This window comes from Lepisosteus platostomus, chromosome 7 (genome assembly GCF_059453375.1).
Source record: "Lepisosteus platostomus isolate fLepPlt1 chromosome 7, fLepPlt1.hap1, whole genome shotgun sequence".
Taxonomy (NCBI): domain Eukaryota; kingdom Metazoa; phylum Chordata; class Actinopteri; order Semionotiformes; family Lepisosteidae; genus Lepisosteus; species Lepisosteus platostomus.
In genome coordinates this window covers 33,654,511-33,758,169 of record NC_142617.1, presented here as the reverse complement: position 1 = coordinate 33,758,169, position 103,659 = coordinate 33,654,511, and the positions used below count along the sequence as shown (strand labels likewise).

Sequence of the window (103,659 nt, the reverse complement as noted above, 5' to 3'; positions counted from 1 at the left end):
TTCAGACAGGTATTGAGGTGCCAAGCCATGTAAAGCCTTGTAGGTGAGCATGAGGATTTTAAAGTCTACGCGGAATTTGACCGGAAGCCAGTGCAAGGACTCCAGGATAGGAGTAATGTGAACACTTGCACTAGATCTGGTCAGGATTCTGGCTGCTGAATTTTGGACATACTGCAGCTTGTTCAGAGTAGATTTAGATACCCCAGGGAGCAGAGCATTGCAGTAGTCAATTCGAGAGAATACAAATATGTTGATCAGCTTTTCAGCCACAGTTAATGATAGCATAGGGCGTAGTCTTGCGATATTTCTAAGGTGAAAAAAAGATGTTTTGACAGTATGCTGTACATGTGGGTCGAATGTTAAGCCAGAATCGAATATAACCCCAAGGTTTTTCAATTTTGATTGGAGCTCAAGTACAGAGCCATCTACAGACAGGGTTACAGGACTGGCTTTACGAAGTTGATGGGGGGTACCAATAAGCATGACTTCAGTCTTGTCACAGTTAAGATGAAGGAAGTTTTGAGTCATCCAAATTTTTATGTCAGAGATGCAATTAGATAGAATAGAGACAGCCACATCAGTGTCGGGTTTGGTATGGATGTATATTTGAGTATCGTCAGCGTAAAAATGAAAGCTGAGGCCATGTGATCTTAAAAGCTGACCAAGTGGGAACATGTAAATGCTGAAGAGCAAGGGGCCCAGTATTGAGCCCTGAGGGACACCAGACTTGACAAGACCAATTTCAATCCTGTACCCATTGAGAGAGACAAAGTGACAGCGATCAGTGAGGTAAGACTTAAACCATTTGAGGGCAGTGTCAGAGACTCCAAACACAGTCTCGAGACGAGAAAGCAAGATGTTATGGTCAACAGTGTCAAAGGCAGCACTGAGATCAAGAAGGATGAGTATGGAAAGAGAACCAGAATCAGAAGCTATTAGGAGATCGTTGGTGACTTTGACTAGGGCGGTTTCTGTGCTGTGAAGTTGACGGAAGCCAGATTGGAGGGGTTCGAAAAGGTTGTTTGTCATGAGGTGGTTATGTAACTGAAGTGTGACAACACGTTCTAGAATTTTAGAGAGAAAGGGTAAGTTGGAGATGGGGCGAAAGTTGTTAAGATTGTCGAGAGCCATGTTAGGCTTCTTTGGCACTGGGGTAATAGCAGCAGTTTTGAGGACCGTTGGTACAATGCCGGTGCTCAAGGATTCATGTATTATATTGAGGACAATGGGACAGAGAGAAGAGAAACAGGACTGGAATAAAGTGGTGGGAATGGGATCTAAAATAGATGTGGTGGGTTTCATGCGCGTAACTAGTTTGTTTAGGGATGCTGAGTCAAGAAGAGAGAAGCTGGAGAGACGGGAACCAGAGAAGTTGGATGAGGAGGGAGGAGGTGTGGAAATTATATCCGTAGTGGAGAGAATGTGATGCCGGATGTTGTCAATCTTAGAACTAAAGAAATCTAAGAATGTGTTGCAAAGTTGTGATGAGGCAGGTAATGTGGTAGGGCAGTTTGGCTTGAGCAGTCTGTTGATGGTGGAGAAAAGATGTCTGGGATTGTTTTGGTGATTTTCAATGATGTGAGAGAAGTAGGTGGATCTAGCAGACTCTATAGTAACCTTATAATCAGATAAGTAATCTCTCCAGGCCTGATAATGTACATTTAGGCCGGAAAGACGCCACCTACGCTCAAGTTTGCGAGAGGCTGCCTTCATGAATCTTCAAACCTTTGTAGAAGCGCGGTGAAAATACTGTGTGCATCGGTGCAGTAGACATCTCTAGCAGAGAAAACTACAAGCGAGCCGGAGTCCAAATTGTTTTATTGTAAACGCACGTTTATGCGTTAAATAAAGATTAAATATGCGTTTATACTGACTTGATGACTTCAGTTCCATCTTGGACTCTCAGAGAAAAATAATCATTGAAGTGAGTTCTATGAGGAAAACATCCGAAAAAAAACTACAGTCGTGCGATACATTCCCAAATGTATTTCCCTTCGCTTCCAGTGCATAGTTTGGAATTCTTTTTGTTTAGAAAAGACTTTCAATGCGTCCTGGCGTAACAGTACTGGTGGAGCATACGTATTGTTTGGTTTAAAGGCCTCCAGTTCTCTGTTTACTAATATTTTCGGCATGTACCAGGTACGGGTAAGTACTCAAGATACATGTGTACAAGTATCAGACTCAAAAGACGTAGACAGAAAGTGTAGCTCTCATTATCTTACTTAATAGAAGCAACAATGTCGGCGACAATTAGCATAAATCCCTTTTTGTGCAGCAGGAGGACGGCCCCGGAGGTTTAGCCTGGTTGTTGTAATGGGATTTCAGAGCTCTCTGACGGCACGACTTAAAACTGGTTTGAAAAATCCGTCTAGAAACAGCTGAAAAGAATTCACGGAAAACCACCTGCGCTTCACGTAACAGGGCTGTCTCCCTTTCTCAAGATCTCTGTATATCTGGAAAGAAGGATTTATCGAACTGATGGACTGAAAATCCAAACTGGAATTGCATCGCTCTACGTCGGAAGTCGGACGTCTCCCCGTCATGGGAGGGTCGCACGCAAAAAAAGTGAGTTTTTGTGACACTCGCAGATATTCTAAGAGGTTTTTTTTCTGCAATCTTTTATGTGTTGCAAACTGATATTTAAAACTCTTTCTCAGCGCTTTAGGTGCTGCACTTGCGCATTATTTCTGTGGGACAGTAACGTGTAAATTCGCAAAAACGTTTTTAAAAATGAGGTCCTATGGTCCTCAATCGTTTTCATTAAGTGATTGAGTAGAATGTGGCTTCGGGCCGTGCAGTATTTCCGACATGTCCAATGATGTTGCGGTAGTTTGACATACTGGTGGATATTCGAATTATTCAGTACACCTGCATAAAATGACGATTTCTGTTATCGCACTGAGATTCAATACTGCAGTATTGCAACACTTGTGTGGCGTATAGAACATGTAGGGGTTATGAGTGTTATGGGCGCAGCTACACCAGACTAAGAACATCGGTCTTGCTGACAGACTACTTTGACATAAAAGATGTAGATTCAGTGGTTCATCGCTGTTTTTCCGATAGTCGAGTTCTTAATCACAAGCTAATTAATGTAAATTTTCTATTCCGTTCATAGTTTTTAATTTGCTTCAATATCTTATGTCGTTGAATGCAATTTGAAATGGATATCAGTCCTCTGATAATTTCGGAATTTTAACTTTTATCTGTGTTGCCCGAAAGGTAACCAGCTGGAACTCTGCAGATGTTCTCTGTGAGGGTGTCTGATACATTGTCTTTCCACCTGTCTGTTACACTATCTTACAAATTTGGGTGCCGAATTTGTCGGACACAATATGCTTGAAGTGGGTTACCTCTGAAACTCAAGACAGAGCACGGAAACAAGCAAGCACATCAAGTAAAGGCAACAGTTACTGTAGCTCTGGTGATTCATAGCTCAACTGGTCCCCCAAGAAAATGTTTTAGAACCACTTGAGTTCGGGGTCCCCAGCTCTGTTCCTGGGGGGCTGGCGTAAGTGTTTAAAATAGCAGCACCTGAAGAGCTGGGAGAAGATGAGAAATTGGTCTAATGAATCCATTTGGAACTGATTCAAATCATTAAGAGCCCAGCTGGACTGAAACCTTTGTAGACCTGAGACACCCCTGGTCTTGTCTGCTCACATAATTAACTGGGAAAAAAAGACTTGTAGTCCAGACATGGGTTTTATATTTACAGTACTTAAGACCATGTGCATCTTGGTCCAAATGAGGCAATATTTACTTTGTGGGTTAGAGAGTTCAAACCAGTGGACTTTGCACCTTAGAGGTGATGACAATCTGTAATAACAGGTGACCTATTAGACTGACTGGACTGGGGCTCTCCAGGACCAGGGCTGGAGACTCTGTGATTCAGACTGATTGGAGCTCTCTGGGGCCAGGGCTAGAGTCCCCTGCTTTATGTCCTCCGCAACATACTTGTTCCAGCGTGTGCAGGAAAAATTAAGTCAAAGCTGAAGAAAGAAGGACTCTCTTCACACAGGGATAAGTTGGTGATGCTGTTCTTCTCGTTTTTCTTCCTAAGAGTGGCCTTTAGTAAAGGAAAGGAAATATTGCTATGCAGAAAAGTAAGAGTAGAAAGATAAACTCTTAAATCATATGTACAACTAAAGTTTGATAGCTGTCTGCAGAAAGTCCTGCAGAAAGTATTTTACATGGAGACTTGACACGATCGTTCAAATTATATAAATAAATATAATAAATATGTTGGTCTCAAAACTTGAGACACAATAAAAATTGCAGATTTGTTTGTTTAAAAAGCCAATGTATTCTGACCTGGAGAAGCACATCTTTGCACAGAGAGTGGTGGGTGTCTGTTGCAAACTGCCCAGCCACATTGCTGATGCCAGTTCCTAGGCATCTTTTGAGAAAGTATGAGATGCTTTGATTAATAATTAATAAGTCATAGCTTTTCAATGTAACAGTGGGGACAACAATAGTGATATAATTCGATCAAACTGTTAGACCTAAACATATCTCAAAATTATTTGTTAAATTTGTGGATCATTCCATCCCCCTCAGTAATATTGTTCTTATATTGAAAAATATTGTGAAACAGTGCATGACATTACCATTGTATTACCCAACTCTGATGAACGATGTACCATCTGGTTCCCTGAAAACTAGTGCACGTCCTTTCACCTGAGGGGGGAGGCAGGTGATTAGCTGTTTAATCTGATTTAATTTTGGAGTTAATCATTTCAGAGGCATCTGCTGGGATTTTGTCATGCTGGCTGTCGGAAAATCCCTTTGTACAGGCCGGACACTGAGAGCCACCCTGTTCGTGCTGGAAAACAGCAGCATATTGTTGCATCCAAAAGGTTCCTTTATCTAATCAGTCTCATGATCATATACTGTATATATTCTCCAGTTTTGGGGCAGCATGATGGAATGGTGGTTGGCTTTGCTGGGTCCTTGGGTTCAGTTCTTGGGGTGCCATCTGCCTGGAGTGTGTATGTTCTCCCCTTGTTCCAATTTCTTCCCACTGTCCCACTACTGGTAGGTTTTTGTCTGTGTGTGCCCTGCGATAGACTGGTTCCCACTACTTGCCAGGACGGGCTCTTATTGCACTGCAACCCTGAATTGGATGAAGTGGCTAAAAATGAATGGATGGATGGATTATCCAGCTTTGTTATAAGTGTTAGCTGTGCCACAAGTGCATCTTATTGGATTTCATTTTATTTCAAATAAAATAATAGACATGACAATCAATGAGTCCTCGAGTACTCGCGTGGTACCAATGTCCCTCAGAACTGCTGCAGTTACCCCCATGCCAAAAAAAACCAAAATATGTCTCTGGGCAAGCTAAACAATTTTCACCCTGTATCTAACCTAACCCTTTCTTGTAAAAATTTTGGAACATGCTGAACAATTCAGGTAAACATCTGTCTCATTCCAAATAACCTCTTTGAACCCTTCCAATCTGGTTTTAGACAACTACACAGCACAGGAACTGCCCTGGTTTAAGATCATATGGTCTAAATGAACATTTCTATGCTGATAATACTCAAATCTATGTGCGTACTAACCTTGACACCGATGTGGCTGTCTCTAATGCTTCTCGGCACCTTCCAACAACTATTTAAAGCCAAAGCAGTAACCCTATCCGTGGCTGGTACTGAGCTTGAGTTTCAATCTAAATTAAATTACTTTGGGGTGATATTGGATCCAGGCTTGATGATCTAAATTCACATTGAACAAACTACATTATGTCCAGAATATAGCAGCTGACTCCTGACCAGGTCATATGCAAGTGATCACTTTACTCCTGTGCTGGAGTCCTTGCACTGGCTTTCTATTAGGTTTTGTCAACTTTGTCGACTCCTCATGCTCACTTAAAAGACTCTACATGGCTTGGCACCTCAGAACCTGTCTGACTTCTCTTCCTGCTCCCCACCTCATAATCTTTGTTCATATAATTCTGGTTCCCTGTCACTTCCCCAAGCTGTCTTACACTCTATGGGTGACAGGGCCTTCTCTTGCTCTGCCCCGGAACTCTGGAATTCTCTCCCTATGGATATCAGAGAGCCTTCCCTGAATTCTTTCAAATCTAGACACAAAAATCTTCTATTCAAACCAGGTTTGCTTTCTTTCTGTATTCCAAACCCTCATTGTAACTGTTTAATTCTGCTTTCTCCTTGTGTATTTTTTTTCTCGTTCTGTAAAGTGACACTCTGAGAAGCCACTTTTAAAGGTGTTATATAAAATAGCTTATTATTATTTCATATCTCTCAGTTTACTTTCTCCAAGTCGAGATCTTATGGCCAACTATTGTTAATGTTCCCTTATTGCATTATTTATACCCAGTGTGTGAAATAGTATGCAGCTTGCAGGTCATTGCCCTTTCATTGGGTAGATGAGTGAGAGAAACTTGTGACTTTGATACGTGAATCAACCGTGGGTAACAAGCACATCTGCGAGTTGTACCTTCTCAGAGAAAACTTGTCCCCACCCATTCACTCTAATGATGCTCAGTGGGCACTCACTCACCATCAGTGGATCTCAAGGTGGAAATGATGACTGACATTCTGCTGGTATCGCCAAGTAGTGACTGCGTTGTAATTCACATAATGGTGCATCCTTCAATATTGCTACTTAACACTAAAACTAACATTTTTCTTTAACATTTTGCATTTGGCCTTCCACATCTTAAAGGTCAAGGCTGTTATTCCAGCACTGTTGTGATTTGCACCTTACAGATCTCCAATAAACTATCCAGCAGAGAGCAGACTTGACTAATTTGCTTATTGTTCAGTTTGCAAAGAGGACCTGTTCTCACAGTCTTCTGTTTTTATTGATGGTTTATATTAGTTTCTTGGGTGATGCATTCAGAAGTGAGTTTCCTCCAGAGCACATAAATATATTTAGTAAGGGACATTGACTTTAATCAGGGTGTGCAACTCTGTCTTCCGTTTCCATTTTTGCCCTTAGTCAGTTGATATGATTAATTGTAACAAAAAAAGAATATTGAAATTCTGAAGCAATTTCTCATTGTGTTTTAAGACTCTACTGTTTCTTAGTCATCTGGGCTCAAACTGACATATATTGAATCCCCAACATAATTGTCTTCACAATCTCTTCATCTTTTTTTAGGCCACCAGCTAATGATGTACACATACAGTGGGGAATTACTCTACAATAAACACTCACATCACAAACATTCCAAGTTCTCATAGTGTCCTGTTCCTTAAAGTCCAGACAGCTGGTCATAAAAATATTACAGGTAAATACTCCAATTTATGGGTGATACTGTGCTAGGGACAGCAATATAGAATAATAGTCAGGGCTCTGCACTCCTTGGAGGATTCCCGGTTCAGATCCTGTGTGCAGCACAGCTGTTGTACCCTCACGCAAGGTACTTCACTTGAGTTTGTCCGTTAAAAACCAAGCTGTATAAGTGGGTACAAATGTAAGTCACTTATCAAGGTTAATAATTAATATCAAATGAGAGGAGTTCAAATAATGTAATCCAATTATTTATACAGCCCTATTTACTGTTATTGATGTTGCGACACTGAGAGACTCCTGTGCATTACTGTGTCCAAATGTGGCTTTGACTACTCTGTATAGCACATTGGTGGTTCAAAACTGTATATCTCTGTACGTCACCATGTGCTTGTTTTTATGTTAGATGTAACCACATGTCCCAGTAAATTTATTTTTTCTCTTTTTTTGACCGTGCAGTTTAAAATAAAAGATTAAGGGATTGCAAATATAGTCTGCTTAAACATAAAACTTGTCTATCCTGAAACCATTACCTCATCCTCAGAAGACCAAGAGAAGCTTTAACTGAAGTAGAGGTTTACTGATGCCAAAGCTAAACTTTTTTAAAGCTGAGAGGAGATTGATGTGAACATTTAACCTTTAAATGGGCCACGCGTTTTCTGGGATTCTTTGGTCTTCAAATTGCACACATTGCTTTGAGTAGAGTTTCTTTGGGAATAAATCCTGCTGGGTGCTTAAGGATGAATAAGAATCCCACTGTTCAGTAGCTTGATCCAGGGTGATAACCCCAGTGTCCTGGCTAAACTCCACTCTCGTTGAGCACAATCTGGCCTCCATGAAGTTATCTCTTAATGCAACTGGTGAAGGACTTGTTTACCTCTGCACCTGTTCTTCCTATTGTGGGACTGAAGAATGTGCAGAATGGCCATCATGCTTTACCCAGGTAGTTTGCTTCTCTCAAGGAGCAGATGAAGTATAATGATGTCTTGGTTTTTTCCATCATGGACAACACTCTCTTCATCTGGGTTAATGCCTTCTAACTCTAGAGGCTGACCCGAAAAGTCATTCACAGCTCTTCTATGTTATCACAAATATTGCAACATAGAAAACCTGAGCAGTTATTTGGGCAGTAGCCATTCATTTGTCTCAATACTCATACTGACCTTCAACTGGGAGAGGGATTGAACACAAAAACATTTTTAACCATAACGTGGTTAAACACGAATGCACAAAAATATCCAGTAAAAGCTGACACTCTCTTCTTTTGTCTCATTTGTATGTTTTGATCTGAAATGTGTGTTATTTTAGTGCACAGCAAAAATCGCGTTTCACTTCATTGTACCAATACTTAATTTTCACTGTGCAAAGGGCTTGGCAATGCTTCTGGATAAAAAGCACTACATCAATGCAAATAATTATTTAATCTACTTTTTACAAGCTGTTGCATAAGCCACCATTTGGTGCATAATACTATAAGGTCTATTTGCATATTTAGACTGTATTTCCTGTTCTCTTGTGGATTGCACAGGGGCCTGCTAGTCAAGTGCTCTGCAAGGGGAACCTGATTTTTATCCTTTAATAACAGTGAATACCATCAGTCATCAGTAGAAACCATTTCCTCACATTAATCCTTTTCTTTCTGTTGTTTTTTTCCTAATGGGGTGAATTCTGCAGAAGCCGGGGTTCAGAAACCCAAGGAAAGGTACAGTAAGATTTTGAGAATTCAGTTTTTGCAGTCTGGTGTTGGTGTTCTATATACTGTCTCGTGTCTGTGCATGAAAGCTGACTTGTGCTATATGTTTTGGCTCATATTTGGCATTTATTTTTATGATGCCAAGACGATTTATTCTTCATAGTCTTGGTGTGGCTAGGTGCAAGATATCTTATGTGTTTTTAATTGATTACTTTCAAGTTATCTGTATTTATCGTTATTTAAATGATTTTAACCCTGAACATCCAATAGCCTTGGATTTCTTTATGAATTCTAGGCATTAAAAAGATGCATAACAGTTGCAGTTTGGAAGCATCCTGATACATTCGTACAGATGAATGCTGATTATTAAATTTAACAGTTGCATTTTCTGAATATACTCTAGTCTAAATAGCAATGAGCAGAGCGGACACATATTTCAACTAAAAAGCTCAGATGTTCTTGATGAAAAGCAGGTTGAAATGAACAATTTAAGAGATCCTCTTTACAGAGCAAATCTAAAGCATAAATGTCAAAAAGCTTATGTAAATCAGAATATTGAAACAATTTTTGAGTTTATGCCATGTTTTTAAGATGAATCTTCATGCTAAGCCCTCTTGTAAAAACGTACTGGCTGGTGACTATAATTTCTTACTAATAAAACTGAAATCCAGCTCTGCTTTTGGTAAGAGTTTTAAAGTGGAGACAAGATACCCTTTATTTCTTTAAACAGAGGATGAGAGGTCTGTTATATTTCCTTGAAGTGGAGGAAGTAAACATTGGAGAGAAACTTGATGAAGCAACTTATGTAACCCTCTTACATAAAATCTTACACCCATTTACCCATAATCCTTTCTCACATTAGCATCTATTTCCAGGCTTTTGCTGTTAATCCTGTTCAGTCTTACTTTCCTTCCTGTATATGTTTGTGACAGCTACAGGAATATCCATCTCTGTGTGAAAGATTTTCTGAGCAACACTCTGTTCAAGAATATTTTTACTAATTTGTTTGGTTTTAAAAGAAAAGTGACAGATTTGTATGGGCAGGCAATCTAAGCAAAAAATACCCCAAATTAAACCAAGGTTGTCAGAAACCCTCATCATCAAGGGTCACACAGATGTCTCTTTGCCATTCCAGCTTAGACCTCTTAATTACTCTTGCCACAGGTTGGCATTCTACCAAAAATAGGAATGTAAAAAGACAAATTCCTAATACAAGAAATTGTATATGGCCAATAAAGTGATCTTAACTTATCTAAATACAAATTGTCATTCCAACAGGTTTTAGTCATCTCTTTAAATTAACTACAGCTGAAGACCTTTGAAGCACCTTTTGGGCCCTACTGCCCCAGTCTTCTGTTGCATTCACCTGTAAGGAAGCCCCACTGATCGGCATGCGTGCTTCTTCATTCCAGAGAACTTCGTCTGTCGGATGTCTCCCACGCACCAGGCTGTGAACAGGCCCCCTGATGTCATCCGGCCGAGAAAGCTGACCAACCCCATCCTGGATTCGCCCAGCCATCAGGATCTGCACCGCGAGCTGCTGCTTGCTCACAAAACGTAAGCGGAGAGCTCTGCGTGGCTTTGCATTGAGTAATCGCCCCATCCCCATCATCAGCCAGTCCCTACTCCCAGTGAGGGTTGCCGCAGGCTGAAGTCTGTTAACGGAGCATGGGCCACAGCGCTGGACTGATGCCAGTGTATTACAGGAACTAGAGCACCATCACCAGCAATGACTTATAGGAGTCATTGCTAGTGGATGCACAGGTTTAGATCTAGTAAGCAATACTTTTGGTATAAAAACACAATAGAGGCTACCAAAAAGAGAAGAGCATTTAAGAGTATATCTATGAATTGGCTTCATTACTCTGCTCTTCTCCCCACTGATAGCTGGAGTGTGGTGAGCGTTCTGGCGCACTATGGCTGCCGTCGCATCATCCAGGTAGATGCTGCACATTGGTGGTGATGGAGGGGAGTCCCCATTTCCTGTAAAGCGCTTTGAGTGGAGTGTCCAGAAAAGCGCTATATAAGTGTAAGGAATTATTATTATATTATTAATTTAACCTATCTTGCTTGATCTGGGTTCATCTTGTCTGATCTTCAAGGGCGACAGTCCTAGTACTGTAAGTTTAAACCATAGCGAAGATTGTGAATTCATGTTTTTTTTTCCTCAGTTGGACAGATGTAAGCCTCCTGCACAGGTCTGAGGCAGCTGATGTTTTAAGACGAGTCAGAATCTGCCCGACTGTTACCAGATTTGGAGATCCTTGACATAAAAACCCTGTTTCTGGTTTTAATTTCAATGAAGGCCAAAGAGGGGAAAAACTGCATGATTTTGAACTGTCATCAAAATTGTCAACAGTATTACCAAAACTACATGGACAAGTGTCGCTTATATCTGTGCAGATGTTGCCTATTGCAGGTGTAGAAGCTGCAGTGGGATCTTGTTTTAAACAACAATAGTGTCCATTTTTCCATTATTTAACCAATACCATTGCCAAATTGTACCAAAGTATGAATGCTTTTTTGTGCCAAGCAATTCTCTGAACAACTTAACACTTTGGCAATAAAAATAGAAAACTTAGTGTAACTGAAAAGCACAGTAAAGATCTCCACACATTACCTAAAAACTGAACTTTTTCAACCATTTCAAGTCTAACGGAGTATTTACCTGTTACACCGAACCACATCTAGCAAGAAGAAAAATAGAATGGACTAGATGAAGCTAATAGCCACAGCCTCTTAACAGCCTGGGGTGACTCAGGCTTGTCTGCAGACCAGGACAGTAGGATAAACAGACTCTTTATATTGAGGACACAACTTTCCATTGCCTATTTCAAGAAAGCACATCTCAGTCTTTCTCATCCACTTAACTCCAGGATTAATGGTCTGGTAGCATGATGGCTTTGTTTGAAAACAAACAAATGGGCTTTGAAGACCTTTGATGTCTTCTGAGGTCTACAAACGTGCATATTTGTCTCCTCATTACTGCTGCAACACTGATTGTGAATTGTGAATACAGTCAATATATTTAATTCCTGATCGCACCCTTTTCTATTTTTACTGTAATGACCACGTTTAATCAGCTTTAATCGGTGGATTTAAGACCAGGACCCACTGCTTAAAAATACACAGGATATGAAGGGTGAACAACTGTGATTCTGAAAATCAGTGTTTGCTGATGCTGTTGAAGCAACGTTCTTGTAGTTTATTTTTCTTTTCTTAGTTGTTAGTTGCCAGGGTCTAGTCAGTCCAGATCCATGACGCTCATGCCCATCATGTGATTGGCATCGCACGTGACCTGTGTGGTGAGCCCACACAGTGGTTCAATGTAGCCCTTTAAAACTGAGCCATCAGTGCCCAGGCTACCAGGCACTGGCCAGCGAACACCACTGCCAGGCCTGGCTCCCAGTCTCCCTGATCGGGCAGGGTTCTCCGAGCTCTCCGAGTGCGGAATGGAACCATCATGGGAATCTAGTTTGGCTTGTTCTTTAATAATAATAATAATTGCTTACACTTATATAGCACTTTTCTGGACAGTGTGCTCAAAGCGCTTTACAGGTAATGGGGTCTCCCCTCCTCCACCACCAGTGTGCAGCTCCACCTGGAAGATGTGACAGCAGCCATAGTGACCAGTACCCTCAACACACACCATCTATCAGTGGGGAGGAGAGCAGAGTAATGAAGCCAGGTCAGAGATGGGGATTATTAGGAGGCCATACTTGGTAAAGGCCAATGGGAAATTCAGCCAGTAAGTCCCAGCACTTGCCTTCACAGGCTGAGCTTGAATTCCACAGGAATGCCCCCTCAAGGCAAAGTTTCACCACTCGCTGCCAGAGAACTGAGAAGCCATGTGAATAATGACTTTTTAAGATTCTGATGTGCACAGCAATGACAGAAGCAAAAGAGCAGGTGTGTGCAATGATTTTGTTATGCAACACATGCAGGCTTACAGCTTCCCCTGGCAGGAGACTGACTAGATTAGTTGGTGTGTCTGAATTGTCCGTGTGTGCATGAATGTGTGCACGCATGCCCAGCGACAGGCTGGCATCCCGGCCAGAGTTCAGTCCTGTCTTGCACCCTGTGCTTCCTGGGTACAAGGTGCAGTTTGGAAAGCTTTCCTGATGGACAAGCACCCTTTGAGCAGAGGACCTGACCACCCTGAAAACTATTTGTTTAGCAGAGGATGTCTGTTGAAAAGGAGTGGCAGATGTTTCTTTTTTCCAGGTTAAAGGCCTGCTTTCCATGTCCTCTTTGAAGTCATTAGCTTTTCCCACGATGTGGTTAGAATTTTAAATTTGAATTTTGAATTTTGTACCATTCTGTTTTGAAGAGAATGTGCAGCAAAGAAACACAGAACTGACATAAAGCACAGTGCTCTGGCTCAAACAGCTGTGGGCTATGAACAGTGCATTGTCTATAACTATGCTCTTGCTTCACAATGGAGCTGCATGTAAGTGTCCTGCCCTGCTCTGTAGGAGGGATGGTGCTGCAGTTTCCTGTTCTACCCCTGTGTGAGTCGATGCTGCCCTCTCCTGCCCTGCGCTATGGGGGGGGGGGGCAGTCTGTCCTTTCCTGCCACCCGCTATGGGGTGTGGGGGTGGGGGCAGTCGGCCCTCTCCTGCCCAACGCTATGGGGGGTGGGGGTGGGGGCAGTCTGCCCTCTCCTGCCCTACGCTATGGGGGGTGAGGCAGTCTGCCCTTTCCTGCCCTGCGCTATGGGGGGGGGGGGCAGTCTGCCCTTTCCTGCTCTGAGCTTTGGAGGGGCAGTCTGTCTCACCTCGACCTGCAGATGACTGAGCTTTCTGGTGCTGCAGGGGCCTGTTGCCAGGGGAGAAGCCGGAGCTGCAGCGAGTCCTGGAGCAGAGGAGACTGGAGCAGCACCGTGAGCAGGAACAGGCCCTCCAGCCGCCCTCCGACCTCGAGCAGGAGCTCCGCAAAAGACAGCAGAAACTGCAGGAGGTATGACATCATCAAACAGCACACCGGCCTTGTTCAGCAATGCAGGCCTTTTAACCTGGGGCCCTGCCTGTCAACTCATAATGAACTGTGACAACAAGCTTGAAACGATAATAAGGAGGATCATTGCATCAGTCAAGTTGCTGATTATTTAAAACAAGTCACACAGGGAAGTGGAAGGCCCACAGCCTTGGACTAATGCAATGCTAAAATGAAAAACCCGTACAGCACATGACCATGAGCTACAGGGCAGAATTACAAACAAAAGTATGTGTAAACTGGTTTATGTTAACATTAAAAGAACCAATGGTTCCCTGATTGGTTTAACCAGTCAAGTGCTGGTTCCAGTGTGGGCTGTGTGCTAACTTCCTGTTAGTGAGGCCCAGTTCACCTTGATTCTTCAGAGTGTGGGGGATTGAAGTAACTGGCCATGAAATCACTAACTTCCCCCCATGGCTCTTGGGACAGCAGTGAGGGCTGCCCCTTCCACCCCCACCTCAGCTGGGTGAAAGGAGTGGACAGACTGGCAGCAGATACTTCGACACTGGTTAGAAATTCAAAGAGGTAAAAGGAAAATAAATGCCTGGCAACATACAATTTTTTCAAAAATGCCAGCAGCCATGTAACCCTGCAACTCACACCTGGAAGCCCACTGAAGCTCAGCAGGTGTGAGCCTGCTCAGTACCTGGATGGGAGACCTCCTGGGAAAAACTAAGGTTGCTGCTGGAAGTGATGTTAGTGAGGCCAGCAGGGGGCGCTCACCCTGCGGTCTATGTGGGTCCTAATGCCCCAGTACAGTTATGGGGACACTATACTGTAAAAAGGCGCTGTCCTTTGGATGAGACATAAAACCGAGGTCCTGACTCTCTGTGGTTATTAAAAATCCCAGGGTGTTTCTCGAAAAGAGTAGGGGTGTAACCCCGGTGTCCTGGCCAAATTTCCCATTGGCCCTTACCAATCATGGCCTCCTAATAACCCCCTTCTTTGAACTGTCTTCATCACTCTGTTCTCATCCCCACATACCCTGATAGCTGATGTGTGGTGAGTGTACTGGTCACTATGGCTGCTGTCGCATCATCCAGGTGGGCACATTGTTGGTGGTGGAGGAGAGTCCCCATTACCTGTAAAGCATTTTAAGTGTCCAGAAAAGTGTTATATAAGTCTAAGCAATTCTTAATTATTTTCATCATCATCATCCAAGAAGTTATTATTATAAAAAAACTAAATCTATTTGCTGCTGTCCATTTACTGTTTTCAGACATGCCTGTGCAGGGCTTCCTATCCCTAATGACCCCCAGCCTTCATGCGTCTCCGAGCTGTGTCCGGTAACCACGCTGATATCTTTTTTCGCAGTACGAGCGGGAGGAGAGGAAGCGCAGAGAGGACCAGGAGAACATTCCCGAGTTTGTTCGAGTGAAGGAGAGCCTTCGGCACATCCAGGCGACAGGGCAGTGAGAAGCCCAGAGTGCTCGTCTCCCTCAATCCTCCCTATAGCCCGAACCAGTCTCCTTCGGAGTTCAGGGAAACTAATCGCACTAAAGCATATTGAGCCTTTTCCAGTTTTACATTCTTCACACTGTTACAGCCCGTAAGAAATTTGAGTTTGAACACAAATGTGGATTTGGTACATTAAATATATTGCTGTTTTGTCTTGCTATGCTGTACAACCTACTTTGTGTGGACAAGGGGTGTTTTCAAACACCTCTCTCTAAAACGAATTACTCAACTACAATTCCAAGATCTTTCAAAACTTTCAGTATTTAATTTGAACCCAAACATTTACACCAAAAGACTGATGAAATAAAATCTCTTCTAAATGTTTTGCAAAGCTTTTGTCCCATCTAAAACTGCATTTCTTTCTCAAATCTTAGATTAGGCAGTTTTTATTCTTTACTCTTGTGTTCACAGTAGTGTATACATCCTGGTGTGAGTGTAAAAGGAACGGGTTTGCCACCACAATCTTCAATCATGGCTGTTAGGTGGGGCTGACCATGTTATTTGTAACTTTAAAGTGAGTGTGCAAAGGCAGGAAAGGGGCAAGCAGATACAGGAGAAAACTGCACACTTTTTCCCAAATCCAGGGTCCATAACCACCGTTTACGTGTGATTTATCAACCAGTTAACCAATTCCACAATATTCAGTTTTAACTGGAATGAAAAGGCATGATGGCGCAGTGATTAGCATTGCTGCCTCGCAATGGGGAGGCCCTGGGTTCAATTTCTGGGGTGCTACTGTATCTGCGTGGAGTTTTAAATGTTCTCCCTGTGTTTTCATGGGTTTGCTTCCATAGTCCAAAATCAAACTAGTAAGTTAATTGGCTTCTGGGAAATTGGCCGTAGTGTGTGTATCTGTGTGCTCCCCTGTGTAGGACTGGCTTCCCCTCTGGGGTGTACCCTGACTTGTGCCTGTTGCTTGCCGGGTAAGGCTCTGGCTCCCCTTTGACCCTGAAAAAAAACACGGCAAGACATTAACACGTTGCCATGGGACATGATACCCTTGATACCACAGAAAGAGAAGACCAAAAGAAGTCGCACAAAACAAATGCTGGTGATATCCCTGTGCTGCTCTCCCGTCTGTCCCAAGATATTTGTTCTCAATCTGTTAGCCTACTAACAACAAGCTCGTTGTAGAGGATCCAGAGAGCCAGACAGATAACAGCACATGCAGTCTTAATGGTCAAGTGAAATTAACACTTGGGAAACCTCCTGGAAAGACCTCCTGGGAAAAACGAAGGCTGCTGTTGGAAGAGATGTTAGTGGGGCCAGCAGGGGGCGCTCACCCTGCGCTCCATGTGGGTCCTAATGCCCCAGTATAGTGATGGGGACACTATACTGTAAACAGGCGGCGTCCTTTGGATGAGACGTAAAACCGAGGTCCTGATTCTCTGTGGTCATTAAAAATCCCAGGGCGTTTCTCATAAAGAGTAGGAGTGTAACCCCAGCGTCCTGGCCAAATTTCCCATTGGCCCTTATCAATCATGGCCTCCTAATAATCCCCATCTATGAATTGAGTTCATTACTCTGCTCTCCTCCCCACTGATAGCTGATGTGTGGTGAGTGTACTGGTCACTATGGCTGCTGTCACATCATCCAGGTGGGGCTGCACATTGGAGGTGGTGGAGGGGAGTCCCCATTACCTGTAAAGCGCTTTAAGTGGGGTGTCCAGAAAAGCACTATATAAGTGTAAGCAATTATTATTATTAATTATAAATAAGAGGCATAATGCAAGGTTAGGCACTGCAGTGACTGGGTGACACCCACCTCTTAGTTATCTCAAGGGCACAATGGCAATGTCCATAAAATGTCACCAACACAATAATTTCAAAATACAATTTCTTGCAGAGCATAAGGTTAAAGCTTGTTTTTAAAAAAAACTCAATGTGTTTGTTATCTCAAGATCCAGTATAACTGGTGTTGCAGTCATTTTTCCTAGTGTTCTGTGAATTCAGGAAGGGGCTGGAGCTGTTTGTAGCTCCAAATCCTCACCTTCAGGCTGTTGGAAGTGTACTTTCCATGGACAGAAAACAGAGAAAGTCTCTATGAAGGCCACAGTCATCAGTAGATGCGATGATTGAATTCTGCTGTTCAGTGGATGGTGGTATAATGTTCATGCAATAAAGTTATTTTTTAAAGTGCTACATGGCTGGTTGCAACATAATTAAAATAATGTTGTTTTAATCATTTCTAGACTATTTTATTTTACATATGGTTAAAATAGGGGAAAATATGGTTATGAATGGTGAAAACAGGCTAGTACTAGTGGTTGCTTATTTTCTAATTATTATTAATCAGAAAATTTTCTAGTATTATAAATCAGGAGGTTGCAGCTGTGGATGTTCTGTTGTATGTTCATCACTCTGGGGTTCTGTTCATCAGAAAAGACAATGTGGGCATACAATAGGATACTGTACCTCTCCCATCAACTAATCTGCTGTTACATAAAGAAATGGCATAAGAGGAAAAATATTAAAAGGTAGGATATTTCCTGCCTTGTCTTTTGACCTCCTGTGTAAGTGAACATTTATCTTGAATGTCTCTGGGGCTCTCAATTTCAACCACATACAGACCTTTGCCTAACCTTTCTAACAAATTTGTCACAGCATGTGTAAATAACCTTTCCGGAAAAACTGGCCCTGGAGTGATCAGGTTAAAAAAGTTGGCAGCTTATGTCATCAATCCCAAAATAAGATATGAAAATATTTTCACAGTGTTTCTGGTCACCTCTGGGATACCGAATTACAAAAAAGAGTACAGAGATCTGATAGTAAAGATTAGACAAAACTAAGCACACATTTACCAGTTCCAAATCACCAATATAACTTTTTTTTTTAAGTATTTTATTTTTTTGCACAGACACCTGTAGGGACACAACAGTTAAGACCATTTTGGTACTGATTTGCACTTAGAATCTTTCTGTTAAAAATACTGTGAAATGTGAAAGAGGCAGTTGACACAGCCACAGAATTTCTATTCCTTTCCCCTTGTGGGGTTGGATTCCAGAAGGTTGTTTAAATAGTGTGGGATGTTAGTATACAAGAAAAAAACCTGCCCTAGTAGGCATCTGACAGTGGTGCAGTCCTACTGTATATGTCAGACATATTCAAACAAAAAGATAAATGTGACTGGCAATCATTTCTTTGGTCTCTAGAAAGCAGAGAACTCCAGCTCACTAAAACACCAGCTCCTCTGTGGCAGGAGAACTCTAGACCATCCAGGAGTCTTTAACTCACTCAGTGCACTGAGCCCAGTTACACATAATATTGTCTAACCATCAAATCCAGCCTAAAGTCTGGAATGTGTGTTGCTCCACAACCACTACCCATGAAAATGGGTGTTTCAAAGCCTCCACTCGCAGGATCTCTCACACATTGACACAAAGCATTTCTGTTCCTAAAGAGCTTGCTCACACTAAAATCACTAGCAAGCTTACAGAAATCCTCATCTGAGATTCCAACAGCGTACTGCTGCTACACACACAGCGTGCACAGAGATGGTCAAGTTGCAGTCCACCAGTTAAGGTGGCACAGGCTGCATGCTGACAGTTTGGCAATTGATTAACAACACAGCTGAATTGTCAACCTTACAGCTGAGGTTTAGCCTAAAGTGCACTGGTACAGTTATCAGTCATTGATCAGTTGTAAAATTGTTGTTGGAAGAGTTCTGTTATCAGGAAATTGCTACTTTGAAGGGACACTAGACAATGTGCAGTGAGGACACAGGAAGACAGGAAACCAGTCCTTCAGACAGACACACACTCACACCAGGGCCTTTTTTTTCCCAGAAGCCAATTGACCTACCAGCATGTCTCTGGGGTGTGGGAGGAAACCAGTGCACCCAGAGAAAAATCCTGGACATACAAACTCCACATAGATAACACCCCAGGAATCAAACTCAAGATCCCAGTGCTGCAGAGTAGCAATGCTAGCCACTGTGCCACTGTGTCAGTCAAGACAAATCCCTAAGATCACAGATGGAATCAAACCCAGTGGATGACTGATGCTACGTACTGGTCACCTGCATCTCCCCCAGACAAGGCCACACAGGTCACCCATGCCTCCCTGTCCATCCTGGGCATGGCAGTGCTGGTCTCCAGGACCTCTCCACCTGGACAATCATTTGACATGTATTACATTCATTCTAGGCTTAGGCAGAGAGAGGTCAGAGTGACAGACAGCTGCTATACTGCAGGAAATAAATAGAGAATAGAGATCTTCCTCAGAATAACAAGTCAAATCCCAGAATTCCCACACTTGCCAGAATCAAAACAGCTTCCAGTCCTACTGTGGGAGGAAACAGAACTGAGAGTTGCAGCCCAGTATGTGAACTCCTGTCACAGCCTGAGGAACAGAGAGTCCATCAAACAATATTATGTTATTGATTTAAGTATTTGTAAATGTTTGCTAATTGTTATTGCTTTGGTCACAGTGTAATTCATCAGCCATGTCAATAAACCTCTTTGAATTTAACAGACATGGGTTCATAACTTGTGTTCTGAGGGGTTAGTACATGGACAGAGGGGTGGGAAAAAGATTTGACAGTTTTCTAGTAAAGCAAGAGGTAAAACATAGGCTGGTTCCAGATCCAATAATTCTCCCTCCTTGCTGTGCACTTTCAAACTACAGCCACCTGTGAGCCTGTGTGTAAACTATCCAAACAGTTTCGTCTCACAATCATGCTATTAAAGGTTTTTGCGCGGAAACCTGTAAGAATCTGCAATAAGGTTGCTTTAGAAAAAAAGGATTTAAAGCGGGAATCACTATAGAAGGATTCCATCGGTTTCTTAAAATGTATGCATTAAAGCTGACCATAAAAGATTCCTTATTTTGAACTTTCATGGATTAGCAAATGAACAAATGAAATGCAAGTGTGCGTGAACACCTTTTAAACACCACCATCTGGCATAGCTGTCTTCAGTATGGCGGTGGTGTGCAGCTCCAGGACTGGAGTGGGTTAGTACCTGCGAGTTCGTGCTCCATCTCTAAAGTGAATGACCTGACTGGGATGATCATTACCTTAAACGTACCATTTGAACACTTTCAAAGCATTTTATCTTTCAATGATTGAAAGAGAACTCCTTGTAACCTCTGGCTACACTGGTGCGGTCCCTCGGGAAGGGGATTGTATGTAGTGTGGTATAGCTTTTACCGTGCACAATCGATCAGGTAGTTATGACTGTAAAAGAATAATGGTGCTCATGAGTGGCTCAGGCCTTAGGGGCAGGCTCAAGCCTGAGAAACAATCACTGACCAAAGGGTAGTTTTTGTGTCAAGACTCCATTACTAGAAGGCCAAGTGTCTTCTGTTTTTTTCCCACTCATGTTCTAAGTAATTGCATGCTCTCTAATTATCTGCAGAATTGCAGTATTTGGCATTGTACAATTGTAATGTTTTCTCATGAACTGTACATTTAATGAAGTGAATGTTGTGCGTAATCAGTTAAAGAAGACCTTAATAATCATCCTGTGAGTGTCGAAGAAAATAACCTGGTTAATTGCTTAATTGACAAACCTGAACGCACTAGACCATCCAGGAACTGAGTAAGAACTCTGATATCAATGGAAGGTATTCTCTTAAGAGTGAAGAAATGCCTGCAGAAAATCGAAAATGGAACGTCTCCTCTGCTTTCATCATTAAGACCTAATTAGATTTTACAGCTGTGACACTTCAAGCTAAAACTTGATCTTGATTTCAGATCTGGCTTTGATCTTGTTTCTCTGTTCCTCTGTGTCTTATCTGATCTCCTGGGTGTCTGGCAGGTAGCTGCAGGTGTGTCTGCCTGCGAGCCTCCAGCACCGGAGTGACTTCATATTAGCTAACCGCCCTGTGAAGCAGTATGTCAACAGCCCCCCGGAGGGGGAGCTGTGGCAGCTCCTGAAAAGCACGCCAGGAAACCACAGCACAAATCTGAGGTGCCTGACGGCATTTCTGCAAATCTATATTTTTTTAATATAAAAGAAATTACACTCCTTGACACAAAAAAAGATTGAAAAACAAGACCAAAAAAAAACCAATCTGAATGTTTTCAACAGGAAACTGTCTCATTGATGTGCAAATTAACCTCCTACCTAAACATGTGCATTTGAAATCACTGCCTTTAAATCTCAGCAGGACATGAGCGGGATGCACCTGGTAAGAGTTACTACTGCCCACCTTGTCCCTCACCTGGAACTATGGCTGCACAGAGCCGTCAGCTGCCCAGTCTCTGACTGATGCCTTTCCATGCCGACTGAGAAGACGTCAACTGAAGACAGAATTGCTACTAATTTATTATGTTCAGTACCTGGATGGGAGACCTCCTAGGAAAGCTAAGGTCGCTGCTGGAAGGGGTGTTAGGGGGGCCAGTAGGGGGCGCTCACCCTTTGAGTCTTTGAGTGCAGTTGAACACTTAGGTTCCCTCTCTCTCCATGACTACACTGTTTTTGGTCTTACTTGTTTCACCAACTCATATTATCACTGGAGTGACACCTCTATGGTCCTTGATGTTTTGGAGAGAGGATTCCTGGGAGCTGTCGGGAACACTGGAACACTGGAGCTGTATGGTCGGGTTCTCTGGATCTGCTTTAGGTGTTGGGGAGCCGGCTCACAGCACTGGTCCAGATGGTCCCAGACAGGATGTAAGAGGTGATGTCAGTAGAAGATAGTTGGTCATTCTCTCAGCCCTCTCAGAACTGAAACATGCCTGGGGGTCTACCATTCAGGAGAGAAGCAGGTTGAAATTTGAAGTACATCTCTGCAAGCAAAACAGAAAAACGGGAATCATTTCTCCCATGCACAACCTTTTTGCAAACTGAGCTACTTGGATGCAGACTTGGATACACATGATTCTGCTGCTCAGCTTAGCCATTTTGCATAATAGATGTTCATAGCAAGTATCCATTATATTATTTTCAATGAGATATGTGATAGTCACGGTTCCGCGCGGGGTCGTACCCCCACCACCCGTTCCATCCCGTCCCCCACACCCAGGGTGCAAACCCAGGTCACCGGTGTAATGCAACAGGGCACCAACCGCGTGAGCTAAAGGAGACCTCCCTCAGCCCAGGCAGCTGAGGACCCTGCTACGTGCAGTGAGGGCGCTGACGTCACCACACTAGCTCCGCTACAGATACAACAATTAAAATTAACTTAAAATGTTATTGATGATGTTATGGTTACCAATAATCCTCCTGGCCCCACAATTGTGTCTTTTGATTGCATTGGAAATACTTGAAAACAGTCCAACATTTCATTTGTCTATTTGGGCTCTCCTTTTCCTTCTCACGTCTTGTGTCATTTTCTGCCGTCTTTTCATTGAGTAGTTGTAGACGATCAAGGCGCCTGTTGTGGTCTTTATCTTCCTTATCTGCAACAGCATAGAAAGTAGGCCAGAGGAACTGACTGAAAACAGCGCGTGATGTCTTGAAATGAAAAAAACTTGATTTCAGCCTTTTACAGAAAAAAAAGTGCCATGCTACTCATACAAGGATCATGAATACTGTATTTTAAGTAAACAAATCTAGCAAGAAGTGAGGAATTATAATTTTTCCACTGATCTACAAATCGGGCATCTTTATTAATACTGATGTTTAAGCCCCAAACTGCAATATTCCATAGTAAGAGGACATTTCTCACTTTAGGACTGGAGACATTATTTTGGCTCACTTGTATTAATGATTGAATCTGTAACAGGCCTTTGTTACACAGTACTACTAACAGCCATAGTCATTATTTACAATGGCTTTCTTTTCTCCAGGTTCTCCGGTGTCCTCTGACTTTTTAAAGATATGTTTTTATACTTTACTTTTTATACTTTTAAAGATATTGCTTTAACTGCTGTTACCAAATTGTCTCTGTATTTTTGTGTGTGTCTTGGTGTGATGGACTGGTGTACTGTTCAAGATAAAGTCCTGTCTTGTGCCTTCTGCTTCTAAGATAGAAGAAAAAGTAGTTTTCTGATCATGAATGATTTTTCATAAGCATCCAGTACTGTATCTCAAAGGGCAGTCCAACTGAAATTCTAAATGAACAAAGCAAAGCCAGACACATTAAACAAAACAAAGTTAGAAAAGACACTTGCTAGTAGAAACCCCTTTGGGTAGAGAGTTCCCTCATCTCAATGTGATTCTGGCTGTGTGGAGTCTGCGTGTTCTGTCTGAGTGTGTGTGGTTTTTCATCAGGTGCTCTGGTTTCCTCCAGTCTCTGAAAAACATGCAGGTTATGGTGACTTGCATCTCTAAATTGTCCCTTCTTGGAGGGCAGGGGGCTCAGGTTATAGTATATTCATATAGTGTTTTCATACTTGGGTATGGGAGGGTGTTCCCAGTATACCCAATTCTGGTTGTGAGATTACTGACAAACAGGCTGGTTTTCTGATGATCTGTGCATCAAACAAGTACACACATAAAGTGAAAATGGTCTGGCTCACCACTGCACTGCCTACATGATGCACATGATGATGCCTACTGATGATGCACCTAAAACGAAACATCCCATCATCCAGATTAGCCCCTAATGCGCACAAAAGATTGCATTTGTTATCGATTTCTCTCTCCCTTACAGGTATTTCTAGTACGTCTCAAAGCAAGACGTATTTACCAGTTTCCTGGCCTTGCTGTTCTCCTTACCAGGAAAATATAAGATGGGCATCGAAACCAACTGCTGAGTTAAAAAAAAACAACCACCACCCACTCCTGTAGCAAATAACAGGATGTTTTATTGTGGTTCTCATCAGAAAGGCGAAAAATTTGCTGACTGTCGTTTTGCAAGAGGGGTTCAATGATGCCTCAACATCTTGTCCTTTTCTAATTACAATTATTCACACCTCTCAAAGGTGTCTGTGTGCTGCCTTATAAACATCTGCTGTGGTAAAGTTAAGGGCTTGGTAAGGTACAGAAAAGAATAGTGAAATCATGGTAATAGTTAAAAATGCACAGCCTTAGGTGGTGAGGCACCAGGCCGAATGTGCCAGGCTGTGGCGAAGCGATACAAAGCAAGGTATAGGCATGGGAGAACTGTGACGATTGTGCAGACTTAGGATGTCAAGGTTTCAGAAGGTTTCAGAAGGACAGGTGCAATATTTTTCATAGGGCCGCACAAATTTCTCAAAATGAAAAATGTGGGTATAGAAAAACAAATTAATTAGCTTCCCTTCCGTGAGCTTCCCTTAACCTTGCAGCACCCAGGTTAAATGAAATCGTCAGAGCGGCGGCACTGTGGCTAAGGATCTGTGTCTGTGGCTGAAAGGTTGCCGTTCAAATCCTGTGGCCGTCAGAGGAATCCTACTCCGTTGGGCTCCTAAATAAGGCCCTTAACCCCAACTGCTCTAGGAGTGCTGTACAATTGCTGACCCTGTGCTCTGACCCCAAGCTTCTCTCTGTCTGTTTGTCTCATGGAGAGCAAGTTGGGGTATGCGAAAAGACAATTTCCTAATGCAAGAAATTGTATATGGACAATAAAGTGATCTTATCTTTATCTTAATAGCACAAGTGACATGTCACAGAGACGTTACAAGTTACGTTTCTGCAGGACCAATTCCAAACCCAAAGCCCTGGCTGTAGACTGTGCCTTTTCTGCTCTGCCTTCTTGTTTGCCTATACGGTTGCAGCTTTGAACTTGCTCACTGTCAGAAAATGGGGAGAAATAATCGAATTACAACTAACACTTGGAGAACGAGCTTGCTATCGGCATTGAATCAATTAAATCAATTTTATTTGACTGCTTAAAAAATACTGCCAAGACCAGTACGTAATAACTTCTTAATATAACTATGCTACATACTCAAATATCATTTTTGTTCACTCTGTCAAAATCTTTTCTGATGGTTATAGGAGCGTGCCATAACTAAATTCTGTAGTTACCAATAATAAGCAAATATCAGAAGTGTGATTGCTAGCAGGCTGATAGTTATGTTAGATGGTTTTGAAGCCATTCCACTGATTCACAGTACAGTATCCTGACCTGTTTATGCTCTGTATGCCTGACTATTAACAGAAAGGCTCTTACAGTATTCCTGGTCAGGCACATTGCCTGTATTAGAGATTTTAAAACACCTGATAGTAAATTCACAGCTCACTTCCAAGTCTCTATTAAGTCACTTTGGACAAAATGGCAATGGACCTATTATTTAAATTATTAATTAAAGGTCATTGCTACTCTCTATAATTAAAAGTAATATATATATAAAGAAATCTAATTTCTGTAAGACTCACAAGACTTTGAGATCAGGTCGTGAAATATTTCATTTTTATGGTTCTTTTCGGGAAATCGTAAATGTGGTTTATTTATGTTAGTTCAACTACACTCACAGCCTCTGTAAAGAATAACTGGTTAAATTGCCCTCCATCATTTATGAAAGCGCTGTCGTTCAATGTCAGTGAACGACATTGAAATTATCTTGTGTTTATGAAGAACAATTTTGCTTTAAAAATAATCACATCATTAAACCCGGCATTTTTCAATTTAAAGTAAAATAGCACTAAAACGTTAAACATTAGTCCTGTCAACAATAACCACCTTCTGTGGGGGAAAGGGTTATTTCAATCATTATTGTTCTACTGCTTCATTTTTGAGGCAGAGTTATGCAATGAACACAATCTCAAAAATCGGAGCAAGACCTTTTCAGATAGCTGTTTTCTTGTCAGTGGTTTTCGGGATTTAAAATGTTAAAACCACGTAGTCGACCACGAAAGGAGACGAACACTGAAACCATTAAGAAGATCAGCTGAGACTGACTACACTTTGATTCGAACTCTGAAAGCCCGTGGTATTAAACACTAACATTAATTTTAATTTCCCGACTACCAGCAACACGAGAGCGTCAATTGTGTTTCCCCTTGTTCAGACACTTGAAATAAAGTATTTTGATTTTCTTCGTGTATTTTTACTCTGTGGACATTCATGACTGGTAGGCAGTGGAAACTCTAAATACACATATTTAAAAGTTTAAAAAAGTATTTTAAACATGCTCTCTGCAAAACACTTCATCACCAGATTAAAACGATCTTTTGTTAGAAGCGTCCCGAAATATTTTTTTAATAATTTAAAATTGGTACAACATAAAAACTAGTTTTTCTGTCATTTTTTTCAACTCCGCAAATGTTCAAAGCATTCTAAAAACTTTAAGATATTTTTAAACTATACACAGTAAAACTACATATTTCAATGATGCTTCAGTTTTTCCTCCCCTTTTGACCGCGATGTCCTAAAACGCTTAAAATAATCTCTATTATTCAATTGTGTTGAAAATGCACTTCCACCATAAAATTCAAATTAAGTTAACAAAAATGAACATCCGACCACAAATTTTGCTCAATAAGCGAAATAGACATACTACCGAAAAATTAAAACAATAGATTTCTGAAAAAGTTCAGGTGGGCAGCTGCGTCAGCATGAGTAGGCTACAAAGGAACAAGTAAAGGTTTATTCCATGCTGAAAAGAGAAGAAAACACAACGTTTAGGCTGTGGAGCCCTTTTCGGGTGTCACACCCGAAACGTTGTGATTTCTTTCTTCTCTTTTCAGCGTGGAATAAACCTATTACTGATTTCTGAAAAATACTGTTTAACCATATAAACTAATCCCAAAACGAGAGAAGCCGTTCGAAATTAAAGAAGATTTAATATTATTTAAAAAAACATTCGAAAATCCTTCTTAATTGTGGTGATTATGAGCTATTTAACTCAGTTGAAGTTAACCTTACCTTTGTGAGAAATGTTCTCGCGTGGAAAAAGTCTTCTTGGAATTCAATCATTTTTGATAAAACAACTCAAGGCGTGAAACCGCAAAAGTATAATTAGTTTAATTAGGCGCTCTCGTTTGGTTCGGTGGCGGTTTGCCCCACTGGCTCTTTCGGGTTTAATTTAACTGGTTTTAATGCTTAAATTCGCTTTCTGGTCTATAAATGTTGACTGGAATGTATCGGACATCTTTTTTAGCCCCCTGCCAGTCCCAGACGTCCAGAACTCTCGTCATTTAAGTGCGTTACCTAAAATGCAAGCCCATGGACAGCTGCACAGTGTATGAAACACCCCTACAATGGACAGTGAATCACCTATTATGTAATGCCTATTTAGCCAGATTGCTTACCGTTTTGTACACTGAAGTTGTTCGAAAGTACGTTTGAAGTCGGATATTTAAAACCTAAAAACGCAGAAACAATCCTTGTTAATCATTATTATTAATTATTATTATTATTATTATTATTATTATTATTATTATTATTATTATTGTTATTATGTGCTCTTAATTTTCACCACTAAACCACTGTCCCATAACATTTGTTTGTTTTGTTTTCTAGTCCAGTATAATTCCTGGGACATTCATTTCTATTCAGTTAAAACTTTTGTAGTTTTGTCTACCACGGTGTGACAAAAACAACAAAAATGAAACTGGCTGGCAAAGATAAGAAAACGTGGTGTGTCCGCGCACGTGACCCAACCACTTGGCATATTAAACGCCCTGCAGCGCTATCAGTACCGCACAGTGCGCTCACCAGGGTCCCCACTATGCGCGACATGGCGGCGAATACCACGGACACGACGGACTACGAGTACTCTGAAAATTACTTCAACGGAAGCGAGAACTACACATACCTGTATCCTGACTGGCATGAGTTCTTGGATTGTCCCCAGAAATCCTTGCCCTGGCAGTCCGTCATTATACCTACCCTCTACTTTCTCATCTTCTTCACTGGCTTTATTGGGAATCTGTGCGTCATCGTCATCATGGCCTCCAAGCACAAGAACAGGAGGCTGGTGGACACCTTTGTCATTAACCTGGCCGTGGCAGACTTGGTCTTCGTGTGCACTTTACCGTTCTGGGGGATTTCCGCGGCGAAGGAAAACCAATGGGACTTCGGCGATTTCCTCTGCAAGTTTAGCAGCTACGTCATCGCCGTGAACCGGTTCTCCAACATTTTTTTCCTCACCTGCATGAGCGTGGACAGGTACTTGGCCGTCGTGCGGATGCTGGACTCCAGATACCTTCGCAGTAACCAATGCGTACGCTTGACCTGCTGCGTCATCTGGTTGGCGTCCATCGCGCTAGGAGTGCCCTCTCTTATCTACCGGAGGGTGGAGGAAAATGGCGCGGCCCGTTTGTGCACCGAAATCGCCGACTCAGCTGTTTTCAACGGGATCAGACTTGTCGCCCTCTTCCTTGCCTTCGTGCTCCCAGTGGTGATAATAGTTGCCTGCTACTGTTCCATTCTGGTGAAGCTGCGTAACCCACCCGGCCTTCAAAACCCCAAAACCGCACAGCGCCGCAGACACTCGCTCAAGATTGTGCTGGTCATCATCGTGGCCTTCGTCGTCTCCTGGCTGCCGTTCAACGTCTTCAAAACCATCCTCATCGCCTGCCAGCTCCAGTTCGCGTCGCTGTCCTGCGCCTCTCAAACGACCCTGGCGAGGGGCCTGACCCTGTCCTCTTGCTTTGCCTTCCTAAACAGCTGCGCTAACCCCGCCATTTACATCTTCCTGGACCACCACTTCAGGCATCGCGCTCTGCGCTTCTGTCTCGGCTGGTTCGGCCCACAGATCAAGCGGCGGAGTGGAGCTCCAGCCGCGTCCTCTTCCGGGCTCACCATTGACAGTAACTCGGTGTCCAGTTACCCTCGCAGCCGCATGTCTTCAGTTCACATGCAGTGAAGGACCTACTCTCGGAGACGGCGTTGCAGTAAGAGGTGGCAGCGGTTCGCGAGGTTTGCAGAGTTCGGATTTGGGGTGTCCTGGTATTTGGTGTTCAGTTTCCCAGCTTTTTTCCCCCCGGTGTCAGAACATTGACAAGATAAAAACCGATCTTGTCAGGCAATTAAAAAACAAATTCTGCACGCTTAAAACTGCGTCTGTGGACTTGTGAGGAACTTTTTAGTATTTTTATATCATTCGGCATCATGTTGAGAGATTACTCGTGATTACTTCGTAGGTCATAAACCTGATTAATTGGGAATGTTTACATTTGTCTAAAACGCCACCTCGTTTTCTTATGTTGTATGAAAACAGGAAAGCCCTGGGTATGACAATGAAAAAACGAAAGGTTCTGATTTTCAGCGCTCGCCACTCTGCACCACACCAGTTATCGTAACAGCAGAGAACTTGTTAAAGTCGCTTTCCAGTGAGCCGTACAACTTTCTCCGAATTCAGTTTTGTTTCAATGCCATTTTGCATTAAAAAATGCAATTTTGTATCAATATCATTACTTATTTGTTTTGCACAATCAATTATGGGAACATATACGCACAGTGCAAGAGGGAAATAGGCTAATAGACGAACGTTTCAGCGATATCATCTTACTGTCGCAGCCTACATGAAATTATTTTCTGCCATGAAAGGAGACCTCAGTTCGGGCTGCTCTTCACATGCAGATGCAATAAGAAGTGTTAACCGCTGTCAGGTTCGCTTCAGAGGCTGAGAACTTCAAAAGCCCTCAGCTTTTTTGACTGAAGAAGTGAGATCATACTCGCTCGTGTTTTGAAAATGCTTTCGCTTTAGAATTTATTAGTTCACTTGGTACGTTTTCACTGTTCTTTCCGTTTAAAAAAAATAATAAGTAGTAGCTTATACAGTATGTATAAAATGTGTATACGAAATAAAGATCAGTAGACGCTTTTCTAAATATGAAATGGACCGAAAATATTGGAGAAACCTTTTTAATTGTGGAAAAAACGGAAAAATATTTAAAAACAAATTACAATTTGAAACGTGCTGCATGAGTGGTTTTACTGTAGGTGCGAGATTGAGAAGAATTGTGCTGGAGTCTCGGACTTCATTTTTTTTAGTTAGTGCGGATGACTTAAAGGAGCTACAAATGACGTACATTTTATTGCAACATATTGAAACATTTTTATATGCACCTTCTAGGTTATAACTACGCATTAAGAAAAATATTTTAGTAATTTCTTTTCAGTTCAACTGGTACTTCGTTATATTATCGTTATGTTTATTCGTGGCATTAGTTGATCTTCCCAATAAAACTGATTGCTCTTTGTATTATATTGTTTAACACATTTACAGAATGTGAAACTTGAAATCTCGTTACAAAAAAAGATCTAAAACTTTTGTAAACATTGGACATTTACTTCTAGACTGTCGTTGTATTATAAGCTCTTTCAAAAAATGTTTTACGCAATTTTTTTACATTTTAAAATAAACGATCACGTGTGTTTTATTATGGTCTACCTATCAATAAGCCACTTTGAACATTTTTTTAACAACAAACCTCAGTATTTGTACAATACATATTTAAACTATCCATTCCCTTGTCCCGTCATCTGTATGTTTACTGTAGTACGTTTAATATAGCCCTAGCATCAGAAAAACACCGTACGGTTTTACTGTAAGTACAGTACTTCCATAGGCACCTTTGCTTATGCTATCATGAACAAAATAATGGTAATCTTCCTCCATAGGTAAGGACAGAATCTCCTTCGAAGTTTTAAGTCTAATATATCTGTCATATATACGCCGCACACGTTGTGTTTTTAAAAGATATGTCTGAATGACTATTGTAAATATCACTGTGAAACTCCGTTTAGGCGATTTGTTCAGTCCTGAAACTAGAGGGTTTCTACAGCCGTATTTCACGTTTACACCACACGGTGTGGTGGAATTATTTTCATCCCAGCCAGTACTGCACAGAACATTACCACATATTTGGAAACAATTTCTTAGTCGCCAATCGCGACTGATCTTTTTACAGTCATTGAACTCGCTCCATGCTGGACTCGTGTGAACTGGAGATGACCATTCGTGCAGAAAATCAAACATTCTGATTTCACCTCCTATTTAGAGAAAAAAAAAATGTTCAAACTCTTTTAAACCACAAACGCAATTATTGTATAAATCTAACACGAACTAATAAGTGTTAATAAAAGGGAACCTTGAGGAATATGCCTTAAACCTGAAAATATTCCACATATTAATTATGCATTAAGATGAAATGGCTGATAGTCGTACTGTGCCTGGGAATCTCTATATTTCGTGCTTCTTCCGTTGTTTATGCAGCCGATAGAAAGGAAACATGATCTTACAGATCTTAAATGAACTAGGTTAACATTTTTCTATTGTAGGCAATAGCGATTTTACATATTTTTTAATATGACACCAAAATGACTCGAAGAGCCAAAGATCGCTTTTGAACTCCAGGATTTTGTATTTTAAACAAAATTCTAAAAAATGTCTCTATATATAACGCATACAGTGGAGAAAAAAAACGTCATTATTCATTTGATTATTTTCAGAAATAAGCATTCCAGCAGCAATGTGCCGCAATGGTCTCGTCTGATTGGGTGTAGGCTGCAGCCAGGGATGTGGGTTCAAATCCCAGATGCTGTACCCCCGAGCAAGGCACCACAGGACTCATCTTTCAGACTGCCGGAGTAAATGCCCTGTTGTGTAAACAGGTCTCCAAATTGGCGCGGTAAAAGAGAACGTGTTCTCAATTGACTTACCTGGTTACGTAAAGTAATAAAAAGTTTAGTCACACATGAAGAGTTGTCACATCGCTGTAAAACATGCATTAAAGGAATCTTCAAAAACCAAAATGACTTTTTAATCTACTCATCATTGGGCCATTACCTTCTTCCATTTGACATTTTCAGTACTTGAGCAAACTTGGTCACGCTGGTCAAGGCTGTGTGGATATTGGGATGTATATTAGATATTAGAGGCCTTGGTGAAGCTCGCAAGGTTCTTGCTGAGAACAGAAACGATACTCACCGCTTCATGTAGGACCTCACAGGACAGAACCGCTCAAAGAACGCTGGCAGACAGCAGTCTTCTAGTCCCCTTCAGGATGAGATATTTATTGAAGAGAACAGGTCTTTTTCACGTGAGAAAATGCGTTGGAAGCTTACAAATTTTAGAGTTCAAGGGTTCATCTGTCGTCTCAAAATCCCCCACTTCAGGAGTGAAATGAATCATCTACTTTCAAACAACCCTGAGAAACTTGGATGGCAGCTTGGTCTGTGAGAAACTAGCAAGTGTGACATTCATGCTCATATTGTTTCCACTTTCTGTGGATGGAAGGAAGGGGAGGGTTGTGTAACAGGACTACTTTAACAGTCTTGACATCTGTAGTTAAACATTTAGTGGGTATCCTTAGTTTCATATCTATAGAAACACATGCGAGGGCAGCAGGATAAGTTGGTGAAGTGTTTAATACACAGACTTCTTCAGAAAGAGCTGTGTGACTACAGCAGATGTGTCTGCTATGCTTTTTCCGATGGTGCAATAATTTACTTTTGGCAGCGTGATCCGGAGGTTAATCTAGTACCACTGCATTTCCCCCAGATTTAGGCAGTAAGTGCCCCAGCCCTGATAGGAGCAGCTTCCTGTTGTATTCCAACTCCTCTTGGGTACTACAGAAAATAAAATTGTGTAAAAACAGTTGATAAGATTTCATAAGAATTTGCCATGTAACAAATGCATTTTGTACTTGCATGCATTGTGTTCTCAGCCCTTATTCTGGTTTGTGCGCTTGTGTGTGGTTTGTGTCTTATGGTTTATTTCAGTTCAAAATGTTGTCCATCCATTTTCTTCTTCCAATTCTGGGCTGCTGGGGAACAGGGGCCTATACTGGCAAGCAACAAGGACAATGCAGGATACAGCCTGGAGGGGGGTTGCCATTCCATCACAGGGCAGACACAAATGCATACACTCCCTCCAGGGCAATTTTCCCAGAAGCCAATTAGTATATCTGTGGACTGTGGGAGGAAGCTGGAACACCCAGAGGAAACCCACAAACACAGGAGAACATACAAACTCCAGTTCAAAAATACACTTTACAAAACTGTTGTATTGGAACTATGTTTAACATGTATCTGTCATATGTGAAAGCCACAGTACACAGTATAGCTTTGAGTCCACAGTAACCCCCACTCTCTTTGTCAAAGGTTGTGAAGGGAAAGTCAGAGAAATACTGTGCGGTAAAGAATGTTTTGGAAGATCCTAAAGATAGTGTGAACAAATACTGTATCAGCGCCCTCACATTGTGAGTGAAAGGCAACTGCAGAGAATCCCGTCTATAGAGGTACGTAAGTGTCTGTAAGGTATCCCTCATGTGGATCCTGTGCAGACGCAGGAGTAGGTAGATGACAAGGAAGTGAACAATCCAATGCGAAAGGCAAGTTCGTGGTCCAAAGGAAAAAGGGGATTCCGAATCCAGGAGGTACGATTGAAGCAAACAATCCGAAATAAGGCGAGGTCGTGGTCAAAAGGAGTAAGATAGGTCGAAATCCGGGAAGTACACTGGTGGCAAACAATCCGAGACGAGAGGCGAGGTCCGAAGTCGAAAGGCTAAAGGGAAGTCCAGAATCCAGAATAGTACGAGGTACAGTAATCGCCAGGTAGTGCTCTCAACGAGTAGACTCAATAACAGCGGGAAGCGCGTTGGAGAGGCTTAAATACTGCAGCCCGCCGCACGGTAGGGCGTCTGGTGCCGAGTTAACACGTGCAGTGGCGCTTGTAATTATCGCCCCACTGCTGGCCCTGATTAGCTCTCTTGGGGGCTGGTCTGGGCAGGGTGGCGGTCGTGACAGTGTCACTGTATCTTGTACATCTTATCTCATTCTGTGTGAAACTGAACCCTGCAACTTCACTTCCTTGAGTTTTAATGCACTTGAAAAAACAGTTCAAGATTCATTTGCCTCTTCTTACTCACTTCTGACATTTTATGTCTGGTCTGAAGATGTTACAGGGTAATATTTACTCATGTTTGATCAACTACTCTCTCACTCCCTGTCACCCAGAGTACAAGCTATAAGAATGTGGTGTCCTAATCTGAACTCTCTTGCTTCAGTTAGTTCAGCTCCTGAAAGCTGGGTTAACTCACGTGTGTGGGGTATAGTGAATACAATTTATACACATTTCAAAATTTAGCATTTAAATCAAGGAATGTCATGTTGAAGTAGTATGACGTACTAGTAAGATCTTTTTTAGATCACCATGTGAAATTTTGGTCACCACATTTTAGAAAATATATTGCTGCTCTGGAATCAGCTCAGAGCAGAGATACCAGATACATTCCTGGTCTTGAAGGAAGATAGTACTCTGATGTAATCTGACATTGTCATCCCTGTCCTAAAAGAACTGAATCTTCTTTGCGCCGAACAGAGAAGAAAAGAGACTTAATTCAAAATCCTCAGAGGCTTCGACAAACTTGACCCAATGGGCATCTACAGAATTAGTAGCAAAGCCAAAGGACACATGTGGAAACTAAAGAAGAGAGCACTTAAAACAGAGAACAGAAAACTCATTTTTCACAAAGTGTGGTGGGAGTATGAAACAAGCTACTCCACCATGTAGCTAAAGTTACTTCCCTTGTTTCTTTCACAAAATGTCATGGTGAGATTCTCATTTCAATTGGCTTTCACCAACCAAATGGCTTAGATGGACCAAATGGCTACCTCTTTGTAATAGTCTGTCATAGGTTCGAATGTGTTCCTTGCTGTGAAGGTGAACCATAAGGATGGAATGTTACCAGATGGTCTCTTTGCTTCCTTCCTTTACACATTCTAAATTTAACAACAAGCAACCATTTCACTGAGCTATAGTTAAAAATAGTGTATTAAAAGCATTTTTTCCGTGCTCGAGAGCAATGACCTTGCTATGTACAGTATGTGCAAAACAGTCTCTTTCATTTCTTCACATGTTTATTTTTTGCATGTGAAGCTGTATGAAAGCAGTTTATGTGGTTTTCACAGCAAAGCAAACATGTGACCAACAGCTTTCTGAAAGACCGTTCCTTCTTATTATAGTCAGGAGGGGTGTGGCTGTATTGGATTGCCCCTTTATTAAGCTAGTCTGCCATCTTTATGGACAAAAATGACTTTTACCTCATGTGTTTTACTGGTTCAGTGTATTGTTCCTCACATTCAGACTTCAGAATGGGGCTTTGAGGACACTGAAGGAGCTGTGCAGCCTATCTTGGAGTAGAGATAAAAAAATCAATTCCATTTCACCTGCAAAATCACTTTTAATTAATTGAAGGAGACAGGAATTGCCTCAGTCTTAAGGGACAACTCCAACAATTTAAAGACAGTTCAGGATTAGGATCTTATGCTCTGATTTGCAGGAAGTTGCCCATAGTTACAGTGTGTCAAAGGTTACCACGATCAGGTGATGCACAGGCAGTGACTCACTAGTAGAGAGATACACCCCCTGGGAAGGTAAGGTTTAATGTGTGTGTATGTGTTCCTAGGAACACTTTCAGAGTTTGCATTTGCCTTGGAGAGCAAAAAGGCACAATACATTTTGGGAATTAATCTCAATTAACAAGGTTTCACAAGAACCATCTACAAAGACTTCTAAAATAGATCTGAATATATACAGTTACAGACAGAAAGCGTCTTCATCCTTATTTTAATGCTTCGGCTTTTTTGATTTGTGAAATTGTGACAGCTAATTAATATTCATTCTCATAAGAGTATGCTTGCTCTGAAGTCATGCCATAATCCTAAAGGGGTTCAAAGTCAGATACACATATGTATATGAATTTCACTGATTGAAGTGAAACTCCTGTCCATGACAGCTAACATCTGACTATGTATGTGCAAAGAGAACTTAATACATTGCCTTCATTACTCTAAAACTAAAATGAACAAAATATATCCTTCAGTCTCTCTTTGCCTTTTAAGACGGATCGAATCTCCATTGAAGGCAACCGGCAGGAGTGGTTAAATATTACACAATATTTACATATTGTAAATATGACAGGTGCAGGTCTTCTGAAGGCATTCTCACACACCTCCTCTGGCTCTGTAATAGAAATTGTGGGTAGTATTGCAGTGGTACACAAACGTGTTTGGGAACAATGTATCCCCAGATCCTGCACTAGCACTCTGGCTATTCAGAGTCAGTGCTCAAACTAACTAAGGAAAAACAATCAGCACCGATGTTCAGATTTCAAGAGCTAATCATTTTAGTTTCTTAAAATACTTAAAAATACAAATCAAATTAAATATTTCTGCTTTTCGGTGCAGTGCAACGGCAAGATCTATTTAGTATTAATACATCCGTATTAATCTAAAATGTTGTACATTGCATTCCATTGTACATTTGAGGGTATTTATATACATTTATAAAATATTGCTTTATCCTAAAAAATTCAATTAAATCAATTAAAGCACTGGAAGGATCTCTCATCAACACATAAAACAGAACACGAAACCAATGCTCATTCCAATTTCTCATACCTCCCTTGTTTTTTGGTGGATGTAACCCAAAAGCAAGTTATGTACTGTTGCATGAATATTGTGTAATATTTAACCACTCCTGCGGGTTGCCTTCAATGGAGATTCGATCCGTCTTAAAAGGCAAAGATGGTCAGAAAACTGCAGAACAGAAGAACCACGTAGCGCCTAAAGATAAGAAAAGTGCTTGTGCCCCAAAAAAAACATTGACTGTGAACACTTGTGGTTGTTCAGTTTGGAGACAGAAAAACGGCACTCAGTGTCTCTCGAGACTCAAAAAGGTGTCTGAGTGCAAGACTGTCTCTCCCGTGCATCTGTTTCCTCCTGTTTGACACAGCACTGGTTTTAAAAGGTAGCAATGTTCATACCTTCGACAGATCAACACAATTTCAACAGGAAATTTCATGGTACGGGTTCTTTCGACTTTCCATCAGTTTCAGCACAATTAAGTTTTGACCGCTGATAACACAGAATGGTACTGTTTCCCTTTTATTTATTATCTGTGGAAAAGTTGGATGCACAGATGACATTCAACACAATGGCAAGCACAAACATGTCATTAAGTGATTTCACATCTTTGCTCTGGGTGACCATATCTGATCCTGGATAGTGCACGTCCACCAGGCCTTAGTGGTCATCAATAAATCATCAGTAAAACATACAGTAAGAACATAAGAAGGGTTAGAAATGAGAGGAGGCCATTCATCCCATCTCGCCCACTTGGAAGTTAGTAGTGAATTGATCAAAGGGTCTCATCCAGCCATTTCTTGAAAGAAGCCAGGGTATCAGCTTCAGCAACATAGCTGGCTAACTTGTTTCACACTGCCACCAGTCTTTGGGTGAAGTAGAGCCGCCTGTCCTCAGTTTGAAATGCACACTAAAAGAACAGAACACTGGAGACTAAACGCACATGGGAGTTCTGATCAAGTGAGGACGTTCATTGGTTCTATTCAGTAAGCCATGGCCACTTGCGGGCCTTTAACTTTAAAGTTCCCAATATTATTGATCAATTGATCTCTAAACGTCTTGAAGAAATCACCCGCTTCAGGGGTCAAAAGAAAATTGGTCCAAGGTTTGAAAATTGATGAGTTAAGTGTGACTGATCAAATTTGCTGGACTTCAGGAGGTTTCATGCCACGTTTCAGCACCACTGAAGTGTGAGACAATCTGCAATGAAAGGTGAGCAGAGCTGTTAAAAGAAAGTTCAGAAGTTCAGGGCCATGATTCAAAGCGAGAAATCACCTAACTGTCTCCACATAGCAGACTTTCAGACGATGAGAACATTCATTTTGACTCATCCTGGTCAGAGACAGCAGATTTGATTTCTTTGAACACCACAAAAATGAAAATTGAGATTTCTTTGCACACACAACAGACATCACCTTCTAAAATTCACCACCAAAGAAGCTTTCAAATGTGACTTTAATTAAGAGAAGACAGTGTCACGAATCGCACTCACACATGCAAGCGCTCCCGCATTCCCATGAGCTCTTCCCTTCCCAAACGTGCACGCACCAATCTTCTTTTCTCTATTTAAACCCTCACCAGTCTTCCTTTCCTTGCTCATGATTGAGATCACCTCCCTGAGCTCCGTACTTGTACGTTCATCCTGCGATTACTTGTGTTAGATTCCTGGATTTTTGACCCTGGCATTCTTCTTTGACTACGCCTTCGCCTCCCGACTCTGTACCGACGCTCCTACTATGCCCTCCTGGATTTTGGACCCTGCTTACTTCCCCGACTACGCCTTCGCCTATCGATTCTGTACCGAAGATCCCCTTCCGAAGAGCCCCAAATCGGATCCCAATCCTCTGCAGTCAGACCATCCCTGACAGAAGGTAGCTGATCTGGAAGCGTGACTTCAGTTTCCCCCTCCTCTGGCATCTAGTTTAGGTGTTGTTCTTTATATCCATCCATCTTCTAACCCAGTGGTTCCCAATCCTGGTCATGGTGACCAGCACACACCTGCTGGTGTTCATTCCATCCCACCTTCATTAGATAACGGAAGCCTTATTTGATCTAAGAAGTTGCTTCAGTTGAATATTTGCATTTTGTTTTTAGTCACAAGTTTGAGTTTTATTTCACTTATGAAATACAAGGGTTAAAGTGCTGGGACCAAACAGTTCAAATTAACCTTATTATCATTAAGTCAATAAAGGGTTTAATTGTGTCACTGAGGACTCAGATGGACCAAAAACAATCAGGTTTTTCCACCAGGACCAGGTTTGGGAACTTCTGATTCTCCTAATTCAGGGTCTTGGGGACGCTGGAGCCTATCCCGGCAAGCAAAAGGCACAAGACAGAGTCACCCTGGACAGGAAGGCGTTCCATTAGAGAGGAGACACAGACACACACATACACACACACTCACACCAGGGCCAATTTCCCCAGAAGCCAATTAACCTACAGTATGTCTTTGGACTATGGAGGGTGAAAAGAGAGCACCTGGAGGAACCCCACATGAACCAGGGGAGAACATACAAACTCCACACGAATATCACACAAGGTCCAGAACTGAACCCAGGGCCCCAGCGCTGCGAGGCAGCAATGCGAACCAGTGGACCACCATACCACCCACATGCTTTACTAAGCGAGATCATTTCTAATCACACTGTATGTTCAGCTGTTAACTACCAAAGACAAACAGCATATTTTACACAGGAACTAAAGAGATGGTGTCTGCGTTGCCTTCTTGACGGAATATTATGTGCAACTCCTGGGCTACTGAGTGAAAACCAGAGTCACATCATGTCATACATGCTGCGCCAACCAAAGGTTATACTGTTGGATTTTTTTAATGTGGGGCACATTTTTTGCACATTTCTATCACTGTTTAAGAAAAACATAAGAAATATAACAAATCTGATTTTTATAAATAATACTGTTTGTAGTAGCAGCTGTAGCAACAGGGGTGATGACACAAGAAGCAGCAATAACAGCAGCATCAGCAGCAGTAGTAACACAACTATCCGTAGCATCAGCAGCAACAGTAATGGCTTCAGTAGCAATAGCAGTAACACCAGCTGGAGCAGTATTGTTTCAACAGTAGTAACAGAAGTAATGCTAGCAGTAGTAGTGACACCAGTGGCACCAGTAGACAGATGCTTTATTGTCCACTACTGTGGAAATTTACCTTTGACGTCTCCCATAGAAATACAAAACACACAAAACATAAGAGTCACATAAAATCACATGAACAGTCTGTGATACATAAATAAATGGGGGACTGTATTTCCATACCTTCACGGAGCAGTTTTATTGCAGTGGGGACAAAAGACTTCTCACAAATGTTTTTATTTGTTCTTTTTATTTGAATTTGAGACCCTATACCCCCTCCCTGATGGGAGTATTATGAATGGAGAATGGAGTGGGTGTGTGGAGCCAGCTGTGATGTTCCTTGTCATTCTGTGAACTCTATTATGATATAAATCGCAGAGCTGGGGCTGCTGTTTCCCAATTATTTTTCCTGCCATTTTCACAATCCTGGACAGTTTGGTTTTGCTTTCATGACTAGACAGTCACGATTAATGCCAGGATGCTCTCAATTAGGCTTTCATATGCCATCTCTGGGACATTTTGGCTAAAATTAAAGCTCTATAACGTTTGAATTAAAAAACAGCCTCTGATTGGCTTTCTTAAAAATGTTGTCTATGTTCTCAGTGTATCTCTGATCAATACGGGTTCCCAGATATTTAACACTCTCCACATCCTCTACACACTGGCCATTGAGTACTATTGTCTGCAAAGTCTGCTAATGAAGAGAGCTCGCACAAAAGAGTCTGAGTGTTGAAGGTGCTTGGCTGTCCCCCTACATAGCAGTACCAATAAAAGTAACAGCACTAGTAACACCAATGAAGTCAGACAAAATGGTCTTCATCAGATCCGTACAGGAATCATAGCAATAAGGCAATAGGTGACTAATATATGGCATATAAAGAGAAATTGGATTCCACTTTAACAGGTTTAGTCTTACTTAATCAGTTGACAAGACTTCCAAGGAACTACTAACTATCACTGGGATATTGACATACAAATAATAACTTGTGTATTTATTCTACAGTAATATTGAATAATAATAATATAGAGAAATATTGAATACAATATCTACAATCAAAACTATCTGTTGAACCTGGTTGCACGACATATGATCCAGAAAATGAATTTACAGAGAAAACGAAATACATCTGAATCTGGAGCTCTCTTTAATCAGAGCCACAGCTGGTATTGTCCTCTTTCCCTGTGAAAACTTCCAAACTAAAAGCAAAAAGGGTTACTCTCAGCCAAAGATAACAGTCCTGTTTAGAATCTGCAGGAGATACATGTATTAATGTGAAATCAGCAACACGTTTGTTATATATAAGTTCATTTCCTTTACGGTTTCGGTGTCTTAGATGGCACTTGCCTTGTTTGAGTTTAAAAACATGGGCTAAACTTTGAGTTAAGTCACTGTCAGCTCTGAACATTTGTGTCAGAAAGTACCATCAGATGAATGGAGACAACTTTCAGTAACGTCTGCAGTTTAGTTTCTGAATAAGCCTTGCTCAGACTGAACTCAATTTGATATTCAAAGTCTGACGTATCTGAATTCACTCGCCTTCTCTATGCTTGGAAAAAGAAAAGGTTTTAGTCTTCTTTTATTCTAAGGTGTTAATTGTAAGAGCACATTTATAGAATGTTGCCTAGATCAAGGGACAGTTGTGAAACTGATAGGGATATTGATGAATCTTCTCTTAGCATTAAGCTAAGATAGCCACATTACAGTCCCACTACTGAACACTATTCTGTAAAAATGTATGCAAGCATTTCTTTCACAAATAAGAATCATTACTAAAATAAATGTAGACTACATAGTTTTTTTTTACCTTGATTCAACCCTAAAACATCTGAGAGTTCTCTTTCTTATTTCAGTTTAATGTCTCGCATATGTTTCACAAACCCAGAAACCACACACCTCACTGTTGGACCCAAAACCGTCTCTGAGCCAACAATGGCAGTTATGACCTTCTGACCTGTGTTTCAGAATCTGCCATCACAGTAAGAGTGCAACAACAAAAAAATTGCAGAAACAAGAACATTGTCAAACTGGCAAACTAGATCTGTCTAGATCTTTTTTTCAGCAATGGCGCTTGTACACTGGAATAACAACCATGCTCAACTCTTGTTTCCAAGAGAATTAACAAGTGATGTTACTCCTGCCCTCTGTGATCAAACTGTTTAGGTAAACTGCAATAAAAGCAAAAGTTAAAGTTACAACCTGCTTAGGCTGTGTGGATACGAGACCTTTTGCCATGGCTCTTAAACCCAGTTACTGGAAGGCGCAGTATCTTCTGGTATACTGCATGTTTCACTTGAGCTCTCTGTTTAAAAGATCATCTCATTATTTTAATTAACTGGATAACTGAAATACTTCTATCCTGACTCCAAGGTGTTTTGGGGGAAGCTCTGTCTCTATTGAAGAGAACATTTTTAGTAGTCAACCGTGAAAAACCTCAAGGAAAATCCTATAGATGACTAAGAAAATAATTCAATTGTTTAATTGAATACTCAGGTTGGTAAAAATCTGAAGACACTGGAACCTCCAGGAACTGAATTAGAGACCCCTGCCTTAAGTGAATTCCAGTGATAGACTCTTAACTCTTAGAATGGCTGCAAATTTCACATGAAGGAAAGATGATACAATGGGAAAACAAACAATAGGATCAGAGTCTTAACTGGTTTGATCCTCCAGTTTCCTGAAATGTGACTCCACAATTTATATTGTACTATGTTCTTTGCCTTGACTTTTTAAAGTCAGCGTGCAGTGAAAATGTCATGCCCACATATCCAGTATCACAGATCTTACAGCAGTTGATGTTGATGTGGAGGCTGCACTTTCATGTGTTCAGAGAGGAAATTAATGTCATTTAACAGCTTAGTGTAACGAAAGCGTTCTTTCAGGACCCTATGCAGACAACACAATCCAGTGAAGAGTGAGGAAAACACGGGGAAAAAAAGCATGCAAGGGGGCTGGAAGGAAAACAACTGCAGTATATCGCAACTGTCAATAACAGTGAGCTGACTTCCTTTCCCAAAACAGATATGTAAGAAAATATCACACTCTGCATTATGTGTCTGATCAGTAAAACCAAGAAAAATCAATGAACAACAAAAGGAATGTCAGTTGAAAATATCTGTATACTAGGAAACATTGAAAACATAGACTCCCTCCACCAGCATTAACAGCTTTAACTCTCATATCTTCATTCATAAATACTGACGGTACTTAACATTGGAATGAACTTGTCTCATATACACTTGAGGTATTTATTCTAGTGTAGAGTCAATGATAACAGCTTTGCACCCGTTAAAACATGATACACCTGTAAAAAATAACCTTCTATCGTCTATCGACTATCGTCTTGCTCAGTGGTTTCTTCACAGAAAAGACAAGGATTGAATTTTCTCCGTTTTGAAGAAATACATTTTGGAATCTGCTATAGATTTTCTGTCAATTGTGTCTTTCTGTGCGAGTACAGGGAAAATCCTCATTCCACAAGAGGATCTGTCCTACCTAAGTCATTTATTTAATTTCTAAAAGGAAGTCCCTGTATATTTTAATGGAAAAAAACTACAGAGGTGAGATCCATTGAACCATTATGTCTTGTGGGTGGTGTTTGAGCCCAGTCCTCAATACAAAGTTCTTGCAAATGTTTGAGGTACATGCATCCTTCAATTTTTAGACACCCCGTTAATGAATTTTCTCTATAACAACAAATGCGTTTTGTAGCAGTTAAGCAGTTACAAAGCAAAATTTGCTACAACGATGGCGAGTTCTTTGTAGCCGAATGGAAATGCCACCCAGATCTCCCCTCACACAGCCCATCAATGTGTCTGCTTTCTTAGAAGATTTACACTTTTTCTCTGCCTATTTATCTTAACATAACTGTCTGGTTATCTTATCTTTCCATAACTTTCCGGAACTGTCTGGTTTGGATTTGCCATCACACAGGACAAAAACAGACTCCAAAGTGTTATTAGGACAGCTGAGAGGATCATGAGCTGTGACCTGCCTACCTTCCAGGACCTTTACATCTCCAGGACCAAGAAGAATTGCTGACTCCTCTCACCCTGGCCATTATATTTTTCAATGGCTCCCACCAGGGAAAAGATTTAGGTAAATTAGCACTAGGACCACGGGGCACAAAAACAGCTTTTTTCCCAGGCAGTGACTCTTAATCACCACTATTAATCACTGAACATTTGTGTTATTAAAATTGAATATTGATCACTTTGTTTACAACTATGGCATTACATGCATTAACAATATTATTATCTGTATATGGGTATTTATGATGGACTGTTTATGATAAAATACAAGTGAAAATGTGATACATATTTCTGACTATATTTACATTCAATCATTTAACAGGAGCAACACTGGCAAATGCCCAACATACACATCAGTATGTGTCTAAAATCTCTATACATTTAAATTTTAATTTTGTTTTCACTATATTTTCAAGAGCATAAATGATTATCACATTTTGGTTTAAAATGTTGCAACTTATGCGCACAATGTCGTTTCAGACCAGGATCCTTTATATCCTGTCTTAAGGAAGAGATTTATGATAGTATCTTTTATTTTTAATAAAACTGTCCAGTGACAGTGGCATTTGTCATTACTATCTCATCTTATCAGCCTGGCCATTTCTTTTAAGTGCTACATGTTGCCCCTAAAAAACCTTACCAGCATTTCTGTCGCAATCAGTCGACTTTGAAGCTGAAACTGTACTTCTTAGGAGACTGAACCAACAGTTGGTACTTTCTGCTAGCTGAAAACGTACAGAAAAAAAAAATTCCCATCAGCTTATCAGATATGCCCAGCAGAGGATGGTTTCTTAGTTTTATGGCGACTGATTTTGAAACTTTTACCCAAGTTCACAAAACAGTGATATGTGACCATCAGCCCGTTACTCAACTGGTGCCTTAGGCTTGCTTAGGCTTGCTAAAATGATACCTAAAAAAAGTGTCGATTTTGAGCTGAGAGGCCAGTGAAATGTTTTGCTGATTTCATGACAATCGGCCCGGCTGGGTTTCATTTGTATCAATTTGACAAAAAATGTAATGATTCACTAGTCATGCACAGTCATACCTGTTTTGAGGACAGCCATAAAACTGTTTACTGAAATGCCCTGGATATTACTACCCTGAAATGAATTCACTACAACTACTGAATTCTTGACTACTCCTTGAGATTGAGAATAAAAATGTATGCAGATACAACACGTAATAATTAGACAAAATTTAAAGCACCCCTGAAAAGCCTTAACTCTATAGAAGTGAGGATAATCTCTCTTTCTTAATGGATCTAATAATATAGATTAGTATTGCAAACTGTCTTTCATTCCTAGTTTATGGAGATACAGTACTTGTGTTTCTTAATCGGAACTCTCTTTTCCAGACTTGTACAATTCTTCCTGGATTCAGGTGACAAAACAATCAAGGAAAAAACAGAACTGTGCATTTAAAAAAATGCTCAGAATAAAATCTAATCCAGAATAGCACAGTGGCATTAGCATCGTGTTTAACATTGCTGCCTCATAGTGCCAGGACCTTGGGTTCAATTCCTGGGGTGCTGTTTGCATGGAGTTTGCATGTTCTTCTCGTGTTCATGTAGCTGAACCCCAGGTGCTCCAGTTTACTCCCACAGCCCAAAGAGAGACTACTTTGTGAATTGGCTCCTGGAAAGCTGTGAGCCCTGGTGTGAGTGTGTGTTTTCGTCTGTATGTGCCCTGCAATGGACTGGTGTCCTGTCAAGGATTGATCCTGCCTTGTATTCATTGCTTGCCAGGACAGGCTCCGTACTGGATAAAGTGGTTAGAAAATGGATGGGTGGATAAAATCTAATACAGAGGTTCCTAATCCTGATCAGAATATATGCAATTTGTGATTACTTTACTGAACATTTTTATTTTTCATGAAAAGCAATGGTTAAAAAGCGTTCTCCAACACCTCTAAGATCTAAATGCAATCAAATAGTCGAAATGAATCCTATTTCGTAAATGAGGAGTTCAGCTGTGTAACTGAGAGTTGGGCTGGAATAAAAAACCAGCAGGTGTGTGCAAGGCCTTCAGATCCAGGATTGGGAACCCCTGATCTAAACTAAATACTTCACTCAGATGAACTGTGTAAATGTGTGTTAACAATATCATTTTCTTCATGTTAATTATGCCACATAATGTAATCTTATTGAAAGTATGAGCAGTAATAATAGCTTCCCCATGTTATTAGATCCAGAAAAAAATGTACAGTGAGTAAGCGGATTCAATTGTTGAATACAGAGTGAAATACAGCATGTTTCGCAGACATCCCTTAAGCTTCCCCAGGCTTTGTAAACACTACTGAACGTATCTCTATCTTACTTATGATTATAGCGTGTAAACAAACACCTACTAGTTTGGAAAAGCTTCTTACTAAGGTTTCAGAAGCTATGTGAGAAAAAGCTTGTCAAGAGTCACATATCTGAGAACAATATTCAGTGTTGATCACAAAAATTTAGAACATCTTGTAAGCACATCAGATAATGTGCATGTGCTGAATGTGCACTTACAATACATAGAGATCACTCCCTGTGCACAGCAGAGACACGTAAACATTGTTCATGAGTAGATAATTACGTACTGTATGACTTACTGCTGTAATTCAATCACATCGTTCAGAAGTGTAACTTCAGATATGAAATGGCATTTGTTTTTCAGGCTGTTAACAGTAGTGGCACCCATTTTCTTGCATAAAAGTATTTCAGATCTGCATTCTGAGGGAAATCAAGCAGGGTCAAAATAAAATATCTATAGGTAAGCAAAATATATAAATAGACTTAAAGTAAACTGAAGCACAGAGAAGTTTTCTTAGTTCCTCTTTTGATGGTGCTTTTGATGTTCAGTGAACTAGACTAGTTCATTGTTAAATTAATACAGTCTGTTAAAACTACACCCAACTGATTATTAAATGAAAAATAACAATTACCAAATACCACTACCAACTACTGCTTCTACAACATCTATTGTACATTACTAATGATCATTACTTATTGTAAAATTATTTTGATGATACAACCAAACCATATTTTCAACCACAGGAGAACAGTGAAGAATTTACCTTCAAACATTTTGTGTTTCAGTCTGAGAACTTGATGCAGTTCAATACATGTTCACATAACTTTTATTTGTAATTGTCTTCGTCCACTGTGTTTATGATAATATATACACGTTTACATCTGTGGGATGCGATTTATTTGTTGACGCAGATGTGAATAACAGCTCTTATGTTTGCTGACCCGTTTATCTGGTGATTTTGATTTCTAATCGGTAATTGTGCCTTCACTTCTATCCTAAGTAACCCCAATATGTTGAATTGTCAGAGAGTACAGTGACGCCTTCTGAGATACAAAGATACAAACACAGACCAGCACACATTCACACCAGGGCTAAGTTTCCCAGTAGCCCGTTAACCCACTAGTATGTCTTTTGACTGTGCAAGGAAACTGAAGCACCTGGAGGAAACCTACATGAACAAGGGGTACACAGACAAACTCCATGGAGAGAATTGGACCCAGGGCTCCAGCACTGTTGTCACACCCTCTGCAGCCAGAGGGAGCTCCTTCTCTGTCCTGTCTCTCATTTCCGGTTCTCTGCTTTCCTTCTGGTGTTTCTCTCTCTCTGGGGCTATATATTTCCGGGTCTGTCACCCTGCCTTTGCTCAGCATTGATGTTCGGATGTCCTGAAACCCGCCTAGCACCAGGTCACCCCGCGTCCGCTACCTGAGGGCATGGGTTTCTATACGGCATTTCCTGAACAGCTGAGCCCGGGCTAACCCCCGTCTCGCCGCTACGCAGAGGGTCTTTTCGCTCTCCTGTCATTCCACGGCTCGTCCCTTCCGACATCCGTGACAACTGTGAAGCAGCAATGTTAACCTCTGCAGCACCATGCCACCCACCATATCTTAATAATGACCTTTATTTTATGTAGAGCCTTTCACAGTTCATTATCTCAATTTACTGTGCAATGCACTATATTTTAAGAGTAAAATAAGGTCCGACACCAACAATGGATGGGAGCGAACTGTGATCAGAGAACGGTTATCTCCCTACACACCTACACTTTTTCACTCTGCAGACTCTGGCTTTCTTTCAGTTCCCTTGAGCAATAGGAGGCCTGTTCTGTTGCTGTGGAATGATCTCCCCACCTAAGTCTGCCTGCACTTTCAGATCCTGTCTTAACACTCACTTTCATAGTCCCGCTCTCAGTTCTGTTTAATTTTCTGCTTCCATTTGCAGATAGCTGCTTTGCTTGCCTGGAGGGTTTTGAGGACTAATGCTGCATCCGAGTGGAGACCAGCACCAGCAGGGGGAGCAACCCCTGCAGCCTACTGCCTGGGTCGGGCCCAGTGCGGACGGGCGCTGTGCTGCTCTTCTCCCAGGAGGGGGGAGTGTGCATGAGTGGCAGGGAAGCTCTTACAGGGACCAGTGAAAAGGTGGACTGGGGAACAGGCAAACACCGGAGATAGGGTGGGACTGAAGGGGAGGTGGGCTTGGGAGGGAGATTGTGGAGAAGGAGGAGAGAGGGTGGCGAGAACCAGCCATGAGGGCACGGGAAGGGGAGACGACATCAGAAGAAGCTGGGGGAGGAGAGCAGACATCTTGGCAAAGGCAAAGAGCCAGCTGTTTCCACGGAGAGTGGGGAGGTTGACATCACCGTGCCAAACCTTTGTTTGCAAACTTAGCTACAAACCTGGAGGGCAGCGCGAAGGGGGAGGGGATTTTGTAGGGGAGAAGGATGTTATTTTCTTGTAATTTGTTTGAAAAAAAGCAATGCAATCTAAAATTATAATACTACTCTGCGAATTAAAGTCGGTTTTGACGTCATGTGCTCGACCTCAATGCTTCACAACAAGTCGGATTTTCAACACAAGATTTACCCTTTTGTGCTGTCCTTTCTTGGTGAATATGAATAATTCCAAAAAATCCATTTCAGTTCTTCCCAACCACTGAGTGCCAATTAGTTTTTGCAAGCAAATTCTAGTTCCTTCTTATTTTCCTGTAAATCTCTGCCAGAGACCCCAGATTCATGAGGTCAGCCTCTAGTGCCATATTGCATCCTGATAATGCCAGAGGTTTTTGAAGGTTTCACCACTGGCTGTTGTGCATCCCCTAGCTGAGTGTAACTGGAAGTGAAGGCAGCTCTTACATTCCCACTGATGTTGCTAAATAGCTGAAAATTGCAACTCCCTACATTATGTTTCTCTCTTCTATTAACAACTCTTTCTGTTCTGAAGAATCTTTGCAGTTTATGCAGCTTTTCCACCTTTTTTTTCTAAATTCCAATAAAATGGTATTTTGTAATGTCATGTCATATTGTCGTGAATTCTAGCCTATACAGTGCGTTTCTAATCGGGGATGTTCCGCAGGCTGTTTTTAGAAGGAGGTCGGGCTCATTTGTAGTTCCTCATTTGCTCTCAATAATGAAGAAAATAAAGACAGAAATGCAAATGCTGTGAAACAAAATCCAGAAGACAAAGCTGATCACAGCAGAATATTCTGTGTATTCATGCATTTAAAAAATAGCACTGTCAAAAACAATTTGCATTGAGTGAAAGAGGACCGAAAAAATCTGAGTAAGCACACGCATCCTCAATGGATCTGATAAATATGGAAAACATGCATCATATTTTTAAGCATGATTGGGCACAATCTTGTTTTCTCTTTGCTTACGCAGGGGAAATACCCCATTATATGCAAATATATGTAACAAAATACCAGGTGGGAGCAGTAATATAAAGTTGTTTTTAGAAACTTGATCTTGCTGCAACACAATTTCTCACTTCTAAATTCATTCTTGACTTCAAATTCCACTGCAGTGAAATTTCCTTGAAGTGCTGGTCTAACATATAAAACTCCCAAACTTTCTCAATCGCAGCCCCTTTTATTTTATCTCCAGCTAGACTCATGGCATGCTGATCTCTCAACTTGCAACTCTGACCTCTATAATTACATTTTGATGCATCTGACCAAATTACTTAGGTGAAAAAAAAATTCTGGCTCCAAGGGGTATGTTTGTTAAAGGTTATTACATCACTTCTTGTCGGCGGTTCTTGATGAACTTCATCAGCCGGAAGAGAATCTTTGTTGGATGATGTAATAAAAGGTATCTTAATAGACTAACAAGTAATAGGTTTATTCCATGCTGAAAAAAAAGAAGAATGAAAACACAACGTTTCGGCCGTGGGGCCTTCTTCAGGTGTGAGGGCCCCATGGCTGAAACATTGTGTTCTCTTTCTTCTTTTTTTCAGCATGGAATAAACCTATTACTTGTTCCTTTGCAGCCTATGCATGCTGACAAAAACACTTTTCCCCAATCTTAGTAACACCTTAAGAGTTCTTTTGTTCTACTTGTTCCTTTGCAGCCTATGCATGCTGCTAAAACACTTTTCCCCAATCTTAGTAACACCTTAAAAGGCTTTCGTAGATACACTGACATCCAGTATTAAAGGGTCATGACAGAACTAAATCTCCTTTGCAAGAAACAAGGGAAGCTCTAGTCCTTGAATCCTATCCTGAAAGGGAACTTTCATGGCTATTTCAAGCTCAGCAAGGAATTTAAGCACCTATTTATGTTGTTCACAAAACATTCCTAGACTGAAAGATATAATATTAAAGGAAAGCTTTTCTGATCTGTATTTCTATTATTTAATATGATATAGATATAATCTAAAAACAGAATCCTACGTATCTTGTGACATACAGTATATTGTTCTTCTGCTCTGTCTGTAAGATAACACACAAGCCTTGCTGCTTGGTTTTACAAGCAAAGGAGAGTGGAGACACCTAGTGGCAACGCTAGGAATCACACAGACGTTAGACACGGCTAACGGATGCAATGAAGCCCTGAATCGTCGAGTGTAGCAGAGAGTTGAAAATCACGGTGAAAGCACAGAGAGGTGTGGTAAAGTAAGTTAAAGCCTGGGATAAATGCTGCAAAATAAAATAAGTGCGTGGTCCATGTGTAAGCAGTCTTTCTTGGCCCTCAAGCCAGATCTGATGTTATCTAGGGCCTTGATACCCTTGAATTCCTCCAGCAACAGGAGGCTGGCTTTCTGCCCCTGCTGCATTCAGTGCTGTCAGGGGTGTCACTGTGTGGCTATAGGTCCTGTGTTGATCAATCATAGTAAACTGCAGTTAGGGTGGACAGCTAACTAAGGTGATCAGAATCCTTCCTGTTGTGTCCCAGTGAGCTTCTAAACAAGTTCTAATAGAATAATTAGTGTGTGTATCTGAGTCTCCCATCATGCCTGCCTTGAGTGGCCTTATAGCTGTTCTGTTTGACTCTTGTTGTTTCTCAGAACTTGTTTTCTCTTTGATTAGAACTATGCCATTTCAAGCCTCTGAAACACAGCTGATTCCATCTCCCTATAAGCAGAGTTTTGGAATTAACACCATTTCAGTCACTTGAACTCAATGTCAGGTCCTCTCAACTTCTGATGATGATAATAATAATTGCTTATGCTTATATAGCGCTTTTCTGGACACTCCACTCAAAGAAGTAATGGGGACTCCCACCTCCAACGTGCCGCCCCAAAAGAGCACACATTTCACCTGCTGGATGCCTGCAGTTATTTAAAAAACATGGCCTTCACGTGCACCTCTAACAGATGGAAACTACAAGCTTATAAAATCTAAATTAAAAGAAAGCCACTTATTCCTGGTAATATCATGACAAACCAGTGCTTATGGCACAATACAGGACTACACACTGCCCAGGATGCCAGTCCATGACTGGGATCACACACAACTGAAAGCCCTGTGGCTATTCTAGCCAGCAGGGCTTTGGAAGGAAACCAAAGCACCCGGAGAAACAAAACACACCAGTGAGAACGTGCAAACTTCACACAGAAGGCACCTCAGTCTGACAGTCTGAAATCAAGACCAGGAGCAGCTTTAAGTTAGCAGTACTATCTGCTAGACAACCAAAAACCTATAAAATACTCAAGAATTCTGTGAGATCTTTCCTTGTTCTTCACCAGAATGTACTTTTGCAGAAACAAGGTAGAACTTTCTTCTTAACATTTATTTGTTAAAATGTACAGCCTTATTAATGACTGTATTAGTCATTATTAAGGCCTAATCTGTAACAGCATACATAAATGAAAATGCATGTTTTAATTCCATTGTCATGCTCTGGGTTCTGTTTACCAGGATACTTATGGAACTTATAAATGAGTATATGAGGTGTAATGTGTCCTCATTTCAAGTGACCAATATGGAGTTTCCAGTTTGCCAGAGTGATTTGATATTTGTTCTACAAATGACTGCTGCTGCAACAGTTCAGAAACATTGTTTTTTCTAAAAACATACATCTTTCACTGGCTAAAGACCAAGTGCTTAGGGCAGCAGCTTTTGAAACACAGTTAATAGAACTTTAGTGCTTTATCAATGTGAAAGATTTCTGCAGTCTTGCAATTACTTGCTAAGCACTGCTTTAAGCTACCAGGGACAATGTTTATTTGTTACACAAAATACTGATTTTCACATATTAGTCACAGATTACAGATTGTTCAAAGCAATTGAAAAAGGTGGGGGTTTAAAGTATGCATTATTGCTTCAGCTAAGTATTGACCTATCTATTGACCACCTTCTGACAGAACACCACACAGCGGCATTTGCTACAGACAATTCCCTAAAAGCAATTGTGTAGTTTTAAGTATAGCTCTGTTTAAAGGAAAAAGAAATGAAAAAATAGATATTCTTACCTTTTGCTGAATGCTGGAACCTGTGGACTTGTTCAATTTTAAGGAGCTATGTCAACGACAGAAAGAGTGCCAGGTAGACTATTTCCTTTGCTGTGGCCAACCCATGTCTGAGCTGAACGCCTGCACCAGAAGATGTCTCATTCAAGGACTTGGTTAACCGCGACACTGATGCACCAGCGATAAAGAAACCTTTCCCACGCTGCCTCTGTTCTTCCAACCCCAGGCCACATCATGGCTTCTGTGTCTCGCCCTGAAGAAGTGCTCAAGTCCAATTGTATGAAAGCAGCACAGTATGTCTGGAAACAAAGGTTACACAGCATCACACCTTGACACAGCCAATTGTTCTTCACCTGTATGAAGAAAAAAGAGGTTTGAAAAAAGGATGTCCCCGTGTTAATATTTCCAGGCTTTAACAAGACCTCCAGCAGTTCTTAATGGTGCTATTTTCAGCTCTAGCTAATTCAACAACTATTACTTTGGAGCTGTTATGGTATCTGTGTTGTGAAATTTCATGGAAGGAGGAAAAAAATATCAAATGAGTACCAAGTATTCTGCGTCTATTTTGCACTTATCTAAAACAGTGTTGAAAGGTGTTAATGGGCAGTCTAAATAGCAGATGACCCAGCTTTACTCGATTATTCAATAGGCTTTTTAAATGCACTTGACAAGCTTTAAGGTTAGTATTTTGAGAAGTTTGTTTTCAGCATATGGATATAACTTATCTTCAGATAACAGCAGGGCTAGATAAAAGTTTTTAGATAAAAGAAAATGTTTAACTGTTTAATGGAACACCAGAAATCACAGTGGGGTGTGTGATTGAATAATTAACTAGCTCTGCAAGGCCGTACAATAACACAACACACTACTACACACTAAAACAACATACTCCTTGTAACAGTGAAAAAGCCCAGCTACCTGTGGTCTGTAAGGACAGGTAGTCTGTATCGCAATACAGAATTGAACGTACATGTAGGACATCTGTTGGACTGTTGTTTGGGTCAATCTAAAGCACACTCACAGACAATCACCATTTAAAAACAATAATTATCTTACAAACTTGTCTGCCCAGTTCTGTACCTGCACATAGGACCCATTAGCTATAACACATCTGTGTACTTGTAAATCACCTTTGCCTGAATCTGCTACGCAAAAATAAGACATAAGCAACCAACAGTTCCACCATTCTTCATGGTTTTGAGAGTAACACTCAAAACAAGAGCACAGGCTCATGAAAGTTAGATGTAAGGCTGGAGGAACTCACAGTGCATGCACCAAGCACCAGAGGAGAATCCTAAGAACGAATTCAGAGAGAAGTGAGCATCCAGAATCTGGGCAACAAACAGTGAGAACTTGGAATGCAGCAAACTCAGAATAAACTGTATGACAGAGTACCTGAGCACTGCTGGATCACAGCTTGTGTAGCTTGAACCACCTGAGGCGGGTATGGTACTGTAGGTGATCTCCAGGTGGCACAATACTCCTGTAGAATTAGTTACCATGGTAACTGAGTGACATGTGAGTGTATATGTGGCTGCCTACTGTGTGAATACGACCTCACCCCCCCACCGCTTGCAAGTGAGTAGGGCAACTGGACAACTGCTACAGAGTCCCATTCCCAATGTCTCTTTAAACGCTTCTCTGAACTCATATTTCTTTAATATGGGCTTCTCTTCTTCAGGTGTCAGCTGTCAGTGACCAACTTGTTTCATCCTATATCATTTTCCTATGCTCTGAAGTCATCATGTTTTACAAATATCCTCCAGACATCTTGCAAGATGGTGACACTGGCAGGAGTACCTGGAGCCGCACGCCCCATGTCCTGTAGCTCTCCTCAGAAGACGCTGTGTCTGTTTGCTCCTGCCTAAATCACCCTGCAGGCTGCTGGTGAGGAGTGTGTGGAGCCATTCCACTTGACTGAATGTCAGAATTAACTTGCCTGCTGCTGACTGTGTTACGCCCCCTCCTTCCCCCCCACCCCAGCCTCCAACTTACACCCACTCAGCACTCCCAGTCCCACAGGCCTTTCAAATGGAAATGAGCCGCCGTTTAATTAGCTGCTCCCTTCCCTCCCACACAAGGCAGGGGAAGAAAAGAGGCCATCTGCTGGGGTGTGGACACCAGGCGCCCCATTCAGTGCAGCACAGAGTGGAGCATGGTTTGAGTTTGGTGGAGAGGGATCACAGCGATCCTGCTGTCTCCGGGTCACAGGGCTCTGCTGGGCCTCTGTTATGAATTCTACAGTATATCTGCAGGAATGCGCGTGAGTTTCAGGCTGAGCATACTTCCCCGTCGCTGCTGGGAGTCCCTCACTCAAACAAATCCCATCATCCCCAGCTCCTGGAAGAACACCTTCAGGTGCTCAGGTTCTGATATACTGGTGGGATACCTGTAGGAGTGGTGCATAAAGACTATGTATGGATTGATGCCTTTTATGTAATGGTATTTGTATTTTTAATGTAATATTTGTATGTAAGTCTCTCTGTGTGCAGAACATAGCTACGTGGACGCAAAACAAATATGTGAGAAATAAGATCAAGTATTACCCGCCACACAGCAGGTCAGGTGGAGAAGGGAGAGATTCGGAAATCACACACCTGAAGAAGGCTGCTGTTCGGCGTGGTGGAATTAATCTTTACTTGTTTCTCACGCAGCTCCCCCACTCAAAACTAGTTAATGGGTAATAAAAACGAAGCCATATAACTTATAATTTTTGAAACGGAAAATAAAAGCATGTCGCGATAATAGACATTTTTAAAAGCGTAAGCACATATCGAGCGTGTTGTGAAACTGGGGGGGTCCCTTATTTAATGTTCTCTGCAGAGAAGTGATTGATGCGCGGTTTGACGTTGTCCTGGGGTTCGGAATGGGAGGGGGTCGGCGTGAAGACACCAATTCATCCCTTTTACACTACTAACCAGCCAGCTGTCTCGCACACTTGCTTTGTGCAGACAGCTTTTTTTTCTTCTTTCGCGCTATTCTTCTGGACTTTGACTCGCGTTTTGAAAACCTTCACAATAACCACCCGCGGTACACCCGTGTGCTGCTTGAAAGAGCACATTGAACCCCAGAACAAAACTGTTGGAGCGGGATGACGGGAATCCCAAAACAGGATGGGGAAGTCGGTTGAATTTTCTGTGTGAAAGCCCATAACGTTAATGCATTGAAAATAAAAAGATTATCCCTACAAAACACACAAGTGAGATTGTGATACACTGTAATACTTTGTTTGAACAACCTTCGCCCTGACTCATTTAAGAGTGATCTCTCCACCATGCCGTTACCCCCCATCTGCGTTGGCTCATGGTATGACCCTGAGACAGATGTCCCACTCCAAAACATTTGAGATGCTCAGCAAATACCGCAAAGTGGAAAACGTGGGTGCGTGTAGGGGCTTGTTGTCCTGGTATGGATACAGGAAGATCTTCTCAGCGATCTCAGAATCCCTGGGACTGCTAAAGAAAACAGGAAAAGGTAAAACATTTGCATTTATCCCTGAAACTAAGAGAATAAGACCTAAGAAAATTAGTTCGGTTAGAATATTTCACTTCCAAACTTTGATTACAATAAAAGGGAAAAATCCGATTTCTGTCATGTGCTTTAAAAGTCTAAAAATGATCAGGAATGCGCAGTGCAGTTAATACCAGTTTGTAACTCGTCTTAGGGGCCAAGGTGTAAGGCTTTTAGAGATGGTTTTGTCCCTAGTTTGGAAGTTAAAAGTTAGTATTGAGTTAATGGGGTACGAGCATCAGTGCGCACAGAATTCGTGCTGGTCGCCGCAGATGCGCTTCAGTCATCTTGTCAAATTAGCTTGATGTGGTCGGAGAGACGGCTGCCTGTGGAGGTGTTTGTATTTAGGCAGGAGATTTTACATTTCTCCACGGGTGAGAGGAGACAGGCATTTTTCCCTCTTTTTCTCGGGGTGGGGTCAGTCGGTTTCATTTGTTTAACAACTGCAAGCCATTTCTACATGAGAAGAATAGGGGAATACCTTTTCACGGACGGGGAGGCTCGTCCGTTCCAGATTCCAAATTCAGAAAAGCTTGATTTGCGTGGTTTACATGAAAACGGGATGCTAAGGCTTTGAATTGGTGGTATTTAAGATCAAGTGTTTAAACAAGATTAAGATGAAGCGAAAAAATGCGTTACATGCCAAACGTAAACAAATACAAATATAGCATAAAATGCAGTGTTATAGCTGTAACCTTTGTCTACTGTCTGAGCACAAGGGATGCCCCTGTACACAGTTGTGTTACTTTGTGTCTCTCAGAGCGTCATTGCAATTTAAGTGGTCTGTAGTGCTAGAAACAATTAGAACCCCCCCCCCCCCCCCAAAAAAAAATAGTGGCTTCCCATCTGAAGTAATTGACTTCAGAGATTCTTTATCCCTCAAAGTCCGATGTCAGACTTCTTTGTTGGGAGAGGTAGTTGTTAGCAATGTAATTTCAAGGGCGGATCGAAATACAAAGAGGTAAAAAGCAGCTGTAAGTTTCTCTCAGGCTGCCTCATGGACTTTTGTAAGTATTTCAGATCAGCCGCGTCCAGCACTGTGACCCACCTTCTCGTAACCGTTGTTTGCTTTAGAGATTGAACGGCTCATGCTCGACATGCTCGATTTTTCCAGGATGAAGTTTATATAGGTTTTCAGTCTTTTCCGTATTTTGGAATTTTTACATATATCGGCACTGTGTTGAAAATAATTATCGGTTCCCTTATGCATGGTTACTGCTGTAGAAGTTTTGCTCCTTTGACAGGGCTTTGCAATGCGTTCCTATACGGGTTCCGCAAACTTTTACTACGGTGAAGCAACCAAATGGTTAGAAATTGTAGTTACTGTAGCCCCTTGCAGTATTCCTGTGCTCTAGTAGCTAAGGAATTAAAGCTAAAAACAGACTTGCACAGATCTGATAACAGACAAGACCAAGACAAGAGATAAGCTTCACGCACTGATACCGTGAAGGGAGAGTTTTCAAAGGCATGAGCTGGGGAATTTAATTTTGAGGTTTGTTTGTACTTTTCAAGTCGGCCCACAAAGGCCTCCTTGTTTCAGAGGAGCAAGACAAATCCCCTTGGAAAACAGCTGCAGTCATGACTTCTTTTTGTCCCGCAATCCGGGACCTTGTCTTCAAATCGCAACAAATGTGAGAGTTTGTAACCTGTGTGCCAATGCAACCATACATGCGTCCTAATGGAGTGTGCTGCATCTTCTACGTGCGCTGACCAGACCTGACATTAGGTTGACCTTGAAAAAATATACTGTGAATTATTTACGCTGCGTTTCTGCTGTATGCTCTTAGTTTTGCCATGAACTTATTATACTCCAGTTTCATTTTCTGCTTTTGCTGTGGTTCATCATAGTGGACTTGCAAAACTGCAGTCAACAGCGGGATGTCTTATACGTGTGAACTGTTGAACACTCTGGCTCCCCAAGGAAGGAATTCCCTCCCTGGAAGGAATTCCGGAATTAGAATTCCATGTTTGCATTAGAAGCAAAAGCTTTGCCATCTCCCAGTTTACGTGTCCATGACCACCAGCCTGGCAGCTGGTGTTGATTCTTGATGGGCATCTGTCATGCTTTGCCCTTCGAAGTCCTTTCAGCAAATAACTTTATGGAATAGGTCTGCAGGGCAGCTGATCTTCTAAGCATAGATAAAAAAATGGAGAACAATCCCATGTATCCAAGTAAGGTGGTGTGTGTTAGTGTATCCCACATGCAGTTTGGTAAGTACTGGAGGAAAAAGAGATAATAATAATAATAATTGCTTACACTTATATAGTCCACTCCACTCAAAGCGCTTTACAGGTAATGGGGTCTCCCCTCCACCACCACCAATATGCAGCCCCACCTGGATGATGTGACGGCAGCCATAGTGCTCCACACATCAGCTATTAGTGGGGAGGAGAGTAGAGTAATGAAGCCAATTCAGAGATGGGGATTATTAGGAGGCCATGATTGGTAAGGGCCAGTGTGAAATTTGGCCAGGATGCCGGGGTTACACCCCTACTCTTTTCAAGAAGCTGGGATATTTTTAATGACCACAGAGAGTCAGGACCTCAGTTTTATGTCTCATCCAAAGGACGGCACCTGTTTACAGTATAGTGTCCCCGTCGCTATACTGGGGCATTACGACCCATGTGGACCACAGGGTGAGCGCCCCCTGCTGGCCCCACTAACACCTCTTCCAGCAGGAACCTTAGTTTTTCCCAGGAGGTCTCCCATCCAGGTACTGACCAGGCTCACACCTGCTTAACTTCAGTGGGTTGCCAGTTGTGAGTTGCAGGGTGAGATGGCTGCTGGAGTTATGTAGTTGCCACAATTAGCTGTTCTGGTTTCCAGCAGCGATAGTTTTTGACTGCTGGTAAAGTTTTCGCTGGAGTATATAAGTAAGGGAGCAAGCGTGCCAAAACACAAAGAGCCCAGTTGTTGGCAGGTGGCTGTAAGGTCTGCGCTTAAGTTGTTATGTCAAAGTGTGAAATGCCCAGCTTTTCTTAAAAAAAACTCCTTTTAAGTGCTTGTGCATGCTTAAATGTTATTACAAGCACTGGATTAGCAGCACTATCACCTTGTAGCCCAATCATGTCTGATCTCGGGAGCAAGTGTCTACTGGGATAGGAGATATAAGGAAAACCCCATGGTGACGCTCCTTGGACTCCGTGTGTAAGAGGCGCTGTTCTTCAGATGAGACATTTAAACTGACTCCTTGGCCAGATCCCAGAGTGCTGCTCTTAAGAGCAGAAGTGTTAACCCTGGCGTCCTGGTTAAATTGCACCCTTGGGTGCGCACCATCCCACCTCCCCCTTCAGCTGCTGAAGTAATTTCTCATGTCTCGCCCTCGCCTGTAGTGTAGACAGACTGTCGCACATCACCCAGCTGAGCGCTGTGCTTGAATGGTGACAGACAGGGGTTCCCCTCCTAGATGTGAAGTGCTTTGTGGAAAGCTTGAGTTGAAAAGTGCAATATGGATGCAAGATGAGATTAGATAATTGGGCCAGTGTTGAGGGTTAATGGGTTTGTTAAGTTTTCTTATTGTGCTGGTGGAGGTGAATCCCCATTGCCTGTAAAGCGCTTTGAGTGGAGCGTCTAGAAAAGTGCTATATAAGTGTAAGGAACTATTAATTGGTAGCTGGACACAATCAATTACACAGCCATCTGATTACATGTGAAAAGCAACTGTTTAATTGTAATGCACAGGGTGGCACAGTGGTTAGCGTTGCTGTCTTGCAGCTCAGGTACCATCGAGTTTGTATGTTCTCCCTGTGTTTATGTGGGTTTCCCCCGGGTGCTCCAGTTTCCTCCCATAATCCGAAAACATGCTGGTAGGTTAATTGGCTTCTGTAACAGTTGGCCCTGGTGTGAGTGTACAGTGTGTATATGTTTGAGTCTGTGTCTGTCCTGTGATAGACTGGCGTCCCATCCAGGGTGTTGCCAGGATAGGCGACAGCTCCCCCACGACCCTGTATAGGATTAACCAGTTAGAGAATGGGTGGATGTAAAGCACATATTTGCCTCTTGTGAACTCTTGAGTTTAAATGAGTTCTTGAAGCTTGTGGAGGGTCAATCTTGAAGTTGGTTGAGGGTCACTAGTTCTATTTCCTTTCGGCCCTCCCCAGACATGTCTGTTTGTAGGCCTCTGTGGTTATCTGCTGTCTTCGTGCTGCTTCATTCTGATCAGTACTCATTCTTTTACTTGTAAATAATGTGCTCAGTTTACAACCTGGTTTAGAAATGTCCATCTTCTGTTATGCAAAACTTGCTTTAGCAATTAACAAGTCTAAAGCTTTTTGGTCCGACTCATGGCTAGTAACTTGCTTTTGCAGCTTCATTTGACACATTTACCTGTAGTGGTGTGTGGTATTTACTAGGGCCACACTTTAAGGTGTCTGTTTGTCGCATTGTTCTGTGAAGCTCCTGGAATGGCTGGTCATGGTAAGAACCCTTGTTATCTTAGAAAGGGGTTGGGAAGAATAATGAACTGTGGTACGTGGTAAGGTGCAGGTAAACCATCAGTTCAGTTCAGTTTATTTGTCATATGCACAAGTGCAATGAAATGCTTATTTGCATGTTTGCTCCAATACAAAGACATTAAGGAAACACCAAAAACCATAAACACAGAAGAGCAGCAGCAACAACAAGTTAAATAACATACAACTTAGAAAAACAACATCACTGTGAGTCAGTGGCAGGGGTTCAGTAATGTGCTTGTGGGGAGAAACTGTCTCTGAATCTGGACGTTCGTGCCTTTATGCTCCTGTAATGCTTACCAGAGGGAAGGGGGGAGAAAAGTGAGAAACCAGGATGACTGGTAACCTTAGCGATACTTCCAGCCTTCCTGAGGCAGCGAGTTGTAAAAATGTCTGAATAGAGGGGAGCTGTACTGCAGTGATGGACTGGGCTGACTCCCTGTAACACCTTCTGGTCAGACAACGAAGCCTTCCGGTCAAAATACTTAGTTCATTGTGCTATTTGTTCATAGAGGAAGGTGTAAATTATTAATTTAATGACCCCAATCCTTTACCTAGTACAGACGTGTAAAGCAAAAATAGTTGTGCAGAATCAATGTCTGTCAAAATTGTAGCAAATCCCATTCCCACACCCCTTCAATGGTAAGTATACTGAAAGTTTTGTTTGGGTTTACTATGGTTAAATCTTCTGTTTGTCATGGTTTGCTTTTGTTTTAAGATGCTTTCAGTGGGCCTCCAGAAATATCTCTAGTGCTTTTTTTTTACCAGACCTTGGGAATCTCATGATGTACCCCAAAAGATGTCTCAGAGGAATTATTGTAGTACAGGAGTTCTGAATTCTGCACCTGGAGGACACTGCCTTCCAGCTCTGTTCTCAATCGAGCCCTTAATTCATTTGATAACTGAATTAGTTTAAACTTGTTGCCACCTCTAACCATCTCGTTAGAATAAGTCAAATAAAATTCCAAACTTTTGAGCAGGAGAATAAATCTTCCAAACCTTCCAATCAATCAACATGTTACTTCAGTTGGTGCTTCAAACGGGTAACTAAACTCAGCTGGAATGAAACCCTGCAGGTGTGTAGGCCTTTATGACCAGGACTGAGAACTCCTGCTGTAGTACACTCTGCTTTGCTTGGGACTCTTTGCTGTAAAGCCAGTGCTTTTGCCTTCATAAGGGTACCAGTGACAGGCCGCCTATTCCTGGGCTGCAGATTAACGGCCAAACCTCCTGCAGACAGAGGCTCTCAAGTTGCTGTTTCGATCAGCGATCTTATCAGCAGGCCTGGCGTGCTCCTGGGCCCTCAGCAGCTGTTCCAGATCGCATCAAAGGGAGGCCCTCGGCGTTCATGCGCTGCTCCTTCCCTGACCTCCCAGCATGCCAAGGGGCAGAGGGGTCTGTTGCCGAGCTAAACGTGCGAGCAAGACCCAGAGCCAAGGAGAGCTCAGAGAACACCAGTGCTGAGGCCTCACTCTGATGCCTTTAGTCTTAGTCTCCATCGCTGAGGCTCCAGATTTAAATAGTCCCATTCAATTTTCTGTACCATGCCGCATCAATGTCTGCTGGATGACGAGAAGAACATAAAAACTCTCAGAAACAAGAGGAAGGCCATTTCAATCCACTCTTTATTGTCCCATTGGGGAAATTTGTTTTACAGCACACTCTAAACATAACAACACAATGACAGACAAAATTTTACCAACAGAGAAGTCAGCGAAATTGTGTTACAATAGGAAAAGGGAGAAGAAAATACAAGTCTTTGAAAGAGATACTGTATTTAGGCCGGCATGCCTGTTTAGCATTTACTGGCTGATTAATCTGAGAATCTCATCCAGCCATTTCTTCAAGGAACTCAGCAAAAGACTCTTAAATATAAAAAAAGCTTCTACAGTATCTCACCCCAGTTATCTGCCCCTACGCAGTGGATAAGTTAGTCCTCAGAGGTTTCACAGTTAGGCTGGCGGTTCCAGATCAGTGTTTGTCTTCCATCATTGTCAACAGGTTTGAAGTGTTTCATGACTGGTGGAGAGTAATGTTTGGTCCTTGCCTTAGGTGGTTCACAAAACACAGCACTGTTTTCTTAAAGAACGAAAAGGGCTTCTCGGCTGATAAACAGTATTCGCGGACAGTCGCAAGAATGTGTCATTGCATTTCATTTCTGCAGTTTCAAAAACAAACTCAACATGTCAGAAAAGAAGTCAACTCTTTGAATTTCTTGTGAGGTTCAAACTGTATACAGGCAGGCCACAGCATACGACTTTTTCATTCTAGCGATAGTGTGAATGTCTTTAGAAATGCTGGCCTTGGTAAATTCACCATTGGATTTTCACAGATTTACAATGTCTTTTGATGCTTAAGTTTGCCATGTGTCATGTGCTTCATATACCATGTTAATGGCATGGTTTACACTTACAAGTTTACACTTAGAAAGATTCATCATGATATATCATGGCATTCCCATGTTCTGGTGCAGTAAAATAAAGTGAAAACCAGAGTAAAATTACAGTAATGTCTACCCGTCTTGTGGTAGGCCAATCAAGCTGAAAGTTCATAAGGGTGGTGTTTTGTTCAGAGAGGAGACTAAGATGTTTTCTACCAGATGAGCACAAAGGATATGGGTTCTGGTCAGACTGTAGCTGGCTGAGAGCGGTGTCGGTAGCAGACAGACCTGAGACTGTCCCTTAAGCCCCATTCCCAGAGGAGGGATTTGTAAGAATCTGTGAGGAGGGGGGTCTCTAGGGCATTTGAGCCTCCATTAAACAACACATCTTGTTTACTCTTCACGCCACTCTTCAAATAAAGGTGTCTGGAAAAAGCCATGGCTCATCCAGGTCCAATCCCATGCCTCTGCCCCATTCAACAGAAGCTCCTTCTGCAGTGTGCTGGATTAGCTCCTGAAATGAGCACCCATTTCACTCTGAACATTCGATACATATTTGCAAATTGAATATTTCCGTATCGACACTCCTGATTATTGTCACCTTAGATGGTAAATATAGCTTTTTCACTCATTAAGTGAATTATGGAATATTTTTATTAGCTACATGTATTAGTCGTTACACCTAGTAAAACCAATAATACTGTGGAAGAGGAGAAATGTGAAGTATTTCTCCATTTTCAATACTATATGACTAAAACTGCTTCATAAGCGCAACTAAATGCCTAATACTTGCTTTGTTAGTGATACATAAAGTGTATATTACTAATTCATTACTGACTAAAGATAATACACTCATAACCAGCCTTTATACAGAGCATGTCAATCGTGTGTTAACTGCCAGTATAGTACTTACGCCTGACTAACACATGAATTCCCAGGTTTGTCCTATCCCACAATGTTACACATGAATCTTTTCACACTGAAGTTTTTGTAACTTAGAGCTTGGAGGAGCAGTTTCTTTTCACTTTTTCATGGTTGATGTTATCATTCTGTTTCCTCCCTTGAAAATGCGACCGCCTGCCTGCCGTGATCCTTGCAATGTTTCTTTCTGCTGCTTCTACGTGTATTCAGACTTCAGTCCACGCTGGGCAGATCTTCAAGGTAAGAAGGAGGGGGTCCACACCTCTCATAACGTATGAGGTAGTGGGAAAGGATGGCGATGGAGCTGGGACTGGACTCGGGATCTTTGCAATTGGAGCGTTGTCATGGAGCCCGAGCCACGAGAAACGAAAACACGGGTCTATTGTGCGCTGCTGACAGCCCAGCAGAAACTCAGACCCGTGACACGGTAATTGTCCAGGGGCATGTTCCTGCGAGCAGTTCCTTAACAACAAGCTTCTATTGCTTAACCCTGTGAAGACGTCGCGTAGCGCAAACCATAGCACGGAACAGGCTGAAAAAGAGGGGAATAGGGAGAAATCGGCCTCTCAGGCTAGTGGAAGTGTTTTTATCCTTTCTTTCTCTGTGATCTCACCAACATTACTATACACGTGCGTAACTTATAGTTATAGAGGGCTTCTAGTGGGCTTCTAGATTTGTCACTGAGGTGTAAATCCTGAAAAGTGAGAGCTGGCCTTAGTCTGATTATGGACAAGAAGTTCAAATTTTCTTGTAATTGAAATAGAAAGCCTAGTTAAGACTTTGCTGGCCCAGGGAATACAGTATTGATTGTGCAGCTGTTTGCCGAAGGGAGTATCTTATCACATTTTACTGAGTACTTTATCAGAACACTTACACAAAAGGAATTTCAGGAATGAAGGTTTAGGTTTGGGGCGAAACACATCCTGAAAAAGATTTTTGATTGTCTGCGTACGGTTTGTTCCCCCCCCCCCCCTCCTGGTCAAAGTCTAGGAGGAAAAAGGGAATGGGCTCTTTTTATCGCATTACTTTGCTTTTATATGGGAAGACAATATTAAGATCGTAGCTAACCAAGCACTTTTTTACTTATGGGGATACTGGCGTTTTGTCAACTTTGTGTGAGGGTTGACTAAATCTCCTGGGTTTTGTTGTCACTGTGAATGCTTTTTTTGTGTGTGTGTGTCTGTTTTCCGTGCCCTTTTCACACATCAGACTGCGTATCTTTGCCAAATGTATAACGTTGTGTAAAATACAAGGTCCCTGCCCTGTCTAGTGGGGGTGCTGTAATCTGTGAGACAGTGAGTAATAAAACCAATCTAGTATGAAGTCACAGAGGATGACTTATCAAGAAGAAAACAAGCAGAAGGAAATAAGACAGTACTTTAATTAAAGTGCTCATGTCTGAGAAGCTGATCCCCTTGAATCCCGTTGAATAGCAATGCTATGGCTTTTCCCCCTGGGATACCCCTCTCTCCCTATACTTCTGCAGTTTACCCTGGTCTCCCTCTTTGTTTGTGCTTTTCAGCTCCTATACTTGCCCTTTGACAGATGTCAAATCAGATTAGAGGCGCAATTCAATTAACGGGGTTGCTGGGAGGGGGAAGTGTTCTTGAAAATTGTAAACGAGATGAAAATAAGAGTTTTCTGTATCTTCTTGTTCCAATGAACAAGTCTTTAAAAAAAATAAAATTCAGTAAAACAACACAACCGTTTTTGTGCAATATATGCCAGGGACCTGTGCAATACATTTAGATTTATATTCATATTGTGCAATATGACTTTTTTGTGTACTGTTCTGTTCTGGTTTGTTCTTTGTGTGTTCTGGACTGTGAGTAACTCTTCTTAGTGCATTTCTCACTGTACTGATTGTATTGTATTATTATTATTGTATCATTCGTTACACTGTGGCTGTGTTGTCTGTGTTAAGCTGCTGTTGCACTGCAATTTCCCTCACGGGATCAATAAAGTATCTATCTATCAACTATTTATCTAAAAAGCACTGTAACTCTGAATTAATGGAGATTTGTTTTATTTTCAGGGAAGTGGATGGGTAATTTTGGATATTTTGTCAGTTTATTTTACTTATTTACTTACATGAAGTAAATACATGAAGTTTATTTTGCTGCCTTGAAGCTAGCTTTGTCAGAATTTAAGGCCAATTGAGTATATATTGTGACAAAAAAGCCTGAAAAAAGGTTGGACAGGCAGCTGTCCTGCTTGCCAAATGTTGTATTAAATCAGGCCACCCACATTCTTTTAGTAACAGTTTAAATTCTATTAAGACATTAGGAGACGCCTTAGGAAAGATCTATGAGGTTGTTTTATGAGTTAGTTTTTTTTCAAAGACAAATCTAGGATTGGTTTTCTCAGCCATGACTATGAGTTACTTTCCCAGATTATGGAAAATGAGGAATTGAATTGTCAATTGCATTGCTTCAGTATGCATCCAAACATTTCAAATTCCCGTTAGCAATTATGATGTAGGACAGTGTCTAAAGATATTAAAATCAGTGTCGAAATGTACCAAGTTTGTCAAAGTGAGAGATATTGTTTGTTTAACACACCAGAAACACACGTCTTGTCTGATTTTGTTAGTGAAATTTGCAGAATTCAGAGCGAAGGAGGTGGAGTTTAGGCTCCTCGGAGTGACCGCATTATGAAAATAATTTTGCAGAGGAAAAGTCTTCCCACATTAACCCCACGCTGATACATACCGACCTCTACAGATCCATAAAGGACCTGAGAATCTGGAATACAGATGACGGGGTGAGGTTTGATTTGAACTGGAAGCAAATGGCAGTGTCAAGACTTTAATGATTATTTCAAGCTCAGAGTGGAGCACACAAGACTAATGGACACAAACCTAAATTACTGAAGAATCAGAATTAGGAGAGGTTCTCACATATACAATCGACTAAATATTTCAGAATGAATTTAAAAAAAATGCCATATTGAAAGAAAAATTAAAGTTCCTTTGGTATCAACTGGATTTTACAGCACGATGGATGAAATTCATCTCAATACCTGTGTTTTCCAGCTGTTAAATAGCAACAGCTGCCCTTTGTCCTGACTTCACTGTGTGTCCCCCACCTGGCTTCTGTCACTGATTAATTGTGGTAGGAAGACTTATTTAAGAAATACATTACAGTACATGAGTCACTCTGGATGCATTTTCTCCTGGCCTCCTGTTATGAGCCAGACTTCATTGTCGTGCCCTGCCTCCGTGTTTGATACTTCCCATGCCGATCCCTGACCAGAGAGCTCAGCTCTTGTTGTGACCGACTCTCTGATCCGACGCTCAGTCTGTTCCTACAGACAGAAGCGAAACCCGATTTCCTGCTCCTGCAACACTTCTGCAACGAGACCCCCGGGCCCCTCCCATCACTTTCACATGTCAGAGACAGGCGCCGGCATGCACTTCTACCACATTCATGGCATCGGACCAAAGAGAATGGGGACTGCGTTTCTGTGTGATTAAAGCACACATTGCATTACTGTTCAGTCCCCGCTTTTTTTAGTACAGTCATGTATGCAGTTTATTTTTTCATTCATTCACCAGATGTAATCCAGAACGAGTTCATGGGTGAAGTTCAAGCACGGAGTTACTTTGGCTATCATAAGGGGTGTTTTAAAATGATTTTGGTTTTATAGACTTTCCTTGGGGTGGCACAGTGTTGCAGTGGGTATATCCTGCCTTATGCCTGTTGCTTTTCAGGATTGGTTTCGGCTTTAATTGGTTAGAAAATGGACGGATGTCCTTCCTTGTGGGCAACTGCTGCTTAGCATTTTTCACAGAAAATATAGGAGAAAGGCGGTATATACTTTTGCCTGCAATAGGGTTGTGCTTTTCAGGATGTACTGTAGCTGTTGCTTTATGGGAATCATGATAACAGCTATCAGCCCTTTGTGTGTCGTAAACTGTCAGAGATCACCGAGGACAGGGAGGAACCAGTTAAAAACCTGCAGGATGAGATTCTGTGCCTTCACCGGTCAATCTGCATCTTGCATCTGAACTTATTTTAATTTCCCTCACATTATATAGAGAGCTAGCCAGTGGCCTGGCAGAACCAGGTCGCCTTTACAAAGCTTCTCCATCCATTCACAGTCTGTTCCCGTTTCTTCAAGACAGGTCATGATCCGTTCCCTCGTTCGCTTTCAAGTGAAATTCTGTCAGTAGTTTGACTGTCACTCCCGGAGGTTGGTGACGTTGAAAGGGTGTAATGTAGATAAGAACTTACAAAGGTTTCCCGAACTGACTGTTGCTAATTCCGTTCCCTGGGAGCGTGTCCTCTTTTCCCCTTTCCTTTTTCCTGCTCCCGTGTGAGGGACAGCTCCTGCGTGTGGAATGGCTGCCGGCTGCTCATCAGTCTGTTACACGTGCACAGTCAGTCCTGCTGAGAATTCGTTTGGTTTGGCCTAAATATCAGTCCACCCACCACCCCTCTAGTGAGTATGGGAAGCAAATGCTCAGAAGATACCGTTGTCTTTAATTTGGCCCTTGAGGTTTACTTAATTTCTTCCCTGTGCTGCTCAGTGTGCTGCTTAGGGGTGACTCGGGGAGGGTCTTAGTTCTTGCACTTCGGGCTATGGCATTTGCTTCCGTTCCTTTGACGGCACACTTTTACTTTCTGTGCTGAGGGGTGAAACTGGGGAGGGAGTAGGGGGCCGGGGGGGGGGATTGGGTTGAGCTGGAGGAGACTGTTAATCCAGCCTGGAGTCTGTCGGTCTGCCTGCAGCCTCTTTTGGCAGGTTTTGCCTTTTAACTCCTTGTTCAGGGTTGAGAACTTGAGCGAAGCACATGCTTCCCTTCCAAAGAGTAGTGGGGGGCTGGAACAAGCTGCTGAAACCAATACCCTGACTTCATTCAAGAACAGGCTGGCAGAGACCCTGGGATCAATTAGCTGCCAACTAGCAAACTGGCTAGATCGGCCAGGCTCCTCTCTTTTGTTCACAAGTGCTTGGTCCCCCGATACCAGGGATGTGACCCCAGCACATTGAGGGTGTGGTTTGGCGGTGAGGAGCGTCAGCGCTAGCTGGAATTGAACTGCCTGGATTTGATCGGTTTTCTGTCTGGAGTTTGCCTGTTTCCCCCCCATTTCCTCACGGGCTTTCACTGGACACACCAGTTCCAACCCACAAGCACTTCCAAATTAGGTTCAGATGGCCACTCTGAATTGCTCCCTTTCTGTGCGGAGGGAGGGAGGTGTTCTCGGCCTGACCAGTACCAGTTACCACGACCTGAACAGAGCTGAATGCAAATGAGCAATGATGGGCCGGATGGCCTTCTCCCACCTGTAGCTGACGCGGCCGACTTTATTTAGCCTTCCCCGGGGGGGGAGCAGGACCCCTGCCGAGCGGAGTCTGGCTGTCTGCTGTGGGCTGTTGGCTCATTGTCCTGCAGCAGATCGCCCCTACAGGGAGGACAGGCCAGGGGAATGACTCCATCACCCGGGGGCTGTTGTTTTTGGGGCTGGGAATGCACCGCTGTCCACTCTGGAGGGCGCAGGGGCTGATTCGTGCTCCCTCAGGCCCACAGACGCAACCACACGCATGGGCTGCTCGTTTAAATAGAAAGCAAAGGGGTGACCCCCCCCCTCCCCAGGCAACACCCCAGACTAGCTGTTAAATAACTCCCTATAGAAATTTCTCCCGGATGTTTGCATTTTCCAGCAGATACATCTGCTGTTTCTCCGGAACAGATTTACACTGACAAAACTCTAGCTGAGAAAAATATTCTCGTCAGCAGCATATAGACAGAAAATTATCTTCAGTAATCCTGTGGATATCTGTAAAGCAAACATGATCTACACTCTCTCCAGACCTTGGTATTGACACAGAAATGCATAGTCACTGAGAGGGCCGACTACAATCTACAGTTATCTGAGTGTTGGCTTGTTTCATCAAACAGTTTGGTAATTAGTCCTAACTAGTATGCCTCATCATTTTAACTGTGGCTTTCTTTCTTATCTGAGGTTTGACTTTTACCGTGTTCAGACTTGTGCAGAAATTTGGAATATTGTGATGTGTGCAAACCATGACCCCTAAGAATTGCACAACTGTGTAGCACTGACTTTTATTACATTTCTTTTTTTTTACATAACTGCTGTTCATTTAATGGTTTAAATTGGTGTTTATGGTCCCTTTAAATCACAATATAGATAGATACTTTATTGATCCCATGAGGGAAATTGCAGTGCAATAGCAGCTTAACAAAGACAACACAGACACAGTGCAACGAATGATACAATAATAATAACACAAGTAGAAGAGTTACTCGCAGTCCAGAACACACAAAGAACAGCACAAAACCAGAACAGAACAGTACACAAAAACTGAAGAAAAACAGTACACCTGAAGAAGGCTCCACGGCCGAAACGTTGTGTTCTCTTTCTTCTTTTTTTCAGCATGGAATAAACCTATTACTTGTTCCTTTGCAGTACACAAAAAAGTTGTCTTGCACAATATGACTTTAAATAAATATAAATGTATTGCACATTTTATTTTATCAAAAAATATTGCATTTTTGTCTTTATTAAAGAGTATGTATACTCTAACGTTCTGTTTATTTGACGTCTTCTTGTCGATACTTTCTTTTAATACTCTTTGCCACTATACAAAAGCCTAAATCCAAATTCTATCCTGAAAGTAATGAATTCACAGTGGACAGGATTCCAGTTCATCACAGGCTTCTCACAGACACCAGCACACCAGCCAGAATGTTATTGGAAGGCTGAAGAAAAGTAAAGCATCCAGAAAAAAAAACCCACACTAAGAGAACATGCAAAATCCACACAGAAAACAGTCATTTTCTTTCTAGTTCCAGAACTGAACCCAGGACCCAAGAGCTGTGAGACAGCACCACCAACTGCCACACCACTGTGCTGTCTGATAATCTTATGATTTTCCACTAATTTTCTAAGCTGAAAGTTTATCTCCAGCTACAGCAAAAAAGTGTCCTGTGGTAACCTAGAAAAATGTGTCAGTACATTGTTTAAAACAGGCCTGTCTGTACTGTGGAGTCCAAAAATGGACTTCAGTAAGAAGCACAGAAAGATATTTTTTATCTTTAAAATCTTAGATAAAATTCACTGCCGAGCAGACATAAGGCAGATAGCACTTAATGTAAACAACTGCAGGGTTTTGCATGCAAGTAGTACATACATAAACTGTAAATACAAAATTGGAAATGCTGAACTAGAAGAGGCAACTTATAAAAAAAGAAAATAAGCTTGTCAGCTGAAAGTATTGTGTCTTACAGAAAGAAAACTGTCTATACAGATCCTCACCTATCTCTATTAAGAGCAGCCCCGAGTTCCCTCAGGGTGTTTATTCTTTGGTCTAATTACTTTAATTAGCAGGAAAACAACATACAGCACTTAAATTCAAACCTGAAATTGTTTTATAGCTGCTGTAACTGTAATTAAGGACATATTTTAATTCACCAGCTTTCACAGGGGTTATAAACCCATTATTCCAACTCTTGCAGTGGTAAAGAAAATCACTGGGCCATATCAATCCTTCATTTTTGACTTATGATAAAAGCTTCCTCTTAATTGTGAGAAATGTCATTCATTCGCTTTCCTCTGAATTCGATGAGAGAGAACGTTTTGTTTGTTGAACCCTCGCAGCAGTGTTGTCAACAAGGCACACGACAGAAATCTGAAATTAAACAGGTATACCAAGGTCCTCTGGGATGGTCGGTAGAGATTCATCAGAATTCTGGGAGATCCTGTCCTCCAAACCAGGTCCGTGGGCCTGTTGCCAAGCTTGAGGCAAATTAAGTTGAATTTCCCCTTTGTGTTTCTTTGAGTGTCAAGGTGTCACACAGACAACTTGTGAGACTGCAGTGTCTGTAGGTTTTCATGGCAGCACAGCTCTTCATTGACGAATGGATTTTGAACGACCTGAACTAGACCAGTTTAATACCTCTCTCTATTTCTTCATGTGCTGCAGAGACGTATAAGCCTGCTGGTCTTACAGCACTCTAGCACTGGAGTTATGCAATGCTGGTGTAACAGAAGGCAGCTTAACACCTGCAAGTCAGTAACACAGTGCAGGGCAACAGTTTGCACGTTCAAAACTTATGTACTCAAGGTGTTTCATACAGCCAGGGCCTGGCACTCACAGACCACAATCCAACAGGCTTTTGACAAACCATGAGCATCTGGTAGTGTAAAATAGTCCTTGGGTGATTTAAAGAAACTTACTCAGCACCGGATTGTAGCCTGCAGGGACTGAAGCTGGAGACCCCCTGTTCTAAGATGTTTGTGCTTTATAGCAGCTTGACCGAGCTCTTTGCTCGCACCTCCTCGTTTCTGACACGTTCCTGCAGGGTCTGAGCGACACGGCCTGCCCGGGCTGCGCTGCTGCTCTGACTCCGCACCGAAGGCACTTTTTACTTTCCAGCCCGACCGGAGGTTTTTGTTTGGGCGCCGCCCACGCGTGGCACAGGGAGGAGGCGAACAGGTGCTGCGGAGACCGGGAATGGGCTGGCATTCCTGCCGGAGACACCATCTGTCCGAGGCAGTGGTGTGGCTGGTGGGAGGAGGGCTGTGTGCCTCTGGGACAGCTCCCCGAAGGTCAAACTGCTACACTCTGGAGAAACGTTTCAATGCCTGTAGTTACCTCTCAGTTCCTGTGTATGTCATTACGGTACCTCCCTGTCTCTTCCTCAAAATATTGTGCTCCAAGTTGCATTTTTTTTAACAGTTTCTAAACATTAAACATGCCCGTGTAAGGAATTACAACTGGATGTGACCCTACTGAGGAAAGAAAGAGTAAAGTTCCTAGTAGTATTTTTATCAGAGTGTGAGTGTCCATCGAGACCTGGATGTTAATATTTGTACTTCTTGCATAGGGGTGCCGCGTGACTTTTAAACCTCTTCATCCACCACACGGTCCAAAGTTTGCTTTCTAGTGCCTGACCGCAGACCAGGCTCTGGGTGTCGCTGACTGTAGAGAGAGTGTGGAGCATGCCGCCGCTACAGCACATGGAAATTCTTTGTTTCTTTCCTGAATGGCCCAGCAGGCTGTTGGAACGTGCATAGAATGCAGCCCAGGGGTGGGAGACCGCCTGTTGCGTTTGTGGCTCAGCCGTGCTTGTCTTGTTTGCCCGTACAACACCATCTCCAGCAGGTGCAGAAGGGCCGTGCTGTTTAGGGGGATGTTCTGTAGTTACTAGCACAAGTCCCCAAACAAACAAACGGTGCAGAATCTCTTCAAAACGAATTTGGGCAGCACTGCCACTGTGGAGCAGGAGTGAAGATTCTGGATTTCTACCTGGGTTCAAATCCCAGGTGGGACATTGATGTGTGATCGATGATTGATGCAGTCACATTGCTGTAGAAATGGTTGCTAATATAGAGCGCTTTGGATACAAATATCAGCCAAATGTTTGTGTGAATTATCTGTTTCTCTTCGGCAAAGTATACTGCGTACTTGAATACAGTTTTTTAGAGAGCAGACAAATCAGAAACCTCTGACTGTGTGACAGTAATTTCCTAATTTTTCTAATGAGCTTAAATGATCAGAATGATCATCCCACTCATGGGCTTCCCCTGAGGTGACATTCTAAGCAGACAGAATTACAGATGACAGAGCAGAGCAGATGTAATAAAGTATGCAACTAGAGAATTTTATTCAAGTAAATTGTGCTGCTCGTTAAAGCAAAGGGCACAGATGGAAATTTGGTATGACTTTCATTTTGAAAATAGGGGGTCTGTGAATGATATTTTGGGTTATCACACATAAAATTCATTCATTTGCTAATCACTGTGCCAAATCCCCTGTTTCCCAAACTAATGTTCAATTGGCTAACTGTGGAAATGTATCCTGCAAGTTAATTGTCAAAGGACAAACTAACTTCAGTTCCTGTTTTTCCGGTGGGGTATTTACCTTTACAGCTAAATTAGCTGTTTTGGCAGATTGTCTCTTTTCCTGGTTAAAGACTCATACAGTACGCTTAGATGCAAAAATGTATTTGGGGTACTTTTCAGAGTATGACTGGGCCTAACGATAAAATCTGAGTTATGTGTTGCTATGTCAGTGGGACTGAATATTGCACAGTTATTCAGAGCCTATTGGGGTAAAACAAGCCAACTAAGAGGAAGTAGCCATAATGACTGCCTTGTTCAATATGGGAGAAGTCTGTCATAAATCACTATGGTGCAAATTAGACTTTGGTCTTTAAACTGTCAGCAGCCATAACACCTGCAGTTAGAGCATTAGTTTAGTCATGTTGTTGTCGTGGAGTATTTCCCTTTCAGTTTTCAAAACGGCAAGAAATTGTTTGCCAAAATGTTATTCTCACTATACTTCTTGTGATTAAACATGGATCTGCAGACATTGTAGTGATAAAAACGTGGTATTCACAAACCAGGGTCCAGTTTTATCATCTTTCTTTTTATATCTTTCAACAGTTGACTCTGTACCATCTCAGAGATGTTTTATAGTGTATTGCTGTCTGCATGGACCATACTGTTCTCCCTGTGTTCGTGTGGGTTTCCTCCAGGTGCTCTGGTTTTCTCCAAACATGTACTGGTAGATTATTTGGCCTCTGTAAAATTTGGGCCTGGTGTTGTGTGTGTGTGCACCCTGTGATCCCATCCAAAGACGTACCCTGCCTTGTGCCCACAGCTTACTGGGATTGGCAGCCGCACCCCTGAAGCCCTGAATTGGAAGAACTGGTCTTCTAACGTTTGGTTAGAAGGTGGGTGGACAGATCGCCCCCTAGGAATTAAACTGGGACCCCCAGCACTGCGAAGCAGCAATGCTAAACACTGCACCACAACGCTCCCCCACTGGTTTTAATTCATCTTGCTTTAGCAGTGGCAGTACTGTGGTTCCTGAATTATTAAGATCATTGTTATGTCTAGTACTTCATTTATGAGAAAACAGTCAGGAGGAATTCATTATTTGATTTTGCAAAATGAAATACAACATTTTTTTTTATCTTAAAACCCCTATGGATTATTCTACCAAATATCTTGTAGTATTGTGCAAGAGACTTGTATCCCATGCCAAAAAAACTGTAAAAAATTTCATTAAAAGTGTCAAAAGTCATCTGTTATGGTGCTCAAAAGATTAAAGAGGAGAAATATATTGTAACGCATACGGCCACCATTGTGGGTTGTTAGAGCCTGTGAATAGTAGGGACCTCAGCCAGCAGGCTAACGGGAGATTTCCCTTTAGCTCAACTGGCTGGGTCCCTGTTGAATAACGTCAGAGACCCGGGTTCGAGTCCCCAGCGGTAGGGGGCCGACCTGAGGCGGCAGCGGCGAGGGCGCATACCCACGTGAACCCGAGAAAGCTACAATATTTAATCTTGGGAAGTATTTTTTTTCTACGGTTTTGCCTTAAACACTGTAGTCATTGTAAGAAGTCTGGTCTCTATTGTCTCAAGGGCTTGACTCGACAGTTCCTGACGTCAACAAGCGCTCCTTACTGAACTGACTAAACATTTTATTAACAATTAATATTGCTTAAGTCGTCGCATTAGGATTGTTGCTTTGATCCTCCTAGCAAATCCTTTCACGTATCAATATTCAAAAAAGCGGGTGATATCCCAAAACACAAATACCACATCCGAATTAGCAGGAAATACTTCACAAGAATACCAGTGGGTGTCTGCAGGTCTTAAATAAACGATTAAATAAATTGTGTCGGCTTCCAGCAACAACACATTTCCTATAGCTACCCTTCTTCTCTGATTGTACTCTAGTTGCAAACCGCAGGTTAACTTACTACTAATTATGATAAGCATATGAATTAATAAAGTATTATTTGATGTAGTGTGGGACATGTATAATACAACGGACTGATAAATATTGTCCTGAGAACAATAATGTGTTCTAGTTTCCCTTTCACACGAAACCATGTTTATTTACATTTCGGCATTGTTAGCTAAGTGTACCTTTCTACAAACGATTTCCGGCTTTCGAGCACACCCAAAAAGCGAAAAGGGAAAGCAGGCAAAAGCAAGTCTTGTCTTTTACCTCCTCCCCCGGCAGCAGTGTCGGCTCTATTTACATAGCAAAGGAACAAGTAAAGGTTTATTCCAAACTGAAAAGAGAAGAAAGGAAACATAACGTGTTTCCCGGACACCCGAAGCAGGCTCCACAGCCGAAACATTGTGTTTCCTTTCTTCTCTTTTCAGCATGGAATAAACCTTTACTTGTTCCTTTGCAGCCTATGCTGACGCGGCTGCCTACTTGAGCTATTTACACAGCTCCGACCGGGCTGCGGCTCCGCTACAGACCTGTTGTTTCCTCCTCCTCTCCCCTCCCCGAACAGGGGCTGGACAGGTATGCGGGCTGCCTCGCCACTCCCTGGACAGGAGGCTCCACGCCCCGCTTACCACCAGCGAGCGCAACCCGCAGACAGCGGGTCAGAGTGCGCCTGAGCTTGAAAGCGCTAACACCGGTGGCGCGTACATTACACTGTAAGTACTTCTGACCGAGCTGTTGCACTGAAAGTCCATGCGTTTGGCTGCTTAAGCGCACGGTCTTTCTTGTTCGGCTTTCCTTCTGAAACTTATCCTGCTGTTCCTTTAATTTCGGGTATAACTTTTGCATTTGAGAATGAGGGAGAGACGTTCGTGTGCTTGCAATACTGATATTTCGTGTGCAGATTTCACTCCCGTAATTTTTAAAGAAGTAGACATGTCTTATTTATTCTCTATTTGCGTTTTATTGACAAATTCTCATTCTTGTGAATGGGAATATACGCATTTTGTTTATAAGGTTGTGGGTCGGGCTGTTTCGTACAATGTCGAATAGTAATTTAGATTTAGTCATTAAAGAATGCGAATACCTTGAATATGGATTTTGACCACATTCTATTTGTTTTGTTAAAGTAGCTCAAAGATTAGTATTTGTGAAAATCAGCAGCTGAAAATGTGATTTATGAATCACATAGAAATTTAAGTTGCAAATGATTTGTATGTCTTCTGCACTTGGGAAGCGGTATGGGTCTTACTTCCTCAAATGCGATTACCTATGAATTCGCAGATCTTTCGCCGTGTATTTGAGGACTCCGTAGGTTACGTGAATGGGTTTACCGTTAATTTTCGGGATTTTACAGATATGTGCTGTTTGGTCAGTTTGAATGTAAGGAACGGGATTTATTGGTGATGTTTATTAAAGCGGCATTACTTGCTGAGCGTCCGGCCGCAGGGTGCTGACTCTTCTGGGGAAGCTGTTGTCCGGTGTTAGTCTGGTTCCTGAGGGGCGAAGGAATCTCAATCGGTCTCCCCAGGCAGGCGAGTCGCCTGACTGAAGCCGTCTCGCTAATTACAATACCAATACAGGCTGATTGCTTCTCCTAATCGCCGAAGCACGGCAGTGGGTTTTTAAATGTATTGCCAGCGGGTGGGGTGACGATTTGTTTTAATTTTGATCTGGCTGTAAAATTGTAATGCAGATACGACATTGTACCTGCTTAAAGTTTTAACGCTGGGATTATTGTAATACAGTGACATTTAAGGATCTGTTTATTGTATGGATTCTAAATTATCCCTTTGACATAAAACAGCAAGACAAGTTTTTTGTGCGGTTTTTTAAACTTTTGAGTTATATATATATATAGGACAATAAAATCCACCTCCTGTTGATTGTCTAGATGTTTGATCAAAAGGGGAGCAAATTAATCTTCTGTATTCCACAGCCAGTCTACTGTATTCCACAGCTAATGTTTGTGATCTAAATGTTCTAAAACATTTTCAGTGTGTTTATGTTCACACAGATCTCTTAACCTTGCTTTAATACACACTGACATACAAGCAAAATGACAAATTGTTTCTTCTTTTTTTATTTGCTAGGTTGTTTTTTCTCCACTGCTCTTAATCTGCAGTTGTGGTTCATCATGAGTCTTAATTTCTCAAGGGTGTGACTGTTTTAATTTTCAATTGTATTCCTGCTTTGCGTTCCAAGTAACGTTGCTGCAGCTGAATCACAGCTGTGGCTGCTGTATATCTACCCACCCTTGGCCTATCAGTGTGCCAGCCCACTTTATGAGCTTGTGCTCATAGATAAGCTCTCTGTGTTGGCTTTAACTGCAAGCAGTTCTCCCTGCGCTGACATCACGCTATCGCAGGCTCTCCGGGTGCCAGTATGTGTGTGAGTCACCGGAAACTGCAGAAACTCACAGCACATGGGAACAGTACAGTACATGGTGTGTCACAGACCTGTGGACTCAGTCATCACCGTGCTCTGCTGGGCCGGAGAGTCGGGCATCGGTGACATCACTCAGCATTACCCTCCAAGCAAACCTGAGGCTTCAGGCAGACGTCATGATGTCTGGTCTGAGGCATTGACATGGTTAGATCATCTTCAGAGATGATCGGGGCTTCTTCAGGGTAGCTTGACAGGTCACAGCTATGTAATAAAGCACGTTGTTCTTTGCGTCTTGTACCCAACACGGAGTCTTGTCTTGGGAGTGTCATAGTAATACTGTGCCCCACGTGCAAAAGGTTTTCTCTCTAACTTTTCTTTCAAGAAAGAGCTGGGTGAGATCATTGGATTACTTAACAACTAGCCGCCACACAGGTCAGAGGGGCTCAACTAACCTCCTGTCATGTGTATCTTTTCTTCTGTCCTCCTGACTGAAGAGGCAACTATAAATCAGTTCAGTGGCAACCCCTACCTTTCTTGAAAGGCTTTCCTTCCGAGTAGATGACCACATTATCAAAATAAAAATAAAAAAGTGCTGTGGCCCTGAGTTCAATTCTGGACCGGAGGTGCTGTCTATTTAGTTTTGAATGTTGTACCCACATTTGTGTGGGTTTCATCCCAGAGTCCAAAAACACAGGGGTAATTTAACGGCTTTTGGGAAAACTGAGTGGAAAATGGTCCTTCTTAGAGTTTGTTTCATCTATGTCTGTGTCCGTATCTGTGCTCTGCGATGGACACTGTCCAGGGTGTATCCTGTCTTGTGCCTGTTGCTCGCTGGGATACGCTCCTGCTCCTCCGTGACCCTAAATTGGGTGAAGCAGTTAGATAATGAATGGATGGCTTTCTGTCGCTCTTTTCATCTTAAAAGATCCCAAACTACTTCACCCATTTCATCCACCGCAGAAGTGTAACTCCACCTGAGTGACACACAGCAGCCCTGCAACACTGCAAATCAGGTAGGAAAGTGAGAACATACTTCAGTTAAATAGGCAGTGTACATCTCTTTGACGTGGATGGGTTAGTTAAAACATTCTTGCATCTATTGCATTCACTGTCAATTTGGAATTTTATATTCATTCCCAGGACTTCAGTGAAAAAAACAAAACAGTTAAGGTCCAGTTGTAAAGATTTATTCATTCATTTTACTCTGGCACCCATGATGTTGTGTAATTTGTACACTCAGAGTGAGGCACCTGAGTCTAGTTTGTGCCTGTGTGGGACTTTCACGTGTTGGGCAACCTGGCTGAGGAACAGTGTTTTTCCCCAATCTTCAGCAGCGGTGTTCCGGTATGCAGTGCGGGGATTTGGGAGTGCCGAATTGGCCCCAGCACGATTTCTTTCAGTGACTTGTATAAACTAATACCCAGTCAGTTTGTAGATGTGTGCAATGGACATCAGTCTTTAAGAAAGCCACAGCTCACTCCCTCAGCCTCATACCTTTGATCACATCACAAACCCCCGTGTGTGTGTTTTGTTAGCACATGCATATTATCAGCATTCAAGAGTGTTTCTCAGCAGTATTCTCAGCCATAGGATTGAAATGCTGGGAACCTTTCTCTCTTTTTTTTTCTTGCCTTGGAAAAATTGACTTTCTTTAGAGTGAGACTCCAGGGTCACTTAGTCTCGCTTCTACATTCCAACAGGTGAAGAATGTTTTATGCCTGAAGTACAACTTTTAACCAATTCTCCAACCCCACCTTCATTTTCGTTTCTCTGTCAAGAAATGGAAGCATTTGTTCGCCGCATTTCCAGTTTTCCTCCGATTACAGTTCTACTGCCTTGTTCAGGACTCTCTAAACCACGTTCGTGAGATCAAAGCGGACGTTAAGCCTGTGCTGTGGAGAACTTCATAGGAGGGAATGATCCCTTCAACTGACTTTTTTTCGAGCTCTGAAAGTGACTTCTAAATGAAAGTGACAAGAAGTCTTTACCCTCCTAAATTCGTGAGTAATTTCAAAGCTCTTCTAAAGCAGGGCTGTTAGGCCAGTCGCAGGTTTAATGATGTCACTGCAGATTCGGCTTGAAGGAAGGCCGGAGGACAGTGGCATCACAAGAACCAGATCGTTCATGTGCTGTCTTCAACGCAGGATCTCGCAGCACAGCAAGTTTTCTCTTTCTACTGCTGCCTGTGTTACCACAGCTCCCCCTCTGGCATCACCTCAGCCCTGGCTGAGGGTCACATTGAAGCCAAGTGGCACTCTACGGATTTGGGATCACAGCTGGGGACATTCTGGCTGAAGGGAACAGGGGTGGCACAGCCTGGATTGGAACCCTGATGCTCTATTTGTTCTGCAAACATTGGGAACTCCCAGTTGAGATCTTGCATTATGTGATGCCACCATGTGAATCCCAAATTTTCCTCAATATTGCTGTTGTTCAGTACACTTGGTTAAGGAAGCCCATAGACTGGTGCTACTGTGACATTTGCGGCCTCTGTGCGTCCAGGATCAGGTTCTACTTGGGGAAAAAAAGATCTGCTTTTTAAAGCATGCTCTGTGCTTACTTTCCCTTTCTGCAGGCACTGCCGATGACCCGGAAATTCCCTCTTTCCTGTTTAGAGACCAGAAGACACCGAACCCAAAATGGAGAGTAAAGATGAGACGAGTGACACGGACAGTGGGATCATTCTGCAGTCTGGTAAGCAGCACTGCTTCTTCGTCTGTCCAGGACGCCCTTACTCTTTCTGAGAAACGCAAGCTTCTAATAATTTTCATACAAAAAGACATCGCGACTGCATGCAGTCCTGAAACGGAGACAGAGCCGAGGCTGAGAACCATTGCTTTTGAGATACAGTTCCATTTGCACACTGTGATCAATTACGCTCAGTGGCCGTTTTTTTCCTTTTTGACAGAAGTGTCACTCTGTGGCATTCCTTGCTTGCCACCTAATCTGGTTGTGCTCGGAGCTGTTTTGCACGTGCTCAGCATTGTTGACATGCCAATAAAGTACCGATGTCTCTTTTATATTCTCCAAGTCGCACCTTTTCGGCTCAGGGGAAGAGGTTAATGATGTGCGGTCTTTCATTACCTGCTGTGATTCATCATGGAAGCACCCAGTGGTTTTGCAAAACAAAAGAAGTGGCTTCTGCTCCCTGGCTCTTAGCATGAACCCAGTGCGAATATGGAATGTTAACAAACGCCGCCCTCGTGGTTCCAGTCTACACTTGCTTTGTTTCTGCCCTGATTTGTTTTTGTTATGCTTAATTGGTATTTGACAGTCATCCAGCCTATGCTCTTTTTAACAGTTTTTGTGTTTTTCAACTGCTTCTTTTGCCGAGTATTTTTATTGTTCTCTAAAGCGACAAAAATAGATGATTTATAAGTTTCATGTGAAAGTCGTGTTACAGGACACACGGATTGTTGGTACGGTGTGGTATCTGAGAATAATTCATGAAAAGGAAAAATACAGAATTTCCAGACTCTGTCCCATGTCCCTTCCACATATTCCCTTGCAAAAAGGAGACTAAAACTAAATGAGAGAGACAGAAGACACAAAAAAGAGCATAGCAAAATGCGAATCACTCTAAGCAGGTTCTAGGAGAAAAAGGTGAAAGGCCAATCCTGTCAGGTATCATCTGAGTAGTCAGTTAGTGACAGATTAAGGTCATGTTTTCAGCTTCTAACTACTCTGTCTGGAATGGCCTGGTGTGTCTGTACAGCTTAACTCACAGAGGAGACTCCTGTACCCACATGAGTGAGGAAGGGCAGAAAGTTGAACCATCCATCATTTCACACTCTGCACACACAGCTTCTTGGGAGAGTCCACACTGATTGGAGGAATGGTGCCTCTCTCGTTGATGTCGCCACAAGTCTGGAGGCTCTTGGGAAATTTCCAGCAGTTGCCGGTGCTGACTAATCCCACCCATTCCGTGGCGGTGCCCAGCCCAATGTGCGCCACCGCTTAAGCAATCCTGGTGCCCGTCAGCCGGTGGCAAGACCCAGGCTCAGACTCGCTCTCGTATGGGTCATTGACCTCAAAGCAAGCACCTTTGCTGCTTGACCCACTAGATTGGTGTTACTAATTTAACATAGGGTTTTAAGGAAATGCCAGATTAAACATATGTGAAATACCTTTTTTTTTTAGCAGATTGCAATTTGGTTCAGTCCTTTCTCACAACACCATTTAGACTTCTTTGACTTAATAACATGTGCCAGACTCCTGGGATTATAAATTACCCATCCAAATGTAAGGTCCATTATGCACTGACCATGACACAGAGTTTTACAGAGGTCTTTAGACCGGGAGAACATTCAAACTCTTCCTTTTTGATCGAAACACCCTTGTTGGTAAACAACAAGGAAGAAAACCTCAATATACAGTTCCATTCCGAATATCTTTCTCGAAAAAATATTACACACGATACGGCCATTACCAGACCCTAAGCACGCAGTCTAGGCAGCTCTAGTAAAAAGAGCGATACTGAGGCAGAGCAAGGATTGTTCACGTGATGTGAAATTGATCGCAGTTGTTTCTGTGTTTGATGGGCACATTGATTTTCCTCCAAACTGCAGATGGGTCCCGTTCCACAGGCTGGGGCCCTTGTAAAACTCCTTATGAATTAGCATGGTAAAAAAAGCATCAATATTGCACAGCACAGTGAAATCCCATTGAAAGAGAGAGAAAGTATAGAGTTTAGGCATTTGGTGCACCAGGAATCCAGCGCAAGGCAATGTTGCTGCATGTTAAAACAGGAAGCTGCAGTGCTGTGGTTGTGTTTTGCAGGTCCAGACAGCCCCTCTACACCCATGAAGGACCTGAGCACCCACACCAGAGCCGTCAAGCTCAGACACAAGTCCCTGGAGGACCGGCTGGAGCTATGCCTGCTGGAGCTGAAGAAACTGTGTATTCGAGAGGCTGTGAGTGCAGCACGCCTGTCTGATCCCCGTCTGATTCCCTGAGGAGTCCTGCCTTGACTCCTGGGCTGCCCTGCCTCTCTATATGTCCGTATAGAGTGCCTGATGCAGCCAAGGAAAGCTCTCTGGGGCTTATTGTATTTCTAGAGTTTGCTCAGTCCACAAAATCCATGGTCGTCTCTTTTGGTTGGCTAACCAAACCTAGCTTGAGATTTGGAAGAGAAGCCATACTTCCAGAGTTCAGAGAAGAGCTGTTAATCAGTGGTGTAACCCAAGAAACCCCTAGTAAAGAACTAAACACGTGTGCCTCTTTTGAATTGGGAATATTCTTGTCTGCTGTAATCTCCAGAGAGCAGGTTAGATCAGTGTAAACTGGCATAAACTCCAGGCCTTGGCTGTTGGCAGCAATCTCAGCAGCATGCAAAGCGACTCATAAATACAACCAATTCAAAAAGCTATTACCGGATTGTCTTGAGACATCTTAAAAAATGCTCAATCGATTAGGAATCAAAAAATGACATTTACCTGCCGAAGCATGGCTGCTCAGGTATCTTTGTGTCGTTCACATGCATCGCCACCACAGCAATGACTAAAGTGTTATTTAATGAGAAGTTCCATTATTGGGTGGAAGGTTTTAGCTCTCTTCAGAGGCAGTTTCTCATAAGAAATACTAACTCTTTGGGTAGGGTTAAGGTGTTTTCTGTTTTTTTCCATCTTGAATAATGATTCTGCTTGCGGTGTTTGGCTTGTGGTTGCAGTTGCAAACGATACTTGTTAGAAACCTTACATTAAAAATTTAAATTTTAGGATCTCGGTTTACTTGTTCTCCTTTTCAGTCTGTTTCTTTAGGGAATTAACTTTTTTCACGTTTACTCTTTTGACTGATCAATTTTCCCCGTATGAATATTAAATCTTAATTGTACGAATCTGTGCTGCCTGTCAGATTAACTGGAGCCTGATATACTCCAAACAGCACTCAGAAAGCCTCATGGAAAAATGCCTAATTCAAGCTTCAGGGATTCTGCAAAGGTAATGTGATTGTGAATGAAGGAAATGGGAAATCTCATTTATAAATGGTTACTTGCTGTTATCTTGAACTGACATACATGGCAGCAAACCTGGATAAGTGGTGTCCCTCTCATGGCATTGAAATTTAGTGTGTGAGCAGTTAATACTGTATATCGTTGTGAACGGATACTATACAGTGTACCCAGTTAATACTGTATATCGTTGTGAACTTTAACTACTACAGAAGCTGAAGAGCAGTGTGACAGAGAGCAGTGTTGCAAGCTATCTGTGCTCTAAATCTCATTGCCTGCTGCTTGTGACTATCGCTTGACCAGCCTGCTGGGGCAAGTTGGTGCCATGATTTCAGTAATGTTAGGAGCCTCTGCCTTTAGTTCCATGCTGAATGCAAGAGGGATTTGGAACGGGGATTGGAGGCTCAGTTGATCACTGTCTTTTGACACCCATGTTTACTTAGATCTGGTGCCAAGACAGCTGTCTGCAAATGTTGAAACCCCAGACGTGGTAGACCATGGGCTTCTCATAAATAACTCCTTTACTTTTGTTTTATCTCAAAGACCAGGTTTCACTTATTGCTGGAAATGATGTTTTGCATGAAATCAGATTCCATTTATTTTTCTGTTACAACAGATGTGACTTTGATGTGACTTTGTCCTCACACTCGGGGGTGGCGATAGTGTGTTGGGCCAAACGTAATCCCAACAAAATAAGTTTTTTTTTTGAGCCACATTCCACTTTGTGTCTCATTTTTGAATTTCTTTGTAAAAAAAAAAGCTAAGACTCATCTAGAGACTAACAATTTTTGAAGAGCAGAATTATGCAGCTGTAATCTTGGACTACTATGAAAGGTGTGCTCAGGTCACAACAGAAACGAGTTATTTTTTCAAAAAACAGCAGGCAGTTCTTTGCATAATGAGTGGCAGGGGTCTGGAACAAACTTTTTAGCCCAGATGTAGAATCCTTCACAAAACGCCTGGATGAGATTCTGGAATTGGTTTTGCTATCAGTAAAAAGGCCTCTTCTTATTTCCAACCCCTCATATGTTAATTCGTTCAGATACAGATGTGATCTAGTGTCTGTCTCAGACATGACAGCTCATAATCTCTTTTCGCAACACAGTACAGGCTCTGGCAAAGAGGAGCAAAAGTGGGATTGCATAATAGAAGCTTGGCTGTTGGTTCTCATCCTGTCCCAACATGTAACGTATGCGCCAGCACAGCTCAGGTTTTGCTCAGGAGCTGTAGATCCAGGCCAGAGGAAGCAGCTCTGTTGGGCAGGAAGTGCTCTTCCCAGAAAGGTACAACTCGGCAGATTCACACACCCTCTGCTCTTGTGCATGAGCGCTGCTTGTGTGAACTTGTCGACTTGTGTTAATGAGCGTTTTTGTCCCGTGTCTTGAGACCAAGATGAGTATGATGTCTGCACCTGTTTTGTTTTCCTCATACTGTGGAGTCCTTGTTGTTCCTGATTACGAAGATTGTGGAATTATTGTGTTCATTCCTTTTTGTTGTGGTATGATTACGCTGAGAATGACATTTTGTCGTTTCTCTGGCAACCGAATTTCTTTAGAGTGGTGCTGAAAAGCTCTTCATTTTAGCATTTTAGCACATCATTCAAGACTCAGACTTTTTGCTGTCTACAAAATCCCTGCCGACTGTGCCCACTGTTCCTTTTGCTTTTCAATTGTTTCTTGAGCCTAACAAACTCATTACAGCAGGTCTGCTCTCTACCTGTTGGGAGACACGGCTGAGCTCATACTCCCACTACTGTTTCCACAGGAGCTGACGGGCCAGCTGTCCAAAGACTACCCCCTGCTGCCCGGAGAGAAGCCCCCGCAAATACGCCGCCGCATCGGGGCGGCCTTCCGACTGAACGCGGAGAGCATCCTGCCGCGGGGAGAGGTACATCCAGTTCAGGGGCCTCGCCGAGAGTCTGTCAGCAGAAGGCCAATCTGCTGGTTTAGTATTCGCAGCAAGAACTGTTAAAGCCCTGTTAACGTGGGAGTCTGCTGGAGCCCCTGCAGTGGGCCACATCTCCACACAATCCCGTCTGTGGCCCGGACACCATCTAGGCATGACCAGAGCAGAGCACTGACTTAGAGTTAATGTCATGATGGAAGCAAGACTGATTTCATCATATGAACTAGCCAGCTGCCCAGATTGCCTTGTACCCAGCAAAACCCCAAATGACCAATAGCTGCAGCTCCCATTCCCAGGAATCCAGGATACCCAGAATTCCTGGCATACTTCTGGTACAAAAGTCTATAGTTGTGGGAAGATGGTTTGGATGCAGCTTTTTTTAAAAAAAGACCTGACCTTATAAGTAGCCTGCTGGTCCCATGTGGCTTGCCCATGACATCTGCACAAGGTTGCCTTGAAAGAACCAATGTCTCTCCCTTGGGCAGGCTGGCATTGAGACACTACAGTAACGGGGACCCAAGGACAGTTTGTCCACATGACCCCGAGTCCTGGTTTCGTTGTTCATGGTGGCTTTGATGATTTTGCCAGCTGGATGTCAGGGGCTGGCTTGATAATTAAGCAATTGTTTAAGTTCACCCTTGCATGTAATTGACATTCCTCACTCAGGGACAAGTTCCAGGTTCTTCGCCTTCACTGTTTTGATGGTATTCAACTTGAAAGGCACTCGCTGGCCAGCACAAATTCAGAGATCACATTCCGTTTCGTGCCTAAAGCACGGTTCTCTGAATATTGTTTCATAGTACCTCACAGATCACAAGGAGAAGAGGGAGAACTCTGTTATCTGGTCTCCGTTTTTGCATCAGGCCTTGACCCGCCCGTGTCTCTGCCCTCCTCCAACAGGACCCGGTGCTCAGCTCCTTGGAGGCTGAGCTGGCCCTGCAGCTCCAGATCTACGAGGCGGCCAGGAGGCTGTCCCTGGAGGAGCACCACAGCAAGCCGGTGAAGAGGAGCCGGCAGCAGCAGTACAAGAGGGAGGAGAGGAAAGTGAAGGAGTTGCAGGAGGCTGTGTACCAGCGCCGGCTGAGACTGGTCCACGGCTCACCACGCCCGGGCCTCGCCGCCGCACACAAAGGTAGGCTTCCCCGCAGACGCCATGGCTTGGTCAGGGTACGAGGCAAGACTCAGGGTGAAGGCATTGCAGCATGACCACGGGCAACAGAAGTGGTGTATTGCTCGCCCTCCATAAGCCAAACATTTTAACATTTCACTCCTTTGGATATAGAAGACTACACTTCAGATGAAGGAGCTGTGCTTCAAACCCTCTTTTGGGGTATTTAAAGTGCGTTTCTTATAAGACTGTTTCATCAGCACACCTGTGGGCTGAAAGATTCTTCGCACTGTAGATCCTTCCCAGTCTGGCTTTTCTCCAATAGGACCAGATTTCCGACCAGCGGCAAATTAGAATGGAAATGGCGTGCACGCTCACCTTTATCCAAGACGAGTTGAGAGTCGATTCGTAAAACATGCGATTTCAACTTGGGCGGTATATATTCAAATAAAAATTCATCCAGCTACTGTGCTATGGGTTGCTGTGCTATGAGGGTTGGTGTGATTGTTGGCACAAATGACGAGACTGGGCTCCCCCGTCAGGAATCGCTGACTCCCCGCTTGTTTGTGTCTCCAGACGTTGCTGCCTCTGACGACAGCTCCCTGTCAGACTCCGCAGTCCTGGAGGATGGTAGGAGTTCAGATACCCCTGCAGAAAAGGGACTGATGTTTTGGTAGAGGTGCAGTTTCTGTAGGAATCTGTCTTGTGGAGGTTGAGGAGCTTGAACAGCAGCAACCGAGCGACAGGCTTTGCAAAAGAATTCCTGGCCCAACAAGAGCAAAGAGGAGAAAGTACAAGCAATCTTAATTTTTTTTGTAGAAAGACTTTAAAAATTAAACTATGATGAATCAAGGCCAGCTGTTATTGCAAACAGTGGAAATATTCTTGTTCCTAGTTCATACATGGCATAGGAATACAATTTTACTTTTAATTCAAAGAAGCCAACAAGAAATAAAGAATTTGATTAGAAGAAATATGATATCTGGTTCGTCTTGGCCTAAAAACATAGCTTCAAAACATAGCAGAGCAAGTCAGGACCGGCCTTCAGTCTTTAAGAAGATGTCTTTCTCTGTATAGGTACTAGTCTGTATTCATTGGCTGGTGGGATGTTATACTGGCCTGTGTTTGCTGATGATGCACAGTCTCTGGTCACTCCGCTTAATTGCTGTTTCTCTTCTCTACCAGAAGAGGCACCCAGCCAGTCCGCACCGCCGACCTCAGACCCTGTCCACACGCCGGCTTCCCTCCCCCCACCTCAGGCCTCCCCGTTACCGTCTCACCGAAGCCCCCGGAGGACCCCCCCACAGACCCTGGACGGCCTGCGGCCGGGCTACAGCCCCAGCCTAGAGTACGAACGCTCCCCCATCCAGAACACGCCCTGGAAGGAGTCCAGCCTGGACCAGCCCTACGAGAAGCCCAGGAAGACGCTCTCCGCCTGCAGCAGCCAGTCCAGGTAAGGCAGTTATGCAGAGATGCTGGCATTGGCTCAGTGGAAAAACTGCAAGAGGCAGGCCTTCTGAATTTTGAATTCAGGATGTGCCGTGTGCTGCCTTTCCTTCCATCCATCCATTTTCTAATCACTTAGGCAGATGACCAGGTACACTCTGGGCAGGACACCAGTCCCTTGCAGGGCCCCCACAGACAAACACACACACTCACAACCAGGGCCAATTTTTCCAGAAGCAAATTAACCTACCAGCGTGTCTCTGGACTGTGGAAAGAAACTGAAACACCTGGTGGAAACTCCCACGAACACACACACATAGCGCTCCAGGTCTGGAATTGAACCCAGCGCCCTGGCACCGTGGTGCAGCAAAGCTAACCACTGCACCACAGTGCTGCCAGCGGCTTTTTTTTGTACTTCAAATTAAAGCGTTTGTGATGATTTCTAATTGGCACTGCAAGGCCCTCACCCTTCCATCCAGTGTGTGGGGAAAAAATAAGCTTCTTTACATACAGTCGCTTACACACCTTAAGATGTAGGCCAATATATTTAGGACATCTATTCATTACAAGGAAATGTAAAGAGAAAAACAGAAACCAAAGTATGAGACAGCTTTTCATCAGCACCACCCTGTACAGCACACAGACAGGCGTGACATCATTTTAAATAAAAACTGCAGGGATTTATTGTCCTTTGTTCACTTTCACCTGCCTCTGCGAGATCTGTTCCAGTTCTTACTGTTCTAGGTGTGTCACAAAACAATCCAAACAACAAAGACGCATCACCTGCTCATGTCTCTGTAAATGCCTTTCAGAATGACTTCAGGTGATTTCTCCTGTCTGAAGTGAACCAGGAGATTTGGAAAGGGCATGACCGATTTCATCAATGAGATCTAACTATCTAAACCACACCGTGTTGGTACCAGGCTGTATGAAAGCTGTTAGCTTTAAGTGCGTCTGTGCTTTATGATAGACTCACTTTTTTTTGTAGGAGTAAACTACACCACTTTTTTTTCCAGAAAACATGCAAGAAATCCCGTATTCGTGCACATTTGACATCTTCAGTTACTTTCAAGTTTCAATTTCTGAATTCAGACTTTGGATTCTAAAAGGGTGTGCTCAACTTTTCCCCCAAACCATATCGCGTTTGGAATTTCTTGGTGGTTCAAAAGCCAAACTACTCTTTTAGGATTTGATTACCTCTAAATGAGTATCAGATCCCGAAGATCTGAACCCGGTTTGTGTGACATCAGAGGCTTGGTAGCAGTTTTCCAAGGATAACAGTCAAGACGTCTAGGGCAACCACAGGATCAGATTTGCACCGCGGGCTTCATTTTTCCATCTGCAAATAAGGATGTTCAAGTGCTTTCGGCACTAGCACAACTGCTGACTATAATAAAAAATAAATTTTTCAATAAGATTTTTGAAGAGTTAGACGTAATTTCAAATATCCAACCATTTTCAAGCTGAAAGAACTTTTATTAGTAAAGTATTTGGTTAATGTTGCCTTGTGGTGGAGCTGGAGCTGGAGAGAAGATAGGCGTGTTTTGGATCAAGGTTGGGATGGTTTTCTATGCATTGTCATCCATAAAGTTGAAGCTCAAAGCGCGACCAAAGGAAAAGCTGAATGTGTGAAAGGGATGTTTCTTAAAAAACAGCGTCCTGTCAGCGAAAGCTGGCTTTGTTCGAACTGTAAAGAAACTGCGCTGCTTTTCTGCAGCGATACCGTGGGAGTTTGCGTCGAGTTGGGTTTCTTTTTCCTGACACTAGAGCTAGGTTACCGGCAGTGGGAGAGTAACCAGAAACCACCCGGCTCATCCCGTCTGTATCTGGCTCATTGGGATTGATTCCTCGGGTGGCTGTGGCTGTGTGTGGCCTGGGGAGACACCGGAATTGGTAGCCCTGCCCTGTTGCCAGCTCAGTGTGAAGCAGGAGCATTTGGACCGCAAAGAGACCAAGTCGGGAATTTCCATCCTTGTGTATGTGCAAACTTTAATTGAGCCAGTATGTGTCCCGAGCAACCCTTTTTAAAATGAGTAGCTCCTTTACAGTATGGAGAAAATCTGTCCGCAATACACTTTTCTTTCTTTCTCCAAATGTGACAACGTTTTTCAGTTCAGCTCCTGTTTTTTTATTTTTTATGGTGTTATTTTGTGGTAAATACTGCATTCTTCAGAGATTTAGAAGAACACAAATGCACCTGTCTGTAGAATTAGAGCATAGTGTTACAAGGTTAAAGTAGGGAACTGCACAAAACAACGTTGAAGTTAAAAGTATGTAAAATCACTCATACTCTTTTTACTTTTGATCTGGGAACTTCTGCTTGATCTTTTGAATGTTGCTGCTAAGCTTTACCAGTAGAACTCTTAGAGTTGCATCTGCCTGTTTCATGCTTCGATGACACACCTCATTTTTCACTGGGGAACCTCCAGCAAGTGCTAGCCTGTCAGCCCGAGAAGTTTACCACAAGTTCACCAGGTGTGAGAATATCTGTTGGTTCCCCGCCGTGCTGTTCTGGGCTAGCGGCTTGTGGTTTGCAGTAAAGACGGTCCGGACGCGTGTCGTTCTGTCCGTGCGTGAGTGCTTTCAAACCACTTTAGAAGGTTAAGGTGCAGGATGTTTTTTGAAGTGGTTCAGTTCAAGGAAACCCGAGCCGTGCCGTGCGCTTTGAAAGATATTTTAAGACTGAGGGAGCAGGGGTTTTGCTCCGACTTGCATTAGTGGTAGAAGGATGTAATAACAACCAAATTGAAAATTAGACTGTTAACATGCACAAATATTTATCCTCCATTGTTTATAGAAGTTTAATACTAAGAATTCTGTACCGCACTCCTTTTTATGACTCAGAGCATTCTTCCTGCAGTAAAAATGAAATTTTTGATGTCCAAAATTGTGAAGAACAATTGCTTGACTGTTTCACTTCTTTCCCCTCGCTCTCCCTCTTCGTGCAGTAGCCCCGCTGTCACCCCAGTATCGACACCAGTGGACCCCCGGCTGGGCGAAGCGGCTCTTCCCTTCCACTTCGTGCCCGTCAAGACCCTGGCACTGCGCCACGTCCACTCCAACAGCGCCCCCTCCACTCCTGAGCTGCCGGGGCGGCGCCAGCACTCCCAGTCCTTCAGGTCAGAGCTCTCGAGAGGCCGTGCCTGGACACGTGCTGTATGGTTGGTGATGAGGCCCCAAGCTGGCATTTTCCAAGTCAGCAGATCATATAGCACCTCTAAAGGTGGCCTCTCAAAGCCCTTTACAGAATGACAGCAACAACAATAAAAATAAAATAAACACACAAGATAAACACGATGAGGTTACACAGAGGAGACAGTAGATGGTGGTACTAAATACAGTAGGAACAGAGAGGTAAAGAATGGAACCAGTTAAGTAAAGGCTCTTCTGAAGAAGAGGGTTTTGAGTCTGGATTTGAAGGAGGTTAGAGAAGCTGTCTCTCTGATATCTTTTGGGAGAGAGTTCCAGAGCTTGGGGGCATAACAGGAGAAGGCCCTGTCACCCATAGAATGTAGACAGGCTTGGGGAACAGTTAGACGACCAGAATTAGAAGAGCGAAGGTTGCAAGGTGGGGAGTAGGGTGATAATAGTTCAGACAGGTACTGAGGTGCCAAGCCATGCAGAGCCTTATAGGTGAGCATGAGGATTTTAAAGTCCACATGGAATATGACAGGAAGCCAGTACAAGGACTCCAGGATAGGAGTAATGTGATCACTTGCACTAGACCTGGACATACTGGAGTTTGTTCAATGTGGATTTAATAACCCCAGTGAGTAGACCGTTACAGCAGTAACGTACATAGTACACCAGTTCTGAATTCCGTACAACCTGTGTCATTAGCCAGCTGTTTCTGGGTTCACCAAGAAGGTGACAACAGTTAGATGAGCAGCTACAAGGTTCCAGTGGCCTTACGTCACCCTGGGTTATCTCTTAGTGCCTCCTGGGACTTGTTGAGCAGTCCTAATGCAGGCTAGCTCTCCTTATTTATACTGAGGAGTCAGCAGCGTGTCAAATAGCAAGAGTCTCTGACACGTGGGATGTTGGAGCATCTTGTATGCAAAACCCCTCCATGCTTGGTGATGTTATGGTGGGAACCATGTGCTTCAACTGCTGTCAGTACTGATGAGGGAGAGTGTAAAAGTATGATTATCGGTGGGAATATTTGGAGCCTGGCCATCAGAATTGTCCATCCTGTAGATGACGTATTGTTCCAGTATCCACATGTCTCAAGGAGAAGTTGATGCCAATGTTTTGGGTTTTACAGGGTTCCTACCAATGATGTGCCCCAAGATCCCAACCAAATGAGAGGACGTGCCAGGTTACCTGCCAGGAGGCTTACCAGTTTCACTGTGCCCTCACCAGAGTGTTCGCCTCTGCCGATGACTGTGGGCAAGCCACTGTACCAGTCCAGCTCCGAGGACAGCAGTTCGGAGCAGTCCGTGCCCTCTTATGCCAGTTCTCCTCACCGCGAGGTTGTTTCTGAGCAGGCCAGGCCCTGCCCCCCTCCTTATCCTGGAACCAGCAACTACTATGTCAGCCAACACAATGGGCATCCCAGTGGGCATTACAGTGGGCAGCCCAACGGGAACTATGGCATACACCCTGCTTTTAATGGCCAAACCTTTTACAGGAACCCACAGCATGTGTCCTCGCCCAATTTCTACCGGGGGTATGTTGAGGATGGGCCGTACTTACCTGCCGAGATAGACATGGGCAGACTTTATCTGGGTCCTCCAGTGCCCCACCACTGGGACCCCCGAGAGTTCTGGTACGAGGAGGTCATGCCCCAGGCCCAGCGGGTGCTCAGGCCCCTGCCTGCCCACGTCCGGCTGAGCCGCGCCCCTTCTCTTAAGGAGCACCCGCGCTGCGCCAGCCCTGGCTGCGCGCTGCCCCGCGAGGTGGTGTCCGAGGAACTCAAGTCCTGGCACGAGCGCAGCCAGTTCAGGGGCGCGCGGCCCCGCTCCCTGGACCGGCAGGGGGCGGTCCGCATGAGGAGCGTACCGGGGAGGGAGTCCCCGCTGTCCCGGCAAAACACCTTCTGCCAGCAGGTACGGCACCCACCTGGGGTTCTTCTGTGGGGAGGGAACGGCCCGGTTTGGGGGTCTGATCTCGCGTGGACGTCCACTTACTCAAACAGATGGGGCCCGCGGATGTGAAAATAAGGGGGCGCCCTGACTTTTGACTAAAGAATTTGTTTAGTGTCACGTTGGCCTGGATCAAAAGCTAATCTTCCCCCTACACACCAATCCCACAATCCCTTAGCTAGTTCTTGACACTGGATTGACCCCTACAGGCCCTGGACAAATGTCCACTCCTGACAGGCTCTTTAGATGAGCTTTGAAGTTTTGATTTAACCCAGGCTACTGTTTCCACACTCTGCAATACATTTTTCAGCGATTCTCCTTTTATTCATAATCAAGCCCCCAATATCAGTATGTCATGTGAATAAATATTTTGTGTGCGTGTGGAATATTAAATGTTCTCATTTGTTGCAAAAGACGAGCAAACCTGTTGTCTATCTCTCTTCCAACCTCCAGTAAAAAAAATGTCCTAAAAGAAGTTGAGGTAACTGACAGGTGCATGATGAGAACTCTGTTAGTTCTTAGTCCTCTCACCCAGTGGTGTATAAGAATGTCTTTGCTGAACAAATCCCCACGGAAGGATGAGGCTGTTCAGGAATGTGGTGGGTTGACTGGGATTTGTCACCCAGTATTCCTTCAGGTTTTTTCCCAGATAGGGGCACAGCGGTATCCAGGGTACTTCCTCTAGCGAAGGAGAGAGAGAGCAGTGTGTTTTTTTTTAAAAAGCAGGAAGAAGAGAACTAATAGAACAGAGAGGCATTAAAAATGCAGGAGATAAGAGATCTGGAACATATAGCATGTGTTGCACTTTCGATGCCTCTTGGTGTATTTGAAAATTAATAAACTGGCATTTTGTCAACTTGAGTGCATGGAAACGCCACAGAAGCAGAGATTTTTTTTTGTGGAATCTTTTGCGAAACATTTTTCTTCACTTCACATTTGCTCTGCTTCCTTTGGTGAGCTTGTCAGGTGAAAGGAATTTCTACTTGCAGAACCGGCCCATTTTTGGCAGGGATTTCGTACCGGGCCTGTCACATCACGAAGGCGCTTCAGATCCTGCAGGGCTGGGCTGAACCCTTTCTCTGACTTGTGGGTGGACAAGAAAAGAACAATTTTCTGCTGTTTTGTTCAGTTTCAGTTTGGTTTTCCCCATTTATTTCCAACAAGTGAAATTAGCTAAGAAAGCTTATTTGTGACAAAGACCAGATTGCCTAACTAGAATGAAAACCCCATCTCCTGTGCAGGCTGGATGCCTTTTAGCAATGCTGCCTATGTAGGTGGATCAGGTTAACTTGCCTGTTTTCTGTTCTATATGACTGCCTGTTGATTTAACAGTATCATCGCCCTATACACAAAGCAGATTTTAAAGAAAACAGTGCTTTCCAATTTGTTTCTAGCACAAGAATAAAAAAGGTATATAGAAATAAAAGCGGATTTAAAAGAAAATTGAATATTCCAAGAAATCTATTTTTGGAAACCCTTGCTATTACCAATAGCTAAACAAATGTTTGCTGTACAATGCACAGGTTATTCAGTGGTACAGTGGTGTACATTGAAGGTGAATAAGAGACTAGCGCTTTGTGAGCTGTTCATTGTCAGTCCTAACACATTTCTCACCTGACAAAGTATTGACGCTGTCAGTTATGGCCTGTGTGGTATGTAGCTTTTGTTACCGAGAAAGCAAAAGGGATTTGTTTTTAATTAAGCTCTCTAGCTTTGAAGGCTGTCCAGCAGTGTTCCTCAGGTGCGACAGCTATGGGTGGCCACAGTTTAGACCTGCTAGCTGAAGAGATGTGCTATTCCACTCTGACAGAAATCAACACAGGATCAGGGATCAAAGTAGTTTGTTGCAGGTGGAGATTAAGCCAATGCTGTGAACAAGTCTTATGTAAGGGGTGCTGGCAGGCACAGTGACACCTTTTAAACTCATCGGTTCATCCACTGAAAGCTGAATATACTGCATGATGGCCAAGAGCAGAGCAACGAACTTCTCAGATGCATATGGACCCCTTTCAGATGTCCTGAAGAGAATTAGAAATTGGGCTGCATGGTGGTGCAGTGTTGATCATTGCAGCTTTGCAGTGCTTGGACCCTGGGATCAATTCCACTGCTGTCTGTGTTGAGTTTGTATGTTCCCCCTGTCTTTGTAAGTCTTTCCTTCGGGTGTTCCAGTTTCCTGCTGCCATCCAAAGACATACTGTTGGGTTAATTGGCTTCTGGAAAACTGGCCCTGGTGTGAGTCTGTGTCTGTGTCCTGCCTGCACACAATTGCTTGCTGAGACAGGCTTTTTCCTCCCCCACAGCCCTGAATTGGAAGAAGTGGTTAGAAAATGAATGGATGTCTGGATGGTATTAGAAATCTGCCCCCCCAGCCCCATTTTTCAGAACATATGAAGGATACTGGGAGGAATTTGAGAAGAAGTACTCTCTAGGATTTTGTGTAGAAAGTTTCCAGTGTTTGTATGATGTGCGTTTTGTCAGCTGTTAATGTTGTTCTGGCACTTGCGTGTCAGCTATCTTTGTCTAATTATTCTGAGGGTGGACTCCATCTGATTTAATAAAACAAATAAAAGATGGTTCTTGCAGCACTTGCACAGTGAAGGCACGCAGGGTCATAATTTAAAATGCAAAGATTTCAACCTCCCAAGTAGAGGAAATTCCATCTGATTCCTGTATTCTTCACACGGGGGATCTGCTCGGTGTGCTAGTTCTAACTGCATTTCCGCGGAAAAGGATCCCGTACCAAGACACTTCATTGTGTATTAATGAGTGCCTGAGCTGCTGTGAACAAAGCAACAAGAGCTCTCCAGTTAAAAACCCAGTTCCTGTTGGTTAGAATTCTACAGCGTTGCGGAAAGTGATAGCTTCACTGTAAAGAATACACAGTACCGAATACTTAATCTCTGGTCTTGTCAGGGGCTGCTGAACTATGTCGTATTGTCACTGGGGCCCCACAGCTCTCCTCTGGGAACAATGGAAGTTTTGATTGCAGAGACAGAACTGAGGCAGTGTTTTGGCAGAAGAGGCTTATCTGTTTGTCTCTGCAAGCGAACAGTTCCAGCGCTTGGAAAGGATGTTCATCTGATGGTTATCAGGAGACATAAATTGACAAAAGCAATCCGAGCATCTGGCAGGCATTTTACCCACGCTTCAGAGATGCAAACACTGGAACTCTTTCCTGACGCACAGTATCTACAGTGGCTGTAATAAGCATTTGTTCTCTGTCACCAAGTGTGCTGGGGATGTCTGGATCCAGCATGTCTCCTATACAAAGCTCATCTGGAAGGCATCAAGTCACTTGAAGTGGTGTATGTAGAATGTGATTTACTATATAAAACCTTCCGTTTCTTTCATTAGCGATTGATGTATTTAAAACCGGGCTCTTTCAGGGGTGGGGGTTAAAATAAAGATGATAAACAAGATGCCATTCAACCCATCTTGATTGTTCGGAATTATTAACAGCATATACTTGCTATTCAAAGTCTAGTTGTGAGGAAGCAGAGCCCAATTCAGAATTAAAGAGCCAGGTTTTGGGCGCACTGGTCAAGGTGCTGATCACGGCGAGATCAACTGTTTTTCTGGCCTGAAGACTGGCTGCTGCTGGCCGGGTACCCAGGAGGGGAGCCACAGGCTGTGCCGACTCGCCCGGGCTGAGTCGTGCCCAAGCAGAGCGGCGGAGTTTCTGCCAGAGGAAGCACGGGGAGCTGGGCTTGGACAGGTGCCGCCCTCCGCTCGACCACCGCGGGCCACGGCACGACTGTCAACATCTCTCTCCATCTTTCTGTCTCACTTTTCCCGCCTCGCCTCGCCTCCCACAGCAGTTGGTCCTCTCCAGGTGCCAGAGCAGCACGGCCTCAAAAAGCTGTTCAAAGTCAAGGGGTGCTTTTAAATCACACAGTTTGTGCTGTATAATTTTGCATGAAACATTAAACGGAGGGTCTGGCTTCGTGGTCCCTTTGCTACGTGCTGTAAACTTTGACCTTTCTGAAGTCGCCCTGCATTAATTGGGTTGAAGTGCTGCTTGACCTCTCACCTTTAATACCAGGTCTCATTCCTGAAGGGACACGGTGACTTCCTGGTGAAATACAGGTGATGTGTGACACACATTGGGTTGTAAAGGGCTTTATGAGTGCAGGTACTTCGTTATTCTAATTAGACACACAATCCTTCCTTGTCCTCTGCTCTTGTGCTTCCTCCTTTGCTGTCTTGGGAGTGCTCGGTCTGAGGGGTTCTTTGCGACTGGTTCTTTCACTCCACCTCTGTTTCTCCCTCTCTGGGCCATCTTGTCTCTGCCTGAAGTGACTCAGCAGGCAGAGTTCATCCCCGGAGCACTGATAGCTGCGTCCTCACCACACCTGTCGAGCGGGGAGAGTACACACCGCAGCTGTGAAGCTCGGGACCCGGCGGCGCCCTTCCCTTTCCTGACTGAAGTGCACGCTGTGCCAGATCTGTCGCGGATGAAAATCAGGGCAGGCGTGGGCAGGGGGGCTTGTGTTCGAACTCCCGGGGCCCTCAGCTGCTGCCCAGTTACTTGCATGGCATGTATCTCCCCATCCCAGAAAAACTCCCCCTTCCACAGTGGCCTTCCTAGCACGATCCTGAAAGTTAAACACGATATGATTATAGACTGGCACCTGAGATCAGCAGTCAGGGCACCTTGCCAGCTCCTGCAGACAGACTGGAATTTACAATAATACACCAGACCAGTTATGTTAGGGTGTTCGTGATGGGCGGTTCTAGGAAAAGCCTTTACCCAAAGCGCAAGATTAGTCCTACGGGGCACAACAGCAGTGTTTACCACCTTGTAGCCTGATCTTGTCAGATCTCCAGTTATGCATGGCTGGCCCTGGTCAGTATGGGGATGTGAGATCTTGCATGTTGTAGCTGTAAGCAGTGTTGGTGGATCAGAAGCTGGTGCTTTCCAGCCCACTTCTCCAGTACGGAGACCAGGGATACTGTAAGAGAAGTTAATCCGTTTTGGGGCCTGCTTGTTTAATAAAGTAAATGGCACTGTTCATCGGATTAGGGCTGTTAAGCCCAGTTTCGTGACTGAAGTCCACTCTGTGAAGCAATTTCTCACTCTCTCCCCTAATCTGCTGTGGGGCTACGGGCACAAAATGGGCACCTCACCCACAGGGGTGCTGCTGTTTTGTGATGCCAACTATCCTCTCCTGTATGTGAAGAATCTCGGAATCTTTTGGAAGTGGAGAGCTTCACCGAAATGTAAGGAGCTTTATTTTTAGATCTCCATTTCCAAGTATATTTATGGTAAATTTACCATGGTGGTGTTTTTCACCATTTCTTGTGGTTTTCTTAAGGTCTTGACCTAGTTTCAGCAAAGCATTGACCACCCTGTCCCATCAGAATTAGATGATACAATAAGTTTTTTTTTTCTTCCAGTTGACAAAAGTTGAAGTTTGAAAATGCCCTTGTTTTGTGCCACCTGTGCTTCTCCATGTTCCGTCTCTGGACACACACTCTGCCCCCATGCCCTGTGGCCCACTCTTCCACCACTCACTGAAAGTGCCCTTCCGATGCCCCCACACCCCCAGCTCCTTGTGTTCCAGGTCGAGAATCTCCCAGTCTTGTGACTCCAGCTGCAGCTGGGAGCAAAGCCATGATTTGCCCAAGCACTGTCAAAGTTGGGCGGATTAGACTGTTAGGAGCTCTTCTGCACACGTAGGGGAGAGCAATAAACTGAGGCCATAAGGATAGTGGTCTCTCCATTTGGCCTTTTGGTTTTAAAATGAACTCTCGGCGGCTTCTGCTAAAGAAGGTGAGAGATGAAGTGTTTCTGACCTGCTCAGGATTCTTCACTTCCTGTCAGATTTGCTTTCTTCTGTGCGGCTGAGAGTCTGAAGTGTTGGGTGAGCTCTGTCTGATGAGCTGTCTGACTCACACGGTTGACGGGAGGTGAGCTTAGTAACTCATGAAAGCAAAGTTTTTGTTTGTTTTGAAAGGCTGCTGTCTCGGGCAGGCCGGTTTCATCACTGCGTTCGCCTCTTGTTTTGTAACCATGATTCTATTATACTGTTGCTTCAAACGCTCAGTCATCACTTCCTGTGGATTTAATCTGTCTGGTGGCCCATTCTGCGATCTGTGCCCTTTGAACCTCAGAACCAGTGAGTTTTGAAGTTTTCATGTGTATGTTAAATAAAACCCAGTGTTGATTCTTCTTGGTTATTAGAGACTGGAACACAAGCCTTTGCATTGAAATATTAGGATTTGAAGGGATGGATGAATGCTATGTTGGTGTAGTGGTCAGTGTTGCTGACTCGCATCACCAGGGTCCAAGGATCAATTCTGGACCTGGGGTGCTATCTCTGTGGAGTTTGTAGGTTGTCTCCCACAGTCGAAAGACATACTGGTAGTTCAATTGGCTTCTGGGAAAATTGGCCCTTTGGTATGGCACGCTGTGTGTCCTTGGGACCATTGCTTGCTGGCGTAGGCTCTGGCTTCCCAGTGACTTTGTATTGGGAATGGGGCAAAAGTACTGATTGGGTTTAAAGGAGTCTTTCAAATAACGTGTCTTCAGTCAAGCAGAGTGCATCAGTCTGTGTCTGTGTGGGAAAGATGTTATCTTTTTTTTCTGATAGGATGACAGGATGAGTACCTTTCTTTGTGATGGTGGTGCTGAAATATTGCTTTTTTTAGTTACTGCCCACACAGACAAATGTATTTCCCTTTTTTCCTTCCGTGTAACTCTATGACCCCTAGCTCTGGAGCTCAACTGTTTCTCAAATGAGGGATATTTTTCCGTCTTTTACCTCTGCCCGAGATTGTCTTGAGTCTCTGCGTGCCTTACAAAATCGTCTTCCTCTTTCCCCTGTTCTCCGTTTGTTCTTTGAGCGGATTCCAAGTACAGCTGTGTTCACTGCTCACACGACGGCCATATTGGAGAAGAAGCCCTTGTTGGCCATTTGTAGCTGGTGCTAGGTTAAAAAAGGCCCTTTGAGCGGTACAGTATTTTTTTACGCAGGCTGGATGCCTCTATACCCAAAAAACTGCCACTTTCCCTCTCTCTCTTCACATCAGGGTAGTGGTCCATCTGCCCCTGTGCTTATTTCCTGTTTTCTTTTTCCACCCAGAATCCTCAGCGACACATCCTGCAGAGAGCTCCGGATGGGACACCAGTGCAGTGGTTCGAGGAAGAGGACTCGGAGATTGTCAGTCAGGTGTAGCTAAGGCCTCCACCCCACTCAGCATGGTCTCAGTGTCCACTGGAAAAACCAGAGAATCCCTGTCTTATTTATGTATGGAGCTGGACAATTCCTCTAGGAGCCGGACTCAGAGTTGGAGGAGAACCAGCCCGCAGGACACAGCCTGGCTTGGTGCTACACTGCGCCAGGCAAACCTGAGTTTTACCAACCCAAGGGAACTTCGATGGAACTTTGCTTTCAGTGAAAAGCGAGCTACACCACTAAGTAAGGCAGCCTGTCTGTCTGTTTACTTTGAAAATGTAAAACCAGATTTAAAAAAGTACTAAAAGGCTAGGTCCTGGATAGGAACACCTTGATGTTTTTTAATACAGTTTTCTATAAAAATATGGCAAAAAAATAGATCTATTTATAGCTATTCCTTTATAAGTATATATTAATACCTGCTGTGAACTTACTGTAACAAGCGCCTAAAGATTTTTGATAGTGTTGTTTAGTTTATGTGAATCTTCTCCTTTGCTTAAAGGTGGGTTTTAAAAGGCAATATTTTAAATTGTATATGAATTTTGCCCCATTCTGATTCTGAGCTCACTGGCATCTGTACACTGGAGGGGGAGTACTAACTGACCCTGACTGACAACGAGTGCAGGACCAGTGTAGTTGTGTGATAAGTACATGCTGTTATTGTCAAGGACATTCCTTGGCCTGTCGAATGGGTTTACCTCCAACAGTCAGTGACATAAATCGGGAGTCTGCCATCCCTGTCATCACGCACTGTTCTTGAGTTGTGGGTTTCTAATGCAACGAACGGTAGAATTTGAGCAAGGTTACAAAGGAGAGGAGGCCATTGTACCCGACTACATTTCTTGGTAGTCCTTAGATACTTGATCCAAAGACTTCATTCAGCTGTGTCTTGAAAGAAGGCAGGGAATCACCTTCAATGCGGCTGGGTAGCTTGTTGCATCGTCCCACCACCCTTTGTATAAAGAAGGCTCTTGTTCTTAGTTTTAAATGCACTTCCACATCTTTGTGCTCCTGGTCTTGTTTCATTGTTTATTCTGAAGAAGTCCTCTGGGTTGATTTTGGCAGCACCTTTGAGGATTTAGAATACTTGTATCAGACCCCCTGGACACTAGAAGAGTTTGTACTACCCATATTGTGGTAAAATAAAGGGGCACAGCTTCATGCTCAGTCTCCAGTAGGAGACAGCCTGGTGGATCTCTGTATGGATTTTAGATGACCTCGGTGGCTTCTTGGGTATGATCTGGGCATTGATTTCACCAGATCTAGGGAATCTATCCCCAATGGGTCCCTAATCTAAGGAGTTGGGGTGAAGCATTTGCTGATGACAGGAAATGGAGGATTTGGGGAGGTCTTGATTCCATTACCCTGAAAAGTATTGACAAAGTCAACACTACGCACAGCTTCAAACTTCAACCAAATTAGGGGTCTCCTAGGATACATGTAAAAGTGAAATACAGGTCCTGGCAAACCAGGGGGAACCCAGATTCAAAGAATAATTAAAAAATAGATGGATAAGATTCCTGGATCAGAAGGCTACAATCCATGGAATGAGTTTGGCAGGTAACCTTTCTCAAATAATTGTGTTTGTATTTGGATGCATGTGCACCATTGAAATGATTTGAAGTTGAAGGATTCCCAGGAGGTGAGTCAATCCAGGCTTCATATGGGTCTTACTGCACCTCAGGCAACGTCTTTGTAAACTTCCTTTGTACGCTAATACATTACTCAAAGAAAACAGTCAAACAGCTGTATGTCTATTACATCTGTCTGGATTTGAACATGCAGTCCCAGGCTATAGATTCATTTCTGCAGCCCAGGTGGAGAGATTGCCACTGACTGGCTGAGGGGCTAATCCAACTCTTTATTCAAAACCCTAACTCATGCTGTCTGTTTGATCATCCTTCTGTAATGAGAAAAGGTTCTTTTTCTATTCCTTTCTAAGGATTATTTTATTGCCCAAGACAAACAGAAGTACTCAGTTGTAATGTTGATGTAATTGGAAACAATATACTGTAGATCAGTGATCGTTATCTCAAGAGCTCGGTGCCTATCATGTTTTCTAGGTTTCTGTCTTTTGTAAACTGCCTTAGATCAGCAAAAAAGGTTTAGTTCAATTGTTTAAAATGAATAAAATGGTTCTGTAACCTAATTAAATAGCAGAAACAGTGTGCTTCTGCTGGAGGTACTGCTGGTAATCAATAGCATGGGCAGCTGCACTGCCTTGGTTTGTCAAAATACAAACACTGTCCAGCACACACATGTTTTTGATGTGAGCCCACTGCCTTTTCAGACTGCTGGAGACTTTTTCTTCATCCTAGAAGCCTGCCTTCCATTTTATTATCAAGCACCATTATAATCCTGCAGATTGTAGGATTGGCCTTGTAGTTAGACACAGTCCTAATGAATTAGGTTGGGATGTGAAATAGTATTGAAGTATTTCATACCAAAAGGGTACTATTATGTGCCCAAGGCCTGGTGGCTAGAAAATGATGCAGTTTGTCAAGTAAAAATATGGGTAATTGGCAAAACGTCTTTATAAATGCAGGCTGATCCAAAGGTGAAAAGTGTTAGAAACAGGCACAAATGCTTTGATATGTTTCAATCTGCGCTTCATTGTTTCTGAAAAGGTTTTTTTAAGCTGTACTGGAACAGTTGACTCTGGAAACAATGGCTGTTGGACATTTTAGTGAATTCTGAAAGGGGACTATTATTTAAATTTTACAGTGAGACACATTGTCTCATCAACCGTGACATGAAATCTTGTTACTTTTCAATAGTAAATTGTTCTGGAGACCTCACTCGACACACATTGACTGTTACAGGGGAACATTGACAAGCTATACTATTTATGTTCTCTCGGTCTGCTTTAGAAACCAAGGGTTTGTTGAATTTGAGAGAATGATTTTGAGACTTCCGAAAGTATTAGTGTGCTTCTGAGATTAATTCTCCACGGTATTGCAGTAATTGTAACAGACAAGCATTTTTGTACTGAACAGCATTACATGGCATTTCTTCTGTAATTCCTTGTGACTTTTGTAATAAAATATTTTTCATATTTTATAATCCAGTTGTCATGTGTTTTTTGACTCTTGGTTTTTGTGGCAGCCTGGGTGTTTAAGTTCTGGGCATGACAGAGCTGGAAATGGAGACTTGAGAGAATGTCTCAAGTGAAGATGTGGTTCTGTTTCCTGGGAAATGTGAGATGTGTCTGCACAGTGATTAGTGGACACCAAAGCCATTCTGTCCTTTGCATACATTTAAGAAAT

The 103,659-nt window shown here is 42.9% G+C and overlaps 3 protein-coding genes and 1 long non-coding RNA gene across 21 annotated transcripts; 3 read left to right on the top strand and 1 right to left on the bottom strand.

Annotated features, from left to right (window-relative positions):
- The first annotated feature begins 1,760 nt into the window (after positions 1-1,760).
- On the top strand, positions 1,761-15,737 carry LOC148658583 (protein FAM107B-like). 7 transcript variants are annotated; one of them, XM_088639960.1, is made up of 6 exons: positions 1,761-1,924; positions 2,442-2,565; positions 8,935-8,962; positions 10,366-10,510; positions 13,768-13,912; positions 15,263-15,737. In XM_088639960.1, the coding sequence occupies exons 2-6, from the start codon at positions 2,542-2,544 to the stop codon at positions 15,362-15,364; spliced, it is 444 nt and encodes a 147-aa protein (XP_088496086.1). In that variant the 5' UTR covers positions 1,761-1,924; positions 2,442-2,541; the 3' UTR covers positions 15,365-15,737. The 7 variants fall into 7 exon arrangements, with proteins under 7 accessions (XP_088496086.1, XP_088496085.1, XP_088496082.1 ...); XM_088639959.1 differs by lacking the exon at positions 1,761-1,924 and adding an exon at positions 2,014-2,145; XM_088639961.1 differs by lacking the exon at positions 1,761-1,924 and adding an exon at positions 2,112-2,139.
- Positions 15,738-18,129: 2,392 nt separating this feature from the next.
- Positions 18,130-32,374, bottom strand: LOC148658582 (uncharacterized). Of its 4 annotated transcripts, XR_015940107.1 has the most exons (4): positions 32,099-32,374; positions 31,958-32,012; positions 22,564-22,750; positions 18,130-22,138 (listed from the first exon to the last, which is right to left on the bottom strand). It is a non-coding gene; the product is annotated as an uncharacterized LOC148658582 (long non-coding RNA). The 4 variants fall into 4 exon arrangements; XR_015940105.1 differs by having other exon boundaries at positions 31,958-32,374; XR_015940108.1 differs by lacking the exon at positions 31,958-32,012.
- gpr25 (G protein-coupled receptor 25) lies at positions 27,855-48,925 on the top strand. 2 transcript variants are annotated; one of them, XR_015940104.1, is made up of 2 exons: positions 27,855-29,082; positions 47,886-48,925. XR_015940104.1 is itself a non-coding variant. In XM_088639952.1 (1 exon), exon 1 carries the CDS (start codon positions 27,890-27,892, stop codon positions 29,027-29,029), a length of 1,140 nt encoding a protein of 379 aa, XP_088496078.1. In that variant the 5' UTR covers positions 27,855-27,889; the 3' UTR covers positions 29,030-30,548. The 2 variants fall into 2 exon arrangements, 1 of the variants encoding a protein (XP_088496078.1); XM_088639952.1 differs by lacking the exon at positions 47,886-48,925 and having other exon boundaries at positions 27,855-30,548.
- Positions 48,926-55,699: 6,774 nt separating this feature from the next.
- On the top strand, positions 55,700-103,456 carry inavaa (innate immunity activator a). 8 transcript variants are annotated; one of them, XM_088639944.1, is made up of 10 exons: positions 55,714-55,825; positions 75,903-76,050; positions 80,298-80,416; positions 82,502-82,635; positions 85,437-85,559; positions 86,478-86,709; positions 87,262-87,315; positions 87,871-88,138; positions 91,080-91,250; positions 92,396-93,628. In XM_088639944.1, exons 3-10 carry the CDS (start codon positions 80,362-80,364, stop codon positions 93,285-93,287), a joined length of 1,929 nt encoding a protein of 642 aa, XP_088496070.1. In that variant the 5' UTR covers positions 55,714-55,825; positions 75,903-76,050; positions 80,298-80,361; the 3' UTR covers positions 93,288-93,628. The 8 variants fall into 8 exon arrangements, with proteins under 8 accessions (XP_088496071.1, XP_088496070.1, XP_088496076.1 ...); XM_088639950.1 differs by lacking the exon at positions 55,714-55,825 and adding an exon at positions 94,205-94,782 and having other exon boundaries at positions 75,585-76,050; positions 92,396-93,179; XM_088639949.1 differs by lacking the exon at positions 55,714-55,825 and adding an exon at positions 100,301-103,456 and having other exon boundaries at positions 75,586-76,050; positions 92,396-93,179.
- The last annotated feature ends 203 nt before the right edge of the window (positions 103,457-103,659 follow it).

Coding starts and splice junctions, on each gene's coding strand:
- gpr25 (XM_088639952.1), top strand. CDS start 27,890: ATGCGCGACATGGCGGCGAATACCACGGACACGACGGACTACGAGTAC.
- inavaa (XM_088639945.1), top strand. CDS start 80,362: ATGGAGAGTAAAGATGAGACGAGTGACACGGACAGTGGGATCATTCTG. Junction 87,316..87,870: donor CTCCGCAGTCCTGGAGGATG/GTAGGAGTTCAG, acceptor CTTCTCTACCAG/AAGAGGCACCCAGCCAGTCC. Junction 88,139..91,079: donor GCCTGCAGCAGCCAGTCCAG/GTAAGGCAGTTA, acceptor CTCTTCGTGCAG/TAGCCCCGCTGTCACCCCAG.
- LOC148658583 (XM_088639956.1), top strand. Junction 10,511..13,767: donor CTGCTGCTTGCTCACAAAAC/GTAAGCGGAGAG, acceptor CTGGTGCTGCAG/GGGCCTGTTGCCAGGGGAGA. Junction 13,913..15,262: donor GACAGCAGAAACTGCAGGAG/GTATGACATCAT, acceptor CTTTTTTCGCAG/TACGAGCGGGAGGAGAGGAA.